Genomic DNA, 144,179 nt, shown 5'->3' on the forward strand with positions numbered 1-144,179 from the left:
CACGTTCTACACTTTCAAGCATACGTCGCTGCTCCTTCTGCCCTTTTATATATTGTATAAATATTACTCAGAGATGCGGGGGCTCCTGGCGGTGACGCGTCGTTGTTTCTATACGCTGGTTTAGTGCGAGTTTTCGCACGCATTAGGCTTAAAAGAGCTGGTGAGCTATGGTGTCTAATGCCTGGAAGACATATATTTGAGAAGAATGGTCAGAACCCACGTATCCGCGCAGATAACGCGAATAAAAGGTTGCACACACACACGTTCTACACTTTCAAGCCTACGTCGCTGCTCCTTCTGCCCTTTTATATATTGTATAAATATTACTCAGAGATGCGGGGGCTCCTGGCGGTGACGCGTCGTTGTTTCTATACGCTGGTTTAGTGCGAGTTTTTGCACGCATTAGGCTTAAAAGAGCTGGTGAGCTATGGTGTCTAATGCCTGGAAGACATATATTTGTGAAGAATGGTCAGAACCCACGCTTCCCTGCGGATAACGCGAATAAAAGGTTGCACACACACACGTTCTACACGTTCAAGCCTACGTCGCTGCTCCTTCTGCCCTTTTATATATTGTATAAATATTACTCAGAGATGCCGGGGCTCCTGGCGGTGACGCGTCGTTGTTTCTATACGCTGGTTTAGTGCGAGTTTTTGCACGCATTAGGCTTAAAAGAGCTGGTGAGCTATGGTGTCTAATGCCTGGAAGACATATATTTGTGAAGAATGGTCAGAACCCACGCTTCCCTGCGGATAACGCGAATAAAAGGTTGCACACACACACGTTCTACACTTTCAAGCATACGTCGCTGCTCCTTCTGCCCTTTTATATATTGTATAAATATTACTCAGAGATGCGCGGGCTCCTAGCGGTGACGCGTCGTTGTTTCTATACGCTGGTTTAGTGCGAGTTTTTGCACGCATTAGGCTAAAAAGAGCTGGTGAGCTATGGTGCCTAATGCCTGGAAGACATGTATTTGTGAAGAATGGTCAGAACCCACGTTTCCGTGCAGATAACGCGAATAAAAGGTTGCACACACACACGTTCTACACTTTCAAGCATACGTCGCTGCTCCTTCTGCCCTTTTATATATTGTATAAATATTACTCAGAGATGCGGGGGCTCCTGGCGGTGACGCGTCGTTGTTTCTATACGCTGGTTTAGTGCGAGTTTTTGCACGCATTAGGCTTAAAAGAGCTGGTGAGCTATGGTGTCTAATGCCTGGAAGACATATATTTGAGAAGAATGGTCAGAACCCACGTATCCGCGCAGATAACGCGAATAAAAGGTTGCACACACACACGTTCTACACTTTCAAGCCTACGTCGCTGCTCCTTCTGCCCTTTTATATATTGTATAAATATTACTCAGAGATGCGGGGGCTCCTGGCGGTGACGCGTCGTTGTTTCTATACGCTGGTTTAGTGCGAGTTTTTGCACGCATTAGGCTTAAAAGAGCTGGTGAGCTATGGTGTCTAATGCCTGGAAGACATATATTTGTGAAGAATGGTCAGAACCCACGCTTCCCTGCGGATAACGCGAATAAAAGGTTGCACACACACACGTTCTACACTTTCAAGCCTACGTCGCTGCTCCTTCTGCCCTTTTATATATTGTATAAATATTACTCAGAGATGCCGGGGCTCCTGGCGGTGACGCGTCGTTGTTTCTATACGCTGGTTTAGTGCGAGTTTTTGCACGCATTAGGCTTAAAAGAGCTGGTGAGCTATGGTGTCTAATGCCTGGAAGACATATATTTGTGAAGAATGGTCAGAACCCACGCTTCCCTGCGGATAACGCGAATAAAAGGTTGCACACACACACGTTCTACACTTTCAAGCCTACGTCGCTGCTCCTTCTGCCCTTTTATATATTGTATAAATATTACTCAGAGATGCGGGGGCTCCTGGCGGTGACGCGTCGTTGTTTCTATACGCTGGTTTAGTGCGAGTTTTTGCAAGCATTAGGCTAAAAAGAGCTGGTGAGCTATGGTGTCTAATGCTGGAAGACATATATTTGAGAAGAATGATCAGAACCCACGCTTCCCTGCGGATAACGCGAATAAAAGGTTGCACACACACACGTTCTACACTTTCAAGCCTACGTCGCTGCTCCTTCTGCCCTTTTATTTATTGTATAAATATTACTCAGAGATGCGGGGGCTCCTGGCGGTGACGCGTCGTTGTTTCTATACGCTGGTTTAGTGCGAGTTTTTGCACGCATTAGGCTTAAAAGAGCTGGTGAGCTATGGTGTCTAATGCCTGGAAGACATATATTTGTGAAGAATGGTCAGAACCCACGCTTCCCTGCGGATAACGCGAATAAAAGGTTGCACACACACACGTTCTACACTTTCAAGCCTACGTCGCTGCTCCTTCTGCCCTTTTATATATTTTATAAATATTACTCAGAGATGCGGGGGCTCCTGGCGGTGACGCGTCGTTGTTTCTATACGCTGGTTTAGTGTGAGTTTTTGCACGCATTAGGCTAAAAACAGCTGGTGAGCTATGGTGTCTAATGCCTCGAGGATATATATTTGTGAAGAATGCTCAGAACCCACGCTTCCGTGCAGATAACACGAATAAAAGGTTGCACACTCAGACGCCCAACACTTTCAAGCCTACGTCGCTACTCCTTCTGCCCTTTTATGTATTGTATAAATAGTACTCAGAGATGCGGGGGCACCTGGTGGTGAGGCGTCGTTGTTTCTATACGCTAGTTTAGTGCGAGTTTTTGCACGCATTAGGCTAGAAAAAGCTGGTGAGCTATGGTGTCTAATGCCTCGAGGATATATATTTGAGAAGAATGGTCAGAACCCACGCTTCCCTGCGGATAACGCGAATAAAAGGTTGCACACACACATGTTCTACACTTTCAAGCCTACGTCGCTGCTCTTTCTGTCCTTTTATATATTGTATAAATAGTACTTAAATATGCGGGGGCTCCTGGCGGTGACGCGTCGTTGTTTCTATACGCTGCTTTAGTGTCAGTTTTTGCACGCATTAGGCTAGAAAGAGCTTTTGAGCTATGGTGTCTAATGCCTCGAGGATATATATTTGTGATGAATGGTCAGAACCCACGCTTCCGTGCAGATAACACGAATAAAATGTTGCACAATACACTCGTCCCGCACTTTCAAGCCTACGTCGCTGCTCCTTCTGCCCTTTTATATATTGTATAAATATTACTCAGAGATGCGGGGGCTCCTGGCGGTGACGCGTCGTTGTTTCTATACGCTGGTTTAGTGTGAGTTTTTGCACGCATAAGGCTTAAAAGAGCTGGTGAGCTATGGTGTCTAATGCCTGGAAGACATATATTTGTGAAGAATGGTCAGAACCCACGCTTCCCTGCGGATAACGCGAATAAAAGGTTGCACACACACACGTTCTACACTTTCAAGCCTACGTCGCTGCTCCTTCTGCCCTTTTATATATTGTATAAATATTACTCAGAGATGCGGGGGCTCCTGGCGGTGACGCGTCGTTGTTTCTATACGCTGGTTTAGTGCGAGTTTTTGCACGCATTAGGCTAGAAAGAGCTGGTGAGCTATGGTGTCTAATGCCTCGAGGGTATATATTTGTGATGAATGCTCAGAACCCACGCTTCCGTGCAGATAACACGAATAAAAGGTTGCACAACACACTCGTCCCGCACTTTCAAGCCTACGTCGCTGCTCCTTCTGCCCTTTTATGTATTGTACAAATAGTACTCAGAGATCCGGGGGCTCCTGGTGGTGAGGCGTCGTTGTTTCTATACGCTAGTTTAGTGCGAGTTTTTGCACGCATTAGCCTAGAAAGAGCTGGTGAGCTATGGTGTCTAATGCCTCGAGGACATATATTTGAGAAGAATGGTCAGAACCCTCGCTTCCCTGCGGATAACGCGAATAAAAGGTTGCCACACACTCGTCCCACCCTTTCAAGCCTACATCGCTGCTACTTCTGCCCTTTTTAATATTGTATAAATAGTACCTAGAGATGCGGGGGCTCCTGGCGGTGACGCGTCGTTGTTTCTATACGCTGGTTTAGTGCGAGTTTTTGCACGCATTAGGCTAGAAAGAGCTGGTGAGGTATGGTGTCTAATGCCTCGAGGATATATATTTGTGACGAATGGTCAGAACCCACGGTTCCGTGCAGATAACGCGAATAAAAGGTTGCCACACACTCGTCCCACCCTTTCAAGCCTACGTCGCTGCTCCTTCTGCCGTTTTATATATTGTATATATAGTACCTAGAGATGCGGGGGCTCCTGGCGGTGACGCGTCGTTGTTTCTATACGCTGGTTTAGTGCGAGTTTTTGCACGCATTAGGCTAGAAAGAGCTGGTGAGCTATGGTGTCTAATGCCTCGAGGATATATATTTGTGAAGAATGGTCAGAACCCACGGTTCCGTGCAGATAACACGAATAAAATGTTGCACAACACACTCGTCCCGCACTTTCAAGCCTACGTCGCTGCTCCTTCTGCCCTTTTATGTATTGTTTAAATAGTACCTAGAGATGCGGGGGCTCCTGGCAGTGACGCGTCGTTGTTTCTATACGCTGGTTTAGTGCGAGTTTTTGCACGCATTAGGCTAGAAAGAGCTGGTGAGCTATGGTGTCTAATGCCTAGAGGATATATATTTGTGAAGAATGCTCTGAACCCACGCTTCCGTGCAGATAACACGAATAAAATGTTGCACAACACACTCGTCCCGCACTTTCAAGCCTACGTCGCTGCTCCTTCTGCCCTTTTATGTATTGTTTAAATAGTACTCAGAGATGCGGGGGCTCCTGGCGGTGACGCGTCGTTGTTTCTATACGCTGGTTTAGTGCGAGTTTTTGCACGGATTAGGCTAAAAACAGCTGGTGAGCTATGGTGTCTAATCCCTCGAGGATATATATTTGTGAAGAATGCTCTGAACCCACGCTTCCGTGCAGATAACACGAAAAAAATGTTGCACAACACACTCGTCCCGCACTTTCAAGCCTACGTCGCTGCTCCTTCTGCCCTTTTATGTATTGTTTAAATAGTACCTAGAGATGCGGGGGCTCCTGGCAGTGACGCGTCGTTGTTTCTATACGCTGGTTTAGTGCGAGTTTTTGCACGCATTAGACTAGAAAGAGCTGGTGAGCTATGGTGTCTAATGCCTAGAGGATATATATTTGTGAAGAATGCTCTGAACCCACGCTTCCGTGCAGATAACACGAATAAAATGTTGCACAACACACTCGTCCCGCACTTTCAAGCCTACGTCGCTGCTCCTTCTGCCCTTTTATGTATTGTTTAAATAGTACTCAGAGATGCGGGGGCTCCTGGCGGTGACGCGTCGTTGTTTCTATACGCTGGTTTAGTGCGAGTTTTTGCACGGATTAGGCTAAAAACAGCTGGTGAGCTATGGTGTCTAATGCCTCGAGGATATATATTTGTGAAGAATGCTCTGAACCCACGCTTCCGTGCAGATAACACGAAAAAAATGTTGCACAACACACTCGTCCCGCACTTTCAAGCCTACGTCGCTGCTCCTTCTGCCCTTTTATGTATTGTTTAAATAGTACTCAGAGATGCGGGGGCTCCTGGCGGTGACGCGTCGTTGTTTCTATAGGCTGCTTTAGTGTCAGTTTTTGCACGCATTAGGCTAGAAAGAGCTTTTGAGCTATGGTGTCTAATGCCTCGAGGATATATATTTGTGATGAATGGTCAGAACCCACGCTTCCGTGCAGATAACACGAATAAAATGTTGCACAATACACTCGTCCCGCACTTTCAAGCCTACGTCGCTGCTCCTTCTGCCCTTTTATATATTGTATAAATATTACTCAGAGATGCGGGGGCTCCTGGCGGTGACGCGTCGTTGTTTCTATACGCTGGTTTAGTGTGAGTTTTTGCACGCATAAGGCTTAAAAGAGCTGGTGAGCTATGGTGTCTAATGCCTGGAAGACATATATTTGTGAAGAATGGTCAGAACCCACGCTTCCCTGCGGATAACGCGAATAAAAGGTTGCACACACACACGTTCTACACTTTCAAGCCTACGTCGCTGCTCCTTCTGCCCTTTTATATATTGTATAAATATTACTCAGAGATGCGGGGGCTCCTGGCGGTGACGCGTCGTTGTTTCTATACGCTGGTTTAGTGCGAGTTTTTGCACGCATTAGGCTAAAAAGAGCTGGTGAGCTATGGTGTCTAATGCTGGAAGACATATATTTGAGAAGAATGGTCAGAACCCACGCTTCCCTGCGGATAACGCGAATAAAAGGTTGCACACACACACGTTCTACACTTTCAAAACTACGTCGCTGCTCCTTCTGCCCTTTTATGTATTGTACAAATAGTACTCAGAGATCCGGGGGCTCCTGGTGGTGAGGCGTCGTTGTTTCTATACGCTAGTTTAGTGCGAGTTTTTGCACGCATTAGCCTAGAAAGAGCTGGTGAGCTATGGTGTCTAATGCCTGGAAGACATATATTTGAGAAGAATGGTCAGAACCCACGCTTCCCTGCGGATAACGCGAATAAAAGGTTGCACACACACATGTTCTACACTTTCAAAACTACGTCGCTGCTCCTTCTGCCCTTTTATATATTGTATAAATAGTACTTAGATATGCGGGGGCTCCTGGCGGTGATGAATTGTTGTTTCTATACGCTGGTTTAGTGCGAGTTTTTGCACGCATTAGGCTAGAAAGAGCTGGTGAGCTATGGTGTCTAATGCCTCGAGGGTATATATTTGTGATGAATGCTCAGAACCCACGCTTCCGTGCAGATAACACGAATAAAAGGTTGCACAACACACTCGTCCCGCACTTTCAAGCCTACGTCGCTGCTCCTTCTGCCCTTTTATGTATTGTACAAATAGTACTCAGAGATCCGGGGGCTCCTGGTGGTGAGGCGTCGTTGTTTCTATACGCTAGTTTAGTGCGAGTTTTTGCACGCATTAGCCTAGAAAGAGCTGGTGAGCTATGGTGTCTAATGCCTCGAGGACATATATTTGAGAAGAATGGTCAGAACCCTCGCTTCCCTGCGGATAACGCGAATAAAAGGTTGCCACACACTCGTCCCACCCTTTCAAGCCTACATCGCTGCTACTTCTGCCCTTTTTAATATTGTATAAATAGTACCTAGAGATGCGGGGGCTCCTGGCGGTGACGCGTCGTTGTTTCTATACGCTGGTTTAGTGCGAGTTTTTGCACGCATTAGGCTAGAAAGAGCTGGTGAGGTATGGTGTCTAATGCCTCGAGGATATATATTTGTGACGAATGGTCAGAACCCACGGTTCCGTGCAGATAACGCGAATAAAAGGTTGCCACACACTCGTCCCACCCTTTCAAGCCTACGTCGCTGCTCCTTCTGCCGTTTTATATATTGTATATATAGTACCTAGAGATGCGGGGGCTCCTGGCGGTGACGCGTCGTTGTTTCTATACGCTGGTTTAGTGCGAGTTTTTGCACGCATTAGGCTAGAAAGAGCTGGTGAGCTATGGTGTCTAATGCCTCGAGGATATATATTTGTGAAGAATGGTCAGAACCCACGGTTCCGTGCAGATAACACGAATAAAATGTTGCACAACACACTCGTCCCGCACTTTCAAGCCTACGTCGCTGCTCCTTCTGCCCTTTTATGTATTGTTTAAATAGTACCTAGAGATGCGGGGGCTCCTGGCAGTGACGCGTCGTTGTTTCTATACGCTGGTTTAGTGCGAGTTTTTGCACGCATTAGGCTAGAAAGAGCTGGTGAGCTATGGTGTCTAATGCCTAGAGGATATATATTTGTGAAGAATGCTCTGAACCCACGCTTCCGTGCAGATAACACGAATAAAATGTTGCACAACACACTCGTCCCGCACTTTCAAGCCTACGTCGCTGCTCCTTCTGCCCTTTTATGTATTGTTTAAATAGTACTCAGAGATGCGGGGGCTCCTGGCGGTGACGCGTCGTTGTTTCTATACGCTGGTTTAGTGCGAGTTTTTGCACGGATTAGGCTAAAAACAGCTGGTGAGCTATGGTGTCTAATCCCTCGAGGATATATATTTGTGAAGAATGCTCTGAACCCACGCTTCCGTGCAGATAACACGAAAAAAATGTTGCACAACACACTCGTCCCGCACTTTCAAGCCTACGTCGCTGCTCCTTCTGCCCTTTTATGTATTGTTTAAATAGTACCTAGAGATGCGGGGGCTCCTGGCAGTGACGCGTCGTTGTTTCTATACGCTGGTTTAGTGCGAGTTTTTGCACGCATTAGGCTAGAAAGAGCTGGTGAGCTATGGTGTCTAATGCCTAGAGGATATATATTTGTGAAGAATGCTCTGAACCCACGCTTCCGTGCAGATAACACGAATAAAATGTTGCACAACACACTCGTCCCGCACTTTCAAGCCTACGTCGCTGCTCCTTCTGCCCTTTTATGTATTGTTTAAATAGTACTCAGAGATGCGGGGGCTCCTGGCGGTGACGCGTCGTTGTTTCTATACGCTGGTTTAGTGCGAGTTTTTGCACGGATTAGGCTAAAAACAGCTGGTGAGCTATGGTGTCTAATGCCTCGAGGATATATATTTGTGAAGAATGCTCTGAACCCACGCTTCCGTGCAGATAACACGAAAAAAATGTTGCACAACACACTCGTCCCGCACTTTCAAGCCTACGTCGCTGCTCCTTCTGCCCTTTTATGTATTGTATAAATAGTACTCAGAGATGCGGGGGCTCCTGGCGGTGACGCGTCGTTGTTTCTGCACGCTGGTTTAGTGCGAGGTTTTGCACGCATTAGGCTAGAAAGAGCTGGTGAGCTATGGTGTCTAATGCCTAGAGGATATATATTTGTGAAGAATGCTCAGAACCCACGCTTCCGTGCAGATAACACGAATAAAATGTTGCACAGCACACTCATCCCGCACTTTCAAGCCTACGTCGCTGCTCCCTCTGCCCTTTTATGGATTCTATAAATTGTACTCAGAGATGCGGGGGCTCCTGGCGGTGACGCGTCGTTGTTTCTATACGCTGGTTTAGTGCGAGTTTTTGCACGCATTAGGCTAAAAACAGCTGGTGAGCTATGGTGTCTAATGCCTCGAGGATATATATTTGTGAAGAATGCTCAGAACCCACGCTTCCGTGCAGATAACACGAATAAAAGGTTGCACACTCAGACGCCCAACACTTTCAAGCCTACGTCGCTACTCCTTCTGCCCTTTTATGTATTGTATATATAGTACTCAGAGATGCGGGGGCACCTGGTGGTGAGGCGTCGTTGTTTCTATACGCTAGTTTAGTGCGAGTTTTTGCACGCATTAGGCTAGAAAAAGCTGGTGAGCTATGGTGTCTAATGCCTCGAGGATATATATTTGAGAAGAATGGTCAGAACCCACGCTTCCCTGCGGATAACGCGAATAAAAGGTTGCACACACACATGTTCTACACTTTCAAGCCTACGTCGCTGCTCTTTCTGCCCTTTTATGTATTGTATAAATAGTACTCAGAGATGCGGGGGCTCCTAGCGGTGACGCGTCGTTGTTTCTATACGCTGGTTTAGTGCGAGTTTTTGCACGCATTAGGCTAAAAACAGCTGGTGAGCTATGGTGTCTAATGCCTCGAGGATATATATTTGTGAAGAATGCTCAGAACCCACGCTTCCGTGCAGATAACACGAATAAAATGTTGCACAACACACTCGTCCCGCACTTTCAAGCCTACGTCGCTGCTCCTTCTGCCCTTTTATGTATTGTATAAATAGTACTCAGAGATGCGGGCGCTCCTGGTGGTGAGGCGTCGTTGTTTGTATACGCTGGTTTAGTGCGAGTTTTTGCACGCATTAGGCTAGAAAGAGCTGGTGAGCTATGGTTTCTTATGCCTCGAAGACATATATTTGGGAAGAATGGTCGGAACCCACTCTTCCGTGCAGATAACACGAATAAGATGTTGCACAACACACTCGTCCCACCCTTTCAATCCTACGTCGCTGCTCCTTATGCCCTTTTATATATTGTATAAATAGTACTCAGAGATGCGGGGGCTCCTGGCGGTGACGCGTCGTTGTTTCTATACGCTGGTTTAGTGCGAGTTTTTGCACGCATTAGGCTAGAAAGAGCTGGTGAGCTATGGTGTCTTATGCCTCGAGGACACATATTTGTGAAGAATGGTCAGAACCCACGCTTCCGTGCAGATAACACGAATAAAATGTTGCACAACCCACTCGTCCCACCCTTTCAATCCTACGTCGCTGCTCCTTATGCCCTTTTATATATTGTATAAATAGTACTCAGAGATGCGGGGGCTCCTGGCGGTGACGCGTCGTTGTTTCTATACGCTGGTTTAGTGCGAGTTTTTGCACGCATTAGGCTAGAAAGAGCTGGTGAGCTATGGTGTCTAATGCCTCGAGGATATATATTTGTGAAGAATGGTCAGAACCCACGCTTCCGTGCAGATAACACGAATAAAATGTTGCACAACACACTCGTCCCACCCTTTAAATCCTACGTCGCTGCTCCTTATGCCCTTTTATATATTGCATAGATAGTACTCAGAGATGCGGGCGCTCCTGGTGGTGAGGCGTCGTTGTTTGTATACGCTGGTTTAGTGCGAGTTATTGCACGCATTAGGCTAGAAAGAGCTGGTGACCCATGGTGTCTAATGCCTCGAGGATATATATTTGTGAAGAATGCTTAGAACCCACGCTTCCGTGCAGATAACATGAATAAAATGTTGCACAACACACTCGTCCCGCACTTTCAAGCCTACGTCGCTGCTCCTTCTGCCCTTTTATGTATTGTATAAATAGTACTCAGAGATGCGGGGGCTGCTGGCGGTGACGCGTTGTTGTTTCTATACGCTGGTTAAGTGCGAGTTTTTGCACGCATTAGGCTAGAAAGAGCTGGTGAGCTATGGTGTCTAATGCCTCGAGGACATATATTTGTGAAGAATGGTCAGAGCCCACGCTTCCATGCAGATAACGCGAATAAAAGGTTGCACACACAAACGTTCTACACTTCCAAGCCTACGTCGCTGCTCCTTCTGCCCTTTTATATATTGTATAAATAGTACTCAGAGATGCGGGGGCTGCTGGCGGTGACGCGTTGTTGTTTCTATACGCTGGTTAAGTGCGAGTTTTTGCACGCATTAGGCTAGAAAGAGCTGGTGACCCATGGTGTCTAATGCCTCGAGGATATATATTTGTGAAGAATGCTTAGAACCCACGCTTCCGTGCAGATAACATGAATAAAATGTTGCACAACACACTCGTCCCGCACTTTCAAGCCTACGTCGCTGCTCCTTCTGCCATTTTATGTATTGTATAAATAGTACTCAGAGATGCGGGGGCTGCTGGCGGTGACGCGTTGTTGTTTCTATACGCTGGTTAAGTACGAGTTTTTGCACGCATTAGGCTAGAAAGAGCTGGTGAGCTATGGTGTCTAATGCTTCGAGGACATATATTTGTGAAGAATGGTCAGAGCCCACGCTTCCGTGCAGATAACGCGAATAAAAGGTTGCACAGACAAACGTTCTACACTTCCAAGCCTACGTCGCTGCTCCTTCTGCCCTCTTATATATTGTATAAATAGTACTCAGAGATGCGGGGGCTGCTGGCGGTGACGCGTTGTTGTTTCTATACGCTGGTTAAGTGCGAGTTTTTGCACGCATTAGGCTAGAAAGAGCTGGTGAGCTATGGTGTCTAATGCCTCGAGGACATATATTTGTGAAGAATGGTCAGAGCCCACGCTTCCGTGCAGATAACGCGAATAAAAGGTTCCACACACAAACGTTCTACACTTCCAAGCCTACGTCGCTGCTCCTTCTGCCCTTTTATATATTGTATAAATAGTACTCAGAGATGCGGGGGCTGCTGGCGGAGACGCGTTGTTGTTTCTATACGCTGGTTAAGTGCGAGTTTTTGCACGCATTAGGCTAGAAAGAGCTGGTGAGCTATGGTGTCTAATGCCTCGAGGACATATATTTGTGAAGAATGGTCAGAACCCACGTTTCCGTGCGGATAACGCGAATAAAAGGTTGCACACACAAACGTTCTACACTTCCAAGCCTACGTCGCTGCTCCTTCTGCCCTTTTATATATTGTATAAATAGTACTCAGAGATGCGGGGGCTCCTGGCGTTGACGCGTCGTTGTTTCTATACGCCTGTTTAGTTCGAGTTTTTGCACGCATTAGGCTAGAAAGAGCTGGTGAGCTATGGTGTCTAATGCCTCGAGGACATATATTTGTGAAGACTGGTCACAACCTACGCTTCCGTGCAGATAACACGAATAAAATGTTGCACAATACACTCGTCCCACCCTTTCAATCCTACGTCGCTGCTCCTTATGCCCTTTTATATATTGTATAAATAGTACTCAGAATTGCGGGGGTTCCTGGCGGTGACGCGTCGTTGTTTCTATATGCTGGTTTAGTGCGAGTTTTTGCACGCATTAGGCTAGAAAGACCTGGTGAGCTATGGTGTCTAATGCCTCGAGGACATATATTTGTGAAGAACGGTCAGAACCCACGCTTCCGTGCAGATAACGCGAATAAAATGTTGCACAACACACTCGTCCCACCCTTTCAAGCCTACGTCGCTGCTGCTTATGCCCTTTTATATATTGTATAAATAGTACTCAGAGATGCGGGGGCTCCTGGCGGTGACGCGTCGTTGTTTCTATACGCTGGTTTAGTGCGAGTTTTTGGACGCATTAGGCTAGAAACAGCTGGTGAGCTATGGTGTCTAATGCCTCGAGGAAATATATTTGTGAAGAATGGTCAGAACCCACGCTTCCGTGCAGATAACACGAATAAAATGTTGCACAATACACTCGTCCCACCCTTTCAATCCTACGTCGCTGCTCCTTATGCCCTTTTATATATTGTATAAATAGTACTCAGAGATGCGGGGGCTCCTGGCGGTGGCGCGTCGTTGTTTCTATACGGTGGTTTAGTTAGAGTTTTTGCACGCATTATGCTAGAAAGAGCTGGTGAGCTATGGTGTCTAATGCCTCGAAGACGTATATTTGTGAAGAATGGTAAGAACCCACGGTTCCGTGCAGATAACGCGAATAAAAGGTTGCCACACACTCGTCCCACCCTTTCAAGCCTACCTCGCGGCTCCTTCTGCCCTTTTATATATTGTATAAATAGTACCTAGAGATGCGGGGGCTCCTGGCGGTGACGCGTCGTTGTTTCAATACGCTGGGTTAGTGCGAGGTTTTGCACGCAAGAGGCTAAAAAGAGCTGGTGAGCTATGGTGTCTAATGCCTCAAGGACATATATTTGTGAAGAATGGTTAGAACGTACGCTTCCGTGCAGATAACGCGAATAAATGTTGCACAACACACTCGTCCCACCCTTTCAATCCTACGTCGCGGCTCCTTCTGCCCTTTTATATATTGTATAAATAGTACTCAGAGATGCGGAAGCTCCTGGCGGTGGCGCGTCGTTGTTTCTATACGCTGGTTTAGTGAGAGTTTTTGCACGCATTAGGCTAGAAAGAGCTGGTGAGCTATGGTGTCTAATGCCTCGAGGACATATATTTGTGAAGAATGGTTAGAACGAACGCTTCCGTGCAGATAACGCGAATAAATGTTGCACAACACACTCGTCCCACCCTTTCAATCCTACGTCGCTGCTCCTTATGCCCTTTTATATATTGTATAAATAGTACTCAGAGATGCGGGGGCTCCTGGCGGTGGCGCGTCGTTGTTTCTATACGCTGGTTTAGTGAGAGTTTTTGCACGCATTAGGCTAGAAAGAGCTGGTGAGCTATGGTGTCTAATGCCTCGAAGACGTATATTTGTGAAGAATGGTAAGAACCCACGGTTCCGTGCAGATAACGCGAATAAAAGGTTGCCACACACTCGTCCCACCCTTTCAAGCCTACGTCGCGGCTCCTTCTGCCCTTTTATATATTGTATAAATAGTACCTAGAGATGCGGGGGCTCCTGGCGGTGACGCGTCGTTGTTTTATACGCTGGGTTAGTGCGAGGTTTTGCACGCAAGAGGCTAAAAAGAGCTGGTGAGCTATGGTGTCTAATGCCTCGAGGACATATATTTATGAAGAATGGTCAGAACCCACGCTTCCGTGGAGATAACACGAATAAAATGTTGCACAACACACTCGTCCCACCCTTTCAATCCTACGTCGGAGCTCCTTATGCCATTTTATATATTGTATAAATAGTACCTAGAGATGCGGGGGCTCCTGGCGGTGACGCGTCGTTGTTTCTATACGCTGGTTTAGTGAGAGTTTTTGCACGCATTAGGCTAGAAAGAGCTGGTGAGCTATGGTGTCTAATGCCTCGAAGACGTATATTTCTGAAGAATGGTAGGAACCCACGGTTCCGTGCAGATAACGCGAATAAATGTTGCACAACACACTCGTCCCACCCTTTCAATCCTACGCCGCGGCTCCTTCTGCCCTTTTATATATTGTATAAATAGTACCTAGAGATGCGGGGGCTCCTGGCGGTGACGCGTCGTTGTTTCTATACGCTGGGTTAGTGCGAGTTTTTTCACGCATTAGGCTAGAAAGATCTGGTGAGCTATGGTGTCTAATGCCTCGAGGACATATATTTATGAAGAATGGTCAGAACCCACGCTTCCGTGGAGATAACACGAATAAAATGTTGCACAACACACTCGTCCCACCCTTTCAATCCTACGTCGGAGCTCCTTATGCCATTTTATATATTGTATAAATAGTACCTAGAGATGCGGGGGCTCCTGGCGGTGACGCGTCGTTGTTTCTATACGCTGGGTTAGTGAGAGTTTTTGCACGCATTAGGCTAAAAAGAGCTGGTGAGCTATGGTGTCTAATGCCTCGAAGACGTATATTTCTGAAGAATGGTAGGAACCCACGGTTCCGTGCAGATAACGCGAATAAATGTTGCACAACACACTCGTCCCACCCTTTCAATCCTACGCCGCGGCTCCTTCTGCCCTTTTATATATTGTATAAATAGTACCTAGAGATGCGGGGGCTCCTGGCGGTGACGCGTCGTTGTTTCTATACGCTGGGTTAGTGCGAGTTTTTTCACGCATTAGGCTAGAAAGATCTGGTGAGCTATGGTGTCTAATGCCTCGAGGACATATATTTATGAAGAATGGTCAGAACCCACGCTTCCGTGGAGATAACACGAATAAAATGTTGCACAACACACTCGTCCCACCCTTTCAATCCTACGTCGGAGCTCCTTATGCCATTTTATATATGGTATAAATAGTACCTAGAGATGCGGGGGCTCCTGGCGGTGACGCGTCGTTGTTTCTATACGCTGGGTTAGTGAGAGTTCTTGCACGCATTAGGCTAGAAAGAGCTGGTGAGCTATGGTGTCTAATGCCTCGAAGACGTATATTTGTGAAGAATGGTAAGAACGTACGCTTCCGTGCAGATAACGCGAATAAAGGTTGCACACATACACGTTCTACACTTTCAAGCCTACGTCGCTGCTATTTCTGCCCTTTTAGGTATTGTATAAATAGTACTCAGAGATGCGGGGGCTCCTGGCGGTGACGCGTCGTTGTTTCTATACGCTGGTTTAGTGCGAGGTTTTGCACGCATTAGGCTAGAAAGAGCTGGTGAGCTATGGTGTCTAATGCCTCGAGGACATATATTTGTGAAGAATGGTCAGAACCCACGCTTCCGTGCAGATAACGCGAATAAATAGTTGCACACACACACGTCCCACACTTTCAAGCCTACGTCGCAGCTCTTTCTGCCATTTTATATATCGTATAAATAGTACTCAGAGATGCGGGGGCTCCTGGCGGTGGCGCGTCGTTGTTTCTATACGCTGGTTTAGTGAGAGTTTTTGCACGCATTAGGCTAGAAAGGGCTGGTGAGCTATGGTGTCTAATGCCTCGAAGACGTATATTTGTGAAGAATGGTAAGAACCCACGGTTCCGTGCAGATAACGCGAATAAAAGGTTGCCACACACTCGTCCCACCCTTTCAAGCCTACGTCGCGGCTCCTTCTGCCCTTTTATATATTGTATAAATAGTACTCAGAGATGCGGGGGCTCCTGGCGGTGACGCGTCGTTGTTTCTATACGCTGGCTTAGTGCGAGTTTTTGCACGCATTAGGCTAGAAAGAGCTTGTGAGCTACGGTGTCTAATGCTTCGAAGACATATATTTGTGAAGAATGGTCGGAACCCACGCTTCCGTGCAGATAACACGAATAAAATGTTGAACAACACACTCGTCCCACCCTTTCAAGCCTACGTCGCTGCTCCTTATGCCCTTTTATATATTGTATAAATAGTACTCAGAGATGCGGGGGCTCCTGGCGGTGACGCCTCGTTGTTTCTATACGCTGGTTTAGTGCGAGTTTTTGCACGCATTATGCTAGAAGGAGCTGGTGAGCTATGGTGTCTAATGCCTCGAGAACATATATTTGTGAAGAATGGTCAGAACCCACGCTTCCGTGCAGATAACACGAATAAAATGTTGCACAAAACACTCGTCCCACCCTTTCAATCCTACGTCGCTGATCCTTTTTCCCTTTTATATATTGTATAAATAGTACTCAGAGATGCGGGGGCTCCTGGCGGTGACGCGTCGTTGTTTCTATACGTTGGTCTAGTGCGAGTTTTTGCACGCATTAGGCTAGAAAGAGCTGGTGAGCTATGGTTTCTTATGCCTCGAAGACATATATTTGGGAAGAATGGTCGGAACCCACTCTTCCGTGCAGATAACACGAATAAGATGTTGCACAACACACTCGTCCCACCCTTTCAATCCTACGTCGCTGCTCCTTATGCCCTTTTATATATTGTATAAATAGTACTCAGAGATGCGGGGGCTCCTGGCGGTGACGCGTCGTTGTTTCTATACGCTGGTTTAGTGCGAGTTTTTGCACGCATTAGGCTAGAAAGAGCTGGTGAGCTATGGTGTCTTATGCCTCGAGGACACATATTTGTGAAGAATGGTCAGAACCCACGCTTCCGTGCAGATAACACGAATAAAATGTTGCACAACCCACTCGTCCCACCCTTTCAATCCTACGTCGCTGCTCCTTATGCCCTTTTATATATTGTATAAATAGTACTCAGAGATGCGGGGGCTCCTGGCGGTGACGCGTCGTTGTTTCTATACGCTGGTTTAGTGCGAGTTTTTGCACGCATTAGGCTAGAAAGAGCTGGTGAGCTATGGTGTCTTATGCCTCGAGGACACATATTTGGGAAGAATGGTCGGAACCCACTCTTCCGTGCAGATAACACGAATAAGATGTTGCACAACACACTCGTCCCACCCTTTCAATCCTACGTCGCTGCTCCTTATGCCCTTTTATATATTGTATAAATAGTACTCAGAGATGCGGGGGCTCCTGGCGGTGACGCGTCGTTGTTTCTATACGCTGGTTTAGTGCGAGTTATTGCACGCATTAGGCTAGAAAGAGCTGGTGACCCATGGTGTCTAATGCCTCGAGGATATATATTTGTGAAGAATGCTTAGAACCCACGCTTCCGTGCAGATAACATGAATAAAATGTTGCACAACACACTCGTCCCGCACTTTCAAGCCTACGTCGCTGCTCCTTCTGCCCTTTTATGTATTGTATAAATAGTACTCAGAGATGCGGGGGCTGCTGGCGGTGACGCGTTGTTGTTTCTATACGCTGGTTAAGTGCGAGTTTTTGCACGCATTAGGCTAGAAAGAGCTGGTGAGCTATGGTGTCTAATGCCTCGAGGACATATATTTGTGAAGAATGGTCAGAGCCCACGCTTCCATGCAGATAACGCGAATAAAAGGTTGCACACACAAACGTTCTACACTTCCAAGCCTACGTCGCTGCTCCTTCTGCCCTTTTATATATTGTATAAATAGTACTCAGAGATGCGGGGGCTGCTGGCGGTGACGCGTTGTTGTTTCTATACGCTGGTTAAGTGCGAGTTTTTGCACGCATTAGGCTAGAAAGAGCTGGTGACCCATGGTGTCTAATGCCTCGAGGATATATATTTGTGAAGAATGCTTAGAACCCACGCTTCCGTGCAGATAACATGAATAAAATGTTGCACAACACACTCGTCCCGCACTTTCAAGCCTACGTCGCTGCTCCTTCTGCCATTTTATGTATTGTATAAATAGTACTCAGAGATGCGGGGGCTGCTGGCGGAGACGCGTTGTTGTTTCTATACGCTGGTTAAGTGCGAGTTTTTGCACGCATTAGGCTAGAAAGAGCTGGTGAGCTATGGTGTCTAATGCTTCGAGGACATATATTTGTGAAGAATGGTCAGAGCCCACGCTTCCGTGCAGATAACGCGAATAAAAGGTTGCACAGACAAACGTTCTACACTTCCAAGCCTACGTCGCTGCTCCTTCTGCCCTTTTATATATTGTATAAATAGTACTCAGAGATGCGCGGGCTGCTGGCGGTGACGCGTTGTTGTTTCTATACGCTGGTTAAGTGCGAGTTTTTGCACGCATTAGGCTAGAAAGAGCTGGTGAGCTATGGTGTCTAATGCCTCGAGGACATATATTTGTGAAGAATGGTCAGAGCCCACGCTTCCGTGCAGATAACGCGAATAAAAGGTTCCACACACAAACGTTCTACACTTCCAAGCCTACGTCGCTGCTCCTTCTGCCCTTTTATATATTGTATAAATAATACTCAGAGATGCGGGGGCTGCTGGCGGAGACGCGTTGTTGTTTCTATACGCTGGTTAAGTGCGAGTTTTTGCACGCATTAGGCTAGAAAGAGCTGGTGAGCTATGGTGTCTAATGCCTCGAGGACATATATTTGTGAAGAATGGTCAGAGCCCACGCTTCCGTGCAGATAACGCGAATAAAAGGTTGCACACACAAACGTTCTACACTTCCAAGCCTACGTCGCTGCTCCTTCTGCCCTTTTATATATTGTATAAATAGTACACAGAGATGCGGGGGCTCCTGGCGTTGACGCGTCGTTGTTTCTATACGCCTGTTTAGTTCGAGTTTTTGCACGCATTAGGCTAGAAAGAGCTGGTGAGCTATGGTGTCTAATGCCTCGAGGACATATATTTGTGAAGACTGGTCACAACCTACGCTTCCGTGCAGATAACACGAATAAAATGTTGCACAATACACTCGTCCCACCCTTTCAATCCTACGTCGCTGCTCCTTATGCCCTTTTATATATTGTATAAATAGTACTCAGAATTGCGGGGGTTCCTGGCGGTGACGCGTCGTTGTTTCTATATGCTGGTTTAGTGCGAGTTTTTGCACGCATTAGGCTAGAAAGACCTGGTGAGCTATGGTGTCTAATGCCTCGAGGACATATATTTGTGAAGAACGGTCAGAACCCACGCTTCCGTGCAGATAACGCGAATAAAATGTTGCAAAACACACTCGTCCCACCCTTTCAAGCCTACGTCGCTGCTGCTTATGCCCTTTTATATATTGTATAAATAGTACTCAGAGATGCGGGGGCTCCTGGCGGTGACGCGTCGTTGTTTCTATACGCTGGTTTAGTGCGAGTTTTTGGACGCATTAGGCTAGAAACAGCTGGTGAGCTATGGTGTCTAATGCCTCGAGGACATATATTTGTGAAGAATGGTCAGAACCCACGCTTCCGTGCAGATAACACGAATAAAATGTTGCACAATACACTCGTCCCACCCTTTCAATCCTACGTCGCTGCTCCTTATGCCCTTTTATATATTGTATAAATAGTACTCAGAGATGCGGGGGCTCCTGGCGGTGGCGCGTCGTTGTTTCTATACGCTGGTTTAGTGCGAGTTTTTGCACGCATTAGGCTAGAAAGAGCTGGTGAGCTATGGTGTCTAATGCCTCGAGGACATATATTTGTGAAGAATGGTCAGAGCCCACGCTTCCGTGCAGATAACGCGAATAAAAGGTTCCACACACAAACGTTCTACACTTCCAAGCCTACGTCGCTGCTCCTTCTGCCCTTTTATATATTGTATAAATAGTACTCAGAGATGCGGGGGCTGCTGGCGGAGACGCGTTGTTGTTTCTATACGCTGGTTAAGTGCGAGTTTTTGCACGCATTAGGCTAGAAAGAGCTGGTGAGCTATGGTGTCTAATGCCTCGAGGACATATATTTGTGAAGAATGGTCAGAGCCCACGCTTCCGTGCAGATAACGCGAATAAAAGGTTGCACACACAAACGTTCTACACTTCCAAGCCTACGTCGCTGCTCCTTCTGCCCTTTTATATATTGTATAAATAGTACACAGAGATGCGGGGGCTCCTGGCGTTGACGCGTCGTTGTTTCTATACGCCTGTTTAGTTCGAGTTTTTGCACGCATTAGGCTAGAAAGAGCTGGTGAGCTATGGTGTCTAATGCCTCGAGGACATATATTTGTGAAGAATGGTCAGAACCCACGCTTCCGTGCAGATAACACGAATATAATGTTGCACAATACACTCGTCCCACCCTTTCAATCCTACGTCGCTGCTCCTTATGCCCTTTTATATATTGTATAAATAGTACTCAGAATTGCGGGGGTTCCTGGCGGTGACGCGTCGTTGTTTCTATATGCTGGTTTAGTGCGAGTTTTTGCACGCATTAGGCTAGAAAGACCTGGTGAGCTATGGTGTCTAATGCCTCGAGGACATATATTTGTGAAGAACGGTCAGAACCCACGCTTCCGTGCAGATAACACGAATAAAATGTTGCACAATACACTCGTCCCACCCTTTCAATCCTACGTCGCTGCTCCTTATGCCCTTTTATATATTGTATAAATAGTACTCAGAGATGCGGGGGCTCCTGGCGGTGACGCGTCGTTGTTTCTATACGCTGGTTTAGTGCGAGTTTTTGGACGCATTAGGCTAGAAACAGCTGGTGAGCTATGGTGTCTAATGCCTCGAGGACATATATTTGTGAAGAATGGTTAGAACCCACGCTTCCGTGCAGATAACACGAATAAAATGTTGCACAATACACTCGTCCCACCCTTTCAATCCTACGTCGCTGCACCTTATGCCCTTTTATATATTGTATAAATAGTACTCAGAGATGCGGGGGCTCCTGGCGGTGGCGCGTCGTTGTTTCTATACGCTGGTTTAGTTAGAGTTTTTGCACGCATTAGGCTAGAAAGAGCTGGTGAGCTATGGTGTCTAATGCCTCGAGGACATATATTTGTGAAGACTGGTCACAACCTACGCTTCCGTGCAGATAACACGAATAAAATGTTGCACAATACACTCGTCCCACCCTTTCAATCCTACGTCGCTGCTCCTTATGCCCTTTTATATATTGTATAAATAGTACTCAGAATTGCGGGGGTTCCTGGCGGTGACGCGTCGTTGTTTCTATATGCTGGTTTAGTGCGAGTTTTTGCACGCATTAGGCTAGAAAGACCTGGTGAGCTATGGTGTCTAATGCCTCGAGGACATATATTTGTGAAGAACGGTCAGAACCCACGCTTCCGTGCAGATAACGCGAATAAAATGTTGCACAACACACTCGTCCCACCCTTTCAAGCCTACGTCGCTGCTGCTTATGCCCTTTTATATATTGTATATATAGTACTCAGAGATGCGGGGGCTCCTGGCGGTGACGCGTCGTTGTTTCTATACGCTGGTTTAGTGCGAGGTTTTGGACGCATTAGGCTAGAAACAGCTGGTGAGCTATGGTGTCTAATGCCTCGAGGACATATATTTGTGAAGAATGGTCAGAACCCACGCTTCCGTGCAGATAACACGAATAAAATGTTGCACAATACACTCGTCCCACCCTTTCAATCCTACGTCGCTGCTCCTTATGCCCTTTTATATATTGTATAAATAGTACTCAGAGATGCGGGGGCTCCTGGCGGTGGCGCGTCGTTGTTTCTATACGCTGGTTTAGTTAGAGTTTTTGCACGCATTAGGCTAGAAAGAGCTGGTGAGCTATGGTGTCTAATGCCTCGAAGACGTATATTTGTGAAGAATGGTAAGAACCCACGGTTCCGTGCAGATAACGCGAATAAAAGGTTGCCACACACTCGTCCCACCCTTTCAAGCCTACCTCGCGGCTCCTTCTGCCCTTTTATATATTGTATAAATAGTACCTAGAGATGCGGGGGCTCCTGGCGTTGAAGCGTCGTTGTTTCAATACGCTGGGTTAGTGCGAGGTTCTGCACGCAAGAGGCTAAAAAGAGCTGGTGAGCTATGGTGTCTAATGCCTCAAGGACATATATTTGTGAAGAACGGTCAGAACCCACGCTTCCGTGCAGATAACGCGAATAAAATGTTGCACAACACACTCGTCCCACCCTTTCAAGCCTACGTCGCTGCTCCTTATGCCCTTTTATATATTGTATAAATAGTACTCAGAATTGCGGGGGTTCCTGGCGGTGACGCGTCGTTGTTTCTATATGCTGGTTTAGTGCGAGTTTTTGCACGCATTAGGCTAGAAAGACCTGGTGAGCTATGGTGTCTAATGCCTCGAGGACATATATTTGTGAAGACTGGTCACAACCTACGCTTCCGTGCAGATAACACGAATAAAATGTTGCACAATACACTCGTCCCACCCTTTCAATCCTACGTCGCTGCTCCTTATGCCCTTTTATATATTGTATAAATAGTACTCAGAATTGCGGGGGTTCCTGGCGGTGACGCGTCGTTGTTTCTATATGCTGGTTTAGTGCGAGTTTTTGCACGCATTAGGCTAGAAAGACCTGGTGAGCTATGGTGTCTAATGCCTCGAAGACGTATATTTGTGAAGAATGGTAAGAACCCACGGTTCCGTGCAGATAACGCGAATAAAAGGTTGCCACACACTCGTCCCACCCTTTCAAGCCTACGTCGCGGCTCCTTCTGCCCTTTTATATATTGTATAAATAGTACCTAGAGATGCGGGGGCTCCTGGCGGTGACGCGTCGTTGTTTCTATACGCTGGTTTAGTGCGAGTTTTTGCACGCATTAGGCTAGAAAGAGCTGGTGAGCTATGGTGTCTAATGCCTCGAGGACATATATTTATGAAGAATGGTCAGAACCCACGCTTCCGTGGAGATAACACGAATAAAATGTTGCACAACACACTCGTCCCACCCTTTCAATCCTACGTCGGAGCTCCTTATGCCATTTTATATATTGTATAAATAGTACCTAGAGATGCGGGGGCTCCTGGCGGTGACGCGTCGTTGTTTCTATACGCTGGGTTAGTGCGAGGTTTTGCACGCAAGAGGCTAAAAAGAGATGGTGAGCTATGGTGTCTAATGCCTCGAGGACATATATTTGTGAAGAATGGTTAGAACGTACGCTTCCGTGCAGATAACGCGAATAAATAGTTGCACACACACACGTCCCACACTTTCAAGCCTACGTCGCAGCTCTTTCTGCCATTTTATATATCGTATAAATAGTACTCAGAGATGCGGGGGCTCCTGGCGGTGGCGCGTCGTTGTTTCTATACGCTGGTTTAGTGAGAGTTTTTGCACGCATTAGGCTAGAAAGAGCTGGTGAGCTATGGTGTCTAATGCCTCGAGGACATATATTTGTGAAGAATGGTCAGAACCCACGCTTCCGTGGGGATAACACGAATAAAATGTTGCACAACACACTCGTCCCACCCTTTCAATCCTACGTCGCTGCTCCTTATGCCCTTTTATATATTGCATAAATAGTACTCAGAGATGCGGGGGCTCCTGGCGGTGACGCGTCGTTGTTTCTATACGCTGGTTTAGTGCGAAGTTTTGCACGCATTAGGCTAGAAAGAGCTGGTGAGCTATGGTGTCTAATGCCTCGAGGATATATATTTGTGAAGACTGGTCACAACCTACGCTTCCGTGCAGATAACACGAATAAAATGTTGCACAATACACTCGTCCCACCCTTTCAATCCTACGTCGCTGCTCCTTATGCCCTTTTATATATTGTATAAATAGTACTCAGAATTGCGGGGGTTCCTGGCGGTGACGCGTCGTTGTTTCTATACGCTGGTTTAGTGCGAGGTTTTGCACGCAAGAGGCTAAAAAGAGCGGTTGAGCTATGGTGTCTAATGCCTCGAGGACATATATTTCTGAAGAATGGTTAGAACGTACGCTTCCGTGCAGATAACGCGAATAAAGGTTGCACACATACACGTTCTACACTTTCAAACCTACGTCGCTGCTATTTCTGCCCTTTTATGTATTGTATAAATAGTACTCAGAGATGCGGGGGCTCCTGGCGGTGACGCGTCGTTGTTTCTATACGCTGGTTTAGTGCTTGTTTTTGCACGCATTAGGCTAGAAAGAGCTGGTGAGCTATGGTGTCTAATGCCTCGAGGACATATATTTGTGAAGAATGGTCAGAACCCACGCTTCCGTGCAGATAACGCGAATAAAAGGTTGCCACACACTCGTCCCACCCTTTCAATCCTACGTCGCTGCTTCTTATGCCCTTTTATATATTGTATAAATAGTACTCAGAGATGCGGGGGCTCCTGGCGGTGACGCGTCGTTGTTTCTATACGCTGGCTTAGTGCGAGTTTTTGCACGCATTAGGCTAGAAAGAGCTTGTGAGCTACGGTGTCTAATGCTTCGAAGACATATATTTGTGAAGAATGGTCGGAACCCACGCTTCCGTGCAGATAACACGAATAAAATGTTGAACAACACACTCGTCCCACCCTTTCAAGCCTACGTCGCTGCTCCTTATGCCCTTTTATATATTGTATAAATAGTACTCAGAGATGCGGGGGCTCCTGGCGGTGACGCCTCGTTGTTTCTATACGCTGGTTTAGTGCGAGTTTTTGCACGCATTATGCTAGAAGGAGCTGGTGAGCTATGGTGTCTAATGCCTCGAGAACATATATTTGTGAAGAATGGTCAGAACCCACGCTTCCGTGCAGATAACACGAATAAAATGTTGCACAAAACACTCGTCCCACCCTTTCAATCCTACGTCGCTGCTCCTTTTTCCCTTTTATATATTGTATAAATAGTACTCAGAGATGCGGGGGCTCCTGGCGGTGACGCGTCGTTTTTTCTATACGTTGGTTTAGTGCGAGTTTTTGCACGCATTAGGCTAGAAAGAGCTGGTGAGCTATGGTTTCTTATGCCTCGAAGACATATATTTGGGAAGAATGGTCGGAACCCACTCTTCCGTGCAGATAACACGAATAAGATGTTGCACAACACACTCGTCCCACCCTTTCAATCCTACGTCGCTGCTCCTTATGCCCTTTTATATATTGTATAAATAGTACTCAGAGATGCGGGGGCTCCTGGCGGTGACGCGTCGTTGTTTCTATACGCTGGTTTAGTGCGAGTTTTTGCACGCATTAGGCTAGAAAGAGCTGGTGAGCTATGGTGTCTTATGCCTCGAGGACACATATTTGTGAAGAATGGTCAGAACCCACGCTTCCGTGCAGATAACACGAATAAAATGTTGCACAACCCACTCGTCCCACCCTTTCAATCCTACGTCGCTGCTCCTTATGCCCTTTTATATATTGTATAAATAGTACTCAGAGATGCGGGGGCTCCTGGCGGTGACGCGTCGTTGTTTCTATACGCTGGTTTAGTGCGAGTTTTTGCACGCATTAGGCTAGAAAGAGCTGGTGAGCTATGGTGTCTAATGCCTCGAGGATATATATTTGTGAAGAATGGTCAGAACCCACGCTTCCGTGCAGATAACACGAATAAAATGTTGCACAACACACTCGTCCCACCCTTTAAATCCTACGTCGCTGCTCCTTATGCCCTTTTATATATTGCATAGATAGTACTCAGAGATGCGGGCGCTCCTGGTGGTGAGGCGTCGTTGTTTGTATACGCTGGTTTAGTGCGAGTTATTGCACGCATTAGGCTAGAAAGAGCTGGTGACCCATGGTGTCTAATGCCTCGAGGATATATATTTGTGAAGAATGCTTAGAACCCACGCTTCCGTGCAGATAACATGAATTAAATGTTGCACAACACACTCGTCCCGCACTTTCAAGCCTACGTCGCTGCTCCTTCTGCCCTTTTATGTATTGTATAAATAGTACTCAGAGATGCGGGGGCTCCTGGCGGTGACGCGTCGTTGTTTCTGTACGCTGGTTTAGTGCGAGTTTTTGCACGCATTAGGCTAAAAACAGCTGGTGAGCTATGGTGTCTAATGCCTCGAGGATATATATTTGTGAAGAATGCTCAGAACCCACGCTTCCGTGCAGATAACACGAATAAAATGTTGCACAACACACTCGTCCCGCACTTTCAAGCCTACGTCGCTGCTCCTTCTGCCCTTTTATGTATTGTATAAATAGTACTCAGAGATGCGGGGGCTCCTGGCGGTGACGCGTCGTTGTTTCTATACGCTGGTTTAGTGCGAGTTTTTGCACGCATTAGGCTAAAAACAGCTGGTGAGCTATGGTGTCTAATGCCTCGAGGATATATATTTGTGAAGAATGCTCAGAACCCACGCTTCCGTGCAGATAACACGAATAAAATGTTGCACAACACACTCGTCCCGCACTTTCAAGCCTACGTCGCTGCTCCTTATGCCCTTTTATATATTGCATAAATAGTACTCAGAGATGCGGGGGCTCCTGGCGGTGACGCGTCGTTGTTTCTATACGCTGGTTTAGTGCGAGTTTTTGCACGCATTAGGCTAGAAAGAGCTGGTGAGCTATGGTGTCTAATGCCTCGAGGATATATATTTGTGAAGAATGGTCAGAACCCACGCTTCCGTGCAGATAACACGAATAAAATGTTGCACAACACACTCGTCCCACCCTTTAAATCCTACGTCGCTGCTCCTTATGCCCTTTTATATATTGCATAGATAGTACTCAGAGATGCGGGCGCTCCTGGTGGTGAGGCGTCGTTGTTTGTATACGCTGGTTTAGTGCGAGTTTTTGCACGCATTAGGCTAGAAAGAGCTGGTGAGCTATGGTGAATAATGCCTCGAGGACATATATTTGTGAAGAATGGTCAGAACCCACGCTTCCGTGCAGATAACACGAATAAAATGTTGCACAATACACTCGTCCCACCCTTTCAATCCTACGTCGCTGCTCCTTATGCCCTTTTATATATTGTATAAATAGTACCTAGAGATGCGGGGGCTCCTGGCGTTGAAGCGTCGTTGTTTCAATACGCTGGGTTAGTGCGAGGTTCTGCACGCAAGAGGCTAAAAAGAGCTGGTGAGCTATGGTGTCTAATGCCTCAAGGACATATATTTGTGAAGAACGGTCAGAACCCACGCTTCCGTGCAGATAACGCGAATAAAATGTTGCACAACACACTCGTCCCACCCTTTCAAGCCTACGTCGCTGCTCCTTATGCCCTTTTATATATTGTATAAATAGTACTCAGAATTGCGGGGGTTCCTGGCGGTGACGCGTCGTTGTTTCTATATGCTGGTTTAGTGCGAGTTTTTGCACGCATTAGGCTAGAAAGACCTGGTGAGCTATGGTGTCTAATGCCTCGAGGACATATATTTGTGAAGACTGGTCACAACCTACGCTTCCGTGCAGATAACACGAATAAAATGTTGCACAATACACTCGTCCCACCCTTTCAATCCTACGTCGCTGCTCCTTATGCCCTTTTATATATTGTATAAATAGTACTCAGAATTGCGGGGGTTCCTGGCGGTGACGCGTCGTTGTTTCTATATGCTGGTTTAGTGCGAGTTTTTGCACGCATTAGGCTAGAAAGACCTGGTGAGCTATGGTGTCTAATGCCTCGAAGACGTATATTTGTGAAGAATGGTAAGAACCCACGGTTCCGTGCAGATAACGCGAATAAAAGGTTGCCACACACTCGTCCCACCCTTTCAAGCCTACGTCGCGGCTCCTTCTGCCCTTTTATATATTGTATAAATAGTACCTAGAGATGCGGGGGCTCCTGGCGGTGACGCGTCGTTGTTTCTATACGCTGGTTTAGTGCGAGTTTTTGCACGCATTAGGCTAGAAAGAGCTGGTGAGCTATGGTGTCTAATGCCTCGAGGACATATATTTATGAAGAATGGTCAGAACCCACGCTTCCGTGGAGATAACACGAATAAAATGTTGCACAACACACTCGTCCCACCCTTTCAATCCTACGTCGGAGCTCCTTATGCCATTTTATATATTGTATAAATAGTACCTAGAGATGCGGGGGCTCCTGGCGGTGACGCGTCGTTGTTTCTATACGCTGGGTTAGTGCGAGGTTTTGCACGCAAGAGGCTAAAAAGAGATGGTGAGCTATGGTGTCTAATGCCTCGAGGACATATATTTGTGAAGAATGGTTAGAACGTACGCTTCCGTGCAGATAACGCGAATAAAGGTTGCACACATACACGTTCTACACTTTCAAGCCTACGTCGCTGCTATTTCTGCCCTTTTATGTATTGTATAAATAGTACTCAGAGATGCGGGGGCTCCTGGCGGTGACGCGTCGTTGTTTCTATACGCTGGTTTAGTGCGAGTTTTTGCACGCATTAGGCTAGAAAGAGCTGGTGAGCTATGGTGTCTAATGCCTCGAGGACATATATTTGTGAAGAATGGTCAGAACCCACGCTTCCGTGCAGATAACGCGAATAAATAGTTGCACACACACACGTCCCACACTTTCAAGCCTACGTCGCAGCTCTTTCTGCCATTTTATATATCGTATAAATAGTACTCAGAGATGCGGGGGCTCCTGGCGGTGGCGCGTCGTTGTTTCTATACGCTGGTTTAGTGAGAGTTTTTGCACGCATTAGGCTAGAAAGAGCTGGTGAGCTATGGTGTCTAATGCCTCGAGGACATATATTTGTGAAGAATGGTCAGAACCCACGCTTCCGTGGGGATAACACGAATAAAATGTTGCACAACACACTCGTCCCACCCTTTCAATCCTACGTCGCTGCTCCTTATGCCCTTTTATATATTGCATAAATAGTACTCAGAGATGCGGGGGCTCCTGGCGGTGACGCGTCGTTGTTTCTATACGCTGGTTTAGTGCGAAGTTTTGCACGCATTAGGCTAGAAAGAGCTGGTGAGCTATGGTGTCTAATGCCTCGAGGATATATATTTGTGAAGAATGGTCAGAACCCACGGTTCCGTGCAGATAACGCGAATAAAAGGTTGCCACACACTCGTCCCACACTTTCAAGCCTACGTCGTTGCTATTTCTGCCCTTTTATGTATTGTATAAATAGTACTCAGAGATGCGGGGTCTCCTGGCGGTGACGCGTCGTTGTTTCTATACGCTGGTTTAGTGCGAGGTTTTGCACGCAAGAGGCTAAAAAGAGCGGTTGAGCTATGGTGTCTAATGCCTCGAGGACATATATTTCTGAAGAATGGTTAGAACGTACGCTTCCGTGCAGATAACGCGAATAAAGGTTGCACACATACACGTTCTACACTTTCAAACCTACGTCGCTGCTATTTCTGCCCTTTTATGTATTGTATAAATAGTACTCAGAGATGCGGGGGCTCCTGGCGGTGACGCGTCGTTGTTTCTATACGCTGGTTTAGTGCTTGTTTTTGCACGCATTAGGCTAGAAAGAGCTGGTGAGCTATGGTGTCTAATGCCTCGAGGACATATATTTGTGAAGAATGGTCAGAACCCACGCTTCCGTGCAGATAACGCGAATAAAAGGTTGCCACACACTCGTCCCACCCTTTCAATCCTACGTCGCTGCTTCTTATGCCCTTTTATATATTGTATAAATAGTACTCAGAGATGCGGGGGCTCCTGGCGGTGACGCGTCGTTGTTTCTATACGCTGGCTTAGTGCGAGTTTTTGCACGCATTAGGCTAGAAAGAGCTTGTGAGCTACGGTGTCTAATGCTTCGAAGACATATATTTGTGAAGAATGGTCGGAACCCACGCTTCCGTGCAGATAACACGAATAAAATGTTGAACAACACACTCGTCCCACCCTTTCAAGCCTACGTCGCTGCTCCTTATGCCCTTTTATATATTGTATAAATAGTACTCAGAGATGCGGGGGCTCCTGGCGGTGACGCCTCGTTGTTTCTATACGCTGGTTTAGTGCGAGTTTTTGCACGCATTATGCTAGAAGGAGCTGGTGAGCTATGGTGTCTAATGCCTCGAGAACATATATTTGTGAAGAATGGTCAGAACCCACGCTTCCGTGCAGATAACACGAATAAAATGTTGCACAAAACACTCGTCCCACCCTTTCAATCCTACGTCGCTGCTCCTTTTTCCCTTTTATATATTGTATAAATAGTACTCAGAGATGCGGGGGCTTCTGGCGGTGACGCGTCGTTTTTTCTATACGTTGGTTTAGTGCGAGTTTTTGCACGCATTAGGCTAGAAAGAGCTGGTGAGCTATGGTTTCTTATGCCTCGAAGACATATATTTGGGAAGAATGGTCGGAACCCACTCTTCCGTGCAGATAACACGAATAAGATGTTGCACAACACACTCGTCCCACCCTTTCAATCCTACGTCGCTGCTCCTTATGCCCTTTTATATATTGTATAAATAGTACTCAGAGATGCGGGGGCTCCTGGCGGTGACGCGTCGTTGTTTCTATACGCTGGTTTAGTGCGAGTTTTTGCACGCATTAGGCTAGAAAGAGCTGGTGAGCTATGGTGTCTTATGCCTCGAGGACACATATTTGTGAAGAATGGTCAGAACCCACGCTTCCGTGCAGATAACACGAATAAAATGTTGCACAACCCACTCGTCCCACCCTTTCAATCCTACGTCGCTGCTCCTTATGCCCTTTTATATATTGTATAAATAGTACTCAGAGATGCGGGGGCTCCTGGCGGTGACGCGTCGTTGTTTCTATACGCTGGTTTAGTGCGAGTTTTTGCACGCATTAGGCTAGAAAGAGCTGGTGAGCTATGGTGTCTAATGCCTCGAGGATATATATTTGTGAAGAATGGTCAGAACCCACGCTTCCGTGCAGATAACACGAATAAAATGTTGCACAACACACTCGTCCCACCCTTTAAATCCTACGTCGCTGCTCCTTATGCCCTTTTATATATTGCATAGATAGTACTCAGAGATGCGGGCGCTCCTGGTGGTGAGGCGTCGTTGTTTGTATACGCTGGTTTAGTGCGAGTTATTGCACGCATTAGGCTAGAAAGAGCTGGTGACCCATGGTGTCTAATGCCTCGAGGATATATATTTGTGAAGAATGCTTAGAACCCACGCTTCCGTGCAGATAACATGAATTAAATGTTGCACAACACACTCGTCCCGCACTTTCAAGCCTACGTCGCTGCTCCTTCTGCCCTTTTATGTATTGTATAAATAGTACTCAGAGATGCGGGGGCTCCTGGCGGTGACGCGTCGTTGTTTCTGTACGCTGGTTTAGTGCGAGTTTTTGCACGCATTAGGCTAAAAACAGCTGGTGAGCTATGGTGTCTAATGCCTCGAGGATATATATTTGTGAAGAATGCTCAGAACCCACGCTTCCGTGCAGATAACACGAATAAAATGTTGCACAACACACTCGTCCCGCACTTTCAAGCCTACGTCGCTGCTCCTTCTGCCCTTTTATGTATTGTATAAATAGTACTCAGAGATGCGGGGGCTCCTGGCGGTGACGCGTCGTTGTTTCTATACGCTGGTTTAGTGCGAGTTTTTGCACGCATTAGGCTAAAAACAGCTGGTGAGCTATGGTGTCTAATGCCTCGAGGATATATATTTGTGAAGAATGCTCAGAACCCACGCTTCCGTGCAGATAACACGAATAAAATGTTGCACAACACACTCGTCCCGCACTTTCAAGCCTACGTCGCTGCTCCTTCTGCCCTTTTATGTATTGTATAAATAGTACTCAGAGAAGCGGGCGCTCCTGGTGGTGAGGCGTCGTTGTTTGTATACGCTGGTTTAGTGCGAGTTTTTGCACGCATTAGGCTAGAAAGAGCTGGTGACCCATGGTGTCTAATGCCTCGAGGATATATATTTGTGAAGAATGCTTAGAACCCACGCTTCCGTGCAGATAACATGAATAAAATGTTGCACAACACACTCGTCCCGCACTTTCAAGCCTACGTCGCTGCTCCTTCTGCCCTTTTATGTATTGTATAAATAGTACTCAGAGATGCGGGGGCTGCTGGCGGTGACGCGTTGTTGTTTCTATACGCTGGTTAAGTGCGAGTTTTTGCACGCATTAGGCTAGAAAGAGCTGGTGAGCTATGGTGTCTAATGCCTCGAGGACATATATTTGTGAAGAATGCTCAGAACCCACGCTTCCGTGCAGATAACGCGAATAAAATGTTGCACAACACACTCGTCCCGCACTTTCAAGCCTACGTCGCTGCTCCTTCTGCCCTTTTATGTATTGTATAAATAGTACTCAGAGAAGCGGGCGCTCCTGGTGGTGAGGCGTCGTTGTTTGTATACGCTGGTTTAGTGCGAGTTTTTGCACGCATTAGGCTAGAAAGAGCTAATGAGCTATGGTGTCTAATGCCTCGAGGATATATATTTGTGAAGAATGCTTAGAACCCACGCTTCCGTGCAGATAACATGAATAAAATGTTGCACAACACACTCGTCCCGCACTTTCAAGCCTACGTCGCTGCTCCTTCTGCCCTTTTATGTATTGTATAAATAGTACTCAGAGATGCGGGGGCTCCTGGCGGTGACGCGTCGTTGTTTCTATACGCTGGTTTAGTGCGAGTTTTTGCACGCATTAGGCTAAAAACAGCTGGTGAGCTATGGTGTCTAATGCCTCGAGGATATATATTTGTGAAGAATGCTTAGAACCCACGCTTCCGTGCAGATAACGCGAATAAAATGTTGCACAACACACTCGTCCCGCACTTTCAAGCCTACGTCGCTGCTCCTTCTGCCCTTTTATGTATTGTATAAATAGTACTCAGGGATGCGGGGGCTCCTGGCGGTGACGCGTCGTTGTTTCTATACGCTGGTTTAGTGCGAGTTTTTGCACGCATTAGGCTAAAAACAGCTGGTGAGCTATGGTGTCTAATGCCTCGAGGATATATATTTGTGAAGAATGCTCAGAACCCACGCTTCCGTGCAGATAACACGAATAAAATGTTGCACAACACACTCGTCCCGCACTTTCAAGCCTACGTCGCTGCTCCTTCTGCCCTTTTATGTATTGTATAAATAGTACTCAGAGATGCGGGGGCTGCTGGCGGTGACGCGTTGTTGTTTCTATACGCTGGTTAAGTGCGAGTTTTTGCACGCATTAGGCTAGAAAGAGCTGGTGAGCTATGGTGTCTAATGCCTCGAGGACATATATTTGTGAAGAATGGTCAGAGCCCACGCTTCCGTGCAGATAACGCGAATAAAAGGTTGCACACACAAACGTTCTACACTTCCAAGCCTACGTCGCTGCTCCTTCTGCCCTTTTATATATTGTATAAATAGTACACAGAGATGCGGGGGCTCCTGGCGGTGACGCGTCGTTGTTTCTATACGCCAGTTTAGTGCGAGTTTTTGCACGCATTAGGCTAGAAAGAGCTGGTGAGCTATGGTGTCTAATGCCTCGAGGACATATATTTGTGAAGACTGGTCACAACCTACGCTTCCGTGCAGATAACACGAATAAAATGTTGCACAATACACTTGGCCTCTCTTTGAATCCTACGTCGCTGCTCCTTATGCCCTTTTATATATTGTATAAATAGTACTCAGAGATGCGGGGGTTCCTGGCGGTGACGCGTCGTTGTTTCTATATGCTGGTTTAGTGCGAGTTTTTGCACGCATTAGGCTAGAAAGACCTGGTGAGCTATGGTGTCTAATGCCTCGAGGACATATATTTGTGAAGAACGGTCAGAACCCACGCTTCCGTGCAGATAACGCGAATAAAATGTTGCACAACACACTCGTCCCACCCTTTCAAGCCTACGTCGCTGCTGCTTATGCCCTTTTATATATTGTATAAATAGTACTCAGAGATGCGGGGGCTCCTGGCGGTGACGCGTCGTTGTTTCTATACGCTGGTTTAGTGCGAGTTTTTGGACGCATTAGGCTAGAAACAGCTGGTGAGCTATGGTGTCTAATGCCTCGAGGACATATATTTGTGAAGAATGGTCAGAACCCACGCTTCCGTGCAGATAACACGAATAAAATGTTGCACAATACACTCGTCCCACCCTTTCAATCCTACGTCGCTGCTCCTTATGCCCTTTTATATATTGTATAAATAGTACTCAGAGATGCGGGGGCTCCTGGCGGTGGCGCGTCGTTGTTTCTATACGCTGGTTTAGTGAGAGTTTTTGCACGCATTAGGCTAGAAAGAGCTGGTGAGCTATGGTGTCTAATGCCTCGAAGACGTATATTTGTGAAGAATGGTAAGAACCCACGGTTCCGTGCAGATAACGCGAATAAAAGGTTGCCACACACTCGTCCCACCCTTTCAAGCCTACCTCGCGGCTCCTTCTGCCCTTTTATATATTGTATAAATAGTACCTAGAGATGCGGGGGCTCCTGGCGTTGACGCGTCGTTGTTTCAATACGCTGGGTTAGTGCGAGGTTTTGCACGCAAGAGGCTAAAAAGAGCTGGTGAGCTATGGTGTCTAATGCCTCGAGGACATATATTTGTGAAGAATGGTTAGAACGTACGCTTCCGTGCAGATAACGCGAATAAATGTTGCACAACACACTCGTCCCACCCTTTCAATCATACGTCGCGGCTCCTTCTGCCCTTTTATATATTGTATAAATAGTACTCAGAGATGCGGGGGCTCCTGGCGGTGGCGCGTCGTTGTTTCTATACGCTGGTTTAGTGAGAGTTTTTGCACGCATTAGGCTAGAAAGAGCTGGTGAGCTATGGTGTCTAATGCCTCGAGGACATATATTTGTGAAGAATGGTTAGAACGTACGCTTCCGTGCAGATAACGCGAATAAATGTTGCACAACACACTCGTCCCACCCTTTCAATCCTACGTCGCTGCTCCTTATGCCCTTTTATATATTGTATAAATAGTACTCAGAGATGCGGGGGCTCCTGGCGGTGGCGCGTCGTTGTTTCTATACGCTGGTTTAGTGAGAGTTTTTGCACGCATTAGGCTAGACAGAGCTGGTGAGCTATGGTGTCTAATGCCTCGAAGACGTATATTTGTGAAGAATGGTAAGAACCCACGGTTCCGTGCAGATAACGCGAATAAAAGGTTGCCACACACTCGTCCCACCCTTTCAAGCCTACGTCGCGGCTCCTTCTGCCCTTTTATATATTGTATAAATAGTACCTAGAGATGCGGGGGCTCCTGGCGGTGACGCGTCGTTGTTTCTATACGCTGGGTTAGTGCGAGGTTTTGCACGCAAGAGGCTAGAAAGAGCTGGTGAGCTATGGTGTCTAATCCCTCGAAGACGTATATATGTGAAGAATGGTAAGAACCCACGGTTCCGTGCAGATAACGCGAATAAAAGGTTGCCACACACTCGTCCCACCCTTTCAAGCCTACGTCGCGGCTCCTTCTGCCCTTTTATATATTGTATAAATAGTACCTAGAGATGCGGGGGCTCCTGGCGGTGACGCGTCGTTGTTTCTATACGCTGGGTTAGTGGGAGGTTTTGCACGCAAGAGGCTAGAAAGAGCTGGTGAGCTATGGTGTCTAATGCCTCGAAGACGTATATTTGTGAAGAATGGTAGGAACCCACGGTTCCGTGCAGATAACGCGAATAAATGTTGCACAACACACTCGTCCCACCCTTTCAATCCTACGTCGCGGCTCCTTCTGCCCTTTTATATATTGTATATATAGTACCTAGAGATGCGGGGGCTCCTGGCGGTGACGCGTCGTTGTTTCTATACGCTGTGTTAGTGCGAGTTTTTTCACGCATTAGGCTAGAAAGAGCTGGTGAGCTATGGTGTCTAATGCCTCGAAGACGTATATTTGTGAAGAATGGTAAGAACCCACGGTTCCGTGCAGATAACGCGAATAAAAGGTTGCCACACACTCGTCCCACCCTTTCAAGCCTACGTCGCGGCTCCTTCTGCCCTTTTATATATTGTATAAATAGTACCTAGAGATGCGGGGGCTCCTGGCGGTGACGCGTCGTTGTTTCTATACGCTTGTTTAGTGCGAGTTTTTGCACGCATTAGGCTAGAAAGATCTGGTGAGCTATGGTGTCTAATGCCTCGAAGACATATATTTGTGAAGAATGGTCGGAACCCACGCTTCCGTGCAGAGAACACGAATAAAATGTTGCACAACACACTCGTCCCACCCTTTCAAACCTACGTCGCTGCTCCTTATGCCCTTTTATATATCGTATAAATTGTACTCAGAGATGCGGGGGCTCCTGGCGGTGACGCGTCGTTGTTTCTATACGCTGGTTTAGTGCGAGTTTTTGCACGCATTAGGCTAGAAAGAGCTGGTGAGCTATGGTATCTAATGCCTCGAGGACATATATTTGTGAAGAATGGTCAGAACCTACGCTTCCGTGCAGATAACACGAATAAAATGTTGCACAACACACTCGTCCAACCCTTTCAATCCTACGTCGCTGCTCCTTATGCCCTTTTATATATTGTATAAATAGTACTCAGAGATGCGGGGGCTCCTGGCGGTGACGCGTCGTTGTTTCTATACGTTGGTTTAGTGCGAGTTTTTGCACGCATTAGGCTAGAAAGAGCTGGTGAGCTATGGTTTCTTATGCCTCGAAGACATATATTTGGGAAGAATGGTCGGAACCCACTCTTCCGTGCAGATAACACGAATAAGATGTTGCACAACACACTCGTCCCACCCTTTCAATCCTACGTCGCTGCTCCTTATGCCCTTTTATATATTGTATAAATAGTACTCAGAGATGCGGGGGCTCCTGGCGGTGACGCGTCGTTGTTTCTATACGCTGGTTTAGTGCGAGTTTTTGCACGCATTAGGCTAGAAAGAGCTGGTGAGCTATGGTGTCTTATGCCTCGAGGACACATATTTGTGAAGAATGGTCAGAACCCACGCTTCCGTGCAGATAACACGAATAAAATGTTGCACAACCCACTCGTCCCACCCTTTCAAGCCTACGTCGCTGCTCTTTCTGCCCTTTTATATATTGTATAAATAGTAGATGCGGGGGCTCCTGGCGGTGACGCGTCGTTGTTTCTATACGCTGGTTTAGTGCGAGTTTTTGCACGCATTAGGCTAGAAAGAGCTGGTGAGCTATGGTGTCTAATGCCTCGAGGATATATATTTGTGAAGAATGGTCAGAACCCACGCTTCCGTGCAGATAACACGAATAAAATGTTGCACAACACACTCGTCCCACCCTTTAAATCCTACGTCGCTGCTCCTTATGCCCTTTTATATATTGCATAGATAGTACTCAGAGATGCGGGCGCTCCTGGTGGTGAGGCGTCGTTGTTTGTATACGCTGGTTTAGTGCGAGTTATTGCACGCATTAGGCTAGAAAGAGCTGGTGACCCATGGTGTCTAATGCCTCGAGGATATATATTTGTGAAGAATGCTTAGAACCCACGCTTCCGTGCAGATAACATGAATTAAATGTTGCACAACACACTCGTCCCGCACTTTCAAGCCTACGTCGCTGCTCCTTCTGCCCTTTTATGTATTGTATAAATAGTACTCAGAGATGCGGGGGCTCCTGGCGGTGACGCGTCGTTGTTTCTGTACGCTGGTTTAGTGCGAGTTTTTGCACGCATTAGGCTAAAAACAGCTGGTGAGCTATGGTGTCTAATGCCTCGAGGATATATATTTGTGAAGAATGCTCAGAACCCACGCTTCCGTGCAGATAACACGAATAAAATGTTGCACAACACACTCGTCCCGCACTTTCAAGCCTACGTCGCTGCTCCTTCTGCCCTTTTATGTATTGTATAAATAGTACTCAGAGATGCGGGGGCTCCTGGCGGTGACGCGTCGTTGTTTCTATACGCTGGTTTAGTGCGAGTTTTTGCACGCATTAGGCTAAAAACAGCTGGTGAGCTATGGTGTCTAATGCCTCGAGGATATATATTTGTGAAGAATGGTCAGAACCCACGCTTCCGTGCAGATAACACGAATAAAATGTTGCACAACACACTCGTCCCGCACTTTCAAGCCTACGTCGCTGCTCCTTCTGCCCTTTTATGTATTGTATAAATAGTACTCAGAGAAGCGGGCGCTCCTGGTGGTGAGGCGTCGTTGTTTGTATACGCTGGTCTAGTGCGAGTTTTTGCACGCATTAGGCTAGAAAGAGCTGGTGACCCATGGTGTCTAATGCCTCGAGGATATATATTTGTGAAGAATGCTTAGAACCCACGCTTCCGTGCAGATAACATGAATAAAATGTTGCACAACACACTCGTCCCGCACTTTCAAGCCTACGTCGCTGCTCCTTCTGCCCTTTTATGTATTGTATAAATAGTACTCAGAGATGCGGGGGCTGCTGGCGGTGACGCGTTGTTGTTTCTATACGCTGGTTAAGTGCGAGTTTTTGCACGCATTAGGCTAGAAAGAGCTGGTGAGCTATGGTGTCTAATGCTTCGAGGACATATATTTGTGAAGAATGGTCAGAGCCCACGCTTCCATGCAGATAACGCGAATAAAAGGTTGCACACACAAACGTTCTACACTTCCAAGCCTACGTCGCTGCTCCTTCTGCCCTTTTATATATTGTATAAATAGTACTCAGAGATGCGGGGGCTGCTGGCGGAGACGCGTTTTTGTTTCTATACGCTGGTTAAGTGCGAGTTTTTGCACGCATTAGGCTAGAAAGAGCTGGTGAGCTATGGTGTCTAATGCTTCGAGGACATATATTTGTGAAGAATGCTTAGAACCCACGCTTCCGTGCAGATAACATGAATAAAATGTTGCACAACACACTCATCCCGCACTTTCAAGCCTACGTCGCTGCTCCTTCTGCCCTTTTATGTATTGTATAAATAGTACTCAGAGATGCGGGGGCTGCTGGCGGTGACGCGTTGTTGTTTCTATACGCTGGTTAAGTGCGAGTTTTTGCACGCATTAGGCTAGAAAGAGCTGGTGACCCATGGTGTCTAATGCCTCGAGGATATATATTTGTGAAGAATGCTTAGAACCCACGCTTCCGTGCAGATAACATGAATAAAATGTTGCACAACACACTCGTCCCGCACTTTCAAGCCTACGTCGCTGCTCCTTCTGCCCTTTTATGTATTGTATAAATAGTACTCAGAGATGCGGGGGCTGCTGGCGGAGACGCGTTTTTGTTTCTATACGCTGGTTAAGTGCGAGTTTTTGCACGCATTAGGCTAGAAATAGCTGGTGAGCTATGGTGTCTAATGCTTCGAGGACATATATTTGTGAAGAATGGTCAGAGCCCACGCTTCCGTGCAGATAACGCGAATAAAAGGTTGCACAGACAAACGTTCTACACTTCCAAGCCTACGTCGCTGCTCCTTCTGCCCTTTTATATATTGTATAAATAGTACTCAGAGATGCGGGGGCTGCTGGCGGTGACGCGTTGTTGTTTCTATACGCTGGTTAAGTGCGAGTTTTTGCACGCATTAGGCTAGAAAGAGCTGGTGAGCTATGGTGTCTAATGCCTCGAGGACATATATTTGTGAAGAATGGTCAGAGCCCACGCTTCCGTGCAGATAACGCGAATAAAAGGTTGCACACACAAACGTTCTACACTTCCAAGCATACGTCGCTGCTCCTTCTGCCCTTTTATATATTGTATAAATAGTACACAGAGATGCGGGGGCTCCTGGCGGTGACGCGTCGTTGTTTCTATACGCCTGTTTAGTGCGAGTTTTTGCACGCATTAGGCTAGAAAGAGCTGGTGAGCTATGGTGTCTAATGCCTCGAGGACATATATTTGTGAAGACTGGTCACAACCTACGCTTCCGTGCAGATAACACGAATAAAATGTTGCACAATACACTTGGCCTCTCTTTCAATCCTACGTCGCTGCTCCTTATGCCCTTTTATATATTGTATATATAGTACTCAGAGATGCGGGGGTTCCTGGCGGTGACGCGTCGTTGTTTCTATATGCTGGTTTAGTGCGAGTTTTTGCACGCATTAGGCTAGAAAGACCTGGTGAGCTATGGTGTCTAATGCCTCGAGGACATATATTTGTGAAGAACGGTCAGAACCCACGCTTCCGTGCAGATAACGCGAATAAAATGTTGCACAACACACTCGTCCCACCCTTTCAAGCCTAAGTCGCTGCTGCTTATGCCCTTTTATATATTGTATAAATAGTACTCAGAGATGCGGGGGCTCCTGGCGGTGACGCGTCGTTGTTTCTATACGCTGGTTTAGTGCGAGTTTTTGGACGCATTAGGCTAGAAACAGCTGGTGAGCTATGGTGTCTAATGCCTCGAGGACATATATTTGTGAAGAATGGTCAGAACCCACGCTTCCGTGCAGATAACACGAATAAAATGTTGCACAATACACTCGTCCCACCCTTTCAATCCTACGTCGCTGCTCCTTATGCCCTTTTATATATTGTATAAATAGTACTCAGAGATGCGGGGGCTCCTGGCGGTGGCGCGTAGTTGTTTCTATACGCTGGTTTAGTGAGAGTTTTTGCACGCATTAGGCTAGAAAGACCTGGTGAGCTATGGTGTCTAATGCCTCGAAGACGTATATTTGTGAAGAATGGTAAGAACCCACGGTTCCGTGCAGATAACGCGAATAAAAGGTTGCCACACACTCGTCCCACCCTTTCAAGCCTACCTCGCGGCTCCTTCTGCCCTTTTATATATTGTATAAATAGTACCTAGAGATGCGGGGGCTCCTGGCGGTGACGCGTCGTTGTTTCAATACGCTGGGTTAGTGCGAGGTTTTGCACGCAAGAGGCTAAAAAGAGCTGGTGAGGTATGGTGTCTAATGCCTCGAGGACATATATTTGTGAAGAATGGTTAGAACGTACGCTTCCGTGCAGATAACGCGAATAAATGTTGCACAACACACTCGTCCCACCCTTTCAATCCTACGTCGCGGCTCCTTCTGCCCTTTTATATATTGTATAAATAGTACTCAGAGATGCGGGGGCTCCTGGCGGTGGCGCGTCGTTGTTTCTATACGCTGGTTTAGTGAGAGTTTTTGCACGCATTAGGCTAGAAAGAGCTGGTGAGCTATGGTGTCTAATGCCTCGAGGACATATATTTGTGAAGAATGGTTAGAACGTACGCTTCCGTGCAGATAACGCGAATAAATGTTGCACAACACACTCGTCCCACCCTTTCAATCCTACGTCGCTGCTCCTTATGCCCTTTTATATATTGTATAAATAGTACTCAGAGATGCGGGGGCTCCTGGCGGTGGCGCGTCGTTGTTTCTATACGCTGGTTTAGTGAGAGTTTTTGCACGCATTAGGCTAGAAAGAGCTGGTGAGCTATGGTGTCTAATGCCTCGAAGACGTATATTTGTGAAGAATGGTAAGAACCCACGGTTCCGCGCAGATAACGCGAATAAAAGGTTGCCACACACTCGTCCCACCCTTTCAAGCCTAGGTCGCGGCTCCTTCTGCCCTTTTATATATTGTATAAATAGTACCTAGAGATGCGGGGGCTCCTGGCGGTGACGCGTCGTTGTTTCTATACGCTGGGTTAGTGCGAGGTTTTGCACGCAAGAGGCTAAAAAGAGCTGGTGAGCTATGGTGTCTAATGCCTCGAAGACGTATATTAGTGAAGAATGGTAAGAACCCACGGTTCCGTGCAGATAACGCGAATAAAAGGTTGCCACACACTCGTCCCACCCTTTCAAGCCTACGTCGCGGCTCCTTCTGCCCTTTTATATATTGTATAAATAGTACCTAGAGATGCGGGGGCTCCTGGCGGTGACGCGTCGTTGTTTCTATACGCTGGGTTAGTGCGAGGTTTTGCACGCAAGAGGCTAAAAAGAGCTGGTGAGCTATGGTGTCTAATGCCTCGAAGACGTATATTTGTGAAGAATGGTAGGAACCCACGGTTCCGTGCAGATAACGCGAATAAATGTTGCACAACACACTCGTCCCACCCTTTCAATCCTACGTCGCGGCTCCTTCTGCCCTTTTATATATTGTATATATAGTACCTAGAGATGAGGGGGCTCCTGGCGGTGACGCGTCGTTGTTTCTATACGCTGGGTTAGTGCGAGTTTTTTCACGCAATAGGCTAGAAAGAGCTGGTGAGCTATGGTGTCTAATGCCTCGAAGACGTATATTTGTGAAGAATGGTAAGAACCCACAGTTCCGTGCAGATAACGCGAATAAAAGGTTGCCACACACTCGTCCCACCCTTTCAAGCCTACGTCGCGGCTCCTTCTGCCCTTTTATATATTGTATAAATAGTACCTAGAGATGCGGGGGCTCCTGGCGGTGACGCGTCGTTGTTTCTATACGCTGGGTTAGTGCGAGGTTTTGCACGCAAGAGGCTAAAAAGAGCTGGTGAGCTATGGTGTCTAATGCCTCGAGGACATATATTTGTGAAGAATGGTTAGAACGTACGCTTCCGTGCAGATAACGCGAATAAAGGTTGCACACATACACGTTCTACACTTTCAAGCCTACGTCGCTGCTATTTCTGCCCTTTTATGTATTGTATAAATAGTACTCAGAGATGCGGGGGCTCCTGGCGGTGACGCGTCGTTGTTTCTATACGCTGGTTTAGTGCGAGTTTTTGCACGCATTAGGCTAGAAAGAGCTGGTGAGCTATGGTGTCTAATGCCTCGAGGACATATATTTGTGAAGAATGGTCAGAACCCACGCTTCCGTGCAGATAACGCGAATAAATAGTTGCACACACACACGTCCCACACTTTCAAGCCTACGTCGCAGCTCTTTCTGCCATTTTATATATCGTATAAATAGTACTCAGAGATGCGGGGGCTCCTGGCGGTGACGCGTCGTTGTTTCTATACGCTGGTTTAGTGCGAGTTTTTTCACGCATTAGGCTAGAAAGAGCTGGTGAGCTATGGTGTCTAATGCCACGAGGACATATATTTATGAAGAATTGTCAGAACCCACGCTTCCGTGCAGATAACGCGAATAAATAGTTGCACAACACACTCGTCCCACCCTTTCAATCCTACGTCGCTGCTGCATATGCCCTTTTATATATTGTATAAATAATACTCAGAGATGCGGGGGCTCCTGGCGGTGGCGCGTCGTTGTTTCTATACGCTGGTTTAGTGAGAGTTTTTGCACGCATTAGGCTAGAAAGAGCTGGTGAGCTATGGTGTCTAATGCCTCGAGGACATATATTTGTGAAGAATGGTCAGAACCCACGCTTCCGTGGGGATAACACGAATAAAATAATGCACAACACACTCGTCCCACCCTTTCAATCCTACGTCGCGGCTCCTTCTGCCCTTTTATATATTGTATAAATAGTACCTAGAGATGCGGGGGCTCCTGGCGGTGACGCGTCGTTGTTTCTATACGCTGGGTTAGTGCGAGGTTTTGCACGCAAGAGGCTAAAAAGAGCGGTTGAGCTATGGTGTCTAATGCCTCGAGGATATATATTTCTGAAGAATGGTTAGAACGTACGCTTCCGTGCAGATAACGCGAATAAAGTTTGCACACATACACGTTCTACACTTTCAAACCTACGTCGCTGCTATTTCTGCCCTTTTATATATTGTATAAATAGTACTCAGAGATGCGGGGGCTCCTGGCGGTGGCGCGTCGTTGTTTCTATACGCTGGTTTAGTGAGAGTTTTTGCACGCTTTAGGCTAGAAAGAGCTGGTGAGCTATGGTGTCTAATGCCTCGAGGACATATATTTGTGAAGAATGGTTAGAACGTACGCTTCCGTGCAGATAACGCGAATAAATGTTGCACAACACACTCGTCCCACCCTTTCAATCCTACGTCGCTGCTCCTTATGCCCTTTTATATATTGTATAAATAGTACTCAGAGATGCGGGGGCTCCTGGCGGTGGCGCGTCGTTGTTTCTATACGCTGGTTTAGTGAGAGTTTTTGCACGCATTAGGCTAGAAAGAGCTGGTGAGCTATGGTGTCTAATGCCTCGAAGACGTATATTTGTGAAGAATGGTAAGAACCCACGGTTCCGCGCAGATAACGCGAATAAAAGGTTGCCACACACTCGTCCCACCCTTTCAAGCCTACGTCGCGGCTCCTTCTGCCCTTTTATATATTATATAAATAGTACCTAGAGATGCGGGGGCTCCTGGCGGTGACGCGTCGTTGTTTCTATACGCTGGGTTAGTGCGAGGTTTTGCACGCAAGAGGCTAAAAAGAGCTGGTGAGCTATGGTGTCTAATGCCTCGAGGACATATATTTGTGAAGAATGGTTAGAACGTACGCTTCCGTGCAGATAACGCGAATAAATGTTGCACAACACACTCGTCCCACCCTTTCAATCCTACGTCGCGGCTCCTTCTGCCCTTTTATATATTGTATAAATAGTACCTAGAGATGCGGGGGCTCCTGGCGGTGACGCGTCGTTGTTTCTATACGCTGGGTTAGTGCGAGGTTTTGCACGCAAGAGGCTAGAAAGAGCTGGTGAGCTATGGTGTCTAATCCCTCGAAGACGTATATATGTGAAGAATGGTAAGAACCCACGGTTCCGTGCAGATAACGCGAATAAAAGGTTGCCACACACTCGTCCCACCCTTTCAAGCCTACGTCGCGGCTCCTTCTGCCCTTTTATATATTGTATAAATAGTACCTAGAGATGCGGGGGCTCCTGGCGGTGACGCGTCGTTGTTTCTATACGCTGGGTTAGTGGGAGGTTTTGCACGCAAGAGGCTAGAAAGAGCTGGTGAGCTATGGTGTCTAATGCCTCGAAGACGTATATTTGTGAAGAATGGTAGGAACCCACGGTTCCGTGCAGATAACGCGAATAAATGTTGCACAACACACTCGTCCCACCCTTTCAATCCTACGTCGCGGCTCCTTCTGCCCTTTTATATATTGTATATATAGTACCTAGAGATGCGGGGGCTCCTGGCGGTGACGCGTCGTTGTTTCTATACGCTGTGTTAGTGCGAGTTTTTTCACGCATTAGGCTAGAAAGAGCTGGTGAGCTATGGTGTCTAATGCCTCGAAGACGTATATTTGTGAAGAATGGTAAGAACCCACGGTTCCGTGCAGATAACGCGAATAAAAGGTTGCCACACACTCGTCCCACCCTTTCAAGCCTACGTCGCGGCTCCTTCTGCCCTTTTATATATTGTATAAATAGTACCTAGAGATGCGGGGGCTCCTGGCGGTGACGCGTCGTTGTTTCTATACGCTTGTTTAGTGCGAGTTTTTGCACGCATTAGGCTAGAAAGATCTGGTGAGCTATGGTGTCTAATGCCTCGAAGACATATATTTGTGAAGAATGGTCGGAACCCACGCTTCCGTGCAGAGAACACGAATAAAATGTTGCACAACACACTCGTCCCACCCTTTCAAACCTACGTCGCTGCTCCTTATGCCCTTTTATATATCGTATAAATTGTACTCAGAGATGCGGGGGCTCCTGGCGGTGACGCGTCGTTGTTTCTATACGCTGGTTTAGTGCGAGTTTTTGCACGCATTAGGCTAGAAAGAGCTGGTGAGCTATGGTATCTAATGCCTCGAGGACATATATTTGTGAAGAATGGTCAGAACCTACGCTTCCGTGCAGATAACACGAATAAAATGTTGCACAACACACTCGTCCAACCCTTTCAATCCTACGTCGCTGCTCCTTATGCCCTTTTATATATTGTATAAATAGTACTCAGAGATGCGGGGGCTCCTGGCGGTGACGCGTCGTTGTTTCTATACGTTGGTTTAGTGCGAGTTTTTGCACGCATTAGGCTAGAAAGAGCTGGTGAGCTATGGTTTCTTATGCCTCGAAGACATATATTTGGGAAGAATGGTCGGAACCCACTCTTCCGTGCAGATAACACGAATAAGATGTTGCACAACACACTCGTCCCACCCTTTCAATCCTACGTCGCTGCTCCTTATGCCCTTTTATATATTGTATAAATAGTACTCAGAGATGCGGGGGCTCCTGGCGGTGACGCGTCGTTGTTTCTATACGCTGGTTTAGTGCGAGTTTTTGCACGCATTAGGCTAGAAAGAGCTGGTGAGCTATGGTGTCTTATGCCTCGAGGACACATATTTGTGAAGAATGGTCAGAACCCACGCTTCCGTGCAGATAACACGAATAAAATGTTGCACAACCCACTCGTCCCACCCTTTCAAGCCTACGTCGCTGCTCTTTCTGCCCTTTTATATATTGTATAAATAGTAGATGCGGGGGCTCCTGGCGGTGACGCGTCGTTGTTTCTATACGCTGGTTTAGTGCGAGTTTTTGCACGCATTAGGCTAGAAAGAGCTGGTGAGCTATGGTGTCTAATGCCTCGAGGATATATATTTGTGAAGAATGGTCAGAACCCACGCTTCCGTGCAGATAACACGAATAAAATGTTGCACAACACACTCGTCCCACCCTTTAAATCCTACGTCGCTGCTCCTTATGCCCTTTTATATATTGCATAGATAGTACTCAGAGATGCGGGCGCTCCTGGTGGTGAGGCGTCGTTGTTTGTATACGCTGGTTTAGTGCGAGTTATTGCACGCATTAGGCTAGAAAGAGCTGGTGACCCATGGTGTCTAATGCCTCGAGGATATATATTTGTGAAGAATGCTTAGAACGCACGCTTCCGTGCAGATAACATGAATTAAATGTTGCACAACACACTCGTCCCGCACTTTCAAGCCTACGTCGCTGCTCCTTCTGCCCTTTTATGTATTGTATAAATAGTACTCAGAGATGCGGGGGCTCCTGGCGGTGACGCGTCGTTGTTTCTGTACGCTGGTTTAGTGCGAGTTTTTGCACGCATTAGGCTAAAAACAGCTGGTGAGCTATGGTGTCTAATGCCTCGAGGATATATATTTGTGAAGAATGCTCAGAACCCACGCTTCCGTGCAGATAACACGAATAAAATGTTGCACAACACACTCGTCCCGCACTTTCAAGCCTACGTCGCTGCTCCTTCTGCCCTTTTATGTATTGTATAAATAGTACTCAGAGATGCGGGGGCTCCTGGCGGTGACGCGTCGTTGTTTCTATACGCTGGTTTAGTGCGAGTTTTTGCACGCATTAGGCTAAAAACAGCTGGTGAGCTATGGTGTCTAATGCCTCGAGGATATATATTTGTGAAGAATGCTCAGAACCCACGCTTCCGTGCAGATAACACGAATAAAATGTTGCACAACACACTCGTCCCGCACTTTCAAGCCTACGTCGCTGCTCCTTCTGCCCTTTTATGTATTGTATAAATAGTACTCAGAGAAGCGGGCGCTCCTGGTGGTGAGGCGTCGTTGTTTGTATACGCTGGTCTAGTGCGAGTTTTTGCACGCATTAGGCTAGAAAGAGCTGGTGACCCATGGTGTCTAATGCCTCGAGGATATATATTTGTGAAGAATGCTTAGAACCCACGCTTCCGTGCAGATAACATGAATAAAATGTTGCACAACACACTCGTCCCGCACTTTCAAGCCTACGTCGCTGCTCCTTCTGCCCTTTTATGTATTGTATAAATAGTACTCAGAGATGCGGGGGCTGCTGGCGGTGACGCGTTGTTGTTTCTATACGCTGGTTAAGTGCGAGTTTTTGCACGCATTAGGCTAGAAAGAGCTGGTGAGCTATGGTGTCTAATGCTTCGAGGACATATATTTGTGAAGAATGGTCAGAGCCCACGCTTCCATGCAGATAACGCGAATAAAAGGTTGCACACACAAACGTTCTACACTTCCAAGCCTACGTCGCTGCTCCTTCTGCCCTTTTATATATTGTATAAATAGTACTCAGAGATGCGGGGGCTGCTGGCGGAGACGCGTTTTTGTTTCTATACGCTGGTTAAGTGCGAGTTTTTGCACGCATTAGGCTAGAAAGAGCTGGTGAGCTATGGTGTCTAATGCTTCGAGGACATATATTTGTGAAGAATGCTTAGAACCCACGCTTCCGTGCAGATAACATGAATAAAATGTTGCACAACACACTCATCCCGCACTTTCAAGCCTACGTCGCTGCTCCTTCTGCCCTTTTATGTATTGTATAAATAGTACTCAGAGATGCGGGGGCTGCTGGCGGTGACGCGTTGTTGTTTCTATACGCTGGTTAAGTGCGAGTTTTTGCACGCATTAGGCTAGAAAGAGCTGGTGACCCATGGTGTCTAATGCCTCGAGGATATATATTTGTGAAGAATGCTTAGAACCCACGCTTCCGTGCAGATAACATGAATAAAATGTTGCACAACACACTCATCCCGCACTTTCAAGCCTACGTCGCTGCTCCTTCTGCCCTTTTATGTATTGTATAAATAGTACTCAGAGATGCGGGGGCTGCTGGCGGAGACGCGTTTTTGTTTCTATACGCTGGTTAAGTGCGAGTTTTTGCACGCATTAGGCTAGAAAGAGCTGGTGAGCTATGGTGTCTAATGCTTCGAGGACATATATTTGTGAAGAATGGTCAGAGCCCACGCTTCCGTGCAGATAACGCGAATAAAAGGTTGCACAGACAAACGTTCTACACTTCCAAGCCTACGTCGCTGCTCCTTCTGCCCTTTTATATATTGTATAAATAGTACTCAGAGATGCGGGGGCTGCTGGCGGTGACGCGTTGTTGTTTCTATACGCTGGTTAAGTGCGAGTTTTTGCACGCATTAGGCTAGAAAGAGCTGGTGAGCTATGGTGTCTAATGCCTCGAGGACATATATTTGTGAAGAATGGTCAGAGCCCACGCTTCCGTGCAGATAACGCGAATAAAAGGTTGCACACACAAACGTTCTACACTTCCAAGCATACGTCGCTGCTCCTTCTGCCCTTTTATATATTGTATAAATAGTACACAGAGATGCGGGGGCTCCTGGCGGTGACGCGTCGTTGTTTCTATACGCCTGTTTAGTGCGAGTTTTTGCACGCATTAGGCTAGAAAGAGCTGGTGAGCTATGGTGTCTAATGCCTCGAGGACATATATTTGTGAAGACTGGTCACAACCTACGCTTCCGTGCAGATAACACGAATAAAATGTTGCACAATACACTTGGCCTCTCTTTCAATCCTACGTCGCTGCTCCTTATGCCCTTTTATATATTGTATATATAGTACTCAGAGATGCGGGGGTTCCTGGCGGTGACGCGTCGTTGTTTCTATATGCTGGTTTAGTGCGAGTTTTTGCACGCATTAGGCTAGAAAGACCTGGTGAGCTATGGTGTCTAATGCCTCGAGGACATATATTTGTGAAGAACGGTCAGAACCCACGCTTCCGTGCAGATAACGCGAATAAAATGTTGCACAACACACTCGTCCCACCCTTTCAAGCCTAAGTCGCTGCTGCTTATGCCCTTTTATATATTGTATAAATAGTACTCAGAGATGCGGGGGCTCCTGGCGGTGACGCGTCGTTGTTTCTATACGCTGGTTTAGTGCGAGTTTTTGGACGCATTAGGCTAGAAACAGCTGGTGAGCTATGGTGTCTAATGCCTCGAGGACATATATTTGTGAAGAATGGTCAGAACCCACGCTTCCGTGCAGATAACACGAATAAAATGTTGCACAATACACTCGTCCCACCCTTTCAATCCTACGTCGCTGCTCCTTATGCCCTTTTATATATTGTATAAATAGTACTCAGAGATGCGGGGGCTCCTGGCGGTGGCGCGTAGTTGTTTCTATACGCTGGTTTAGTGAGAGTTTTTGCACGCATTAGGCTAGAAAGACCTGGTGAGCTATGGTGTCTAATGCCTCGAAGACGTATATTTGTGAAGAATGGTAAGAACCCACGGTTCCGTGCAGATAACGCGAATAAAAGGTTGCCACACACTCGTCCCACCCTTTCAAGCCTACCTCGCGGCTCCTTCTGCCCTTTTATATATTGTATAAATAGTACCTAGAGATGCGGGGGCTCCTGGCGGTGACGCGTCGTTGTTTCAATACGCTGGGTTAGTGCGAGGTTTTGCACGCAAGAGGCTAAAAAGAGCTGGTGAGGTATGGTGTCTAATGCCTCGAGGACATATATTTGTGAAGAATGGTTAGAACGTACGCTTCCGTGCAGATAACGCGAATAAATGTTGCACAACACACTCGTCCCACCCTTTCAATCCTACGTCGCGGCTCCTTCTGCCCTTTTATATATTGTATAAATAGTACTCAGAGATGCGGGGGCTCCTGGCGGTGGCGCGTCGTTGTTTCTATACGCTGGTTTAGTGAGAGTTTTTGCACGCATTAGGCTAGAAAGAGCTGGTGAGCTATGGTGTCTAATGCCTCGAGGACATATATTTGTGAAGAATGGTTAGAACGTACGCTTCCGTGCAGATAACGCGAATAAATGTTGCACAACACACTCGTCCCACCCTTTCAATCCTACGTCGCTGCTCCTTATGCCCTTTTATATATTGTATAAATAGTACTCAGAGATGCGGGGGCTCCTGGCGGTGGCGCGTCGTTGTTTCTATACGCTGGTTTAGTGAGAGTTCTTGCACGCATTAGGCTAGAAAGAGCTGGTGAGCTATGGTGTCTAATGCCTCGAAGACGTATATTTGTGAAGAATGGTAAGAACCCACGGTTCCGCGCAGATAACGCGAATAAAAGGTTGCCACACACTCGTCCCACCCTTTCAAGCCTAGGTCGCGGCTCCTTCTGCCCTTTTATATATTGTATAAATAGTACCTAGAGATGCGGGGGCTCCTGGCGGTGACGCGTCGTTGTTTCTATACGCTGGGTTAGTGCGAGGTTTTGCACGCAAGAGGCTAAAAAGAGCTGGTGAGCTATGGTGTCTAATGCCTCGAAGACGTATATTAGTGAAGAATGGTAAGAACCCACGGTTCCGTGCAGATAACGCGAATAAAAGGTTGCCACACACTCGTCCCACCCTTTCAAGCCTACGTCGCGGCTCCTTCTGCCCTTTTATATATTGTATAAATAGTACCTAGAGATGCGGGGGCTCCTGGCGGTGACGCGTCGTTGTTTCTATACGCTGGGTTAGTGCGAGGTTTTGCACGCAAGAGGCTAAAAAGAGCTGGTGAGCTATGGTGTCTAATGCCTCGAAGACGTATATTAGTGAAGAATGGTAAGAACCCACGGTTCCGTGCAGATAACGCGAATAAAAGGTTGCCACACACTCGTCCCACCCTTTCAAGCCTACGTCGCGGCTCCTTCTGCCCTTTTATATATTGTATAAATAGTACCTAGAGATGCGGGGGCTCCTGGCGGTGACGCGTCGTTGTTTCTATACGCTGGGTTAGTGCGAGGTTTTGCACGCAAGAGGCTAAAAAGAGCTGGTGAGCTATGGTGTCTAATGCCTCGAAGACGTATATTTGTGAAGAATGGTAGGAACCCACGGTTCCGTGCAGATAACGCGAATAAATGTTGCACAACACACTCGTCCCACCCTTTCAATCCTACGTCGCGGCTCCTTCTGCCCTTTTATATATTGTATATATAGTACCTAGAGATGCGGGGGCTCCTGGCGGTGACGCGTCGTTGTTTCTATACGCTGGGTTAGTGCGAGTTTTTTCACGCAATAGGCTAGAAAGAGCTGGTGAGCTATGGTGTCTAATGCCTCGAAGACGTATATTTGTGAAGAATGGTAAGAACCCACAGTTCCGTGCAGATAACGCGAATAAAAGGTTGCCACACACTCGTCCCACCCTTTCAAGCCTACGTCGCGGCTCCTTCTGCCCTTTTATATATTGTATAAATAGTACCTAGAGATGCGGGGGCTCCTGGCGGTGACGCGTCGTTGTTTCTATACGCTGGGTTAGTGCGAGGTTTTGCACGCAAGAGGCTAAAAAGAGCTGGTGAGCTATGGTGTCTAATGCCTCGAGGACATATATTTGTGAAGAATGGTTAGAACGTACGCTTCCGTGCAGATAACGCGAATAAAGGTTGCACACATACACGTTCTACACTTTCAAGCCTACGTCGCTGCTATTTCTGCCCTTTTATGTATTGTATAAATAGTACTCAGAGATGCGGGGGCTCCTGGCGGTGACGCGTCGTTGTTTCTATACGCTGGTTTAGTGCGAGTTTTTGCACGCATTAGGCTAGAAAGAGCTGGTGAGCTATGGTGTCTAATGCCTCGAGGACATATATTTGTGAAGAATGGTCAGAACCCACGCTTCCGTGCAGATAACGCGAATAAATAGTTGCACACACACACGTCCCACACTTTCAAGCCTACGTCGCAGCTCTTTCTGCCATTTTATATATCGTATAAATAGTACTCAGAGATGCGGGGGCTCCTGGCGGTGACGCGTCGTTGTTTCTATACGCTGGTTTAGTGCGAGTTTTTTCACGCATTAGGCTAGAAAGAGCTGGTGAGCTATGGTGTCTAATGCCACGAGGACATATATTTATGAAGAATTGTCAGAACCCACGCTTCCGTGCAGATAACGCGAATAAATAGTTGCACAACACACTCGTCCCACCCTTTCAATCCTACGTCGCTGCTGCATATGCCCTTTTATATATTGTATAAATAATACTCAGAGATGCGGGGGCTCCTGGCGGTGGCGCGTCGTTGTTTCTATACGCTGGTTTAGTGAGAGTTTTTGCACGCATTAGGCTAGAAAGAGCTGGTGAGCTATGGTGTCTAATGCCTCGAGGACATATATTTGTGAAGAATGGTCAGAACCCACGCTTCCGTGGGGATAACACGAATAAAATGTTGCACAACACACTCGTCCCACCCTTTCAATCCTACGTCGCGGCTCCTTCTGCCCTTTTATATATTGTATAAATAGTACCTAGAGATGCGGGGGCTCCTGGCGGTGACGCGTCGTTGTTTCTATACGCTGGGTTAGTGCGAGGTTTTGCACGCAAGAGGCTAAAAAGAGCGGTTGAGCTATGGTGTCTAATGCCTCGAGGATATATATTTCTGAAGAATGGTTAGAACGTACGCTTCCGTGCAGATAACGCGAATAAAGTTTGCACACATACACGTTCTACACTTTCAAACCTACGTCGCTGCTATTTCTGCCCTTTTATATATTGTATAAATAGTACTCAGAGATGCGGGGGCTCCTGGCGGTGGCGCGTCGTTGTTTCTATACGCTGGTTTAGTGAGAGTTTTTGCACGCTTTAGGCTAGAAAGAGCTGGTGAGCTATGGTGTCTAATGCCTCGAGGACATATATTTGTGAAGAATGGTTAGAACGTACGCTTCCGTGCAGATAACGCGAATAAATGTTGCACAACACACTCGTCCCACCCTTTCAATCCTACGTCGCTGCTCCTTATGCCCTTTTATATATTGTATAAATAGTACTCAGAGATGCGGGGGCTCCTGGCGGTGGCGCGTCGTTGTTTCTATACGCTGGTTTAGTGAGAGTTTTTGCACGCATTAGGCTAGAAAGAGCTGGTGAGCTATGGTGTCTAATGCCTCGAAGACGTATATTTGTGAAGAATGGTAAGAACCCACGGTTCCGCGCAGATAACGCGAATAAAAGGTTGCCACACACTCGTCCCACCCTTTCAAGCCTACGTCGCGGCTCCTTCTGCCCTTTTATATATTATATAAATAGTACCTAGAGATGCGGGGGCTCCTGGCGGTGACGCGTCGTTGTTTCTATACGCTGGGTTAGTGCGAGGTTTTGCACGCAAGAGGCTAAAAAGAGCTGGTGAGCTATGGTGTCTAATGCCTCGAGGACATATATTTGTGAAGAATGGTTAGAACGTACGCTTCCGTGCAGATAACGCGAATAAATGTTGCACAACACACTCGTCCCACCCTTTCAATCCTACGTCGCGGCTCCTTCTGCCCTTTTATATATTGTATAAATAGTACCTAGAGATGCGGGGGCTCCTGGCGGTGACGCGTCGTTGTTTCTATACGCTGGGTTAGTGCGAGGTTTTGCACGCAAGAGGCTAAAAAGAGCGGTTGAGCTATGGTGTCTAATGCCTCGAGGATATATATTTCTGAAGAATGGTTAGAACGTACGCTTCCGTGCAGATAACGCGAATAAAGTTTGCACACATACACGTTCTACACTTTCAAACCTACGTCGCTGCTATTTCTGCCCTTTTATATATTGTATAAATAGTACTCAGAGATGCGGGGGCTCCTGGCGGTGGCGCGTCGTTGTTTCTATACGCTGGTTTAGAGAGAGTTTTTGCACGCATTAGGCTAGAAAGAGCTGGTGAGCTATGGTGTCTAATGCCTCGAGGACATATATTTGTGAAGAATGGTTAGAACCCACGCTTCCGTGCAGATAACACGAATAAAATGTTGCACAATACACTCGTCCCACCCTTTCAATCCTACGTCGCTGCTCCTTATGCCCTTTTATATATTGTATAAATAGTACTCAGAGATGCGGGGGCTCCTGGCGGTGGCGCGTAGTTGTTTCTATACGCTGGTTTAGTGAGAGTTTTTGCACGCATTAGGCTAGAAAGACCTGGTGAGCTATGGTGTCTAATGCCTCGAAGACGTATATTTGTGAAGAATGGTAAGAACCCACGGTTCCGTGCAGATAACGCGAATAAAAGGTTGCCACACACTCGTCCCACCCTTTCAAGCCTACCTCGCGGCTCCTTCTGCCCTTTTATATATTGTATAAATAGTACCTAGAGATGCGGGGGCTCCTGGCGGTGACGCGTCGTTGTTTCAATACGCTGGGTTAGTGCGAGGTTTTGCACGCAAGAGGCTAAAAAGAGCTGGTGAGGTATGGTGTCTAATGCCTCGAGGACATATATTTGTGAAGAATGGTTAGAACGTACGCTTCCGTGCAGATAACGCGAATAAATGTTGCACAACACACTCGTCCCACCCTTTCAATCCTACGTCGCGGCTCCTTCTGCCCTTTTATATATTGTATAAATAGTACTCAGAGATGCGGGGGCTCCTGGCGGTGGCGCGTCGTTGTTTCTATACGCTGGTTTAGTGAGAGTTTTTGCACGCATTAGGCTAGAAAGAGCTGGTGAGCTATGGTGTCTAATGCCTCGAGGACATATATTTGTGAAGAATGGTTAGAACGTACGCTTCCGTGCAGATAACGCGAATAAATGTTGCACAACACACTCGTCCCACCCTTTCAATCCTACGTCGCTGCTCCTTATGCCCTTTTATATATTGTATAAATAGTACTCAGAGATGCGGGGGCTCCTGGCGGTGGCGCGTCGTTGTTTCTATACGCTGGTTTAGTGAGAGTTTTTGCACGCATTAGGCTAGAAAGAGCTGGTGAGCTATGGTGTCTAATGCCTCGAAGACGTATATTTGTGAAGAATGGTAAGAACCCACGGTTCCGCGCAGATAACGCGAATAAAAGGTTGCCACACACTCGTCCCACCCTTTCAAGCCTAGGTCGCGGCTCCTTCTGCCCTTTTATATATTGTATAAATAGTACCTAGAGATGCGGGGGCTCCTGGCGGTGACGCGTCGTTGTTTCTATACGCTGGGTTAGTGCGAGGTTTTGCACGCAAGAGGCTAAAAAGAGCTGGTGAGCTATGGTGTCTAATGCCTCGAAGACGTATATTAGTGAAGAATGGTAAGAACCCACGGTTCCGTGCAGATAACGCGAATAAAAGGTTGCCACACACTCGTCCCACCCTTTCAAGCCTACGTCGCGGCTCCTTCTGCCCTTTTATATATTGTATAAATAGTACCTAGAGATGCGGGGGCTCCTGGCGGTGACGCGTCGTTGTTTCTATACGCTGGGTTAGTGCGAGGTTTTGCACGCAAGAGGCTAAAAAGAGCTGGTGAGCTATGGTGTCTAATGCCTCGAAGACGTATATTTGTGAAGAATGGTAGGAACCCACGGTTCCGTGCAGATAACGCGAATAAATGTTGCACAACACACTCGTCCCACCCTTTCAATCCTACGTCGCGGCTCCTTCTGCCCTTTTATATATTGTATATATAGTACCTAGAGATGCGGGGGCTCCTGGCGGTGACGCGTCGTTGTTTCTATACGCTGGGTTAGTGCGAGTTTTTTCACGCAATAGGCTAGAAAGAGCTGGTGAGCTATGGTGTCTAATGCCTCGAAGACGTATATTTGTGAAGAATGGTAAGAACCCACAGTTCCGTGCAGATAACGCGAATAAAAGGTTGCCACACACTCGTCCCACCCTTTCAAGCCTACGTCGCGGCTCCTTCTGCCCTTTTATATATTGTATAAATAGTACCTAGAGATGCGGGGGCTCCTGGCGGTGACGCGTCGTTGTTTCTATACGCTGGGTTAGTGCGAGGTTTTGCACGCAAGAGGCTAAAAAGAGCTGGTGAGCTATGGTGTCTAATGCCTCGAGGACATATATTTGTGAAGAATGGTTAGAACGTACGCTTCCGTGCAGATAACGCGAATAAAGGTTGCACACATACACGTTCTACACTTTCAAGCCTACGTCGCTGCTATTTCTGCCCTTTTATGTATTGTATAAATAGTACTCAGAGATGCGGGGGCTCCTGGCGGTGACGCGTCGTTGTTTCTATACGCTGGTTTAGTGCGAGTTTTTGCACGCATTAGGCTAGAAAGAGCTGGTGAGCTATGGTGTCTAATGCCTCGAGGACATATATTTGTGAAGAATGGTCAGAACCCACGCTTCCGTGCAGATAACGCGAATAAATAGTTGCACACACACACGTCCCACACTTTCAAGCCTACGTCGCAGCTCTTTCTGCCATTTTATATATCGTATAAATAGTACTCAGAGATGCGGGGGCTCCTGGCGGTGACGCGTCGTTGTTTCTATACGCTGGTTTAGTGCGAGTTTTTTCACGCATTAGGCTAGAAAGAGCTGGTGAGCTATGGTGTCTAATGCCACGAGGACATATATTTATGAAGAATTGTCAGAACCCACGCTTCCGTGCAGATAACGCGAATAAATAGTTGCACAACACACTCGTCCCACCCTTTCAATCCTACGTCGCTGCTGCATATGCCCTTTTATATATTGTATAAATAATACTCAGAGATGCGGGGGCTCCTGGCGGTGGCGCGTCGTTGTTTCTATACGCTGGTTTAGTGAGAGTTTTTGCACGCATTAGGCTAGAAAGAGCTGGTGAGCTATGGTGTCTAATGCCTCGAGGACATATATTTGTGAAGAATGGTCAGAACCCACGCTTCCGTGGGGATAACACGAATAAAATGTTGCACAACACACTCGTCCCACCCTTTCAATCCTACGTCGCGGCTCCTTCTGCCCTTTTATATATTGTATAAATAGTACCTAGAGATGCGGGGGCTCCTGGCGGTGACGCGTCGTTGTTTCTATACGCTGGGTTAGTGCGAGGTTTTGCACGCAAGAGGCTAAAAAGAGCGGTTGAGCTATGGTGTCTAATGCCTCGAGGATATATATTTCTGAAGAATGGTTAGAACGTACGCTTCCGTGCAGATAACGCGAATAAAGTTTGCACACATACACGTTCTACACTTTCAAACCTACGTCGCTGCTATTTCTGCCCTTTTATATATTGTATAAATAGTACTCAGAGATGCGGGGGCTCCTGGCGGTGGCGCGTCGTTGTTTCTATACGCTGGTTTAGTGAGAGTTTTTGCACGCTTTAGGCTAGAAAGAGCTGGTGAGCTATGGTGTCTAATGCCTCGAGGACATATATTTGTGAAGAATGGTTAGAACGTACGCTTCCGTGCAGATAACGCGAATAAATGTTGCACAACACACTCGTCCCACCCTTTCAATCCTACGTCGCTGCTCCTTATGCCCTTTTATATATTGTATAAATAGTACTCAGAGATGCGGGGGCTCCTGGCGGTGGCGCGTCGTTGTTTCTATACGCTGGTTTAGTGAGAGTTTTTGCACGCATTAGGCTAGAAAGAGCTGGTGAGCTATGGTGTCTAATGCCTCGAAGACGTATATTTGTGAAGAATGGTAAGAACCCACGGTTCCGCGCAGATAACGCGAATAAAAGGTTGCCACACACTCGTCCCACCCTTTCAAGCCTACGTCGCGGCTCCTTCTGCCCTTTTATATATTATATAAATAGTACCTAGAGATGCGGGGGCTCCTGGCGGTGACGCGTCGTTGTTTCTATACGCTGGGTTAGTGCGAGGTTTTGCACGCAAGAGGCTAAAAAGAGCTGGTGAGCTATGGTGTCTAATGCCTCGAGGACATATATTTGTGAAGAATGGTTAGAACGTACGCTTCCGTGCAGATAACGCGAATAAATGTTGCACAACACACTCGTCCCACCCTTTCAATCCTACGTCGCGGCTCCTTCTGCCCTTTTATATATTGTATAAATAGTACCTAGAGATGCGGGGGCTCCTGGCGGTGACGCGTCGTTGTTTCTATACGCTGGGTTAGTGCGAGGTTTTGCACGCAAGAGGCTAAAAAGAGCGGTTGAGCTATGGTGTCTAATGCCTCGAGGATATATATTTCTGAAGAATGGTTAGAACGTACGCTTCCGTGCAGATAACGCGAATAAAGTTTGCACACATACACGTTCTACACTTTCAAACCTACGTCGCTGCTATTTCTGCCCTTTTATATATTGTATAAATAGTACTCAGAGATGCGGGGGCTCCTGGCGGTGGCGCGTCGTTGTTTCTATACGCTGGTTTAGAGAGAGTTTTTGCACGCATTAGGCTAGAAAGAGCTGGTGAGCTATGGTGTCTAATGCCTCGAGGACATATATTTGTGAAGAATGGTTAGAACGTACGCTTCCGTGCAGATAACGCGAATAAATGTTGCACAACACACTCGTCCCACCCTTTCAATCCTACGTCGCTGCTCCTTATGCCCTTTTATATATTGTATAAATAGTACTCAGAGATGCGGGGGCTCCTGGCGGTGGCGCGTCGTTGTTTCTATACGCTGGTTTAGTGAGAGTTTTTGCACGCATTAGGCTAGAAAGAGCTGGTGAGCTATGGTGTCTAATGCCTCGAAGACGTATATTTGTGAAGAATGGTAAGAACCCACGGTTCCGCGCAGATAACGCGAATAAAAGGTTGCCACACACTCGTCCCACCCTTTCAAGCCTACGTCGCGGCTCCTTCTGCCCTTTTATATATTATATAAATAGTACCTAGAGATGCGGGGGCTCCTGGCGGTGACGCGTCGTTGTTTCTATACGCTGGGTTAGTGCGAGGTTTTGCACGCAAGAGGCTAAAAAGAGCTGGTGAGCTATGGTGTCTAATGCCTCGAGGACATATATTTGTGAAGAATGGTTAGAACGTACGCTTCCGTGCAGATAACGCGAATAAATGTTGCACAACACACTCGTCCCACCCTTTCAATCCTACGTCGCGGCTCCTTCTGCCCTTTTATATATTGTATAAATAGTACCTAGAGATGCGGGGGCTCCTGGCGGTGACGCGTCGTTGTTTCTATACGCTGGGTTAGTGCGAGGTTTTGCACGCAAGAGGCTAAAAAGAGCGGTTGAGCTATGGTGTCTAATGCCTCGAGGATATATATTTCTGAAGAATGGTTAGAACGTACGCTTCCGTGCAGATAACGCGAATAAAGTTTGCACACATACACGTTCTACACTTTCAAACCTACGTCGCTGCTATTTCTGCCCTTTTATATATTGTATAAATAGTACTCAGAGATGCGGGGGCTCCTGGCGGTGGCGCGTCGTTGTTTCTATACGCTGGTTTAGTGAGAGTTTTTGCACGCATTAGGCTAGAAAGAGCTGGTGAGCTATGGTGTCTAATGCCTCGAGGACATATATTTGTGAAGAATGGTTAGAACGTACGCTTCCGTGCAGATAACGCGAATAAATGTTGCACAACACACTCGTCCCACCCTTTCAATCCTACGTCGCTGCTCCTTATGCCCTTTTATATATTGTATAAATAGTACTCAGAGATGCGGGGGCTCCTGGCGGTGGCGCGTCGTTGTTTCTATACGCTGGTTTAGTGAGAGTTTTTGCACGCATTAGGCTAGAAAGAGCTGGTGAGCTATGGTGTCTAATGCCTCGAAGACGTATATTTGTGAAGAATGGTAAGAACCCACGGTTCCGCGCAGATAACGCGAATAAAAGGTTGCCACACACTCGTCCCACCCTTTCAAGACTACGTCGCGGCTCCTTCTGCCCTTTTATATATTATATAAATAGTACCTAGAGATGCGGGGGCTCCTGGCGGTGACGCGTCGTTGTTTCTATACGCTGGGTTAGTGCGAGGTTTTGCACGCAAGAGGCTAAAAAGAGCTGGTGAGCTATGGTGTCTAATGCCTCGAGGACATATATTTGTGAAGAATGGTTAGAACGTACGCTTCCGTGCAGATAACGCGAATAAATGTTGCACAACACACTCGTCCCACCCTTTCAATCCTACGTCGCGGCTCCTTCTGCCCTTTTATATATTGTATAAATAGTACCTAGAGATGCGGGGGCTCCTGGCGGTGACGCGTCGTTGTTTCTATACGCTGGGTTAGTGCGAGGTTTTGCACGCAAGAGGCTAAAAAGAGCGGTTGAGCTATGGTGTCTAATGCCTCGAGGATATATATTTCTGAAGAATGGTTAGAACGTACGCTTCCGTGCAGATAACGCGAATAAAGTTTGCACACATACACGTTCTACACTTTCAAACCTACGTCGCTGCTATTTCTGCCCTTTTATATATTGTATAAATAGTACTCAGAGATGCGGGGGCTCCTGGCGGTGGCGCGTCGTTGTTTCTATACGCTGGTTTAGTGAGAGTTTTTGCACGCATTAGGCTAGAAAGAGCTGGTGAGCTATGGTGTCTAATGCCTCGAGGACATATATTTGTGAAGAATGGTTAGAACGTACGCTTCCGTGCAGATAACGCGAATAAATGTTGCACAACACACTCGTCCCACCCTTTCAATCCTACGTCGCTGCTCCTTATGCCCTTTTATATATTGTATAAATAGTACTCAGAGATGCGGGGGCTCCGGGCGGTGGCGCGTCGTTGTTTCTATACGCTGGTTTAGTGAGAGTTTTTGCACGCATTAGGCTAGAAAGAGCTGGTGAGCTATGGTGTCTAATGCCTCGAAGACGTATATTTGTGAAGAATGGTAAGAACCCACGGTTCCGCGCAGATAACGCGAATAAAAGGTTGCCACACACTCGTCCCACCCTTTCAAGCCTACGTCGCGGCTCCTTCTGCCCTTTTATATATTGTATAAATAGTACTCAGAGATGCGGGGGCTCCTGGCGGTGGCGCGTCGTTGTTTCTATACGCTGGTTTAGTGAGAGTTTTTGCACGCATTAGGCTAGAAAGAGCTGGTGAGCTATGGTGTCTAATGCCTCGAGGACATATATTTGTGAAGAATGGTTAGAACGTACGCTTCCGTGCAGATAACGCGAATAAATGTTGCACAACACACTCGTCCCACCCTTTCAATCCTACGTCGCGGCTCCTTCTGCCCTTTTATATATTGTATAAATAGTACCTAGAGATGCGGGGGCTCCTGGCGGTGACGCGTCGTTGTTTCTATACGCTGGGTTAGTGCGAGGTTTTGCACGCAAGAGGCTAAAAAGAGCTGGTGAGCTATGGTGTCTAATGCCTCGAAGACGTATATATGTGAAGAATGGTAAGAACCCACGGTTCCGTGCAGATAACGCGAATAAAAGGTTGCCACACACTCGTCCCACCCTTTCAAGCCTACGTCGCGGCTCCTTCTGCCCTTTTATATATTATATAAATAGTACCTAGAGATGCGGGGGCTCCTGGCGGTGACGCGTCGTTGTTTCTATACGCTGGGTTAGTGCGAGGTTTTGCACGCAAGAGGCTAAAAAGAGCTGGTGAGCTATGGTGTCTAATGCCTCGAAGACGTATATCTGTGAAGAATGGTAGGAACCCACGGTTCCGTGCAGATAACGCGAATAAATGTTGCACAACACACTCGTCCCACCCTTTCAATCCTACGTCGCGGCTCCTTCTGCCCTTTTATATATTGTATATATAGTACCTAGAGATGCGGGGGCTCCTGGCGGTGACGCGTCGTTGTTTCTATACGCTGGGTTAGTGCGAGTTTTTTCACGCAATAGGCTAGAAAGAGCTGGTGAGCTATGGTGTCTAATGCCTCGAAGACGTATATTTGTGAAGAATGGTAAGAACCCACGGTTCCGTGCAGATAACGCGAATAAAAGGTTGCCACACACTCGTCCCACCCTTTCAAGCCTACGTCGCGGCTCCTTCTGCCCTTTTATATATTGTATAAATAGTACCTAGAGATGCGGGGGCTCCTGGCGGTGACGCGTCGTTGTTTCTATACGCTGGGTTAGTGCGAGGTTTTGCACGCAAGAGGCTAAAAAGAGCTGGTGAGCTATGGTGTCTAATGCCTCGAGGACATATATTTGTGAAGAATGGTTAGAACGTACGCTTCCGTGCAGATAACGCGAATAAAGGTTGCACACATACACGTTCTACACTTTCAAGCCTACGTCGCTGCTATTTCTGCCCTTTTATGTATTGTATAAATAGTACTCAGAGATGCGGGGGCTCCTGGCGGTGACGCGTCGTTGTTTCTATACGCTGGTTTAGTGCGAGTTTTTGCACGCATTAGGCTAGAAAGAGCTGGTGAGCTATGGTGTCTAATGCCTCGAGGACATATATTTGTGAAGAATGGTCAGAACCCACGCTTCCGTGCAGATAACGCGAATAAGTAGTTGCACACACACACGTCCCACACTTTCAAGCCTACGTCGCAGCTCTTTCTGCCATTTTATATATCGTATAAATAGTACTCAGAGATGCGGGGGCTCCTGGCGGTGACGCGTCGTTGTTTCTATACGCTGGTTTAGTGCGAGTTTTTTCACGCATTAGGCTAGAAAGAGCTGGTGAGCTATGGTGTCTAATGCCACGAGGACATATATTTATGAAGAATTGTCAGAACCCACGCTTCCGTGCAGATAACGCGAATAAATAGTTGCACAACACACTCGTCCCACCCTTTCAATCCTACGTCGCTGCTGCACATGCCCTTTTATATATTGTATAAATAATACTCAGAGATGCGGGGGCTCCTGGCGGTGGCGCGTCGTTGTTTCTATACGCTGGTTTAGTGAGAGTTTTTGCACGCATTAGGCTAGAAAGAGCTGGTGAGCTATGGTGTCTAATGCCTCGAGGACATATATTTGTGAAGAATGGTCAGAACCCACGCTTCCGTGGGGATAACACGAATAAAATGTTGCACAACACACTCGTCCCACCCTTTCAATCCTACGTCGCTGCTCCTTATGCCCTTTTATATATTGTATAAATAGTACTCAGAGATGCGGGGGCTCCTGGCGGTGACGCGTCGTTGTTTCTATACGCTGGTTTAGTGCGAAGTTTTGCACGCATTAGGCTAGAAAGAGCTGGTGAGCTATGGTGTCTAATGCCTCGAGGATATATATTTGTGAAGAATGGTCAGAACCCACGGTTCCGTGCAGATAACGCGAAAAAAAGGTTGCCACACACTCGTCCCACACTTTCAAGCCTACGTCGCTGCTATTTCTGCCCTTTTATGTATTGTATAAATAGTACTCAGAGATGCGGGGGCTCCTGGCGGTGACGCGTCGTTGTTTCTATACGCTGGTTTAGTGCGAGGTTTTGCACGCAAGAGGCTAAAAAGAGCGGTTGAGCTATGGTGTCTAATGCCTCGAGGATATATATTTCTGAAGAATGGTTAGAACGTACGCTTCCGTGCAGATAACGCGAATAAAGGTTGCACACATACACGTTCTACACTTTCAAACCTACGTCGCTGCTATTTCTGCCCTTTTATATATTGTATAAATAGTACTCAGAGATGCGGGGGCTGCTGGCGGTGACGCGTCGTTGTTTCTATACGCTGGTTTAGTGCGAGTTTTTGCACGCATTAGGCTAGAAAGAGCTGGTGAGCTATGGTGTCTAATGCCTCGAAGACATATATTTGTGAAGACTGGTCGGAACCCACGCTTCCGTGCAGATAACACGAATAAAATGTTGCACAACACACTCGTCCCACCCTTTCAATCCTACGTCGCTGCTCCTTTTTCCCTTCTATATATTGTATAAATAGTACTCAGAGATGCAGGGGCTCCTGGCGGTGACGCGTCGTTGTTTCTATACGCTGGTTTAGTGCAAGTTTTTGCACGCATTAGGCTAGAAAGAGCTGGTGAGCTATGGTGTCTAATGCCTCGAAGACATATATTTGTGAAGAATGGTCGGAACCCACGCTTTCGTACAGATAACGCGAATAAAATGTTGAACAACACACTCGTCCCACCCTTTCAAGCCTACGTCGCTGCACTTTCTGCCCTTTTATATATTGTATAAATAGTACTCAGAGATGCGGGGGCTCCTGGCGGTGACGCGTCGTTGTTTCTATACGCTTGTTTAGTGCGAGTTTTTGCACGCATTAGGCTAGAAAGATCTGGTGAGCTATGGTGTCTAATGCCTCGAAGACATATATTTGTGAAGAATGGTCGGAACCCACGCTTCCGTGCAGAGAACACGAATAAAATGTTGCACAACACACTCGTCCCACCCTTTCAAACCTACGTCGCTGCTCCTTATGACCTTTTATATATCGTATAAATTGTACTCAGAGATGCGGGGGCTCCTGGCGGTGACGCGTCGTTGTTTCTATACGCTGGTTTAGTGCGAGTTTTTGCACGCATTAGGCTAGAAAGAGCTGGTGAGCTATGGTATCTAATGCCTCGAGGACATATATTTGTGAAGAATGGTCAGAACCTACGCTTCCGTGCAGATAACACGAATAAAATGTTGCACAACACACTCGTCCAACCCTTTCAATCCTACGTCGCTGCTCCTTATGCCCTTTTATATATTGTATAAATAGTACTCAGAGATGCGGGGGCTCCTGGCGGTGACGCGTCGTTGTTTCTATACGCTGGTTTAGTGCGAGTATTTGCACGCATTAGGCTAGAAATAGCTGATGAGCTATGGTGTCTAATGCCTCGAGAACATATATTTGTGAAGAATGGTCAGAACCCACGATTCCGTGCAGATAACACGAATAAAATGTTGCACAACACACTCGTCCCACCCTTTCAATCCTACGTCGCTGCTCCTTATGCCCTTTTATATATTGTATAAATAGTACTCAGAGATGCGGGGGCTCCTGGCGGTGACGCGTCGTTGTTTCTATACGCTGGTTTAGTGCGAGTTTTTGCCCGCATTAGGCTAGAAAGAGCTGGTGAGCTACGGTGTCTAATGCCTCGAGGACATATATTTGGGAAGAATGGTCGGAACCCACTCTTCCGTGCAGATAACACGAATAAAATGTTGCACAACACACTCGTCCCACCCTTTCAACCCTACGTCGCTGCTCCTTAAGCCCTTTTATATATTGTATAAATAGTACTCAGAGATGCGGGGGCTCCTGGCGGTGACGCGTCGTTGTTTCTATACGCTGGCTTAGTGCGAGTTTTTGCACGCATTAGGCTAGAAAGAGCTTGTGAGCTACGGTGTCTAATGCTTCGAAGACATATATTTGTGAAGAATGGTCGGAACCCACGCTTCCGTGCAGATAACACGAATAAAATGTTGAACAACACACTCGTCCCACCCTTTAAGGCTACGTCGCTGCTCCTTATGCCCTTTTATATATTGTATAAATAGTACTCAGAGATGCGGGGGCACCTGGCGGTGACGCCTCGTTGTTTCTATACGCTGGTTTAGTGCGAGTTTTTGCACGCATTAGGCTAGAAGGAGCTGGTGAGCTATGGTGTCTTATGCCTCGAGAACATATATTTGTGAAGAATGGTCAGAACCCACGCTTCCGTGCAGATAACACGAATAAAATGTTGCACAAAACACTCGTCCCACCCTTTCAATCCTACGTCGCTGCTCCTTTTTCCCTTTTATATATTGTATAAATAGTACTCAGAGATGCGGGGGCTCCTGGCGGTGACGCGTCGTTGTTTCTATACGTTGGTTTAGTGCGAGTTTTTGCACGCATTAGGCTAGAAAGAGCTGGTGAGCTATGGTTTCTTATGCCTCGAAGACATATATTTGGGAAGAATGGTCGGAACCCACTCTTCCGTGCAGATAACACGAATAAAATGTTGCACAACACACTCGTCCCACCCTTTAAATCCTACGTCGCTGCTCCTTATGCCCTTTTATATATTGTATAGATAGTACTCAGAGATGCGGGCGCTCCTGGTGGTGAGGCGTCGTTGTTTGTATACGCTGGTTTAGTGCGAGTTATTGCACGCATTAGGCTAGAAAGAGCTGGTGACCCATGGTGTCTAATGCCTCGAGGATATATATTTGTGAAGAATGCTTAGAACCCACGCTTCCGTGCAGATAACATGAATTAAATGTTGCACAACACACTCGTCCCGCACTTTCAAGCCTACGTCGCTGCTCCTTCTGCCCTTTTATGTATTGTATAAATAGTACTCAGAGATGCGGGGGCTCCTGGCGGTGACGCGTCGTTGTTTCTGTACGCTGGTTTAGTGCGAGTTTTTGCACGCATTAGGCTAAAAACAGCTGGTGAGCTATGGTGTCTAATGCCTCGAGGATATATATTTGTGAAGAATGCTCAGAACCCACGCTTCCGTGCAGATAACACGAATAAAATGTTGCACAACACACTCGTCCCGCACTTTCAAGCCTACGTCGCTGCTCCTTCTGCCCTTTTATGTATTGTATAAATAGTACTCAGAGATGCGGGGGCTCCTGGCGGTGACGCGTCGTTGTTTCTATACGCTGGTTTAGTGCGAGTTTTTGCACGCATTAGGCTAAAAACAGCTGGTGAGCTATGGTGTCTAATGCCTCGAGGATATATATTTGTGAAGAATGCTCAGAACCCACGCTTCCGTGCAGATAACACGAATAAAATGTTGCACAACACACTCGTCCCGCACTTTCAAGCCTACGTCGCTGCTCCTTCTGCCCTTTTATGTATTGTATAAATAGTACTCAGAGAAGCGGGCGCTCCTGGTGGTGAGGCGTCGTTGTTTGTATACGCTGGTTTAGTGCGAGTTTTTGCACGCATTAGGCTACAAAGAGCTGGTGACCCATGGTGTCTAATGCCTCGAGGATATATATTTGTGAAGAATGCTTAGAACCCACGCTTCCGTGCAGATAACATGAATAAAATGTTGCACAACACACTCGTCCCGCACTTTCAAGCCTACGTCGCTGCTCCTTCTGCCCTTTTATGTATTGTATAAATAGTACTCAGAGATGCGGGGGCTGCTGGCGGTGACGCGTTGTTGTTTCTATACGCTGGTTAAGTGCGAGTTTTTGCACGCATTAGGCTAGAAAGAGCTGGTGAGCTATGGTGTCTAATGCCTCGAGGACATATATTTGTGAAGAATGGTCAGAGCCCACGCTTCCATGCAGATAACGCGAATAAAAGGTTGCACACACAAACGTTCTACACTTCCAAGCCTACGTCGCTGCTCCTTCTGCCCTTTTATATATTGTATAAATAGTACACAGAGATGCGGGGGCTGCTGGCGGAGACGCGTTGTTGTTTCTATACGCTGGTTAAGTGCGAGTTTTTGCACGCATTAGGCTAGAAAGAGCTGGTGAGCTATGGTGTCTAATGCCTCGAGGACATATATTTGTGAAGAATGGTCAGAGCCCACGCTTCCGTGCAGATAACGCGAATAAAAGGTTACACATACAAACGTTCTACACTTCCAAGCCTACGTCGCTGCTCCTTCTGCCCTTTTATATATTGTATAAATAGTACACAGAGATGCGGGGGCTCCTGGCGGTGACGCGTCGTTGTTTCTATACGCCTGTTTAGTGCGAGTTTTTGCACGCATTAGGCTAGAAAGAGCTGGTGAGCTATGGTGTCTAATGCCTCGAGGACATATATTTGTGAAGACTGGTCACAACCTACGCTTCCGTGCAGATAACACGAATAAAATGTTGCACAATACACTTGGCCTCTCTTTCAATCCTACGTCGCTGCTCCTTATGCCCTTTTATATATTGTATAAATAGTACTCAGAGATGCGGGGGTTCCTGGCGGTGACGCGTCGTTGTTTCTATATGCTGGTTTAGTGCGAGTTTTTGCACGCATTAGGCTAGAAAGACCTGGTGAGCTATGGTGTCTAATGCCTCGAGGACATATATTTGTGAAGAACGGTCAGAACCCACGCTTCCGTGCAGATAACGCGAATAAAATGTTGCACAACACACTCGTCCCACCCTTTCAAGCCTACGTCGCTGCTGCTTATGCCCTTTTATATATTGTATAAATAGTACTCAGAGATGCGGGGGCTCCTGGCGGTGACGCGTCGTTGTTTCTATACGCTGGTTTAGTGCGAGTTTTTGGACGCATTAGGCTAGAAACAGCTGGTGAGCTATGGTGTCTAATGCCTCGAGGACATATATTTGTGAAGAATGGTCAGAACCCACGCTTCCGTGCAGATAACGCGAATAAATGTTGCACAACACACTCGTCCCACCCTTTAAATCCTACGTCGCTGCTCCTTATGCCCTTTTATATATTGTATAAATAGTACTCAGAGATGCGGGGGCTCCTGGCGGTGACGCGTCGTTGTTTCTATACGCTGGTTTAGTGCGAGTTTTTGCACGCATTAGGCTAGAAAGAGCTTTTGAGCTATGGTGTCTAATGCCTCGAAGACATATATTTGTGAACAATGGTCGGAACCCACGCTTCCGTGCAGATAACACGAATAAAATGTTGAACAACACACTCGTCCCACCCTTTCAAGCCTACGTCGCTGCTCTTTCTGCCCTTTTATATATTGTATAAATAGTACTCAGAGATGAGGGGGCTCCTGGCGGTGACGCGTCGTTGTTTCTATACGTTGGTTTAGTGCGAGTTTTTGCACGCATTAGGCTAGAAAGAGCTGGTGAGCTATGGTTTCTTATGCCTCGAAGACATATATTTGGGAAGAATGGTCGGAACCCACTCTTCCGTGCAGATAACACGAATAAGATGTTGCACAACACACTCGTCCCACCCTTTCAATCCTACGTCGCTGCTCCTTATGCCCTTTTATATATTGTATAAATAGTACTCAGAGATGCGGGGGCTCCTGGCGGTGACGCGTCGTTGTTTCTATACGCTGGTTTAGTGCAAGTTTTTGCACGCATTAGGCTAGAAAGAGCTGGTGAGCTATGGTGTCTAATACCTCGAGGATATATATTTGTGAAGAATGGTCAGAACCCACGCTTCCGTGCAGATAACACGAATAAAATGTTGCACAACCCACTCGTCCCACCCTTTCAAGCCTACGTCGCTGCTCTTTCTGCCCTTTTATATATTGTATAAATAGTACTCAGAGATGAGGGGGCTCCTGGCGGTGACGCGTCGTTGTTTCTATACGCTGGTTTAGTGCGAGTTTTTGCACGCATTAGGCTAGAAAGAGCTGGTGAGCTATGGTGTCTAATGCCTCGAGGACATATATTTGTGAAGAATGGTCGGAACCCACGCTTCCGTGCAGATAACACGAATAAAATGTTGCACAACACACTCGTCCCACCCTTTAAATCCTACGTCGCTGCTCCTTATGCCCTTTTATATATTGTATAGATAGTACTCAGAGATGCGGGCGCTCCTGGTGGTGAGGCGTCGTTGTTTGTATACGCTGGTTTAGTGCGAGTTATTGCACGCATTAGGCTAGAAAGAGCTGGTGACCCATGGTGTCTAATGCCTCGAGGATATATATTTGTGAAGAATGCTTAGAACCCACGCTTCCGTGCAGATAACATGAATTAAATGTTGCACAACACACTCGTCCCGCACTTTCAAGCCTACGTCGCTGCTCCTTCTGCCCTTTTATGTATTGTATAAATAGTACTCAGAGATGCGGGGGCTCCTGGCGGTGACGCGTCGTTGTTTCTGTACGCTGGTTTAGTGCGAGTTTTTGCACGCATTAGGCTAAAAACAGCTGGTGAGCTATGGTGTCTAATGCCTCGAGGATATATATTTGTGAAGAATGCTCAGAACCCACGCTTCCGTGCAGATAACACGAATAAAATGTTGCACAACACACTCGTCCCACCCTTTCAATCCTACGTCGCTGCTGCTTATGCCCTTTTATATATTGTATAAATAGTACTCAGAGATGCGGGGGCTCCTGGCGGTGACGCCTCGTTGTTTCTATACGCTGGTTTAGTGCGAGTTTTTGCACGCATTAGGCTAGAAAGACCTGGTGAGCTATGGTGTCTAATGCCTCGAAGACATATATTTGGGAAGAATGGTCGGAACCCACGCTTCCGTGCAGATAACACGAATAAAATGTTGCACAAAACACTCGTCCCACCCTTTCAATCCTACGTCGCTGCTCCTTTTTCCCTTTTATATATTGTATAAATAGTACTCAGAGATGCGGGGGCTCCTGGCGGTGACGCGTCTTTGTTTCTATACGCTGGTTTAGTGCGAGTTTTTGCACGCATTAGGCTAGAAAGAGCTGGTGAGCTATGGTGAATAATAACTCGAGGACATATATTTCTGAAGAATGGTCAGAACCCACGCTTCCGTGCAGATAACACGAATAAAATGTTGCACAACCCACTCGTCCCACCCTTTCAAGCCTACGTCGCTGCTCTTTCTGCCCTTTTATATATTGTATAAATAGTACTCAGAGATGCGGGGGCTCCTGGCGGTGACGCGTCGTTGTTTCTATACGCTTGTTTAGTGCGAGTTTTTGCACGCATTAGGCTAGAAAGAGCTTGTGAGCTATGGTGTCTAATGCCTCAAAGACGTATATTTGGGAAGAATGGTCGGAACCCACTCTTCCGTGCAGATAACACGAATAAAATGTTGCACAACACACTCGTCCCACCCTTTCAATCGTACGTCGCTGCTCCTTATGCCCTTTTATATATTGTATAAATAGTACTCAGAGATGCGGGGGCTCCTGGCGGTGACGCGTCGTTGTTTCTATACGCTGGTTTAGTGCGAGTTTTTGCACGCATTAGGCTAGAAAGAGCTGGTGAGCTATGGTGAATAATGCCTCGGTGTCTAATGCTTCGAAGACATATATTTGTGAATAATGGTCTAAACCCACGCTTCTGTGCAGATAACACGAATAAAATGTTGCACAACACACTCGTCCCACCCTTTCAATCCTACGTCGCTGCTCCTTATGCCCTTTTGTATATTGTATAAATAGTACTCAGAGATGCGGGGGCTCCTGGCGGTGACGCGTAGTTGTTTCTATACGCTGGTTTAGTGCGAGTTTTTGCACGCATTAGGCTAGAAAGAGCTGGTGAGCTATGGTGAATAATGCCTCGAGGACATATATTTGTGAAGAATGGTCAGAACCCACGCTTCCGTGCAGATAACACGAATAAAATGTTGCACAACCCACTCGTCCCACCCTTTCAATCCTACGTCGCTGCTCCTTATGCCCTTTTATATATTGTATAAATAGTACTCAGAGATGCGGGGGCTCCTGGCGGTGACGCGTAGTTGTTTCTATACGCTGGTTTAGTGCGAGTTTTTGCACGCATTAGGCTAGAAAGAGCTGGTGAGCTATGGTGAATAATGCCTCGAGGACATATATTTGTGAAGAATGGTCAGAACCCACGCTTCCGTGCAGATAACACGAATAAAATGTTGCACAACCCACTCGTCCCACCCTTTCAATCCTGCGTCGCTGCTCCTTATGCCCTTTTATATATTGTATAAATAGTACTCAGAGATGCGGGGGCTCCTGGCGGTGACGCGTCGTTGTTTCTATACGCTTGTTTAGTGCGAGTTTCTGCACGCATTAGGCTAGAAAGAGCTTGTGAGCTACGGTGTCTAATGCTTCGAAGACATATATTTGTGAATAATGGTCTAAACCCACGCTTCTGTGCAGATAACACGAATAAAATGTTGCACAACACACTCGTCCCACCCTTTCAATCCTACGTCGCTGCTCCTTATGCCCTTTTGTATATTGTATAAATAGTACTCAGAGATGCGGGGGCTCCTGGCGGTGACGCGTAGTTGTTTCTATACGCTGGTTTAGTGCGAGTTTCTGCACGCATTAGGCTAGAAAGAGCTGGTGAGCTATGGTGTCTAATGCCTCGAAGACATATATTTGGGAAGAATGGTCGGAACCCACTCTTCCGTGCAGATAACACGAATAAAATGTTGCACAACACACTCGTCCCACCCTTTCAATCCTACGTCGCTGCTCCTTATGCCCTTTTATATATTGTATAAATAGTACTCAGAGATGCGGGGGCTCCTGGCGGTAACGCGTCGTTGTTTCTATACGCTGGTTTAGTGCGAGTTTTTGCACGCATTAGGCTAGAAAGAGCTGGTGAGCTATGGTGAATAATGCCTCGAGGACATATATTTGTGAAGAATGGTCAGAACCCACGCTTCCGTGCAGATAACACGAATAAAATGTTGCACAACCCACTCGTCCCACCTTTTCAAGCCTACGTCGCTGCTCTTTCTGCCCTTTTATATATTGTATAAATAGTACTCAGAGATGCGGGGGCTCCTGGCGGTGACGCGTCGTTGTTTCTATACGCTGGTTTAGTGCGAGTTTCTGCACGCATTAGGCTAGAAAGAGCTTGTGAGCTACGGTGTCTAATGCTTCGAAGACATATATTTGTGAATAATGGTCTAAACCCACGCTTCTGTGCAGATAACACGAATAAAATGTTGCACAACACACTCGTCCCACCCTTTCAATCCTACGTTGCTGCTCCTTATGCCCTTTTGTATATTGTATAAATAGTACTCAGAGATGCGGGGGCTCCTGGCGGTGACGCGTAGTTGTTTCTATACGCTGGTTTAGTGCGAGTTTTTGCACGCATTAGGCTAGAAAGAGCTTGTGAGCTACGGTGTCTAATGCTTCGAAGACATATATTTGTGAAGTATGGTCGGAACCCACGCTTCCGTGCAGATAACACGAATAAAATGTTGCACAACACACTCGTCCCACCCTTTCAATCCTACGTCGCTGCTCCTTATGCCCTTTTATATATTGTATAAATAGTACTCAGAGATGCGGGGGCTCCTGGCGGTGACGCGTCGTTGTTTCTATACGCTGGTTTAGTGCGAGTTTTTGCACGCATTAGGCTAGAAAGAGCTGGTGAGCTATGGTGAATAATAACTCGAGGACATATATTTGTGAAGAATGGTCAGAACCCACGCTTCCGTGCAGATAACACGAATAAAATGTTGCACAACCCACTCGTCCCATCCTTTCAAGCCTACGTCGCTGCTCTTTCTGCCCTTTTATATATTGTATAAATAGTACTCAGAGATGCGGGGGCTCCTGGCGGTGACGCGTCGTTGTTTCTATACGCTTGTTTAGTGCGAGTTTTTGCACGCATTAGGCTAGAAAGAGCTTGTGAGCTATGGTGTCTAATGCCTCAAAGACGTATATTTGGGAAGAATGGTCGGAACCCACTCTTCCGTGCAGATAACACGAATAAAATGTTGCACAACACACTCGTCCCACCCTTTCAATCCTACGTCGCTGCTCCTTATGCCCTTTTATATATTGTATAAATAGTACTCAGAGATGCGGGGGCTCCTGGCGGTGACGCGTCGTTGTTTCTATACGCTGGTTTAGTGCGAGTTTTTGCACGCATTAGGCTAGAAAGAGCTGGTGAGCTATGGTGAATAATGCCTCGAGGACATATATTTGTGAAGAATGGTCAGAACCCACGCTTCCGTGCAGATAACACGAATAAAATGTTGCACAACCCACTCGTCCCACCTTTTCAAGCCTACGTCGCTGCTCTTTCTGCCCTTTTATATATTGTATAAATAGTACTCAGAGATGCGGAGGCTCCTGGCTGTGACGCGTCGTTGTTTCTATACGCTTGTTTAGTGCGAGTTTTTGCACGCATTAGGCTAGAAAGAGCTTGTGAGCTACGGTGTCTAATGCTTCGAAGACATATATTTGTGAAGTATGGTCGGAACCCACGCTTCCGTGCAGATAACACGAATAAAATGTTGCACAACACACTCGTCCCACCCTTTCAATCCTACGTCGCTGCTGCTTATGCCCTTTTATATATTGTATAAATAGTACTCAGAGATGCGGGGGCTCCTGGCGGTGACGCCTCGTTGTTTCTATACGCTGGTTTAGTGCGAGTTTTTGCACGCATTAGGCTAGAAAGAGCTTTTGAGCTATGGTGTCTAATGCCTCGAAGACATATATTTGGGAAGAATGGTCGGAACCCACGCTTCCGTGCAGATAACACGAATAAAATGTTGCACAACACACTCGTCCCACCCTTTCAATCCTACGTCGCTGCTCGTTATGCCCTTTTATATATTGTATAAATAGTACTCAGAGATGCGGGGGCTCCTGGCGGTGACGCGTCGTTGTTTCTATACGCTGGTTTAGTGCGAGTTTTTGCACGCATTAGGATAGAAAGAGCTGGTGAGCTAGGGTGTCTAATGCCTCGAAGACATATATTTGGGAAGAATGGTCGGAACCCACTCTTCCGTGCAGATAACACTAATAAAATGTTGCACAAAACACTCGTCCCACCCTTTCAATCCTAGGTCGCTGCTCCTTATGCCCTTTTATATATTGTATAAGTAGTACTCAGAGATGCGGGGGCTCCTGGCGGTGACGCGTCGTTGTTTCTATACGCTGGTTTAGTGCGAGTTTCTGCACGCATTAGGCTAGAAAGAGCTTGTGAGCTACGGTGTCTAATGCTTCGAAGACATATATTTGTGAATAATGGTCTAAACCCACGCTTCTGTGCAGATAACACGAATAAAATGTTGCACAACACACTCGTCCCACCCTTTCAATCCTACGTCGCTGCTCCTTATGCCCTTTTGTATATTGTATAAATAGTACTCAGAGATGCGGGGGCTCCTGGCGGTGACGCGTAGTTGTTTCTATACGCTGGTTTAGTGCGAGTTTCTGCACGCATTAGGCTAGAAAGAGCTGGTGAGCTATGGTGTCTAATGCCTCGAAGACATATATTTGGGAAGAATGGTCGGAACCCACTCTTCCGTGCAGATAACACGAATAAAATGTTGCACAACACACTCGTCCCACCCTTTCAATCCTACGTCGCTGCTCCTTATGCCCTTTTATATATTGTATAAATAGTACTCAGAGATGCGGGGGCTCCTGGCGGTAACGCGTCGTTGTTTCTATACGCTGGTTTAGTGCGAGTTTTTGCACGCATTAGGCTAGAAAGAGCTGGTGAGCTATGGTGAATAATGCCTCGAGGACATATATTTGTGAAGAATGGTCAGAACCCACGCTTCCGTGCAGATAACACGAATAAAATGTTGCACAACCCACTCGTCCCACCTTTTCAAGCCTACGTCGCTGCTCTTTCTGCCCTTTTATATATTGTATAAATAGTACTCAGAGATGCGGGGGCTCCTGGCGGTGACGCGTCGTTGTTTCTATACGCTGGTTTAGTGCGAGTTTCTGCACGCATTAGGCTAGAAAGAGCTTGTGAGCTACGGTGTCTAATGCTTCGAAGACATATATTTGTGAATAATGGTCTAAACCCACGCTTCTGTGCAGATAACACGAATAAAATGTTGCACAACACACTCGTCCCACCCTTTCAATCCTACGTTGCTGCTCCTTATGCCCTTTTGTATATTGTATAAATAGTACTCAGAGATGCGGGGGCTCCTGGCGGTGACGCGTAGTTGTTTCTATACGCTGGTTTAGTGCGAGTTTTTGCACGCATTAGGCTAGAAAGAGCTTGTGAGCTACGGTGTCTAATGCTTCGAAGACATATATTTGTGAAGTATGGTCGGAACCCACGCTTCCGTGCAGATAACACGAATAAAATGTTGCACAACACACTCGTCCCACCCTTTCAATCCTACGTCGCTGCTCCTTATGCCCTTTTATATATTGTATAAATAGTACTCAGAGATGCGGGGGCTCCTGGCGGTGACGCGTCGTTGTTTCTATACGCTGGTTTAGTGCGAGTTTTTGCACGCATTAGGCTAGAAAGAGCTGGTGAGCTATGGTGAATAATAACTCGAGGACATATATTTGTGAAGAATGGTCAGAACCCACGCTTCCGTGCAGATAACACGAATAAAATGTTGCACAACCCACTCGTCCCATCCTTTCAAGCCTACGTCGCTGCTCTTTCTGCCCTTTTATATATTGTATAAATAGTACTCAGAGATGCGGGGGCTCCTGGCGGTGACGCGTCGTTGTTTCTATACGCTTGTTTAGTGCGAGTTTTTGCACGCATTAGGCTAGAAAGAGCTTGTGAGCTATGGTGTCTAATGCCTCAAAGACGTATATTTGGGAAGAATGGTCGGAACCCACTCTTCCGTGCAGATAACACGAATAAAATGTTGCACAACACACTCGTCCCACCCTTTCAATCCTACGTCGCTGCTCCTTATGCCCTTTTATATATTGTATAAATAGTACTCAGAGATGCGGGGGCTCCTGGCGGTGACGCGTCGTTGTTTCTATACGCTGGTTTAGTGCGAGTTTTTGCACGCATTAGGCTAGAAAGAGCTGGTGAGCTATGGTGAATAATGCCTCGAGGACATATATTTGTGAAGAATGGTCAGAACCCACGCTTCCGTGCAGATAACACGAATAAAATGTTGCACAACCCACTCGTCCCACCTTTTCAAGCCTACGTCGCTGCTCTTTCTGCCCTTTTATATATTGTATAAATAGTACTCAGAGATGCGGAGGCTCCTGGCTGTGACGCGTCGTTGTTTCTATACGCTTGTTTAGTGCGAGTTTTTGCACGCATTAGGCTAGAAAGAGCTTGTGAGCTACGGTGTCTAATGCTTCGAAGACATATATTTGTGAAGTATGGTCGGAACCCACGCTTCCGTGCAGATAACACGAATAAAATGTTGCACAACACACTCGTCCCACCCTTTCAATCCTACGTCGCTGCTGCTTATGCCCTTTTATATATTGTATAAATAGTACTCAGAGATGCGGGGGCTCCTGGCGGTGACGCCTCGTTGTTTCTATACGCTGGTTTAGTGCGAGTTTTTGCACGCATTAGGCTAGAAAGAGCTTTTGAGCTATGGTGTCTAATGCCTCGAAGACATATATTTGGGAAGAATGGTCGGAACCCACGCTTCCGTGCAGATAACACGAATAAAATGTTGCACAACACACTCGTCCCACCCTTTCAATCCTACGTCGCTGCTCGTTATGCCCTTTTATATATTGTATAAATAGTACTCAGAGATGCGGGGGCTCCTGGCGGTGACGCGTCGTTGTTTCTATACGCTGGTTTAGTGCGAGTTTTTGCACGCATTAGGATAGAAAGAGCTGGTGAGCTAGGGTGTCTAATGCCTCGAAGACATATATTTGGGAAGAATGGTCGGAACCCACTCTTCCGTGCAGATAACACGAATAAAATGTTGCACAACACACTCGTCCCACCCTTTCAATCCTACGTCGCTGCTCCTTATGCCCTTTTATATATTGTATAAATAGTACTCAGAGATGCGGGGGCTCCTGGCGGTAACGCGTCGTTGTTTCTATACGCTGGTTTAGTGCGAGTTTTTGCACGCATTAGGCTAGAAAGAGCTGGTGAGCTATGGTGAATAATGCCTCGAGGACATATATTTGTGAAGAATGGTCAGAACCCACGCTTCCGTGCAGATAACACGAATAAAATGTTGCACAACCCACTCGTCCCACCTTTTCAAGCCTACGTCGCTGCTCTTTCTGCCCTTTTATATATTGTATAAATAGTACTCAGAGATGCGGGGGCTCCTGGCGGTGACGCGTCGTTGTTTCTATACGCTGGTTTAGTGCGAGTTTCTGCACGCATTAGGCTAGAAAGAGCTTGTGAGCTACGGTGTCTAATGCTTCGAAGACATATATTTGTGAATAATGGTCTAAACCCACGCTTCTGTGCAGATAACACGAATAAAATGTTGCACAACACACTCGTCCCACCCTTTCAATCCTACGTTGCTGCTCCTTATGCCCTTTTGTATATTGTATAAATAGTACTCAGAGATGCGGGGGCTCCTGGCGGTGACGCGTAGTTGTTTCTATACGCTGGTTTAGTGCGAGTTTTTGCACGCATTAGGCTAGAAAGAGCTTGTGAGCTACGGTGTCTAATGCTTCGAAGACATATATTTGTGAAGTATGGTCGGAACCCACGCTTCCGTGCAGATAACACGAATAAAATGTTGCACAACACACTCGTCCCACCCTTTCAATCCTACGTCGCTGCTCCTTATGCCCTTTTATATATTGTATAAATAGTACTCAGAGATGCGGGGGCTCCTGGCGGTGACGCGTCGTTGTTTCTATACGCTGGTTTAGTGCGAGTTTTTGCACGCATTAGGCTAGAAAGAGCTGGTGAGCTATGGTGAATAATAACTCGAGGACATATATTTGTGAAGAATGGTCAGAACCCACGCTTCCGTGCAGATAACACGAATAAAATGTTGCACAACCCACTCGTCCCATCCTTTCAAGCCTACGTCGCTGCTCTTTCTGCCCTTTTATATATTGTATAAATAGTACTCAGAGATGCGGGGGCTCCTGGCGGTGACGCGTCGTTGTTTCTATACGCTTGTTTAGTGCGAGTTTTTGCACGCATTAGGCTAGAAAGAGCTTGTGAGCTATGGTGTCTAATGCCTCAAAGACGTATATTTGGGAAGAATGGTCGGAACCCACTCTTCCGTGCAGATAACACGAATAAAATGTTGCACAACACACTCGTCCCACCCTTTCAATCCTACGTCGCTGCTCCTTATGCCCTTTTATATATTGTATAAATAGTACTCAGAGATGCGGGGGCTCCTGGCGGTGACGCGTCGTTGTTTCTATACGCTGGTTTAGTGCGAGTTTTTGCACGCATTAGGCTAGAAAGAGCTGGTGAGCTATGGTGAATAATGCCTCGAGGACATATATTTGTGAAGAATGGTCAGAACCCACGCTTCCGTGCAGATAACACGAATAAAATGTTGCACAACCCACTCGTCCCACCTTTTCAAGCCTACGTCGCTGCTCTTTCTGCCCTTTTATATATTGTATAAATAGTACTCAGAGATGCGGAGGCTCCTGGCTGTGACGCGTCGTTGTTTCTATACGCTTGTTTAGTGCGAGTTTTTGCACGCATTAGGCTAGAAAGAGCTTGTGAGCTACGGTGTCTAATGCTTCGAAGACATATATTTGTGAAGTATGGTCGGAACCCACGCTTCCGTGCAGATAACACGAATAAAATGTTGCACAACACACTCGTCCCACCCTTTCAATCCTACGTCGCTGCTGCTTATGCCCTTTTATATATTGTATAAATAGTACTCAGAGATGCGGGGGCTCCTGGCGGTGACGCCTCGTTGTTTCTATACGCTGGTTTAGTGCGAGTTTTTGCACGCATTAGGCTAGAAAGAGCTTTTGAGCTATGGTGTCTAATGCCTCGAAGACATATATTTGGGAAGAATGGTCGGAACCCACGCTTCCGTGCAGATAACACGAATAAAATGTTGCACAACACACTCGTCCCACCCTTTCAATCCTACGTCGCTGCTCGTTATGCCCTTTTATATATTGTATAAATAGTACTCAGAGATGCGGGGGCTCCTGGCGGTGACGCGTCGTTGTTTCTATACGCTGGTTTAGTGCGAGTTTTTGCACGCATTAGGATAGAAAGAGCTGGTGAGCTAGGGTGTCTAATGCCTCGAAGACATATATTTGGGAAGAATGGTCGGAACCCACTCTTCCGTGCAGATAACACTAATAAAATGTTGCACAAAACACTCGTCCCACCCTTTCAATCCTAGGTCGCTGCTCCTTATGCCCTTTTATATATTGTATAAGTAGTACTCAGAGATGCGGGGGCTCCTGGCGGTGACGCGTCGTTGTTTCTATACGCTGGTTTAGTGCGAGTTTCTGCACGCATTAGGCTAGAAAGAGCTTGTGAGCTACGGTGTCTAATGCTTCGAAGACATATATTTGTGAATAATGGTCTAAACCCACGCTTCTGTGCAGATAACACGAATAAAATGTTGCACAACACACTCGTCCCACCCTTTCAATCCTACGTCGCTGCTCCTTATGCCCTTTTGTATATTGTATAAATAGTACTCAGAGATGCGGGGTCTCCTGGCGGTGACGCGTAGTTGTTTCTATACGCTGGTTTAGTGCGAGTTTTTGCACGCATTAGGCTAGAAAGAGCTGGTGAGCTATGGTGAATAATGCCTCGAGGACATATATTTGTGAAGAATGGTCAGAACCCACGCTTCCGTGCAGATAACACGAATAAAATGTTGCACAACCCACTCGTCCCACCCTTTCAATCCTACGTCGCTGCTCCTTATGCCCTTTTATATATTGTATAAATAGTACTCAGAGATGCGGGGGCTCCTGGCGGTGACGCGTAGTTGTTTCTATACGCTGGTTTAGTGCGAGTTTTTGCACGCATTAGGCTAGAAAGAGCTGGTGAGCTATGGTGAATAATGCCTCGAGGACATATATTTGTGAAGAATGGTCAGAACCCACGCTTCCGTGCAGATAACACGAATAAAATGTTGCACAACCCACTCGTCCCACCCTTTCAATCCTACGTCGCTGCTCCTTATGCCCTTTTATATATTGTATAAATAGTACTCAGAGATGCGGGGGCTCCTGGCGGAGCATTGGAGCGCAAGAAATTAGCAAACCCTGCCAATTCAGTCTAGATGAATGAGTATGAAGAATTTGCAATATATTTAAAGCCCAATACGAAAATCAGGCGAACACCTACCTGTGCTCCGAAATGAGAGCGCAAGAAATTAGCGAACCCTGCCAATTCAGCCTAGATGAATGAGTATGAGGAACTTGCAATATATTTAAAGCCCAATACGAAAATCAGGCGAACACCTACCTGTGCTTCGAAATGAGAGCGCAAGAAATTAGCGAACCCCGCCAATTCAGTCTAGATGAATGAGTATGAGGAACTTGCAATATATTTAAAGCCCAATACGAAAATCAGGCGAACACCTACCTGTGCTCCGAAATGAGAGCGCATGAAATTAGCGAACCCCGCCAATTCAGTCTAGATGAATGAGTATGAAGAACTTGCAATATATTTAAAGCCCAATACGAAAATCAGGCGAACATCTATCTGTGCTCCGAAATGGGAGCGCAAGAAAGTAGCGAACTCCGCCAATTCAGTCTAGATGAATGTGTATGAGGAACTTGCAATATATTTAAAGCCCAATACGAAAATCAGGCGAACACCTATCTGTGCTCTGAAATTGGAGCGCAAGAAATTAGCAAACCCTGCCAATTCAGTCTAGATGAATGAGTATGAAGAATTTGCAATATATTTAAAGCCCAATACGAAAATCAGGCGAACACCTACCTGTGCTCTGAAATTGGAGCGCAAGAAATTAGCGAACCCCGCCAATTCAGTCTAGATGAATGAGTATGAGGAACTTGCAATATATTTAAAGCCCAATACGAAAATCAGGCGAACACCTACCTGTGCTCCGAAATGAGAGCGCAAGAAATTAGCGAACCCTGCCAATTCAGTCTAGATGAATGAGTATGAAGAACTTGCAATATATTTAAAGCCAAATACGAAAATCAGGCCAACACCTACCTGTGCTCCGAAATGGGAGCGCAAGAAAGTAGCGAACCCCGCCAATTCAGTCTAGATGAATGAGTATGAGGAACTTGCAATATATTTAAAGCCCAATACGAAACTCAGGCGAACACCTACCTGTGCTCCGAAATGAGAGCGCAAGAAATTAGCGAACCCCGCCAATTCAGTCTAGATGAATGTGTATGAGGAACTTGCAATATATTTAAAGCCCAATACGAAAATCAGGCGAACACCTATCTGTGCTCTGAAATTGGAGCGCAAGAAATTAGCAAACCCTGCCAATTCAGTCTAGATGAATGAGTATGAAGAATTTGCAATATATTTAAAGCCCAATACGAAAATCAGGCGAACACCTACCTGTGCTCCGAAATGAGAGCGCAAGAAATTAGCGAACCCTGCCAATTCAGCCTAGATGAATGAGTATGAGGAACTTGCAATATATTTAAAGCCCAATACGAAAATCAGGCGAACACCTACCTGTGCTTCGAAATGAGAGCGCAAGAAATTAGCGAACCCCGCCAATTCAGTCTAGATGAATGAGTATGAGGAACTTGCAATATATTTAAAGCCCAATACGAAAATCAGGCGAACACCTACCTGTGCTCCGAAATGAGAGCGCATGAAATTAGCGAACCCTGCCAATTCAGTCTAGATGAATGAGTATGAGGAACTTGCAATATCTTTAAAGCCCAATACGAAAATCAGGCGAACACCTACCTGTGCTCCGAAATGGGAGCGCAAGAAATTAGCGAACCCCGCCAATTCAGTCTAGATGAATGAGTATGAGGAACTTGCAATATATTTAAAGCCCAATACGAAAATCAGGCGAACACCTACCTGTGCTCCGAAATGAGAGCGCAAGAAATTAGCGAACCCTGCCAATTCAGTCTAGATGAATGAGTATGAAGAACTTGCAATATATTTAAAGCCCAATACGAAAATCAGGCGAACATCTATCTGTGCTCCGAAATGGGAGCGCAAGAAAGTAGCGAACCCCGCCAATTCAGTCTAGATGAATGAGTACGAGGAACTAGCAATATATTTAAAGCCCAATACGAAAATCAGGCGAACACCTACCTGTGCTCCGAAATGAGAGCGCAAGAAATTAGCGAACCCTGCCAATTCAGTCTAGATGAATGAGTACGAGGAACTAGCAATATATTTAAAGCCCAATACGAAAATCAGGCGAACACCTACCTGTGCTCCGAAATGAGAGCGCAAGAAATTAGCGAACCCTGCCAATTCAGTCTAGATGAATGAGTACGAGGAACTAGCAATATATTTAAAGCCCAATACGAAAATCAGGCGAACACCTACCTGTGCTCCGAAATGGGAGCGCAAGAAAGTAGCGAACCCCGCCAATTCAGTCTAGATGAATGAGTATGAAGAACTTGCAATATACTTAAAGCCCAATACGAAAATCAGGCGAACACCTACCTGTGCTCCGAAATGAGAGCGCAAGAAATAAGCGAACCCTGCCAATTCAGTCTAGATGAATGAGTATGAAGAACTTGCAATATATTTAAAGCCCAATATGAAAATCAGGCGAACACCTACCTGTGCTCCGAAATGAGAGCGCAAGAAATTAGCGAACCCCGCCAATTCAGTCTAGATGAATGAGTATGAGGAACTTGCAATATATTTAGAGCCCAATACGAAAATCAGGCGAACACCTACCTGTGCTCCGAAATGAGAGCGCAAGAAATTAGCGAACTCTGCCAATTCAGTCTAGATGAATGAGTATGAAGAACTTGCAATATATTTAAAGCCCAATACGAAAATCAGGCGAACACCTATCTGTGCTCTGAAATTGGAGCGCAAGAAATTAGCAAACCCTGCCAATTCAGTCTAGATGAATGAGTATGAAGAATTTGCAATATATTTAAAGCCCAATACGAAAATCAGGCGAACACCTACCTGTGCTCCGAAATGAGAGCGCAAGAAATTAGCGAACCCTGCCAATTCAGCCTAGATGAATGAGTATGAGGAACTTGCAATATATTTAAAGCCCAATACGAAAATCAGGCGAACACCTACCTGTGCTTCGAAATGAGAGCGCAAGAAATTAGCGAACCCCGCCAATTTAGTCTAGATGAATGAGTATGAAGAACTTGCAATATATTTAAAGCCCAATACGAAAATCAGGCGAACATCTATCTGTGCTCCGAAATGGGAGCGCAAGAAAGTAGCGAACCCCGCCAATTCAGTCTAGATGAATGAGTACGAGGAACCAGCAATATATTTAAAGCCCAATACGAAAATCAGGCGAACACCTACCTGTGCTCCGAAATGAGAGCGCAAGAAATTAGCGAACCCTGCCTATTCAGTCTAGATGAATGAGTACGAGGAACTAGCAATATATTTAAAGCCCAATACGAAAATCAGGCGAACACCTACCTGTGCTCCGAAATTGGAGCGCAAGAAATTAGCAAACCCTGCCAATTCAGTCTAGATGAATGAGTATGAAGAATTTGCAATATATTTAAAGCCCAATACGAAAATCAGGCGAACACCTACCTGTGCTCCGAAATGAGAGCGCAAGAAATTAGCGAACCCTGCCAATTCAGTCTAGATGAATGAGTACGAGGAACTAGCAATATATTTAAAGCCCAATACGAAAATCAGGCGAACACCTACCTGTGCTCCGAAATGAGAGCGCAAGAAATTAGCGAACCCTGCCAATTCAGTCTAGATGAATGAGTACGAGGAACTAGCAATATATTTAAAGCCCAATACGAAAATCAGGCGAACACCTACCTGTGCTCCGAAATGGGAGCGCAAGAAAGTAGCGAACCCCGCCAATTCAGTCTAGATGAATGAGTATGAAGAACTTGCAATATACTTAAAGCCCAATACGAAAATCAGGCGAACACCTACCTGTGCTCCGAAATGAGAGCGCAAGAAATAAGCGAACCCTGCCAATTCAGTCTAGATGAATGAGTATGAAGAACTTGCAATATATTTAAAGCCCAATACGAAAATCAGGCGAACACCTACCTGTGCTCCGAAATGAGAGCGCAAGAAATTAGCGAACCCCGCCAATTCAGTCTAGATGAATGAGTATGAGGAACTTGCAATATATTTAGAGCCCAATACGAAAATCAGGCGAACACCTACCTGTGCTCCGAAATGAGAGCGCAAGAAATTAGCGAACTCTGCCAATTCAGTCTAGATGAATGAGTATGAAGAACTTGCAATATATTTAAAGCCCAATACGAAAATCAGGCGAACACCTATCTGTGCTCTGAAATTGGAGCGCAAGAAATTAGCAAACCCTGCCAATTCAGTCTAGATGAATGAGTATGAAGAATTTGCAATATATTTAAAGCCCAATACGAAAATCAGGCGAACACCTACCTGTGCTCCGAAATGAGAGCGCAAGAAATTAGCGAACCCTGCCAATTCAGCCTAGATGAATGAGTATGAGGAACTTGCAATATACTTAAAGCCCAATACGAAAATCAGGCGAACATCTATCTGTGCTCCGAAATGGGAGCGCAAGAAAGTAGCGAACCCCGCCAATTCAGTCTAGATGAATGAGTACGAGGAACCAGCAATATATTTAAAGCCCAATACGAAAATCAGGCGAACACCTACCTGTGCTCCGAAATGAGAGCGCAAGAAATTAGCGAACCCTGCCAATTCAGTCTAGATGAATGAGTATGAAGAACTTGCAATATATTTAAAGCCCAATACGAAAATCAGGCGAACACCTACCTGTGCTCCGAAATGAGAGCGCAAGAATTAAGCGAACCCTGCCAATTCAGTCTAGATGAATGAGTATGAAGAACTTGCAATATATTTAAAGCCCAATACGAAAATCAGGCGAACACCTACCTGTGCTCCGAAATGAGAGCGCAAGAAATAAGCGAACCCCGCCAATTCAGTCTAGATGAATGAGTATGAGGAACTTGCAATATATTTAGAGCCCAATACGAAAATCAGGCGAACACCTACCTGTGCTCCGAAATGAGAGCGCAAGAAATTAGCGAACCCTGCCAATTCAGTCTAGATGAATGAGTATGAAGAACTTGCAATATATTTAAAGCCCAATACGAAAATCAGGCGAACACCTACCTGTGCTCCGAAATGAGAGCGCAAGAAATTAGCGAACCCCGCCAATTCAGTCTAGATGAATGTGTATGAGGAACTTGCAATATATTTAAAGCCCAATACGAAAATCAGGCGAACACCTATCTGTGCTCTGAAATTGGAGCGCAAGAAATTAGCAAACCCTGCCAATTCAGTCTAGATGAATGAGTATGAAGAATTTGCAATATATTTAAAGCCCAATACGAAAATCAGGCGAACACCTACCTGTGCTCCGAAATGAGAGCGCAAGAAATTAGCGAACCCTGCCAATTCAGCCTAGATGAATGAGTATGAGGAACTTGCAATATATTTAAAGCCCAATACGAAAATCAGGCGAACACCTACCTGTGCTTCGAAATGAGAGCGCAAGAAATTAGCGAACCCCGCCAATTCAGTCTAGATGAATGAGTATGAGGAACTTGCAATATATTTAAAGCCCAATACGAAAATCAGGCGAACACCTACCTGTGCTCCGAAATGAGAGCGCATGAAATTAGCGAACCCTGCCAATTCAGTCTAGATGAATGAGTATGAGGAACTCGCAGTATATTTAAAGCCCAATACGAAAATCAGGTGAACACCTATCTGTGCTCTGAAATTGGAGCGCAAGAAATTAGCGAACCCCGCCAATTCAGTCTAGATGAATGAGTATGAGGAACTTGCAATATATTTAGAGCCCAATACGAAAATCAGGCGAACACCTACCTGTGCTTCGAAATGAGAGCGCAAGAAATTAGCGAACCCCGCCAATTCAGTCTAGATGAATGAGTATGAAGAACTTGCAATATATTTAAAGCCCAATACGAAAATCAGGCGAACATCTATCTGTGCTCCGAAATGGGAGCGCAAGAAAGTAGCGAACCCCGCCAATTCAGTCTAGATGAATGAGTACGAGGAACCAGCAATATATTTAAAGCCCAATACGAAAATCAGGCGAACACCTACCTGTGCTCCGAAATGAGAGCGCAAGAAATTAGCGAACCCTGCCAATTCAGTCTAGATGAATGAGTACGAGGAACTAGCAATATATTTAAAGCCCAATACGAAAATCAGGCGAACACCTACCTGTGCTCCGAAATGGGAGCGCAAGAAAGTAGCGAACCCCGCCAATTCAGTCTAGATGAATGAGTATGAAGAACTTGCAATATACTTAAAGCCCAATACGAAAATCAGGCGAACATCTATCTGTGCTCCGAAATGGGAGCGCAAGAAAGTAGCGAACCCCGCCAATTCAGTCTAGATGAATGAGTATGAAGAACTTGCAATATATTTAAAGCCCAATACGAAAATCAGGCGAACATCTATCTGTGCTCCGAAATGGGAGCGCAAGAAAGTAGCGAACTCCGCCAATTCAGTCTAGATGAATGAGTATGAAGAACTTGCAATATATTTAAAGCCCAATACGAAAATCAGGCGAACATCTATCTGTGCTCCGAAATTGGAGCGCAAGAAAGTAGCGAACGCCGCCAATTCAGTCTAGATGAATGAGTATGAAGAACTTGCAATATATTTAAAGCCCTATACGAAAATCAGGCGAACACCTACCTGTGCTCCGAAATGAGAGCGCAAGAAATTAGCGAACCCTGCCAATTCAGTCTAGATGAATGAGTATGAAGAACTTGCAATATATTTAAAGCCCAATACGAAAATCAGGCGAACACCTACCTGTGCTCCGAAATGAGAGCGCAAGAAATTAGCGAACCCTGCCAATTCAGTCTAGATGAATGAGTATGAAGAACTTGCAATATATTTAAAGCCCAATACGAAAATCAGGCGAACACCTACCTGTGCTCCGAAATGAGAGCGCAAGAATTAAGCGAACCCTGCCAATTCAGTCTAGATGAATGAGTATGAAGAACTTGCAATATATTTAAAGCCCAATACGAAAATCAGGCGAACACCTACCTGTGCTCCGAAATGAGAGCGCAAGAAATAAGCGAACCCCGCCAATTCAGTCTAGATGAATGAGTATGAAGAACTTGCAATATACTTAAAGCCCAATACGAAAATCAGGCGAACATCTATCTGTGCTCCGAAATGGGAGCGCAAGAAAGTAGCGAACCCCGCCAATTCAGTCTAGATGAATGAGTATGAAGAACTTGCAATATATTTAAAGCCCAATACGAAAATCAGGCGAACATCTATCTGTGCTCCGAAATGGGAGCGCAAGAAAGTAGCGAACTCCGCCAATTCAGTCTAGATGAATGAGTATGAAGAACTTGCAATATATTTAAAGCCCAATACGAAAATCAGGCGAACATCTATCTGTGCTCCGAAATTGGAGCGCAAGAAAGTAGCGAACGCCGCCAATTCAGTCTAGATGAATGAGTATGAAGAACTTGCAATATATTTAAAGCCCAATACGAAAATCAGGCGAACACCTACCTGTGCTCCGAAATGAGAGCGCAAGAAATTAGCGAACCCTGCCAATTCAGTCTAGATGAATGAGTATGAAGAACTTGCAATATATTTAAAGCCCAATACGAAAATCAGGCGAACACCTACCTGTGCTCCGAAATGAGAGCGCAAGAATTAAGCGAACCCTGCCAATTCAGTCTAGATGAATGAGTATGAAGAACTTGCAATATATTTAAAGCCCAATACGAAAATCAGGCGAACACCTACCTGTGCTCCGAAATGAGAGCGCAAGAAATAAGCGAACCCCGCCAATTCAGTCTAGATGAATGAGTATGAGGAACTTGCAATATATTTAGAGCCCAATACGAAAATCAGGCGAACACCTACCTGTGCTCCGAAATGAGAGCGCAAGAAATTAGCGAACCCTGCCAATTCAGTCTAGATGAATGAGTATGAAGAACTTGCAATATATTTAAAGCCCAATACGAAAATCAGGCGAACACCTACCTGTGCTCCGAAATGAGAGCGCAAGAAATTAGCGAACCCCGCCAATTCAGTCTAGATGAATGTGTATGAGGAACTTGCAATATATTTAAAGCCCAATACGAAAATCAGGCGAACACCTATCTGTGCTCTGAAATTGGAGCGCAAGAAATTAGCAAACCCTGCGAATTCAGTCTAGATGAATGAGTGTGAAGAATTTGCAATATATTTAAAGCCCAATACGAAAATCAGGCGAACACCTACCTGTGCTCCGAAATGAGAGCGCAAGAAATTAGCGAACCCTGCCAATTCAGCCTAGATGAATGAGTATGAGGAACTTGCAATATATTTAAAGCCCAATACGAAAATCAGGCGAACGCCTACCTGTGCTTCGAAATGAGAGCGCAAGAAATTAGCGAACCCCGCCAATTCAGTCTAGATGAATGAGTATGAGGAACTTGCAATATATTTAAAGCCCAATACGAAAATCAGGCGAACACCTACCTGTGCTCCGAAATGAGAGCGCATGAAATTAGCGAACCCTGCCAATTCAGTCTAGATGAATGAGTATGAGGAACTCGCAATATATTTAAAGCCCAATACGAAAATCAGGTGAACACCTATCTGTGCTCTGAAATTGGAGCGCAAGAAATTAGCGAACCCCGCCAATTCAGTCTAGATGAATGAGTATGAGGAACTTGCAATATATTTAAAGCCCAATACGAAAATCAGGCGAACACCTACCTGTGCTTCGAAATGAGAGCGCAAGAAATTAGCGAACCCCGCCAATTCAGTCTAGATGAATGAGTATGAAGAACTTGCAATATATTTAAAGCCCAATACGAAAATCAGGCGAACATCTATCTGTGCTCCGAAATGGGAGCGCAAGAAAGTAGCGAACCCCGCCAATTCAGTCTAGATGAATGAGTACGAGGAACCAGCAATATATTTAAAGCCCAATACGAAAATCAGGCGAACACCTACCTGTGCTCCGAAATGAGAGCGCAAGAAATTAGCGAACCCTGCCAATTCAGTCTAGATGAATGAGTACGAGGAACTAGCAATATATTTAAAGCCCAATACGAAAATCAGGCGAACACCTACCTGTGCTCCGAAATGGGAGCGCAAGAAAGTAGCGAACCCCGCCAATTCAGTCTAGATGAATGAGTATGAAGAACTTGCAATATACTTAAAGCCCAATACGAAAATCAGGCGAACATCTATCTGTGCTCCGAAATGGGAGCGCAAGAAAGTAGCGAACCCCGCCAATTCAGTCTAGATGAATGGGTATGAAGAACTTGCAATATATTTAAAGCCCAATACGAAAATCAGGCGAACATCTATCTGTGCTCCGAAATGGGAGCGCAAGAAAGTAGCGAACTCCGCCAATTCAGTCTAGATGAATGAGTATGAAGAACTTGCAATATATTTAAAGCCCAATACGAAAATCAGGCGAACATCTATCTGTGCTCCGAAATTGGAGCGCAAGAAAGTAGCGAACGCCGCCAATTGAGTCTAGATGAATGAGTATGAAGAACTTGCAATATATTTAAAGCCCTATACGAAAATCAGGCGAACACCTACCTGTGCTCCGAAATGAGAGCGCAAGAAATTAGCGAACCCTGCCAATTCAGTCTAGATGAATGAGTATGAAGAACTTGCAATATATTTAAAGCCCAATACGAAAATCAGGCGAACACCTACCTGTGCTCCGAAATGAGAGCGCAAGAATTAAGCGAACCCTGCCAACTCAGTCTAGATGAATGAGTATGAAGAACTTGCAATATATTTAAAGCCCAATACGAAAATCAGGCGAACACCTACCTGTGCTCCGAAATGAGAGCGCAAGAAATAAGCGAACCCCGCCAATTCAGTCTAGATGAATGAGTATGAGGAACTTGCAATATATTTAGAGCCCAATACGAAAATCAGGCGAACACCTACCTGTGCTCCGAAATGAGAGCGCAAGAAATTAGCGAACCCTGCCAATTCAGTCTAGATGAATGAGTATGAAGAACTTGCAATATATTTAAAGCCCAATACGAAAATCAGGCGAACACCTACCTGTGCTCCGAAATGAGAGCGCAAGAAATTAGCGAACCCCGCCAATTCAGTCTAGATGAATGTGTATGAGGAACTTGCAATATATTTAAAGCCCAATACGAAAATCAGGCGAACACCTATCTGTGCTCTGAAATTGGAGCGCAAGAAATTAGCAAACCCTGCCAATTCAGTCTAGATGAATGAGTATGAAGAATTTGCAATATATTTAAAGCCCAATACGAAAATCAGGCGAACACCTACCTGTGCTCCGAAATGAGAGCGCAAGAAATTAGCGAACCCTGCCAATTCAGCCTAGATGAATGAGTATGAGGAACTTGCAATATATTTAAAGCCCAATACGAAAATCAGGCGAACACCTACCTGTGCTTCGAAATGAGAGCGCAAGAAATTAGCGAACCCCGCCAATTCAGTCTAGATGAATTAGTATGAGGAACTTGCAATATATTTAAAGCCCAATACGAAAATCAGGCGAACATCTATCTGTGCTCCGAAATGGGAGCGCAAGAAAGTAGCGAACCCCGCCAATTCAGTCTAGATGAATGAGTACGAGGAACCAGCAATATATTTAAAGCCCAATACGAAAATCAGGCGAACACCTACCTGTGCTCCGAAATGAGAGCGCAAGAAATTAGCGAACCCTGCCAATTCAGTCTAGATGAATGAGTACGAGGAACTAGCAATATATTTAAAGCCCAATACGAAAATCAGGCGAACACCTACCTGTGCTCCGAAATGGGAGCGCAAGAAAGTAGCGAACCCCGCCAATTCAGTCTAGATGAATGAGTATGAAGAACTTGCAATATACTTAAAGCCCAATACGAAAATCAGGCGAACATCTATCTGTGCTCCGAAATGGGAGCGCAAGAAAGTAGCGAACCCCGCCAATTCAGTCTAGATGAATGAGTATGAAGAACTTGCAATATATTTAAAGCCCAATACGAAAATCAGGCGAACATCTATCTGCGCTCCGAAATTGGAGCGCAAGAAAGTAGCGAACGCCGCCAATTCAGTCTAGATGAATGAGTATGAAGAACTTGCAATATATTTAAAGCCCTATACGAAAATCAGGCGAACACCTACCTGTGCTCCGAAATGAGAGCGCAAGAAATTAGCGAACCCTGCCAATTCAGTCTAGATGAATGAGTATGAAGAACTTGCAATATATTTAAAGCCCAATACGAAAATCAGGCGAACACCTACCTGTGCTCCGAAATGAGAGCGCAAGAAATTAGCGAACCCTGCCAATTCAGTCTAGATGAATGAGTATGAAGAACTTGCAATATATTTAAAGCCCAATACGAAAATCAGGCGAACACCTACCTGTGCTCCGAAATGAGAGCGCAAGGATTAAGCGAACCCTGCCAATTCAGTCTAGATGAATGAGTATGAAGAATTTGCAATATATTTAAAGCCCAATACGAAAATCAGGCGAACACCTACCTGTGCTCCGAAATGAGAGCGCAAGAAATTAGCGAACCCTGCCAATTCAGCCTAGATGAATGAGTATGAGGAACTTGCAATATATTTAAAGCCCAATACGAAAATCAGGCGAACATCTATCTGTGCTCCGAAATGGGAGCGCAAGAAAGTAGCGAACCCCGCCAATTCAGTCTAGATGAATGAGTACGAGGAACCAGCAATATATTTAAAGCCAAATACGAAAATCAGGCGAACACCTACCTGTGCTCCGAAATGAGAGCGCAAGAAATTAGCGAACCCTGCCAATTCAGTCTAGATGAATGAGTACGAGGAACTAGCAATATATTTAAAGCCCAATACGAAAATCAGGCGAACACCTACCTGTGCTCCGAAATGGGAGCGCAAGAAAGTAGCGAACCCCGCCAATTCAGTCTAGATGAATGAGTATGAAGAACTTGCAATATACTTAAAGCCCAATACGAAAATCAGGCGAACATCTATCTGTGCTCCGAAATGGGAGCGCAAGAAAGTAGCGAACCCCGCCAATTCAGTCTAGATGAATGAGTATGAAGAACTTGCAATATATTTAAAGCCCAATACGAAAATCAGGCGAACATCTATCTGTGCTCCGAAATGGGAGCGCAAGAAAGTAGCGAACTCCGCCAATTCAGTCTAGATGAATGAGTATGAAGAACTTGCAATATATTTAAAGCCCAATACGAAAATCAGGCGAACATCTAACTGCGCTCCGAAATTGGAGCGCAAGAAAGTAGCGAACGCCGCCAATTCAGTCTAGATGAATGAGTATGAAGAACTTGCAATATATTTAAAGCCCTATACGAAAATCAGGCGAACACCTACCTGTGCTCCGAAATGAGAGCGCAAGAAATTAGCGAACCCTGCCAATTCAGTCTAGATGAATGAGTATGAAGAACTTGCAATATATTTAAAGCCCAATACGAAAATCAGGCGAACACCTACCTGTGCTCCGAAATGAGAGCGCAAGAAATTAGCGAACCCTGCCAATTCAGTTTAGATGAATGAGTATGAAGAACTTGCAATATATTTAAAGCCCAATACGAAAATCAGGCGAACACCTACCTGTGCTCCGAAATGAGAGCGCAAGAATTAAGCGAACCCTGCCAATTCAGTCTAGATGAATGAGTATGAAGAACTTGCAATATATTTAAAGCCCAATACGAAAATCAGGCGAACACCTACCTGTGCTCCGAAATGAGAGCGCAAGAAATAAGCGAACCCCGCCAATTCAGTCTAGATGAATGAGTATGAAGAACTTGCAATATACTTAAAGCCCAATACGAAAATCAGGCGAACATCTATCTGTGCTCCGAAATGGGAGCGCAAGAAAGTAGCGAACCCCGCCAATTCAGTCTAGATGAATGAGTATGAAGAACTTGCAATATATTTAAAGCCCAATACGAAAATCAGGCGAACATCTATCTGTGCTCCGAAATGGGAGCGCAAGAAAGTAGCGAACTCCGCCAATTCAGTCTAGATGAATGAGTATGAAGAACTTGCAATATATTTAAAGCCCAATACGAAAATCAGGCGAACATCTATCTGTGCTCCGAAATTGGAGCGCAAGAAAGTAGCGAACGCCGCCAATTCAGTCTAGATGAATGAGTATGAAGAACTTGCAATATATTTAAAGCCCAATACGAAAATCAGGCGAACACCTACCTGTGCTCCGAAATGAGAGCGCAAGAAATTAGCGAACCCTGCCAATTCAGTCTATATGAATGAGTATGAAGAACTTGCAATATATTTAAAGCCCAATACGAAAATCAGGCGAACACCTACCTGTGCTCCGAAATGAGAGCGCAAGAATTAAGCGAACCCTGCCAATTCAGTCTAGATGAATGAGTATGAAGAACTTGCAATATATTTAAAGCCCAATACGAAAATCAGGCGAACACCTACCTGTGCTCCGAAATGAGAGCGCAAGAAATAAGCGAACCCCGCCAATTCAGTCTAGATGAATGAGTATGAGGAACTTGCAATATATTTAGAGCCCAATACGAAAATCAGGCGAACACCTACCTGTGCTCCGAAATGAGAGCGCAAGAAATTAGCGAACCCTGCCAATTCAGTCTAGATGAATGAGTATGAAGAACTTGCAATATATTTAAAGCCCAATACGAAAATCAGGCGAACACCTACCTGTGCTCCGAAATGAGAGCGCAAGAAATTAGCGAACCCCGCCAATTCAGTCTAGATGAATGTGTATGAGGAACTTGCAATATATTTAAAGCCCAATACGAAAATCAGGCGAACACCTACCTGTGCTTCGAAATGAGAGCGCAAGAAATTAGTGAACCCCGCCAATTCAGTCTAGATGAATGAGTATGAGGAACTTGCAATATATTTAAAGCCCAATACGAAAATCAGGCGAACACCTACCTGTGCTCCGAAATGAGAGCGCATGAAATTAGCGAACCCTGCCAATTCAGTCTAGATGAATGAGTATGAGGAACTCGCAATATATTTAAAGCCCAATACGAAAATCAGGTGAACACCTATCTGTGCTCTGAAATTGGAGCGCAAGAAATTAGCGAACCCCGCCAATTCAGTCTAGATGAATGAGTATGAGGAACTTGCAATATATTTAAAGCCCAATACGAAAATCAGGCGAACACCTACCTGTGCTTCGAAATGAGAGCGCAAGAAATTAGCGAACCCCGCCAATTCAGTCTAGATGAATGAGTATGAAGAACTTGCAATATATTTAAAGCCCAATACGAAAATCAGGCGAACATCTATCTGTGCTCCGAAATGGGAGCGCAAGAAAGTAGCGAACCCCGCCAATTCAGTCTAGATGAATGAGTACGAGGAACCAGCAATATATTTAAAGCCCAATACGAAAATCAGGCGAACACCTACCTGTGCTCCGAAATGAGAGCGCAAGAAATTAGCGAACCCTGCCAATTCAGTCTAGATGAATGAGTACGAGGAACTAGCAATATATTTAAAGCCCAATACGAAAATCAGGCGAACACCTACCTGTGCTCCGAAATGGGAGCGCAAGAAAGTAGCGAACCCCGCCAATTCAGTCTAGATGAATGAGTATGAAGAACTTGCAATATACTTAAAGCCCAATACGAAAATCAGGCGAACATCTATCTGTGCTCCGAAATGGGAGCGCAAGAAAGTAGCGAACCCCGCCAATTCAGTCTAGATGAATGAGTATGAAGAACTTGCAATATATTTAAAGCCCTATACGAAAATCAGGCGAACACCTACCTGTGCTCCGAAATGAGAGCGCAAGAAATTAGCGAACCCTGCCAATTCAGTCTAGATGAATGAGTATGAAGAACTTGCAATATATTTAAAGCCCAATACGAAAATCAGGCGAACACCTACCTGTGCTCCGAAATGAGAGCGCAAGAAATTAGCGAACCCTGCCAATTCAGTTTAGATGAATGAGTATGAAGAACTTGCAATATATTTAAAGCCCAATACGAAAATCAGGCGAACACCTACCTGTGCTCCGAAATGAGAGCGCAAGAATTAAGCGAACCCTGCCAATTCAGTCTAGATGAATGAGTATGAAGAACTTGCAATATATTTAAAGCCCAATACGAAAATCAGGCGAACACCTACCTGTGCTCCGAAATGAGAGCGCAAGAAATAAGCGAACCCCGCCAATTCAGTCTAGATGAATGAGTATGAAGAACTTGCAATATACTTAAAGCCCAATACGAAAATCAGGCGAACATCTATCTGTGCTCCGAAATGGGAGCGCAAGAAAGTAGCGAACCCCGCCAATTCAGTCTAGATGAATGAGTATGAAGAACTTGCAATATATTTAAAGCCCAATACGAAAATCAGGCGAACATCTATCTGTGCTCCGAAATGGGAGCGCAAGAAAGTAGCGAACTCCGCCAATTCAGTCTAGATGAATGAGTATGAAGAACTTGCAATATATTTAAAGCCCAATACGAAAATCAGGCGAACATCTATCTGTGCTCCGAAATTGGAGCGCAAGAAAGTAGCGAACGCCGCCAATTCAGTCTAGATGAATGAGTATGAAGAACTTGCAATATATTTAAAGCCCAATACGAAAATCAGGCGAACACCTACCTGTGCTCCGAAATGAGAGCGCAAGAAATTAGCGAACCCTGCCAATTCAGTCTATATGAATGAGTATGAAGAACTTGCAATATATTTAAAGCCCAATACGAAAATCAGGCGAACACCTACCTGTGCTCCGAAATGAGAGCGCAAGAATTAAGCGAACCCTGCCAATTCAGTCTAGATGAATGAGTATGAAGAACTTGCAATATATTTAAAGCCCAATACGAAAATCAGGCGAACACCTACCTGTGCTCCGAAATGAGAGCGCAAGAAATAAGCGAACCCCGCCAATTCAGTCTAGATGAATGAGTATGAGGAACTTGCAATATATTTAGAGCCCAATACGAAAATCAGGCGAACACCTACCTGTGCTCCGAAATGAGAGCGCAAGAAATTAGCGAACCCTGCCAATTCAGTCTAGATGAATGAGTATGAAGAACTTGCAATATATTTAAAGCCCAATACGAAAATCAGGCGAACACCTACCTGTGCTCCGAAATGAGAGCGCAAGAAATTAGCGAACCCCGCCAATTCAGTCTAGATGAATGTGTATGAGGAACTTGCAATATATTTAAAGCCCAATACGAAAATCAGGCGAACACCTACCTGTGCTTCGAAATGAGAGCGCAAGAAATTAGCGAACCCCGCCAATTCAGTCTAGATGAATGAGTATGAGGAACTTGCAATATATTTAAAGCCCAATACGAAAATCAGGCGAACACCTACCTGTGCTCCGAAATGAGAGCGCATGAAATTAGCGAACCCTGCCAATTCAGTCTAGATGAATGAGTATGAGGAACTCGCAATATATTTAAAGCCCAATACGAAAATCAGGTGAACACCTATCTGTGCTCTGAAATTGGAGCGCAAGAAATTAGCGAACCCCGCCAATTCAGTCTAGATGAATGAGTATGAGGAACTTGCAATATATTTAAAGCCCAATACGAAAATCAGGCGAACACCTACCTGTGCTTCGAAATGAGAGCGCAAGAAATTAGCGAACCCCGCCAATTCAGTCTAGATGAATGAGTATGAAGAACTTGCAATATATTTAAAGCCCAATACGAAAATCAGGCGAACATCTATCTGTGCTCCGAAATGGGAGCGCAAGAAAGTAGCGAACCCCGCCAATTCAGTCTAGATGAATGAGTACGAGGAACCAGCAATATATTTAAAGCCCAATACGAAAATCAGGCGAACACCTACCTGTGCTCCGAAATGAGAGCGCAAGAAATTAGCGAACCCTGCCAATTCAGTCTAGATGAATGAGTACGAGGAACTAGCAATATATTTAAAGCCCAATACGAAAATCAGGCGAACACCTACCTGTGCTCCGAAATGGGAGCGCAAGAAAGTAGCGAACCCCGCCAATTCAGTCTAGATGAATGAGTATGAAGAACTTGCAATATACTTAAAGCCCAATACGAAAATCAGGCGAACATCTATCTGTGCTCCGAAATGGGAGCGCAAGAAAGTAGCGAACCCCGCCAATTCAGTCTAGATGAATGAGTATGAAGAACTTGCAATATATTTAAAGCCCAATACGAAAATCAGGCGAACATCTATCTGTGCTCCGAAATGGGAGCGCAAGAAAGTAGCGAACTCCGCCAATTCAGTCTAGATGAATGAGTATGAAGAACTTGCAATATATTTAAAGCCCAATACGAAAATCAGGCGAACATCTATCTGTGCTCCGAAATTGGAGCGCAAGAAAGTAGCGAACGCCGCCAATTGAGTCTAGATGAATGAGTATGAAGAACTTGCAATATATTTAAAGCCCTATACGAAAATCAGGCGAACACCTACCTGTGCTCCGAAATGAGAGCGCAAGAAATTAGCGAACCCTGCCAATTCAGTCTAGATGAATGAGTATGAAGAACTTGCAATATATTTAAAGCCCAATACGAAAATCAGGCGAACACCTACCTGTGCTCCGAAATGAGAGCGCAAGAAATTAGCGAACCCTGCCAATTCAGTCTAGATGAATGAGTATGAAGAACTTGCAATATATTTAAAGCCCAATACGAAAATCAGGCGAACACCTACCTGTGCTCCGAAATGAGAGCGCAAGAATTAAGCGAACCCTGCCAATTCAGTCTAGATGAATGAGTATGAAGAACTTGCAATATATTTAAAGCCCAATACGAAAATCAGGCGAACACCTACCTGTGCTCCGAAATGAGAGCGCAAGAAATAAGCGAACCCCGCCAATTCAGTCTAGATGAATGAGTATGAGGAACTTGCAATATATTTAGAGCCCAATACGAAAATCAGGCGAACACCTACCTGTGCTCCGAAATGAGAGCGCAAGAAATTAGCGAACCCTGCCAATTCAGTCTAGATGAATGAGTATGAAGAACTTGCAATATATTTAAAGCCCAATACGAAAATCAGGCGAACACCTACCTGTGCTCCGAAATGAGAGCGCAAGAAATTAGCGAACCCCGCCAATTCAGTCTAGATGAATGTGTATGAGGAACTTGCAATATATTTAAAGCCCAATACGAAAATCAGGCGAACACCTATCTGTGCTCTGAAATTGGAGCGCAAGAAATTAGCAAACCCTGCCAATTCAGTCTAGATGAATGAGTATGAAGAATTTGCAATATATTTAAAGCCCAATACGAAAATCAGGCGAACACCTACCTGTGCTCCGAAATGAGAGCGCAAGAAATTAGCGAACCCTGCCAATTCAGCCTAGATGAATGAGTATGAGGAACTTGCAATATATTTAAAGCCCAATACGAAAATCAGGCGAACACCTACCTGTGCTTCGAAATGAGAGCGCAAGAAATTAGCGAACCCCGCCAATTCAGTCTAGATGAATGAGTATGAGGAACTTGCAATATATTTAAAGCCCAATACGAAAATCAGGCGAACACCTACCTGTGCTCCGAAATGAGAGCGCATGAAATTAGCGAACCCTGCCAATTCAGTCTAGATGAATGAGTATGAGGAACTCGCAATATATTTAAAGCCCAATACGAAAATCAGGTGAACACCTATCTGTGCTCTGAAATTGGAGCGCAAGAAATTAGCGAACCCTGCCAATTCAGTCTAGATGAATGAGTATGAGGAACTTGCAATATATTTAAGGCCCAATACGAAAATCAGGCGAACACCTACCTGTGCTCCGAAATGAGAGCGCAAGAAATTAGCGAACCCTGCCAATTCAGCCTAGATGAATGAGTATGAGGAACTTGCAATATATTTAAAGCCCAATACGAAAATCAGGCCAACACCTACCTGTGCTCCGAAATGGGAGCGCAAGAAAGTAGCAAACCCTGCCAATTCAGTCTAGATGAATGAGTATGAAGAATTTGCAATATATTTAAAGCCCAATACGAAAATCAGGCGAACACCTACCTGTGCTCCGAAATGAGAGCGCAAGAAATGTGCGAACCCTGCCAATTCAGTCTAGATGAATGAGTATGAAGAACTTGCAATATATTTAAAGCCCAATACGAAAATCAGGCGAACACCTACCTGTGCTCCGAAATGAGAGCGCAAGAAATTAGCGAACCCTGCCAATTCAGTCTAGATGAATGAGTATGAAGAACTTGCAATATATTTAAAGCCCAATACGAAAATCAGGCGAACACCTATCTGTGCTCTGAAATTGGAGCGCAAGAAAGTAGCAAACCCTGCCAATTCAGTCTAGATGAATGAGTATGAAGAATTTGCAATATATTTAAAGCCCAATACGAAAATCAGGCGAACACCTACCTGTGCTCCGAAATGAGAGCGCATGAAATTAGCGAACCCTGCCAATTCAGTCTAGATGAATGAGTATGAGGAACTCGCAATATATTTAAAGCCCAATACGAAAATCAGGTGAACACCTATCTGTGCTCTGAAATTGGAGCGCAAGAAAGTAGCGAACCCCGCCAATTCAGTCTAGATGAATGAGTATGAGGAACTTGCAATATATTTAAAGCCCAATACGAAAATCAGGCCAACACCTACCTGTGCTCCGAAATGGGAGCGCAAGAAAGTAGCAAACCCTGCCAATTCAGTCTAGATGAATGAGTATGAAGAATTTGCAATATATTTAAAGCCCAATACGAAAATCAGGCGAACACCTACCTGTGCTCCGAAATGAGAGCGCAAGAAATGTGCGAACCCTGCCAATTCAGTCTAGATGAATGAGTATGAAGAACTTGCAATATATTTAAAGCCCAATACGAAAATCAGGCGAACACCTACCTGTGCTCCGAAATGAGAGCGCAAGAAATTAGCGAACCCTGCCAATTCAGTCTAGATGAATGAGTATGAAGAACTTGCAATATATTTAAAGCCCAATACGAAAATCAGGCGAACACCTATCTGTGCTCTGAAATTGGAGCGCAAGAAAGTAGCAAACCCTGCCAATTCAGTCTAGATGAATGAGTATGAAGAATTTGCAATATATTTAAAGCCCAATACGAAAATCAGGCGAACACCTACCTGTGCTCCGAAATGAGAGCGCATGAAATTAGCGAACCCTGCCAATTCAGTCTAGATGAATGAGTATGAGGAACTCGCAATATATTTAAAGCCCAATACGAAAATCAGGTGAACACCTATCTGTGCTCTGAAATTGGAGCGCAAGAAAGTAGCGAACCCCGCCAATTCAGTCTAGATGAATGAGTATGAGGAACTTGCAATATATTTAAAGCCCAATACGAAACTCAGGCGAACACCTACCTGTGCTCCGAAATGAGAGCGCAAGAAATTAGCGAACCCCGCCAATTCAGTCTAGATGAATGTGTATGAAGAACTTGCAATATATTTAAAGCCCAATACGAAAATCAGGCGAACACCTATCTGTGCTCTGAAATTGGAGCGCAATAAATTAGCAAACCCTGCCAATTCAGTCTAGATGAATGAGTATGAAGAATTTGCAATATATTTAAAGCCCAATACGAAAATCAGGCGAACACCTACCTGTGCTCCGAAATGAGAGCGCAAAAATTAGCGAACCCTGCCAATTCAGCCTAGATGAATGAGTATGAGGAACTTGCAATATATTTAAAGCCCAATACGAAAATCAGGCGAACACCTACCTGTGCTTCGAAATGAGAGCGCAAGAAATTAGCGAACCCCGCCAATTCAGTCTAGATGAATGAGTATGAAGAACTTGCAATATATTTAAAGCCCAATACGAAAATCAGGCGAACATCTATCTGTGCTCCGAAATGGGAGCGCAAGAAAGTAGCGAACCCCGCCAATTCAGTCTAGATGAATGAGTACGAGGAACCAGCAATATATTTAAAGCCCAATACGAAAATCAGGCGAACACCTACCTGTGCTCCGAAATGAGAGCGCAAGAAATTAGCGAACCCCGCCAATTCAGTCTAGATGAATGTGTATGAGGAACTTGCAATATATTTAAAGCCCAATACGAAAATCAGGCGAACACCTATCTGTGCTCTGAAATTGGAGCGCAAGAAATTAGCAAACCCTGCCAATTCAGTCTAGATGAATGAGTATGAAGAATTTGCAATATATTTAAAGCCCAATACGAAAATCAGGCGAACACCTACCTGTGCTCCGAAATGAGAGCGCAAGAAATTAGCGAACCCTGCCAATTCAGCCTAGATGAATGAGTATGAGGAACTTGCAATATATTTAAAGCCCAATACGAAAATCAGGCGAACACCTACCTGTGCTTCGAAATGAGAGCGCAAGAAATTAGCGAACCCCGCCAATTCAGTCTAGATGAATGAGTATGAGGAACTTGCAATATATTTAAAGCCCAATACGAAAATCAGGCGAACACCTACCTGTGCTCCGAAATGAGAGCGCATGAAATTAGCGAACCCTGCCAATTCAGTCTAGATGAATGAGTATGAGGAACTCGCAATATATTTAAAGCCCAATACGAAAATCAGGTGAACACCTATCTGTGCTCTGAAATTGGAGCGCAAGAAATTAGCGAACCCTGCCAATTCAGTCTAGATGAATGAGTATGAGGAACTTGCAATATATTTAAGGCCCAATACGAAAATCAGGCGAACACCTACCTGTGCTCCGAAATGAGAGCGCAAGAAATTAGCGAACCCTGCCAATTCAGCCTAGATGAATGAGTATGAGGAACTTGCAATATATTTAAAGCCCAATACGAAAATCAGGCCAACACCTACCTGTGCTCCGAAATGGGAGCGCAAGAAAGTAGCAAACCCTGCCAATTCAGTCTAGATGAATGAGTATGAAGAATTTGCAATATATTTAAAGCCCAATACGAAAATCAGGCGAACACCTACCTGTGCTCCGAAATGAGAGCGCAAGAAATGTGCGAACCCTGCCAATTCAGTCTAGATGAATGAGTATGAAGAACTTGCAATATATTTAAAGCCCAATACGAAAATCAGGCGAACACCTACCTGTGCTCCGAAATGAGAGCGCAAGAAATTAGCGAACCCTGCCAATTCAGTCTAGATGAATGAGTATGAAGAACTTGCAATATATTTAAAGCCCAATACGAAAATCAGGCGAACACCTATCTGTGCTCTGAAATTGGAGCGCAAGAAAGTAGCAAACCCTGCCAATTCAGTCTAGATGAATGAGTATGAAGAATTTGCAATATATTTAAAGCCCAATACGAAAATCAGGCGAACACCTACCTGTGCTCCGAAATGAGAGCGCATGAAATTAGCGAACCCTGCCAATTCAGTCTAGATGAATGAGTATGAGGAACTCGCAATATATTTAAAGCCCAATACGAAAATCAGGTGAACACCTATCTGTGCTCTGAAATTGGAGCGCAAGAAAGTAGCGAACCCCGCCAATTCAGTCTAGATGAATGAGTATGAGGAACTTGCAATATATTTAAAGCCCAATACGAAACTCAGGCGAACACCTACCTGTGCTCCGAAATGAGAGCGCAAGAAATTAGCGAACCCCGCCAATTCAGTCTAGATGAATGTGTATGAAGAACTTGCAATATATTTAAAGCCCAATACGAAAATCAGGCGAACACCTATCTGTGCTCTGAAATTGGAGCGCAAGAAATTAGCAAACCCTGCCAATTCAGTCTAGATGAATGAGTATGAAGAATTTGCAATATATTTAAAGCCCAATACGAAAATCAGGCGAACACCTACCTGTGCTCCGAAATGAGAGCGCAAAAATTAGCGAACCCTGCCAATTCAGCCTAGATGAATGAGTATGAGGAACTTGCAATATATTTAAAGCCCAATACGAAAATCAGGCGAACACCTACCTGTGCTTCGAAATGAGAGCGCAAGAAATTAGCGAACCCCGCCAATTCAGTCTAGATGAATGAGTATGAAGAACTTGCAATATATTTAAAGCCCAATACGAAAATCAGGCGAACATCTATCTGTGCTCCGAAATGGGAGCGCAAGAAAGTAGCGAACCCCGCCAATTCAGTCTAGATGAATGAGTACGAGGAACCAGCAATATATTTAAAGCCCAATACGAAAATCAGGCGAACACCTACCTGTGCTCCGAAATGAGAGCGCAAGAAATTAGCGAACCCTGCCAATTCAGTCTAGATGAATGAGTACGAGGAACTAGCAATATATTTAAAGCCCAATACGAAAATCAGGCGAACACCTACCTGTGCTCCGAAATGGGAGCGCAAGAAAGTAGCGAACCCCGCCAATTCAGTCTAGATGAATGAGTATGAAGAACTTGCAATATACTTAAAGCCCAATACGAAAATCAGGCGAACATCTATCTGTGCTCCGAAATGGGAGCGCAAGAAAGTAGCGAACCCCGCCAATTCAGTCTAGATGAATGAGTATGAAGAACTTGCAATATATTTAAAGCCCAATACGAAAATCAGGCGAACATCTATCTGTGCTCCGAAATGGGAGCGCAAGAATGTAGCGAACTCCGCCAATTCAGTCTAGATGAATGAGTATGAAGAACTTGCAATATATTTAAAGCCCAATACGAAAATCAGGCGAACATCTATCTGTGCTCCGAAATTGGAGCGCAAGAAAGTAGCGAACGCCGCCAATTCAGTCTAGATGAATGAGTATGAAGAACTTGCAATATATTTAAAGCCCAATACGAAAATCAGGCGAACACCTACCTGTGCTCCGAAATGAGAGCGCAAGAAATTAGCGAACCCTGCCAATTCAGTCTAGATGAATGAGTATGAAGAACTTGCAATATATTTAAAGCCCAATACGAAAATCAGGCGAACACCTACCTGTGCTCCGAAATGAGAGCGCAAGAAATTAGCGAACCCTGCCAATTCAGTCTAGATGAATGAGTATGAAGAACTTGCAATATATTTAAAGCCCAATACGAAAATCAGGCGAACACCTACCTGTGCTCCGAAATGAGAGCGCAAGAATTAAGCGAACCCTGCCAATTCAGTCTAGATGAATGAGTATGAAGAACTTGCAATATATTTAAAGCCCAATACGAAAATCAGGCGAACACCTACCTGTGCTCCGAAATGAGAGCGCAAGAAATTAGCGAACCCCGCCAATTCAGTCTAGATGAATGAGTATGAGGAACTTGCAATATATTTAGAGCCCAATACGAAAATCAGGCGAACACCTACCTGTGCTCCGAAATGAGAGCGCAAGAAATTAGCGAACCCTGCCAATTCAGTCTAGATGAATGAGTATAAAGAACTTGCAATATATTTAAAGCCCAATACGAAAATCAGGCGAACACCTACCTGTGCTCCGAAAAGAGAGCGCAAGAAATTAGCGAACCCCGCCAATTCAGTCTAGATGAATGTGTATGAGGAACTTGCAATATATTTAAAGCCCAATACGAAAATCAGGCGAACACCTATCTGTGCTCTGAAATTGGAGCGCAAGAAATTAGCAAACCCTGCCAATTCAGTCTAGATGAATGAGTATGAAGAATTTGCAATATATTTAAAGCCCAATACGAAAATCAGGCGAACACCTACCTGTGCTCCGAAATGAGAGCGCAAGAAATTAGCGAACCCTGCCAATTCAGCCTAGATGAATGAGTATGAGGAACTTGCAATATATTTAAAGCCCAATACGAAAATCAGGCGAACACCTACCTGTGCTTCGAAATGAGAGCGCAAGAAATTAGCGAACCCCGCCAATTCAGTCTAGATGAATGAGTATGAAGAACTTGCAATATATTTAAAGCCCAATACGAAAATCAGGCGAACATCTATCTGTGCTCCGAAATGGGAGCGCAAGAAAGTAGCGAACCCCGCCAATTCAGTCTAGATGAATGAGTACGAGGAACCAGCAATATATTTAAAGCCCAATACGAAAATCAGGCGAACACCTACCTGTGCTCCGAAATGAGAGCGCAAGAAATTAGCGAACCCTGCCAATTCAGTCTAGATGAATGAGTACGAGGAACTAGCAATATATTTAAAGCCCAATACGAAAATCAGGCGAACACCTACCTGTGCTCCGAAATGGGAGCGCAAGAAAGTAGCGAACCCCGCCAATTCAGTCTAGATGAATGAGTATGAAGAACTTGCAATATACTTAAAGCCCAATACGAAAATCAGGCGAACATCTATCTGTGCTCCGAAATGGGAGCGCAAGAAAGTAGCGAACCCCGCCAATTCAGTCTAGATGAATGAGTATGAAGAACTTGCAATATATTTAAAGCCCAATACGAAAATCAGGCGAACATCTATCTGTGCTCCGAAATGGGAGCGCAAGAATGTAGCGAACTCCGCCAATTCAGTCTAGATGAATGAGTATGAAGAACTTGCAATATATTTAAAGCCCAATACGAAAATCAGGCGAACATCTATCTGTGCTCCGAAATTGGAGCGCAAGAAAGTAGCGAACGCCGCCAATTCAGTCTAGATGAATGAGTATGAAGAACTTGCAATATATTTAAAGCCCAATACGAAAATCAGGCGAACACCTACCTGTGCTCCGAAATGAGAGCGCAAGAAATTAGCGAACCCTGCCAATTCAGTCTAGATGAATGAGTATGAAGAACTTGCAATATATTTAAAGCCCAATACGAAAATCAGGCGAACACCTACCTGTGCTCCGAAATGAGAGCGCAAGAATTAAGCGAACCCTGCCAATTCAGTCTAGATGAATGAGTATGAAGAACTTGCAATATATTTAAAGCCCAATACGAAAATCAGGCGAACACCTACCTGTGCTCCGAAATGAGAGCGCAAGAAATTAGCGAACCCCGCCAATTCAGTCTAGATGAATGAGTATGAGGAACTTGCAATATATTTAGAGCCCAATACGAAAATCAGGCGAACACCTACCTGTGCTCCGAAATGAGAGCGCAAGAAATTAGCGAACCCTGCCAATTCAGTCTAGATGAATGAGTATGAAGAACTTGCAATATATTTAAAGCCCAATACGAAAATCAGGCGAACACCTACCTGTGCTCCGAAATGAGAGCGCAAGAAATTAGCGAACCCCGCCAATTCAGTCTAGATGAATGTGTATGAGGAACTTGCAATATATTTAAAGCCCAATACGAAAATCAGGCGAACACCTATCTGTGCTCTGAAATTGGAGCGCAAGAAATTAGCAAACCCTGCCAATTCAGTCTAGATGAATGAGTATGAAGAATTTGCAATATATTTAAAGCCCAATACGAAAATCAGGCGAACACCTACCTGTGCTCCGAAATGAGAGCGCAAGAAATTAGCGAACCCTGCCAATTCAGCCTAGATGAATGAGTATGAGGAACTTGCAATATATTTAAAGCCCAATACGAAAATCAGGCGAACACCTACCTGTGCTTCGAAATGAGAGCGCAAGAAATTAGCGAACCCCGCCAATTCAGTCTAGATGAATGAGTATGAAGAACTTGCAATATATTTAAAGCCCAATACGAAAATCAGGCGAACATCTATCTGTGCTCCGAAATGGGAGCGCAAGAAAGTAGCGAACCCCGCCAATTCAGTCTAGATGAATGAGTACGAGGAACCAGCAATATATTTAAAGCCCAATACGAAAATCAGGCGAACACCTACCTGTGCTCCGAAATGAGAGCGCAAGAAATTAGCGAACCCTGCCAATTCAGTCTAGATGAATGAGTACGAGGAACTAGCAATATATTTAAAGCCCAATACGAAAATCAGGCGAACACCTACCTGTGCTCCGAAATGGGAGCGCAAGAAAGTAGCGAACCCCGCCAATTCAGTCTAGATGAATGAGTATGAAGAACTTGCAATATACTTAAAGCCCAATACGAAAATCAGGCGAACATCTATCTGTGCTCCGAAATGGGAGCGCAAGAAAGTAGCGAACCCCGCCAATTCAGTCTAGATGAATGAGTATGAAGAACTTGCAATATACTTAAAGCCCAATACGAAAATCAGGCGAACATCTATCTGTGCTCCGAAATGGGAGCGCAAGAAAGTAGCGAACCCCGCCAATTCAGTCTAGATGAATGAGTATGAAGAACTTGCAATATATTTAAAGCCCAATACGAAAATCAGGCGAACATCTATCTGTGCTCCGAAATGGGAGCGCAAGAATGTAGCGAACTCCGCCAATTCAGTCTAGATGAATGAGTATGAAGAACTTGCAATATATTTAAAGCCCAATACGAAAATCAGGCGAACATCTATCTGTGCTCCGAAATTGGAGCGCAAGAAAGTAGCGAACGCCGCCAATTCAGTCTAGATGAATGAGTATGAAGAACTTGCAATATATTTAAAGCCCAATACGAAAATCAGGCGAACACCTACCTGTGCTCCGAAATGAGAGCGCAAGAAATTAGCGAACCCCGCCAATTCAGTCTAGATGAATGTGTATGAGGAACTTGCAATATATTTAAAGCCCAATACGAAAATCAGGCGAACACCTACCTGTGCTTCGAAATGAGAGCGCAAGAAATTAGCGAACCCCGCCAATTCAGTCTAGATGAATGAGTATGAAGAACTTGCAATATATTTAAAGCCCAATACGAAAATCAGGCGAACATCTATCTGTGCTCCGAAATGGGAGCGCAAGAAAGTAGCGAACCCCGCCAATTCAGTCTAGATGAATGAGTACGAGGAACCAGCAATATATTTAAAGCCCAATACGAAAATCAGGCGAACACCTACCTGTGCTCCGAAATGAGAGCGCAAGAAATTAGCGAACCCTGCCAATTCAGTCTAGATGAATGAGTACGAGGAACTAGCAATATATTTAAAGCCCAATACGAAAATCAGGCGAACACCTACCTGTGCTCCGAAATGGGAGCGCAAGAAAGTAGCGAACCCCGCCAATTCAGCCTAGATGAATGAGTATGAAGAACTTGCAATATACTTAAAGCCCAATACGAAAATCAGGCGAACATCTATCTGTGCTCCGAAATGGGAGCGCAAGAAAGTAGCGAACCCCGCCAATTCAGTCTAGATGAATGAGTATGAAGAACTTGCAATATATTTAAAGCCCAATACGAAAATCAGGCGAACATCTATCTGTGCTCCGAAATGGGAGCGCAAGAATGTAGCGAACTCCGCCAATTCAGTCTAGATGAATGAGTATGAAGAACTTGCAATATATTTAAAGCCCAATACGAAAATCAGGCGAACATCTATCTGTGCTCCGAAATTGGAGCGCAAGAAAGTAGCGAACGCCGCCAATTCAGTCTAGATGAATGAGTATGAAGAACTTGCAATATATTTAAAGCCCAATACGAAAATCAGGCGAACACCTACCTGTGCTCCGAAATGAGAGCGCAAGAAATTAGCGAACCCTGCCAATTCAGTCTAGATGAATGAGTATAAAGAACTTGCAATATATTTAAAGCCCAATACGAAAATCAGGCGAACACCTACCTGTGCTCCGAAATGAGAGCGCAAGAAATTAGCGAACCCTGCCAATTCAGTCTAGATGAATGAGTATGAAGAACTTGCAATATATTTAAAGCCCAATACGAAAATCAGGCGAACACCTACCTGTGCTCCGAAATGAGAGCGCAAGAATTAAGCGAACCCTGCCAATTCAGTCTAGATGAATGAGTATGAAGAACTTGCAATATATTTAAAGCCCAATACGAAAATCAGGCGAACACCTACCTGTGCTCCGAAATGAGAGCGCAAGAAATTAGCGAACCCCGCCAATTCAGTCTAGATGAATGAGTATGAGGAACTTGCAATATATTTAGAGCCCAATACGAAAATCAGGCGAACACCTACCTGTGCTCCGAAATGAGAGCGCAAGAAATTAGCGAACCCTGCCAATTCAGTCTAGATGAATGAGTATGAAGAACTTGCAATATATTTAAAGCCCAATACGAAAATCAGGCGAACACCTACCTGTGCTCCGAAATGAGAGCGCAAGAATTAAGCGAACCCTGCCAATTCAGTCTAGATGAATGAGTATGAAGAACTTGCAATATATTTAAAGCCCAATACGAAAATCAGGCGAACACCTACCTGTGCTCCGAAATGAGAGCGCAAGAAATTAGCGAACCCCGCCAATTCAGTCTAGATGAATGAGTATGAGGAACTTGCAATATATTTAGAGCCCAATACGAAAATCAGGCGAACACCTACCTGTGCTCCGAAATGAGAGCGCAAGAAATTAGCGAACCCTGCCAATTCAGTCTAGATGAATGAGTATGAAGAACTTGCAATATATTTAAAGCCCAATACGAAAATCAGGCGAACACCTACCTGTGCTCCGAAATGAGAGCGCAAGAAATTAGCGAACCCCGCCAATTCAGTCTAGATGAATGTGTATGAGGAACTTGCAATATATTTAAAGCCCAATACGAAAATCAGGCGAACACCTATCTGTGCTCTGAAATTGGAGCGCAAGAAATTAGCAAACCCTGCCAATTCAGTCTAGATGAATGAGTATGAAGAATTTGCAATATATTTAAAGCCCAATACGAAAATCAGGCGAACACCTACCTGTGCTCCGAAATGAGAGCGCAAGAAATTAGCGAACCCTGCCAATTCAGCCTAGATGAATGAGTATGAGGAACTTGCAATATATTTAAAGCCCAATACGAAAATCAGGCGAACACCTACCTGTGCTTCGAAATGAGAGCGCAAGAAATTAGCGAACCCCGCCAATTCAGTCTAGATGAATGAGTATGAAGAACTTGCAATATATTTAAAGCCCAATACGAAAATCAGGCGAACATCTATCTGTGCTCCGAAATGGGAGCGCAAGAAAGTAGCGAACCCCGCCAATTCAGTCTAGATGAATGAGTACGAGGAACCAGCAATATATTTAAAGCCCAATACGAAAATCAGGCGAACACCTACCTGTGCTCCGAAATGAGAGCGCAAGAAATTAGCGAACCCTGCCAATTCAGTCTAGATGAATGAGTACGAGGAACTAGCAATATATTTAAAGCCCAATACGAAAATCAGGCGAACACCTACCTGTGCTCCGAAATGGGAGCGCAAGAAAGTAGCGAACCCCGCCAATTCAGTCTAGATGAATGAGTATGAAGAACTTGCAATATACTTAAAGCCCAATACGAAAATCAGGCGAACATCTATCTGTGCTCCGAAATGGGAGCGCAAGAAAGTAGCGAACCCCGCCAATTCAGTCTAGATGAATGAGTATGAAGAACTTGCAATATATTTAAAGCCCAATACGAAAATCAGGCGAACATCTATCTGTGCTCCGAAATGGGAGCGCAAGAATGTAGCGAACTCCGCCAATTCAGTCTAGATGAATGAGTATGAAGAACTTGCAATATATTTAAAGCCCAATACGAAAATCAGGCGAACATCTATCTGTGCTCCGAAATTGGAGCGCAAGAAAGTAGCGAACGCCGCCAATTCAGTCTAGATGAATGAGTATGAAGAACTTGCAATATATTTAAAGCCCAATACGAAAATCAGGCGAACACCTACCTGTGCTCCGAAATGAGAGCGCAAGAAATTAGCGAACCCTGCCAATTCAGTCTAGATGAATGAGTATGAAGAACTTGCAATATATTTAAAGCCCAATACGAAAATCAGGCGAACACCTACCTGTGCTCCGAAATGAGAGCGCAAGAAATTAGCGAACCCTGCCAATTCAGTCTAGATGAATGAGTATGAAGAACTTGCAATATATTTAAAGCCCAATACGAAAATCAGGCGAACACCTACCTGTGCTCCGAAATGAGAGCGCAAGAATTAAGCGAACCCTGCCAATTCAGTCTAGATGAATGAGTATGAAGAACTTGCAATATATTTAAAGCCCAATACGAAAATCAGGCGAACACCTACCTGTGCTCCGAAATGAGAGCGCAAGAAATTAGCGAACCCCGCCAATTCAGTCTAGATGAATGAGTATGAGGAACTTGCAATATATTTAGAGCCCAATACGAAAATCAGGCGAACACCTACCTGTGCTCCGAAATGAGAGCGCAAGAAATTAGCGAACCCTGCCAATTCAGTCTAGATGAATGAGTATGAAGAACTTGCAATATATTTAAAGCCCAATACGAAAATCAGGCGAACACCTACCTGTGCTCCGAAATGAGAGCGCAAGAAATTAGCGAACCCCGCCAATTCAGTCTAGATGAATGTGTATGAGGAACTTGCAATATATTTAAAGCCCAATACGAAAATCAGGCGAACACCTATCTGTGCTCTGAAATTGGAGCGCAAGAAATTAGCAAACCCTGCCAATTCAGTCTAGATGAATGAGTATGAAGAATTTGCAATATATTTAAAGCCCAATACGAAAATCAGGCGAACACCTACCTGTGCTCCGAAATGAGAGCGCAAGAAATTAGCGAACCCTGCCAATTCAGCCTAGATGAATGAGTATGAGGAACTTGCAATATATTTAAAGCCCAATACGAAAATCAGGCGAACACCTACCTGTGCTCCGAAATGAGAGCGCAAGAAATTAGCGAACCCCGCCAATTCAGTCTAGATGAATGAGTATGAGGAACAAGCAATATATATAAAGCCCAATGCGAAAATCAGGCGAACACCTATCTGTGCTCCGAAATGAGAGCGCAAGAATTAAGCGAACCCTGCCAATTCAGTCTAGATGAATGAGTATGAAGAACTTGCAATATATTTAAAGCCCAATACGAAAATCAGGCGAACACCTACCTGTGCTCCGAAATGAGAGCGCAAGAAATTAGCGAACCCCGCCAATTCAGTCTAGATGAATGAGTATGAGGAACTTGCAATATATTTAGAGCCCAATACGAAAATCAGGCGAACACCTACCTGTGCTCCGAAATGAGAGCGCAAGAAATTAGCGAACCCTGCCAATTCAGTCTAGATGAATGAGTATGAAGAACTTGCAATATATTTAAAGCCCAATACGAAAATCAGGCGAACACCTACCTGTGCTCCGAAATGAGAGCGCAAGAAATTAGCGAACCCCGCCAATTCAGTCTAGATGAATGTGTATGAGGAACTTGCAATATATTTAAAGCCCAATACGAAAATCAGGCGAACACCTATCTGTGCTCTGAAATTGGAGCGCAAGAAATTAGCAAACCCTGCCAATTCAGTCTAGATGAATGAGTATGAAGAACTTGCAATATATTTAAAGCCCAATACGAAAATCAGGCGAACACCTACCTGTGCTCCGAAATGAGAGCGCAAGAATTAAGCGAACCCTGCCAATTCAGTCTAGATGAATGAGTATGAAGAACTTGCAATATATTTAAAGCCCAATACGAAAATCAGGCGAACACCTACCTGTGCTCCGAAATGAGAGCGCAAGAAATTAGCGAACCCCGCCAATTCAGTCTAGATGAATGAGTATGAGGAACTTGCAATATATTTAGAGCCCAATACGAAAATCAGGCGAACACCTACCTGTGCTCCGAAATGAGAGCGCAAGAAATTAGCGAACCCTGCCAATTCAGTCTAGATGAATGAGTATGAAGAACTTGCAATATATTTAAAGCCCAATACGAAAATCAGGCGAACACCTACCTGTGCTCCGAAATGAGAGCGCAAGAAATTAGCGAACCCCGCCAATTCAGTCTAGATGAATGTGTATGAGGAACTTGCAATATATTTAAAGCCCAATACGAAAATCAGGCGAACACCTATCTGTGCTCTGAAATTGGAGCGCAAGAAATTAGCAAACCCTGCCAATTCAGTCTAGATGAATGAGTATGAAGAATTTGCAATATATTTAAAGCCCAATACGAAAATCAGGCGAACACCTACCTGTGCTCCGAAATGAGAGCGCAAGAAATTAGCGAACCCTGCCAATTCAGCCTAGATGAATGAGTATGAGGAACTTGCAATATATTTAAAGCCCAATACGAAAATCAGGCGAACACCTACCTGTGCTCCGAAATGAGAGCGCAAGAAATTAGCGAACCCCGCCAATTCAGTCTAGATGAATGAGTATGAGGAACAAGCAATATATATAAAGCCCAATGCGAAAATCAGGCGAACACCTATCTGTGCTCCGAAATGAGAGCGCAAGAATTAAGCGAACCCTGCCAATTCAGTCTAGATGAATGAGTATGAAGAACTTGCAATATATTTAAAGCCCAATACGAAAATCAGGCGAACACCTACCTGTGCTCCGAAATGAGAGCGCAAGAAATTAGCGAACCCCGCCAATTCAGTCTAGATGAATGAGTATGAGGAACTTGCAATATATTTAGAGCCCAATACGAAAATCAGGCGAACACCTACCTGTGCTCCGAAATGAGAGCGCAAGAAATTAGCGAACCCTGCCAATTCAGTCTAGATGAATGAGTATGAAGAACTTGCAATATATTTAAAGCCCAATACGAAAATCAGGCGAACACCTACCTGTGCTCCGAAATGAGAGCGCAAGAAATTAGCGAACCCCGCCAATTCAGTCTAGATGAATGTGTATGAGGAACTTGCAATATATTTAAAGCCCAATACGAAAATCAGGCGAACACCTATCTGTGCTCTGAAATTGGAGCGCAAGAAATTAGCAAACCCTGCCAATTCAGTCTAGATGAATGAGTATGAAGAATTTGCAATATATTTAAAGCCCAATACGAAAATCAGGCGAACACCTACCTGTGCTCCGAAATGAGAGCGCAAGAAATTAGCGAACCCTGCCAATTCAGCCTAGATGAATGAGTATGAGGAACTTGCAATATATTTAAAGCCCAATACGAAAATCAGGCGAACACCTACCTGTGCTCCGAAATGAGAGCGCAAGAAATTAGCGAACCCTGCCAATTCAGCCTAGATGAATGAGTATGAGGAACTTGCAATATATTTAAAGCCCAATACGAAAATCAGGCGAACACCTACCTGTGCTTCGAAATGAGAGCGCAAGAAATTAGCGAACCCCGCCAATTCAGTCTAGATGAATGAGTATGAGGAACTTGCAATATATTTAAAGCCCAATACGAAAATCAGGCGAACACCTACCTGTGCTCCGAAATGAGAGCGCATGAAATTAGCGAACCCTGCCAATTCAGTCTAGATGAATGAGTATGAGGAACTTGCAATATATTTAAAGCCCAATACGAAAATCAGGCGAACACCTATCTGTGCTCTGAAATTGGAGCGCAAGAAATTAGCGAACCCCGCCAATTCAGTCTAGATGAATGAGTATGAGGAACTTGCAATATATTTAAAGCCAAATACGAAAATCAGGCCAACACCTACCTGTGCTCCGAAATGGGAGCGCAAGAAAGTAGCGAACCCCGCCAATTCAGTCTAGATGAATGAGTATGAAGAACTTGCAATATATTTAAAGCGCATTACGAAAATCAGGCGAACACCTATCTGTGCTCCGAAATGGGAGCGCAAAAAATTAGCGAACCCCGCCAATTCAGTATAGATGAATGAGTATGAGAAACTAGCAATATATTTAAAGCCTAACACGAAAATCAGGCGAACACCTATCTGTGCTCCGAAATGGGAGCGCAAGAAATTAGCGAACCCCGCCAATTCAGTCTAGATGAATGCGTACGAGGAACTAACAATATATTTAAAGCCCAATATGAAAATCAGGCGAACACCTATCTGTGCTGCGAAATGGGAGCGCAAGAAAGTAGCGAACCCCGCCAATTCAGTCTAGATGAATGAGTATGAAGAACTAGCAATATATTTAAAGCGCATTACGAAAATCAGCCGAACACCTATCTGTGCTCCGAAATGGGAGCGCAAAAAATTAGCGAACCCCGCCAATTCAGTATAGATGAATGAGTATGAGAAACTAGCAATATATTTAAAGCCTAACACGAAAATCAGGCGAACACCTATCTGTGCTCCGAAATGGGAGCGCAAGAAATTAGCGAACCCCGCCAATTCAGTCTAGATGAATGCGTACGAGGAACTAACAATATATTTAAAGCCGAATACGGAAATCAGGCGAACACCTATCTGTGCTCCGAAATGAGAGCGGAAGAAAGTAGTGAACCCCGCCAATTCAGTCTAGATGAATGAGTATGAAGAACTTGCAATATATTTAAAGCCCAATACGAAAATCAGGCGAACACCTACCTGTGCTCCGAAATGAGAGCGCAAGAAATAAGCGAACCCCGCCAATTCAGTCTAGATGAATGAGTATGAGGAACTTGCAATATATTTAGAGCCCAATACGAAAATCAGGCGAACACCTACCTGTGCTCCGAAATGAGAGCGCAAGAAATTAGCGAACCCTGCCAATTCAGTCTAGATGAATGAGTATGAAGAACTTGCAATATATTTAAAGCCCAATACGAAAATCAGGCGAACACCTACCTGTGCTCCGAAATGAGAGCGCAAGAAATTAGCGAACCCCGCCAATTCAGTCTAGATGAATGTGTATGAGGAACTTGCAATATATTTAAAGCCCAATACGAAAATCAGGCGAACACCTATCTGTGCTCTGAAATTGGAGCGCAAGAAATTAGCAAACCCTGCCAATTCAGTCTAGATGAATGAGTATGAAGAATTTGCAATATATTTAAAGCCCAATACGAAAATCAGGCGAACACCTACCTGTGCTCCGAAATGAGAGCGCAAGAAATTAGCGAACCCTGCCAATTCAGCCTAGATGAATGAGTATGAGGAACTTGCAATATATTTAAAGCCCAATACGAAAATCAGGCGAACACCTACCTGTGCTTCGAAATGAGAGCGCAAGAAATTAGCGAACCCCGCCAATTCAGTCTAGATGAATGAGTATGAGGAACTTGCAATATATTTAAAGCCCAATACGAAAATCAGGCGAACACCTACCTGTGCTCCGAAATGAGAGCGCATGAAATTAGCGAACCCTGCCAATTCAGTCTAGATGAATGAGTATGAGGAACTCGCAATATATTTAAAGCCCAATACGAAAATCAGGTGAACACCTATCTGTGCTCTGAAATTGGAGCGCAAGAAATTAGCGAACCCCGCCAATTCAGTCTAGATGAATGAGTATGAGGAACTTGCAATATATTTAAAGCCCAATACGAAAATCAGGCGAACACCTACCTGTGCTTCGAAATGAGAGCGCAAGAAATTAGCGAACCCCGCCAATTCAGTCTAGATGAATGAGTATGAAGAACTTGCAATATATTTAAAGCCCAATACGAAAATCAGGCGAACATCTATCTGTGCTCCGAAATGGGAGCGCAAGAAAGTAGCGAACCCCGCCAATTCAGTCTAGATGAATGAGTACGAGGAACCAGCAATATATTTAAAGCCCAATACGAAAATCAGGCGAACACCTACCTTTGCTCCGAAATGAGAGCGCAAGAAATTAGCGAACCCTGCCAATTCAGTCTAGATGAATGAGTACGAGGAACTAGCAATATATTTAAAGCCCAATACGAAAATCAGGCGAACACCTACCTGTGCTCCGAAATGGGAGCGCAAGAAAGTAGCGAACCCCGCCAATTCAGTCTAGATGAATGAGTATGAAGAACTTGCAATATACTTAAAGCCCAATACGAAAATCAGGCGAACATCTATCTGTGCTCCGAAATGGGAGCGCAAGAAAGTAGCGAACCCCGCCAATTCAGTCTAGATGAATGAGTATGAAGAACTTGCAATATATTTAAAGCCCAATACGAAAATCAGGCGAACATCTATCTGTGCTCCGAAATGGGAGCGCAAGAAAGTAGCGAACTCCGCCAATTCAGTCTAGATGAATGAGTATGAAGAACTTGCAATATATTTAAAGCCCAATACGAAAATCAGGCGAACACCTACCTGTGCTCCGAAATGAGAGCGCAAGAATTAAGCGAACCCTGCCAATTCAGTCTAGATGAATGAGTATGAAGAACTTGCAATATATTTAAAGCCCAATACGAAAATCAGGCGAACACCTACCTGTGCACCGAAATGAGAGCGCAAGAAATAAGCGAACCCCGCCAATTCAGTCTAGATGAATGAGTATGAGGAACTTGCAATATATTTAGAGCCCAATACGAAAATCAGGCGAACACCTACCTGTGCTCCGAAATGAGAGCGCAAGAAATTAGCGAACCCTGCCAATTCAGTCTAGATGAATGAGTATGAAGAACTTGCAATATATTTAAAGCCCAATACGAAAATCAGGCGAACACCTACCTGTGCTCCGAAATGAGAGCGCAAGAAATTAGCGAACCCTGCCAATTCAGTCTAGATGAATGAGTACGAGGAACTAGCAATATATTTAAAGCCCAATACGAAAATCAGGCGAACACCTACCTGTGCTCCGAAATGGGAGCGCAAGAAAGTAGCGAACCCCGCCAATTCAGTCTAGATGAATGAGTATGAAGAACTTGCAATATACTTAAAGCCCAATACGAAAATCAGGCGAACATCTATCTGTGCTCCGAAATGGGAGCGCAAGAAAGTAGCGAACCCCGCCAATTCAGTCTAGATGAATGAGTATGAAGAACTTGCAATATATTTAAAGCCCAATACGAAAATCAGGCGAACATCTATCTGTGCTCCGAAATGGGAGCGCAAGAAAGTAGCGAACTCCGCCAATTCAGTCTAGATGAATGAGTATGAAGAACTTGCAATATATTTAAAGCCCAATACGAAAATCAGGCGAACACCTACCTGTGCTCCGAAATGAGAGCGCAAGAATTAAGCGAACCCTGCCAATTCAGTCTAGATGAATGAGTATGAAGAACTTGCAATATATTTAAAGCCCAATACGAAAATCAGGCGAACACCTACCTGTGCACCGAAATGAGAGCGCAAGAAATAAGCGAACCCCGCCAATTCAGTCTAGATGAATGAGTATGAGGAACTTGCAATATATTTAGAGCCCAATACGAAAATCAGGCGAACACCTACCTGTGCTCCGAAATGAGAGCGCAAGAAATTAGCGAACCCTGCCAATTCAGTCTAGATGAATGAGTATGAAGAACTTGCAATATATTTAAAGCCCAATACGAAAATCAGGCGAACACCTACCTGTGCTCCGAAATGAGAGCGCAAGAAATTAGCGAACCCCGCCAATTCAGTCTAGATGAATGTGTATGAGGAACTTGCAATATATTTAAAGCCCAATACGAAAATCAGGCGAACACCTATCTGTGCTCTGAAATTGGAGCGCAAGAAATTAGCAAACCCTGCCAATTCAGTCTAGATGAATGAGTATGAAGAATTTGCAATATATTTAAAGCCCAATACGAAAATCAGGCGAACACCTACCTGTGCTCCGAAATGAGAGCGCAAGAAATTAGCGAACCCCGCCAATTCAGTCTAGATGAATGAGTATGAGGAACTTGCAATATATTTAGAGCCCAATACGAAAATCAGGCGAACACCTACCTGTGCTCCGAAATGAGAGCGCAAGAAATTAGCGAACCCTGCCAATTCAGTCTAGATGAATGAGTATGAAGAACTTGCAATATATTTAAAGCCCAATACGAAAATCAGGCGAACACCTACCTGTGCTCCGAAATGAGAGCGCAAGAAATTAGCGAACCCCGCCAATTCAGTCTAGATGAATGTGTATGAGGAACTTGCAATATATTTAAAGCCCAATACGAAAATCAGGCGAACACCTATCTGTGCTCTGAAATTGGAGCGCAAGAAATTAGCAAACCCTGCCAATTCAGTCTAGATGAATGAGTATGAAGAATTTGCAATATATTTAAAGCCCAATACGAAAATCAGGCGAACACCTACCTGTGCTCCGAAATGAGAGCGCAAGAAATTAGCGAACCCTGCCAATTCAGCCTAGATGAATGAGTATGAGGAACTTGCAATATATTTAAAGCCCAATACGAAAATCAGGCGAACACCTACCTGTGCTTCGAAATGAGAGCGCAAGAAATTAGCGAACCCCGCCAATTCAGTCTAGATGAATGAGTATGAAGAACTTGCAATATATTTAAAGCCCAATACGAAAATCAGGCGAACATCTATCTGTGCTCCGAAATGGGAGCGCAAGAAAGTAGCGAACCCCGCCAATTCAGTCTAGATGAATGAGTACGAGGAACCAGCAATATATTTAAAGCCCAATACGAAAATCAGGCGAACACCTACCTGTGCTCCGAAATGAGAGCGCAAGAAATTAGCGAACCCTGCCAATTCAGTCTAGATGAATGAGTACGAGGAACTAGCAATATATTTAAAGCCCAATACGAAAATCAGGCGAACACCTACCTGTGCTCCGAAATGGGAGCGCAAGAAAGTAGCGAACCCCGCCAATTCAGTCTAGATGAATGAGTATGAAGAACTTGCAATATACTTAAAGCCCAATACGAAAATCAGGCGAACATCTATCTGTGCTCCGAAATGGGAGCGCAAGAAAGTAGCGAACCCCGCCAATTCAGTCTAGATGAATGAGTATGAAGAACTTGCAATATATTTAAAGCCCAATACGAAAATCAGGCGAACATCTATCTGTGCTCCGAAATGGGAGCGCAAGAATGTAGCGAACTCCGCCAATTCAGTCTAGATGAATGAGTATGAAGAACTTGCAATATATTTAAAGCCCAATACGAAAATCAGGCGAACATCTATCTGTGCTCCGAAATTGGAGCGCAAGAAAGTAGCGAACGCCGCCAATTCAGTCTAGATGAATGAGTATGAAGAACTTGCAATATATTTAAAGCCCAATACGAAAATCAGGCGAACACCTACCTGTGCTCCGAAATGAGAGCGCAAGAAATTAGCGAACCCTGCCAATTCAGTCTAGATGAATGAGTATGAAGAACTTGCAATATATTTAAAGCCCAATACGAAAATCAGGCGAACACCTACCTGTGCTCCGAAATGAGAGCGCAAGAAATTAGCGAACCCTGCCAATTCAGTCTAGATGAATGAGTATGAAGAACTTGCAATATATTTAAAGCCCAATACGAAAATCAGGCGAACACCTACCTGTGCTCCGAAATGAGAGCGCAAGAATTAAGCGAACCCTGCCAATTCAGTCTAGATGAATGAGTATGAAGAACTTGCAATATATTTAAAGCCCAATACGAAAATCAGGCGAACACCTACCTGTGCTCCGAAATGAGAGCGCAAGAAATTAGCGAACCCCGCCAATTCAGTCTAGATGAATGAGTATGAGGAACTTGCAATATATTTAGAGCCCAATACGAAAATCAGGCGAACACCTACCTGTGCTCCGAAATGAGAGCGCAAGAAATTAGCGAACCCTGCCAATTCAGTCTAGATGAATGAGTATGAAGAACTTGCAATATATTTAAAGCCCAATACGAAAATCAGGCGAACACCTACCTGTGCTCCGAAATGAGAGCGCAAGAAATTAGCGAACCCCGCCAATTCAGTCTAGATGAATGTGTATGAGGAACTTGCAATATATTTAAAGCCCAATACGAAAATCAGGCGAACACCTATCTGTGCTCTGAAATTGGAGCGCAAGAAATTAGCAAACCCTGCCAATTCAGTCTAGATGAATGAGTATGAAGAATTTGCAATATATTTAAAGCCCAATACGAAAATCAGGCGAACACCTACCTGTGCTCCGAAATGAGAGCGCAAGAAATTAGCGAACCCTGCCAATTCAGCCTAGATGAATGAGTATGAGGAACTTGCAATATATTTAAAGCCCAATACGAAAATCAGGCGAACACCTACCTGTGCTCCGAAATGAGAGCGCAAGAAATTAGCGAACCCCGCCAATTCAGTCTAGATGAATGAGTATGAGGAACAAGCAATATATATAAAGCCCAATGCGAAAATCAGGCGAACACCTATCTGTGCTCCGAAATGAGAGCGCAAGAATTAAGCGAACCCTGCCAATTCAGTCTAGATGAATGAGTATGAAGAACTTGCAATATATTTAAAGCCCAATACGAAAATCAGGCGAACACCTACCTGTGCTCCGAAATGAGAGCGCAAGAAATTAGCGAACCCCGCCAATTCAGTCTAGATGAATGAGTATGAGGAACTTGCAATATATTTAGAGCCCAATACGAAAATCAGGCGAACACCTACCTGTGCTCCGAAATGAGAGCGCAAGAAATTAGCGAGCCCTGCCAATTCAGTCTAGATGAATGAGTATGAAGAACTTGCAATATATTTAAAGCCCAATACGAAAATCAGGCGAACACCTACCTGTGCTCCGAAATGAGAGCGCAAGAAATTAGCGAACCCCGCCAATTCAGTCTAGATGAATGTGTATGAGGAACTTGCAATATATTTAAAGCCCAATACGAAAATCAGGCGAACACCTATCTGTGCTCTGAAATTGGAGCGCAAGAAATTAGCAAACCCTGCCAATTCAGTCTAGATGAATGAGTATGAAGAATTTGCAATATATTTAAAGCCCAATACGAAAATCAGGCGAACACCTACCTGTGCTCCGAAATGAGAGCGCAAGAAATTAGCGAACCCTGCCAATTCAGCCTAGATGAATGAGTATGAGGAACTTGCAATATATTTAAAGCCCAATACGAAAATCAGGCGAACACCTACCTGTGCTCCGAAATGAGAGCGCAAGAAATTAGCGAACCCTGCCAATTCAGCCTAGATGAATGAGTATGAGGAACTTGCAATATATTTAAAGCCCAATACGAAAATCAGGCGAACACCTACCTGTGCTTCGAAATGAGAGCGCAAGAAATTAGCGAACCCCGCCAATTCAGTCTAGATGAATGAGTATGAGGAACTTGCAATATATTTAAAGCCCAATACGAAAATCAGGCGAACACCTACCTGTGCTCCGAAATGAGAGCGCATGAAATTAGCGAACCCTGCCAATTCAGTCTAGATGAATGAGTATGAGGAACTTGCAATATATTTAAAGCCCAATACGAAAATCAGGCGAACACCTATCTGTGCTCTGAAATTGGAGCGCAAGAAATTAGCGAACCCCGCCAATTCAGTCTAGATGAATGAGTATGAGGAACTTGCAATATATTTAAAGCCAAATACGAAAATCAGGCCAACACCTACCTGTGCTCCGAAATGGGAGCGCAAGAAAGTAGCGAACCCCGCCAATTCAGTCTAGATGAATGAGTATGAAGAACTTGCAATATATTTAAAGCGCATTACGAAAATCAGGCGAACACCTATCTGTGCTCCGAAATGGGAGCGCAAAAAATTAGCGAACCCCGCCAATTCAGTATAGATGAATGAGTATGAGAAACTAGCAATATATTTAAAGCCTAACACGAAAATCAGGCGAACACCTATCTGTGCTCCGAAATGGGAGCGCAAGAAATTAGCGAACCCCGCCAATTCAGTCTAGATGAATGCGTACGAGGAACTAACAATATATTTAAAGCCCAATATGAAAATCAGGCGAACACCTATCTGTGCTGCGAAATGGGAGCGCAAGAAAGTAGCGAACCCCGCCAATTCAGTCTAGATGAATGAGTATGAAGAACTAGCAATATATTTAAAGCGCATTACGAAAATCAGCCGAACACCTATCTGTGCTCCGAAATGGGAGCGCAAAAAATTAGCGAACCCCGCCAATTCAGTATAGATGAATGAGTATGAGAAACTAGCAATATATTTAAAGCCTAACACGAAAATCAGGCGAACACCTATCTGTGCTCCGAAATGGGAGCGCAAGAAATTAGCGAACCCCGCCAATTCAGTCTAGATGAATGCGTACGAGGAACTAACAATATATTTAAAGCCGAATACGGAAATCAGGCGAACACCTATCTGTGCTCCGAAATGAGAGCGGAAGAAAGTAGTGAACCCCGCCAATTCAGTCTAGATGAATGAGTATGAAGAACTTGCAATATATTTAAAGCCCAATACGAAAATCAGGCGAACACCTACCTGTGCTCCGAAATGAGAGCGCAAGAAATAAGCGAACCCCGCCAATTCAGTCTAGATGAATGAGTATGAGGAACTTGCAATATATTTAGAGCCCAATACGAAAATCAGGCGAACACCTACCTGTGCTCCGAAATGAGAGCGCAAGAAATTAGCGAACCCTGCCAATTCAGTCTAGATGAATGAGTATGAAGAACTTGCAATATATTTAAAGCCCAATACGAAAATCAGGCGAACACCTACCTGTGCTCCGAAATGAGAGCGCAAGAAATTAGCGAACCCCGCCAATTCAGTCTAGATGAATGTGTATGAGGAACTTGCAATATATTTAAAGCCCAATACGAAAATCAGGCGAACACCTATCTGTGCTCTGAAATTGGAGCGCAAGAAATTAGCAAACCCTGCCAATTCAGTCTAGATGAATGAGTATGAAGAATTTGCAATATATTTAAAGCCCAATACGAAAATCAGGCGAACACCTACCTGTGCTCCGAAATGAGAGCGCAAGAAATTAGCGAACCCTGCCAATTCAGCCTAGATGAATGAGTATGAGGAACTTGCAATATATTTAAAGCCCAATACGAAAATCAGGCGAACACCTACCTGTGCTTCGAAATGAGAGCGCAAGAAATTAGCGAACCCCGCCAATTCAGTCTAGATGAATGAGTATGAGGAACTTGCAATATATTTAAAGCCCAATACGAAAATCAGGCGAACACCTACCTGTGCTCCGAAATGAGAGCGCATGAAATTAGCGAACCCTGCCAATTCAGTCTAGATGAATGAGTATGAGGAACTCGCAATATATTTAAAGCCCAATACGAAAATCAGGTGAACACCTATCTGTGCTCTGAAATTGGAGCGCAAGAAATTAGCGAACCCCGCCAATTCAGTCTAGATGAATGAGTATGAGGAACTTGCAATATATTTAAAGCCCAATACGAAAATCAGGCGAACACCTACCTGTGCTTCGAAATGAGAGCGCAAGAAATTAGCGAACCCCGCCAATTCAGTCTAGATGAATGAGTATGAAGAACTTGCAATATATTTAAAGCCCAATACGAAAATCAGGCGAACACCTACCTGTGCTCCGAAATGAGAGCGCAAGAATTAAGCGAACCCTGCCAATTCAGTCTAGATGAATGAGTATGAAGAACTTGCAATATATTTAAAGCCCAATACGAAAATCAGGCGAACACCTACCTGTGCACCGAAATGAGAGCGCAAGAAATAAGCGAACCCCGCCAATTCAGTCTAGATGAATGAGTATGAGGAACTTGCAATATATTTAAAGCCCAATACGAAAATCAGGCGAACACCTACCTGTGCTCCGAAATGAGAGCGCAAGAAATTAGCGAACCCTGCCAATTCAGCCTAGATGAATGAGTATGAGGAACTTGCAATATATTTAAAGCCCAATACGAAAATCAGGCGAACACCTACCTGTGCTTCGAAATGAGAGCGCAAGAAATTAGCGAACCCCGCCAATTCAGTCTAGATGAATGAGTATGAGGAACTTGCAATATATTTAAAGCCCAATACGAAAATCAGGCGAACACCTACCTGTGCTCCGAAATGAGAGCGCATGAAATTAGCGAACCCTGCCAATTCAGTCTAGATGAATGAGTATGAGGAACTTGCAATATATTTAAAGCCCAATACGAAAATCAGGCGAACACCTATCTGTGCTCTGAAATTGGAGCGCAAGAAATTAGCGAACCCCGCCAATTCAGTCTAGATGAATGAGTATGAGGAACTTGCAATATATTTAAAGCCAAATACGAAAATCAGGCCAACACCTACCTGTGCTCCGAAATGGGAGCGCAAGAAAGTAGCGAACCCCGCCAATTCAGTCTAGATGAATGAGTATGAAGAACTTGCAATATATTTAAAGCGCATTACGAAAATCAGGCGAACACCTATCTGTGCTCCGAAATGGGAGCGCAAAAAATTAGCGAACCCCGCCAATTCAGTATAGATGAATGAGTATGAGAAACTAGCAATATATTTAAAGCCTAACACGAAAATCAGGCGAACACCTATCTGTGCTCCGAAATGGGAGCGCAAGAAATTAGCGAACCCCGCCAATTCAGTCTAGATGAATGCGTACGAGGAACTAACAATATATTTAAAGCCCAATATGAAAATCAGGCGAACACCTATCTGTGCTGCGAAATGGGAGCGCAAGAAAGTAGCGAACCCCGCCAATTCAGTCTAGATGAATGAGTATGAAGAACTAGCAATATATTTAAAGCGCATTACGAAAATCAGCCGAACACCTATCTGTGCTCCGAAATGGGAGCGCAAAAAATTAGCGAACCCCGCCAATTCAGTATAGATGAATGAGTATGAGAAACTAGCAATATATTTAAAGCCTAACACGAAAATCAGGCGAACACCTATCTGTGCTCCGAAATGGGAGCGCAAGAAATTAGCGAACCCCGCCAATTCAGTCTAGATGAATGCGTACGAGGAACTAACAATATATTTAAAGCCGAATACGGAAATCAGGCGAACACCTATCTGTGCTCCGAAATGAGAGCGGAAGAAAGTAGTGAACCCCGCCAATTCAGTCTAGATGAATGAGTATGAAGAACTTGCAATATATTTAAAGCCCAATACGAAAATCAGGCGAACACCTACCTGTGCTCCGAAATGAGAGCGCAAGAAATAAGCGAACCCCGCCAATTCAGTCTAGATGAATGAGTATGAGGAACTTGCAATATATTTAGAGCCCAATACGAAAATCAGGCGAACACCTACCTGTGCTCCGAAATGAGAGCGCAAGAAATTAGCGAACCCTGCCAATTCAGTCTAGATGAATGAGTATGAAGAACTTGCAATATATTTAAAGCCCAATACGAAAATCAGGCGAACACCTACCTGTGCTCCGAAATGAGAGCGCAAGAAATTAGCGAACCCCGCCAATTCAGTCTAGATGAATGTGTATGAGGAACTTGCAATATATTTAAAGCCCAATACGAAAATCAGGCGAACACCTATCTGTGCTCTGAAATTGGAGCGCAAGAAATTAGCAAACCCTGCCAATTCAGTCTAGATGAATGAGTATGAAGAATTTGCAATATATTTAAAGCCCAATACGAAAATCAGGCGAACACCTACCTGTGCTCCGAAATGAGAGCGCAAGAAATTAGCGAACCCTGCCAATTCAGCCTAGATGAATGAGTATGAGGAACTTGCAATATATTTAAAGCCCAATACGAAAATCAGGCGAACACCTACCTGTGCTTCGAAATGAGAGCGCAAGAAATTAGCGAACCCCGCCAATTCAGTCTAGATGAATGAGTATGAGGAACTTGCAATATATTTAAAGCCCAATACGAAAATCAGGCGAACACCTACCTGTGCTCCGAAATGAGAGCGCATGAAATTAGCGAACCCTGCCAATTCAGTCTAGATGAATGAGTATGAGGAACTCGCAATATATTTAAAGCCCAATACGAAAATCAGGTGAACACCTATCTGTGCTCTGAAATTGGAGCGCAAGAAATTAGCGAACCCCGCCAATTCAGTCTAGATGAATGAGTATGAGGAACTTGCAATATATTTAAAGCCCAATACGAAAATCAGGCGAACACCTACCTGTGCTTCGAAATGAGAGCGCAAGAAATTAGCGAACCCCGCCAATTCAGTCTAGATGAATGAGTATGAAGAACTTGCAATATATTTAAAGCCCAATACGAAAATCAGGCGAACATCTATCTGTGCTCCGAAATGGGAGCGCAAGAAAGTAGCGAACCCCGCCAATTCAGTCTAGATGAATGAGTACGAGGAACCAGCAATATATTTAAAGCCCAATACGAAAATCAGGCGAACACCTACCTTTGCTCCGAAATGAGAGCGCAAGAAATTAGCGAACCCTGCCAATTCAGTCTAGATGAATGAGTACGAGGAACTAGCAATATATTTAAAGCCCAATACGAAAATCAGGCGAACACCTACCTGTGCTCCGAAATGGGAGCGCAAGAAAGTAGCGAACCCCGCCAATTCAGTCTAGATGAATGAGTATGAAGAACTTGCAATATACTTAAAGCCCAATACGAAAATCAGGCGAACATCTATCTGTGCTCCGAAATGGGAGCGCAAGAAAGTAGCGAACCCCGCCAATTCAGTCTAGATGAATGAGTATGAAGAACTTGCAATATATTTAAAGCCCAATACGAAAATCAGGCGAACATCTATCTGTGCTCCGAAATGGGAGCGCAAGAAAGTAGCGAACTCCGCCAATTCAGTCTAGATGAATGAGTATGAAGAACTTGCAATATATTTAAAGCCCAATACGAAAATCAGGCGAACACCTACCTGTGCTCCGAAATGAGAGCGCAAGAAATTAGCGAACCCTGCCAGTTCAGTCTAGATGAATGAGTATGAAGAACTTGCAATATATTTAAAGCCCAATACGAAAATCAGGCGAACACCTACCTGTGCTCCGAAATGAGAGCGCAAGAATTAAGCGAACCCTGCCAATTCAGTCTAGATGAATGAGTATGAAGAACTTGCAATATATTTAAAGCCCAATACGAAAATCAGGCGAACACCTACCTGTGCACCGAAATGAGAGCGCAAGAAATAAGCGAACCCCGCCAATTCAGTCTAGATGAATGAGTATGAGGAACTTGCAATATATTTAGAGCCCAATACGAAAATCAGGCGAACACCTACCTGTGCTCCGAAATGAGAGCGCAAGAAATTAGCGAACCCTGCCAATTCAGTCTAGATGAATGAGTATGAAGAACTTGCAATATATTTAAAGCCCAATACGAAAATCAGGCGAACACCTACCTGTGCTCCGAAATGAGAGCGCAAGAAATTAGCGAACCCCGCCAATTCAGTCTAGATGAATGTGTATGAGGAACTTGCAATATATTTAAAGCCCAATACGAAAATCAGGCGAACACCTATCTGTGCTCTGAAATTGGAGCGCAAGAAATTAGCAAACCCTGCCAATTCAGTCTAGATGAATGAGTATGAAGAATTTGCAATATATTTAAAGCCCAATACGAAAATCAGGCGAACACCTACCTGTGCTCCGAAATGAGAGCGCAAGAAATTAGCGAACCCTGCCAATTCAGCCTAGATGAATGAGTATGAGGAACTTGCAATATATTTAAAGCCCAATACGAAAATCAGGCGAACACCTACCTGTGCTCCGAAATGAGAGCGCATGAAATTAGCGAACCCTGCCAATTCAGTCTAGATGAATGAGTATGAGGAACTCGCAATATATTTAAAGCCCAATACGAAAATCAGGTGAACACCTATCTGTGCTCTGAAATTGGAGCGCAAGAAATTAGCGAACCCCGCCAATTCAGTCTAGATGAATGAGTATGAGGAACTTGCAATATATTTAAAGCCCAATACGAAAATCAGGCGAACACCTACCTGTGCTTCGAAATGAGAGCGCAAGAAATTAGCGAACCCCGCCAATTCAGTCTAGATGAATGAGTATGAAGAACTTGCAATATATTTAAAGCCCAATACGAAAATCAGGCGAACATCTATCTGTGCTCCGAAATGGGAGCGCAAGAAAGTAGCGAACCCCGCCAATTCAGTCTAGATGAATGAGTACGAGGAACCAGCAATATATTTAAAGCCCAATACGAAAATCAGGCGAACACCTACCTGTGCTCCGAAATGAGAGCGCAAGAAATTAGCGAACCCTGCCAATTCAGTCTAGATGAATGAGTACGAGGAACTAGCAATATATTTAAAGCCCAATACGAAAATCAGGCGAACACCTACCTGTGCTCCGAAATGGGAGCGCAAGAAAGTAGCGAACCCCGCCAATTCAGTCTAGATGAATGAGTATGAAGAACTTGCAATATACTTAAAGCCCAATACGAAAATCAGGCGAACATCTATCTGTGCTCCGAAATGGGAGCGCAAGAAAGTAGCGAACCCCGCCAATTCAGTCTAGATGAATGAGCATGAAGAACTTGCAATATATTTAAAGCCCAATACGAAAATCAGGCGAACATCTATCTGTGCTCCGAAATGGGAGCGCAAGAAAGTAGCGAACTCCGCCAATTCAGTCTAGATGAATGAGTATGAAGAACTTGCAATATATTTAAAGCCCAATACGAAAATCAGGCGAACACCTACCTGTGCTACGAAATGAGAGCGCAAGAAATTAGCGAACCCTGCCAATTCAGTCTAGATGAATGAGTATGAAGAACTTGCAATATATTTAAAGCCCAATACGAAAATCAGGCGAACACCTACCTGTGCTCCGAAATGAGAGCGCAAGAATTAGGCGAACCCTGCCAATTCAGTCTAGATGAATGAGTATGAAGAACTTGCAATATATTTAAAGCCCAATACGAAAATCAGGCGAACACCTACCTGTGCACCGAAATGAGAGCGCAAGAAATAAGCGAACCCCGCCAATTCAGTCTAGATGAATGAGTATGAGGAACTTGCAATATATTTAGAGCCCAATACGAAAATCAGGCGAACACCTACCTGTGCTCCGAAATGAGAGCGCAAGAAATTAGCGAACCCTGCCAATTCAGTCTAGATGAATGAGTATGAAGAACTTGCAATATATTTAAAGCCCAATACGAAAATCAGGCGAACACCTACCTGTGCTCCGAAATGAGAGCGCAAGAAATTAGCGAACCCTGCCAATTCAGCCTAGATGAATGAGTATGAGGAACTTGCAATATATTTAAAGCCCAATACGAAAATCAGGCGAACACCTACCTGTGCTTCGAAATGAGAGCGCAAGAAATTAGCGAACCCCGCCAATTCAGTCTAGATGAATGAGTATGAGGAACTTGCAATATATTTAAAGCCCAATACGAAAATCAGGCGAACACCTACCTGTGCTCCGAAATGAGAGCGCATGAAATTAGCGAACCCTGCCAATTCAGTCTAGATGAATGAGTATGAGGAACTCGCAATATATTTAAAGCCCAATACGAAAATCAGGTGAACACCTATCTGTGCTCTGAAATTGGAGCGCAAGAAATTAGCGAACCCCGCCAATTCAGTCTAGATGAATGAGTATGAGGAACTTGCAATATATTTAAAGCCCAATACGAAAATCAGGCGAACACCTACCTGTGCTTCGAAATGAGAGCGCAAGAAATTAGCGAACCCCGCCAATTCAGTCTAGATGAATGAGTATGAAGAACTTGCAATATATTTAAAGCCCAATACGAAAATCAGGCGAACATCTATCTGTGCTCCGAAATGGGAGCGCAAGAAAGTAGCGAACCCCGCCAATTCAGTCTAGATGAATGAGTACGAGGAACCAGCAATATATTTAAAGCCCAATACGAAAATCAGGCGAACACCTACCTTTGCTCCGAAATGAGAGCGCAAGAAATTAGCGAACCCTGCCAATTCAGTCTAGATGAATGAGTACGAGGAACTAGCAATATATTTAAAGCCCAATACGAAAATCAGGCGAACACCTACCTGTGCTCCGAAATGGGAGCGCAAGAAAGTAGCGAACCCCGCCAATTCAGTCTAGATGAATGAGTATGAAGAACTTGCAATATACTTAAAGCCCAATACGAAAATCAGGCGAACATCTATCTGTGCTCCGAAATGGGAGCGCAAGAAAGTAGCGAACCCCGCCAATTCAGTCTAGATGAATGAGTATGAAGAACTTGCAATATATTTAAAGCCCAATACGAAAATCAGGCGAACATCTATCTGTGCTCCGAAATGGGAGCGCAAGAAAGTAGCGAACTCCGCCAATTCAGTCTAGATGAATGAGTATGAAGAACTTGCAATATATTTAAAGCCCAATACGAAAATCAGGCGAACACCTACCTGTGCTCCGAAATGAGAGCGCAAGAAATTAGCGAACCCTGCCAATTCAGTCTAGATGAATGAGTATGAAGAACTTGCAATATATTTAAAGCCCAATACGAAAATCAGGCGAACACCTACCTGTGCTCCGAAATGAGAGCGCAAGAATTAAGCGAACCCTGCCAATTCAGTCTAGATGAATGAGTATGAAGAACTTGCAATATATTTAAAGCCCAATACGAAAATCAGGCGAACACCTACCTGTGCACCGAAATGAGAGCGCAAGAAATAAGCGAACCCCGCCAATTCAGTCTAGATGAATGAGTATGAGGAACTTGCAATATATTTAGAGCCCAATACGAAAATCAGGCGAACACCTACCTGTGCTCCGAAATGAGAGCGCAAGAAATTAGCGAACCCTGCCAATTCAGTCTAGATGAATGAGTATGAAGAACTTGCAATATATTTAAAGCCCAATACGAAAATCAGGCGAACACCTACCTGTGCTCCGAAATGAGAGCGCAAGAAATTAGCGAACCCCGCCAATTCAGTCTAGATGAATGTGTATGAGGAACTTGCAATATATTTAAAGCCCAATACGAAAATCAGGCGAACACCTATCTGTGCTCTGAAATTGGAGCGCAAGAAATTAGCAAACCCTGCCAATTCAGTCTAGATGAATGAGTATGAAGAATTTGCAATATATTTAAAGCCCAATACGAAAATCAGGCGAACACCTACCTGTGCTCCGAAATGAGAGCGCAAGAAATTAGCGAACCCTGCCAATTCAGCCTAGATGAATGAGTATGAGGAACTTGCAATATATTTAAAGCCCAATACGAAAATCAGGCGAACACCTACCTGTGCTCCGAAATGAGAGCGCATGAAATTAGCGAACCCTGCCAATTCAGTCTAGATGAATGAGTATGAGGAACTCGCAATATATTTAAAGCCCAATACGAAAATCAGGTGAACACCTATCTGTGCTCTGAAATTGGAGCGCAAGAAATTAGCGAACCCCGCCAATTCAGTCTAGATGAATGAGTATGAGGAACTTGCAATATATTTAAAGCCCAATACGAAAATCAGGCGAACACCTACCTGTGCTTCGAAATGAGAGCGCAAGAAATTAGCGAACCCCGCCAATTCAGTCTAGATGAATGAGTATGAAGAACTTGCAATATATTTAAAGCCCAATACGAAAATCAGGCGAACATCTATCTGTGCTCCGAAATGGGAGCGCAAGAAAGTAGCGAACCCCGCCAATTCAGTCTAGATGAATGAGTACGAGGAACCAGCAATATATTTAAAGCCCAATACGAAAATCAGGCGAACACCTACCTGTGCTCCGAAATGAGAGCGCAAGAAATTAGCGAACCCTGCCAATTCAGTCTAGATGAATGAGTACGAGGAACTAGCAATATATTTAAAGCCCAATACGAAAATCAGGCGAACACCTACCTGTGCTCCGAAATGGGAGCGCAAGAAAGTAGCGAACCCCGCCAATTCAGTCTAGATGAATGAGTATGAAGAACTTGCAATATACTTAAAGCCCAATACGAAAATCAGGCGAACATCTATCTGTGCTCCGAAATGGGAGCGCAAGAAAGTAGCGAACCCCGCCAATTCAGTCTAGATGAATGAGCATGAAGAACTTGCAATATATTTAAAGCCCAATACGAAAATCAGGCGAACATCTATCTGTGCTCCGAAATGGGAGCGCAAGAAAGTAGCGAACTCCGCCAATTCAGTCTAGATGAATGAGTATGAAGAACTTGCAATATATTTAAAGCCCAATACGAAAATCAGGCGAACACCTACCTGTGCTACGAAATGAGAGCGCAAGAAATTAGCGAACCCTGCCAATTCAGTCTAGATGAATGAGTATGAAGAACTTGCAATATATTTAAAGCCCAATACGAAAATCAGGCGAACACCTACCTGTGCTCCGAAATGAGAGCGCAAGAATTAGGCGAACCCTGCCAATTCAGTCTAGATGAATGAGTATGAAGAACTTGCAATATATTTAAAGCCCAATACGAAAATCAGGCGAACACCTACCTGTGCACCGAAATGAGAGCGCAAGAAATAAGCGAACCCCGCCAATTCAGTCTAGATGAATGAGTATGAGGAACTTGCAATATATTTAGAGCCCAATACGAAAATCAGGCGAACACCTACCTGTGCTCCGAAATGAGAGCGCAAGAAATTAGCGAACCCTGCCAATTCAGTCTAGATGAATGAGTATGAAGAACTTGCAATATATTTAAAGCCCAATACGAAAATCAGGCGAACACCTACCTGTGCTCCGAAATGAGAGCGCAAGAAATTAGCGAACCCCGCCAATTCAGTCTAGATGAATGTGTATGAGGAACTTGCAATATATTTAAAGCCCAATACGAAAATCAGGCGAACACCTATCTGTGCTCTGAAATTGGAGCGCAAGAAATTAGCAAACCCTGCCAATTCAGTCTAGATGAATGAGTATGAAGAATTTGCAATATATTTAAAGCCCAATACGAAAATCAGGCGAACACCTACCTGTGCTCCGAAATGAGAGCGCAAGAAATTAGCGAACCCTGCCAATTCAGCCTAGATGAATGAGTATGAGGAACTTGCAATATATTTAAAGCCCAATACGAAAATCAGGCGAACACCTACCTGTGCTTCGAAATGAGAGCGCAAGAAATTAGCGAACCCCGCCAATTCAGTCTAGATGAATGAGTATGAGGAACTTGCAATATATTTAAAGCCCAATACGAAAATCAGGCGAACACCTACCTGTGCTCCGAAATGAGAGCGCATGAAATTAGCGAACCCTGCCAATTCAGTCTAGATGAATGAGTATGAGGAACTCGCAATATATTTAAAGCCCAATACGAAAATCAGGTGAACACCTATCTGTGCTCTGAAATTGGAGCGCAAGAAATTGGCGAACCCTGCCAATTCAGTCTAGATGAATGAGTATGAGGAACTTGCAATATATTTAAAGCCCAATACGAAAATCAGGCGAACACCTACCTGTGCTCCGAAATGAGAGCGCAAGAAATTAGCGAACCCTGCCAATTCAGCCTAGATGAATGAGTATGAGGAACTTGCAATATATTTAAAGCCCAATACGAAAATCAGGCCAACACCTACCTGTGCTCCGAAATGGGAGCGCAAGAAAGTAGCAAACCCTGCCAATTCAGTCTAGATGAATGAGTATGAAGAATTTGCAATATATTTAAAGCCCAATACGAAAATCAGGCGAACACCTACCTGTGCTCCGAAATGAGAGCGCAAGAAATGTGCGAACCCTGCCAATTCAGTCTAGATGAATGAGTATGAAGAACTTGCAATATATTTAAAGCCCAATACGAAAATCAGGCGAACACCTACCTGTGCTCCGAAATGAGAGCGCAAGAAATTTGCGAACCCTGCCAATTCAGTCTAGATGAATGAGTATGAAGAACTTGCAATATATTTAAAGCCCAATACGAAAATCAGGCGAACACCTATCTGTGCTCTGAAATTGGAGCGCAAGAAAGTAGCAAACCCTGCCAATTCAGTCTAGATGAATGAGTATGAAGAATTTGCAATATATTTAAAGCCCAATACGAAAATCAGGCGAACACCTACCTGTGCTCCGAAATGAGAGCGCATGAAATTAGCGAACCCTGCCAATTCAGTCTAGATGAATGAGTATGAGGAACTCGCAATATATTTAAAGCCCAATACGAAAATCAGGTGAACACCTATCTGTGCTCTGAAATTGGAGCGCAAGAAAGTAGCGAACCCCGCCAATTCAGTCTAGATGAATGAGTATGAGGCACTTGCAATGTATTTAAAGCCCAATACGAAACTCAGGCGAACACCTACCTGTGCTCCGAAATGAGAGCGCAAGAAATTAGCGAACCCCGCCAATTCAGTCTAGATGAATGTGTATGAAGAACTTGCAATATATTTAAAGCCCAATACGAAAATCAGGCGAACACCTATCTGTGCTCTGAAATTGGAGCGCAAGAAATTAGCAAACCCTGCCAATTCAGTCTAGATGAATGAGTATGAAGAATTTGCAATATATTTAAAGCCCAATACGAAAATCAGGCGAACACCTACCTGTGCTCCGAAATGAGAGCGCAAGAAATTAGCGAACCCTGCCAATTCAGCCTAGATGAATGAGTATGAGGAACTTGCAATATATTTAAAGCCCAATACGAAAATCAGGCGAACACCTACCTGTGCTCCGAAATGAGAGCGCAAGAAATTAGCGAACCCTGCCAATTCAGTCTAGATGAATGAGTACGAGGAACTAGCAATATATTTAAAGCCCAATACGAAAATCAGGCGAACACCTACCTGTGCTCCGAAATGGGAGCGCAAGAAAGTAGCGAACCCCGCCAATTCAGTCTAGATGAATGAGTATGAAGAACTTGCAATATACTTAAAGCCCAATACGAAAATCAGGCGAACATCTATCTGTGCTCCGAAATGGGAGCGCAAGAAAGTAGCGAACCCCGCCAATTCAGTCTAGATGAATGAGTATGAAGAACTTGCAATATATTTAAAGCCCAATACGAAAATCAGGCGAACATCTATCTGTGCTCCGAAATGGGAGCGCAAGAATGTAGCGAACTCCGCCAATTCAGTCTAGATGAATGAGTATGAAGAACTTGCAATATATTTAAAGCCCAATACGAAAATCAGGCGAACATCTATCTGTGCTCCGAAATTGGAGCGCAAGAAAGTAGCGAACGCCGCCAATTCAGTCTAGATGAATGAGTATGAAGAACTTGCAATATATTTAAAGCCCAATACGAAAATCAGGCGAACACCTACCTGTGCTCCGAAATGAGAGCGCAAGAAATTAGCGAACCCTGCCAATTCAGTCTAGATGAATGAGTATGAAGAACTTGCAATATATTTAAAGCCCAATACGAAAATCAGGCGAACACCTACCTGTGCTCCGAAATGAGAGCGCAAGAAATTAGCGAACCCTGCCAATTCAGTCTAGATGAATGAGTATGAAGAACTTGCAATATATTTAAAGCCCAATACGAAAATCAGGCGAACACCTACCTGTGCTCCGAAATGAGAGCGCAAGAATTAAGCGAACCCTGCCAATTCAGTCTAGATGAATGAGTATGAAGAACTTGCAATATATTTAAAGCCCAATACGAAAATCAGGCGAACACCTACCTGTGCTCCGAAATGAGAGCGCAAGAAATTAGCGAACCCCGCCAATTCAGTCTAGATGAATGAGTATGAGGAACTTGCAATATATTTAGAGCCCAATACGAAAATCAGGCGAACACCTACCTGTGCTCCGAAATGAGAGCGCAAGAAATTAGCGAACCCTGCCAATTCAGTCTAGATGAATGAGTATGAAGAACTTGCAATATATTTAAAGCCCAATACGAAAATCAGGCGAACACCTACCTGTGCTCCGAAATGAGAGCGCAAGAAATTAGCGAACCCCGCCAATTCAGTCTAGATGAATGTGTATGAGGAACTTGCAATATATTTAAAGCCCAATACGAAAATCAGGCGAACACCTATCTGTGCTCTGAAATTGGAGCGCAAGAAATTAGCAAACCCTGCCAATTCAGTCTAGATGAATGAGTATGAAGAATTTGCAATATATTTAAAGCCCAATACGAAAATCAGGCGAACACCTACCTGTGCTCCGAAATGAGAGCGCAAGAAATTAGCGAACCCTGCCAATTCAGCCTAGATGAATGAGTATGAGGAACTTGCAATATATTTAAAGCCCAATACGAAAATCAGGCGAACACCTACCTGTGCTCCGAAATGAGAGCGCAAGAAATTAGCGAACCCCGCCAATTCAGTCTAGATGAATGAGTATGAGGAACAAGCAATATATATAAAGCCCAATGCGAAAATCAGGCGAACACCTATCTGTGCTCCGAAATGAGAGCGCAAGAATTAAGCGAACCCTGCCAATTCAGTCTAGATGAATGAGTATGAAGAACTTGCAATATATTTAAAGCCCAATACGAAAATCAGGCGAACACCTACCTGTGCTCCGAAATGAGAGCGCAAGAAATTAGCGAGCCCCGCCAATTCAGTCTAGATGAATGAGTATGAGGAACTTGCAATATATTTAGAGCCCAATACGAAAATCAGGCGAACACCTACCTGTGCTCCGAAATGAGAGCGCAAGAAATTAGCGAACCCTGCCAATTCAGTCTAGATGAATGAGTATGAAGAACTTGCAATATATTTAAAGCCCAATACGAAAATCAGGCGAACACCTACCTGTGCTCCGAAATGAGAGCGCAAGAAATTAGCGAACCCCGCCAATTCAGTCTAGATGAATGTGTATGAGGAACTTGCAATATATTTAAAGCCCAATACGAAAATCAGGCGAACACCTATCTGTGCTCTGAAATTGGAGCGCAAGAAATTAGCAAACCCTGCCAATTCAGTCTAGATGAATGAGTATGAAGAATTTGCAATATATTTAAAGCCCAATACGAAAATCAGGCGAACACCTACCTGTGCTCCGAAATGAGAGCGCAAGAAATTAGCGAACCCTGCCAATTCAGCCTAGATGAATGAGTATGAGGAACTTGCAATATATTTAAAGCCCAATACGAAAATCAGGCGAACACCTACCTGTGCTCCGAAATGAGAGCGCAAGAAATTAGCGAACCCTGCCAATTCAGCCTAGATGAATGAGTATGAGGAACTTGCAATATATTTAAAGCCCAATACGAAAATCAGGCGAACACCTACCTGTGCTTCGAAATGAGAGCGCAAGAAATTAGCGAACCCCGCCAATTCAGTCTAGATGAATGAGTATGAGGAACTTGCAATATATTTAAAGCCCAATACGAAAATCAGGCGAACACCTACCTGTGCTCCGAAATGAGAGCGCATGAAATTAGCGAACCCTGCCAATTCAGTCTAGATGAATGAGTATGAGGAACTTGCAATATATTTAAAGCCCAATACGAAAATCAGGCGAACACCTATCTGTGCTCTGAAATTGGAGCGCAAGAAATTAGCGAACCCCGCCAATTCAGTCTAGATGAATGAGTATGAGGAACTTGCAATATATTTAAAGCCAAATACGAAAATCAGGCCAACACCTACCTGTGCTCCGAAATGGGAGCGCAAGAAATTAGCGAACCCCGCCAATTCAGTCTAGATGAATGAGTATGAAGAACTTGCAATATATTTAAAGCGCATTACGAAAATCAGGCGAACACCTATCTGTGCTCCGAAATGGGAGCGCAAAAAATTAGCGAACCCCGCCAATTCAGTATAGATGAATGAGTATGAGAAACTAGCAATATATTTAAAGCCTAACACGAAAATCAGGCGAACACCTATCTGTGCTCCGAAATGGGTGCGCAAGAAATTAGCGAACCCCGCCAATTCAGTCTAGATGAATGCGCACGAGGAACTAACAATATATTTAAAGCCCAATATGAAAATCAGGCGAACACCTATCTGTGCTGCGAAATGGGAGCGCAAGAAAGTAGCGAACCCCGCCAATTCAGTCTAGATGAATGAGTATGAAGAACTAGCAATATATTTAAAGCGCATTACGAAAATCAGGCGAACACCTATCTGTGCTCCGAAATGGGAGCGCAAAAAATTAGCGAACCCCGCCAATTCAGTATAGATGAATGAGTATGAGAAACTAGCAATATATTTAAAGCCTAACACGAAAATCAGGCGAACACCTATCTGTGCTCCGAAATGGGAGCGCAAGAAATTAGCGAACCCCGCCAATTCAGTCTAGATGAATGCGTACGAGGAACTAACAATATATTTAAAGCCTAATACGAAAATCAGGCGAACACCTATCTGTGCTCCGAAATGAGAGCGGAAGAAAGTAGCGAACCCCGCCAATTCAGTCTAGATGAATGAGTATGAAGAACTAGCAATATATTTAAAGCCCAATACGAAAATCAGGCGAACACCTATTTGTGCTCCGAAATGGGGGCGCAAGAAATTAGCGAACCACGCCAATTCAGTCTAGATGAATGCGTACGAGGAACTAACAATCTAATTAAAGCCTAATACGAAAATCAGGCGAACACCTATCTGTGCTCCGAAATGAGAGCGCAAGAAATTAGCTAACCCCGCCAATTCAGTCTAGATGAATGAGTATGACGAACTAGCAATATATTTAAAGCCCAATACGAATATCAGGCGAACACCTATCTGTGCTCCGAAATGGGAGCGCAAGAAAGTAGCGAACCCCGCCAATTCAGTGTAGATGAATGAGTATGAGGAACTAGCAATTTATTTAAAGCCTAATACGAAAATCAGGCGAACACCTATCTGTGCTCCGAAATGGGAGCTCAAGAAAGTAGCGAACCCCGCCAATTCAGTATAGATGAATGAGTATGAGGAACTAGCAATATATAAAAGCCCAATACGAAAATCAGGCAAACACCTATCTGTGTTCCGAAATGAGAGCGCAAGAAATTAGCTAACCCCGCCACTTCAGTGTAGATGAATGAGTATGAGGAACTAGCAATATATTTAAAGCCTAATACGAAAATCAGGCGAACACCTATCTGTGCTCCGAAATGGGAGCGCAAGAAATTAGCGAACCCCGCCAATTCAGTCTAGATGAATGCGTACGAGGAACTAACAATATATTTAAAGCCGAATACGAAAATCAGGCGAACACCTATCTGTGCTCCGAAATGAGAGCGGAAGAAAGTAGTGAACCCCGCCAATTCAGTCTAGATGAATGAGTATGAAGAACTAGCAATATATTTAAAGCCCAATACCAAAATCAGGCAAACACCTATTTGTGCTCCGAAATGGGAGCGCAAGAAATTAGCGAACCCCGCCAATTCAGTCTAGATGAATGCGTACGAGGAACTAACAATATATTTAAAGCCTAATACGAAAATCAGGCGAACACCTATCTGTGCTCCGAAATGAGAGCGCAAAAAATTAGCTAACCCCGCCAATTCAGTCTAGATGAATGAGTATGAAGAACTAGCAATATATTTAAAGCCTAATACGAACATCAGGCGAACACCTATCTGTGCTCCGAAATGGGAGCGCAAGAAAGTAGCGAACCCCGCCAATTCAGTATAGATGAATGAGTATGAGGAACTAGCAATATATAAAAGCCCAATACGAAAATCAGGCAAACACCTATCTGTGTTCCGAAATGAGAGCGCAAGAAATTAGCTAACCCCGCCACTTCAGTGTAGATGAATGAGTATGAGGAACAAGCAATATATTTAAAGCCTAATACGAAAATCAGGCGAACACCTATCCGTGCTCCGAAATGGGAGCGCAAGAAATTAGCGAACCCTGCCAATTCAGTCTAGATGAATGCGTACGAGAAACTAACAATATATTTAACGCCCAATACGAAAATCGGGCGAACACCCATTTGTGCTCTGAAATGGGAGCGCAAGAAAGCAGCGAACCCAGCCAATTCAGTGTAGATGAATGAGTATGAAGAACTAGCAATATATTTAAATCCCAATACGTAATAAGCAAACACCTATCTGTGCTCCGAAATGGGAGCGCAAGAAAGTAGCGAACCCCGTCAATTCAGTGTAGATGAATGAGTATGAGGAACTAGCAATATATTTAACGCCCAATAGGAAAATCAGGCAAACACCTTGTTGTGCTCCGAAATGGGAGGGCAAGAATGTACCAAACCCCGCTAATTCAGTGTAGATGAATGAGTATGAGGAACTAGCAATATAAAAAAAGCCCAATACGAAAATTAGGTGAAGACCTATTTGTGCTCCGAAATGGGAGCGCAAGAAAGTAGCGAACCCCGCCAATTCAGTGTAGATGATTGAGTATGAGGATCTAGCAAAATATATAAAAAACAATACGAAAATCAGGCGAACACCTTGTTGTGCTCCGAAATGGGAGGGCAAGAAAGTACCGAACCCCGCCAATTCAGTGTAGATGAATGAGTATGAGGAACTAGCAATATATTTAAAGCCCAATATGAAAATCAGGCGAATAGTTATCTGTGCTCCGAAATGGGAGCGCAAGAAAGTAGCGAACCCCGCCAATTCAGTCTAGATGAATGAGTATGAGGAACAAGCAATATATATAAAGCCCAATACGAAAGTCAGGCGAACACATAACTGTGCTCCGAAATGAGAGCGGAAGAATGTAGTGAACCCCGCCAATTCAGTCTAGATGAATGCGTACGAGGAACAAGCAATATATATAAAGCCCAATGCGAAAATCAGGCGAACACCTATCGGTGCTCCGAAATGGGAGCGCAAGAAATTAGCGAACGCCGCCAATTCAGTCTAGATGAATGAGTATGAGCAACAAGCAATATATGTAACGCCCAATACGAAAATCAGGCGAACACCTATCTGTGCTCAGAAATGAGAGCGGAAGAAATTAGCGAACCCCGCCAATTCAGTCTAGATGAATGAGTATGAGGAACAAGCAATATATATAAAGCCCAATGCGAAAATCAGGCGAACACCTATCTGTGCTCCGAAATAAGAGCGGAAGAAAGTAGTGAACCCCGCCAATTCAGTCTAGATGAATGAGTATGAAGAACTTGCAATATATTTAAAGCCCAATACGAAAATCAGGCGAACATCTATCTGTGCTCCGAAATGGGAGCGCAAGAAAGTAGCGAACCCCGCCAATTCAGTCTAGATGAATGAGTACGAGGAACCAGCAATATATTTAAAGCCCAATACGAAAATCAGGCGAACACCTACCTTTGCTCCGAAATGAGAGCGCAAGAAATTAGCGAACCCTGCCAATTCAGTCTAGATGAATGAGTACGAGGAACTAGCAATATATTTAAAGCCCAATACGAAAATCAGGCGAACACCTACCTGTGCTCCGAAATGGGAGCGCAAGAAAGTAGCGAACCCCGCCAATTCAGTCTAGATGAATGAGTATGAAGAACTTGCAATATACTTAAAGCCCAATACGAAAATCAGGCGAACATCTATCTGTGCTCCGAAATGGGAGCGCAAGAAAGTAGCGAACCCCGCCAATTCAGTCTAGATGAATGAGTATGAAGAACTTGCAATATATTTAAAGCCCAATACGAAAATCAGGCGAACATCTATCTGTGCTCCGAAATGGGAGCGCAAGAAAGTAGCGAACTCCGCCAATTCAGTCTAGATGAATGAGTATGAAGAACTTGCAATATATTTAAAGCCCAATACGAAAATCAGGCGAACACCTACCTGTGCTCCGAAATGAGAGCGCAAGAAATTAGCGAATCCTGCCAATTCAGTCTAGATGAATGAGTATGAAGAACTTGCAATATATTTAAAGCCCAATACGAAAATCAGGCGAACACCTACCTGTGCTCCGAAATGAGAGCGCAAGAATTAAGCGAACCCTGCCAATTCAGTCTAGATGAATGAGTATGAAGAACTTGCAATATATTTAAAGCCCAATACGAAAATCAGGCGAACACCTACCTGTGCACCGAAATGAGAGCGCAAGAAATAAGCGAACCCCGCCAATTCAGTCTAGATGAATGAGTATGAGGAACTTGCAATATATTTAGAGCCCAATACGAAAATCAGGCGAACACCTACCTGTGCTCCGAAATGAGAGCGCAAGAAATTAGCGAACCCTGCCAATTCAGTCTAGATGAATGAGTATGAAGAACTTGCAATATATTTAAAGCCCAATACGAAAATCAGGCGAACACCTACCTGTGCTCCGAAATGAGAGCGCAAGAAATTAGCGAACCCCGCCAATTCAGTCTAGATGAATGTGTATGAGGAACTTGCAATATATTTAAAGCCCAATACGAAAATCAGGCGAACACCTATCTGTGCTCTGAAATTGGAGCGCAAGAAATTAGCAAACCCTGCCAATTCAGTCTAGATGAATGAGTATGAAGAATTTGCAATATATTTAAAGCCCAATACGAAAATCAGGCGAACACCTACCTGTGCTCCGAAATGAGAGCGCAAGAAATTAGCGAACCCTGCCAATTCAGCCTAGATGAATGAGTATGAGGAACTTGCAATATATTTAAAGCCCAATACGAAAATCAGGCGAACACCTACCTGTGCTCCGAAATGAGAGCGCATGAAATTAGCGAACCCTGCCAATTCAGTCTAGATGAATGAGTATGAGGAACTCGCAATATATTTAAAGCCCAATACGAAAATCAGGTGAACACCTATCTGTGCTCTGAAATTGGAGCGCAAGAAATTAGCGAACCCCGCCAATTCAGTCTAGATGAATGAGTATGAGGAACTTGCAATATATTTAAAGCCCAATACGAAAATCAGGCGAACACCTACCTGTGCTCCGAAATGAGAGCGCAAGAAATTAGCGAACCCCGCCAATTCAGTCTAGATGAATGTGTATGAGGAACTTGCAATATATTTAAAGCCCAATACGAAAATCAGGCGAACACCTATCTGTGCTCTGAAATTGGAGCGCAAGAAATTAGCAAACCCTGCCAATTCAGTCTAGATGAATGAGTATGAAGAATTTGCAATATATTTAAAGCCCAATACGAAAATCAGGCGAACACCTACCTGTGCTCCGAAATGAGAGCGCAAGAAATTAGCGAACCCTGCCAATTCAGCCTAGATGAATGAGTATGAGGAACTTGCAATATATTTAAAGCCCAATACGAAAATCAGGCGAACACCTACCTGTGCTTCGAAATGAGAGCGCAAGAAATTAGCGAACCCCGCCAATTCAGTCTAGATGAATGAGTATGAGGAACTTGCAATATATTTAAAGCCCAATACGAAAATCAGGCGAACACCTACCTGTGCTCCGAAATGAGAGCGCATGAAATTAGCGAACCCTGCCAATTCAGTCTAGATGAATGAGTATGAGGAACTCGCAATATATTTAAAGCCCAATACGAAAATCAGGTGAACACCTATCTGTGCTCTGAAATTGGAGCGCAAGAAAGTAGCGAACCCCGCCAATTCAGTCTAGATGAATGAGTATGAGGAACTTGCAATATATTTAAAGCCCAATACGAAACTCAGGCGAACACCTACCTGTGCTCCGAAATGAGAGCGCAAGAAATTAGCGAACCCCGCCAATTCAGTCTAGATGAATGTGTATGAAGAACTTGCAATATATTTAAAGCCCAATACGAAAATCAGGCGAACACCTATCTGTGCTCTGAAATTGGAGCGCAAGAAATTAGCAAACCCTGCCAATTCAGTCTAGATGAATGAGTATGAAGAATTTGCAATATATTTAAAGCCCAATACGAAAATCAGGCGAACACCTACCTGTGCTCCGAAATGAGAGCGCAAGAAATTAGCGAACCCTGCCAATTCAGCCTAGATGAATGAGTATGAGGAACTTGCAATATATTTAAAGCCCAATACGAAAATCAGGCGAACACCTACCTGTGCTCCGAAATGAGAGCGCAAGAAATTAGCGAACCCTGCCAATTCAGTCTAGATGAATGAGTACGAGGAACTAGCAATATATTTAAAGCCCGATACGAAAATCAGGCGAACACCTACCTGTGCTCCGAAATGGGAGCGCAAGAAAGTAGCGAACCCCGCCAATTCAGTCTAGATGAATGAGTATGAAGAACTTGCAATATACTTAAAGCCCAATACGAAAATCAGGCGAACATCTATCTGTGCTCCGAAATGGGAGCGCAAGAAAGTAGCGAACCCCGCCAATTCAGTCTAGATGAATGAGTATGAAGAACTTGCAATATATTTAAAGCCCAATACGAAAATCAGGCGAACATCTATCTGTGCTCCGAAATGGGAGCGCAAGAATGTAGCGAACTCCGCCAATTCAGTCTAGATGAATGAGTATGAAGAACTTGCAATATATTTAAAGCCCAATACGAAAATCAGGCGAACATCTATCTGTGCTCCGAAATTGGAGCGCAAGAAAGTAGCGAACGCCGCCAATTCAGTCTAGATGAATGAGTATGAAGAACTTGCAATATATTTA

Source organism: Dermacentor andersoni, unplaced genomic scaffold (assembly GCF_023375885.2).
Source record: "Dermacentor andersoni unplaced genomic scaffold, qqDerAnde1_hic_scaffold ctg00000039.1, whole genome shotgun sequence".
Lineage (NCBI taxonomy): Eukaryota > Metazoa > Arthropoda > Arachnida > Ixodida > Ixodidae > Dermacentor > Dermacentor andersoni.